This window comes from Eublepharis macularius, chromosome 2, assembly GCF_028583425.1.
Source record: "Eublepharis macularius isolate TG4126 chromosome 2, MPM_Emac_v1.0, whole genome shotgun sequence".
Lineage (NCBI taxonomy): Eukaryota > Metazoa > Chordata > Lepidosauria > Squamata > Eublepharidae > Eublepharis > Eublepharis macularius.
The window spans coordinates 226,343,836-226,488,014 of record NC_072791.1 but is presented as its reverse complement, the minus strand read 5'-3'; positions in this window follow the sequence as shown (position 1 = coordinate 226,488,014).

Genomic DNA, 144,179 nt, shown 5'->3' with positions numbered 1-144,179 from the left:
TGTTTGCATCAACTATATACATTGTAACTTATTTACAGCATAGTGATTGGTCTTTATTATTATGATTGGCTGCTGCCGGCACTAAACAACCAATGACAATGCAGCCTCCAGGAGCCTTGTTTGTGATAGAAGCTTGACCAATACATAACACTGAGGTTTCAGAAAAGACAGAAGGATAACCAGGAGAAGATGGGCATGAGAGGGCTCATTGGCTCTCTCTGTTCCTCCCCTTCCCTTCCCTCTCCCCTTCCATCCCCTGAGGAGCAGGCAGATCCAAGTGGATGAATCTCCCAATTAGCTTGATTGCTCACCATAGGCAGGGCTGGCGCACCCATTGAGGCCAGGCAGGCAGTCGTCTCAGGGCGCAGGGCACCGAAGGGGGAGCCAGAGGAGGCGCTGGGGGCGGCAGCATGCACCACAGAGCTGCAGCCTCCCAGCCCTCCCACCCCATGCTGCTGCCGCTGCCAGGACACCCCCCCCCCCCGGCCCGGCACAGCAGCTGCGGGCAAGCGTCTGGGGCAGCACAGAGCAACCGAGCGGGAGAGCTGGGAGGCCACCCACGCCCCGTCCCAGCCGCCCACCGCAGCAATCGGGCCAGTGGGGGGGTGCGCCCTGTGATGATGTCACATGTTTTTTTAAAAAATTTTTTTATTGGAATTAGAAATATTTTGTCATTTATAACAATCAAATTACTTTAATATTCCAGTTCTAACCCCCTCCCTTCCCCCCCCCCCGTTTGTTGACTTCCAACAGTTTTCCAACCCTTTGTCTATTCTTCCCCTACTCATTTCAACTTATTTTGTCAATTAAACATATACTTTCACACTCTTCTAAGCTAGTCTATTATAACACAGTACTAAGTCAATTTCCCTTCACTTATCAACTAACTAATACATTCCTGGCATGTTATTCAATAGTAATAATACTGGTAATATTCTCAATATCCTGTACTCTAACTTATTCATTCTAATGTCATCAATATGGGACAAACAATTTATCCCTCCCTATACATAACTTGAGTACTCATAAGTGATGAATACATTTATAAGTCAACCAATTTAACTTATACTCTATATGTTACTCTTTACTTCCTCTTATATCTCTTATATCTCTTATCTTTATAACATAAAGTCAATCAATTTGACTCATATTCTACACATTTCTAAATATACCTATAAACACAATATACATTCGACATAAGTCAATCAATTTGACCCATGTTCTGCACATTTCTAAATATTGCTATAACCAAAAATACCTTCAGCATAAGTCAATCAATTTAACCTATATTCTATATGCTACTTCTCATTCCCCCCCTTCTTGTATTCATGAATTTTAATTCTGTTAATTCTCAATTACACCCCTATCTGCCAGCAACATAATTAATTAATTAATTTCTATTCTTATATATCACATAATAACTATTACTTAATACTGTATAGAATAATCAAATAGAATAATTGCTTAGTAATTCTTCTTTAACTCTCCTCCCCCCGGTATAGTCACTTCTCTCTTCTTTTGTTTTTCTTCAATAATTTTCAAACTCCCACAGTTCTCCTCCCATCTCCCATTTTTTCACCAAATATTGTTTCAGCTTCTCCCAATCTGTGTTAAACTGTCCTGGATCAAGGTCTCTTAGTTTTCTTGTCAGTTTATCCATCTCCGCCATGTACAGCAATTTGTGAATCCAGTCCTCGATAGTTGGCACTTCTTGTACTTTCCACTTTTGCGCATACAAAAGTCTAGCCGCTGCTGTCATGTAAAAAAGCAATGTCCTATGTTGTGCTGGAATATCTTCCATTCCCAAGTTCAGTAGCAGGAGTTCTGGGTTCTTATTAACTTGAAACTGTAAAATCTCACTTATTACTCTTATTATTTCCCCCCAGTACTGCCTGACTACCTCACAAGTCCACCACATATGGTACAAAGATCCTTCATGCTTTTTACATTTCCAGCATTTATTAGACGTGTTCACATTCCCTAGCGCAATTTTCTTTGGTGTCAGGTACCAACGATAGATCATTTTATAGACATTCTCTTTAATGTTAGTGCATGTCGTAATCTTCAAAGTATTTTTCCACAAATATTCCCACGCCTTCATTGTTATTTCTTTATTAAAATTTATAGCCCACTTCACCATTTGCACCTTAACTACCTCTTCTTCAGTATACCATTTTAACAACACTTTATAGACCTTTGAAATTTCCTTTTTGTCTTCTTGTAAAATTACTTCCTCCAAGTCCGAGTTCTCCATTCTTATCCCTCCCTTGGCACAATCCGATTTATAAAGGTCTCTGAGCTGTCTATATTGAAACCAGTCATAGTTTGGAGACAACTCTTCTTGCGTCTTTATTCTTAATTTAGAAAATTCTATTCGTGTTATCTCCTTATACGTTAAACACTGTTGTTCATTATCAACAGTTCTCGGATCTATCGCTTCATAAGGAACCACCCAGGAGGGAATTCCTTCTTGTAGGTAATCTCTGTACTTTTTCCATATTGTGAAGAGGCTTCTCCGAATGTAATGGTGTAAAAACATAGAGTCCGCTTTTACTTTATCATACCATAAGTATGCATGCCATCCAAATATTTTTTTGTATCCCTCTAAGGCCAGCAATTTGCGATTTTTAAGCATCATCCAGTCCTTCAGCCAAACCAAGCAGATTGCCTCATAGTAAAGTCTTAGGTTGGGCAGTTGCATTCCGCCTCTCTCTTTCGCGTCCTGTAACACTTTCATTTTCACTCGAGGCTTTTTGCCTGCCCAAACAAAGTCCGATATCTTTCTCTGCCATTTCTCAAACTGCTTGGAATCCCGAATAACTGGTATTGTCTGTAACAAAAACATCACTCTTGGCAGCACATTCATCTTGACTGCTGCAATTCTTCCCAACCATGACAAATTCAATCTATTCCATTTAATCAAGTCTCGCTCTATTTGAGTCCACAATTTCTCATAATTGTTCTTGAATAGATCTATATTCTTTGCAGTCAGTTCAATTCCCAAATATTTCACCTTATTTGTTACTTCACAGTCTGTTATTTCCATAAGTTGCTGTTGTTTTTGTTTAGTCATATTTTTACACAGTATCTTTGACTTCTTTTTGTTTACAAAAAACCTGCCAAATCTCCAAATTCTGTGATTTTTTTCTATTACCCTTGGCATGTTTTCAATTGGATCTTCCACAATTAACATTATATCGTCTGCAAATGCTCTGACCTTATAGGAAAAGTCTTTTATCTTTATTCCATGGATTGCATTATCTTCTCGGATCTGTATCATCAAAATTTCCAAAACCATTATAAACAACAGTGGAGACAACGGGCAACCTTGTCTTGTACCTTTGCCTATAGTCAATTTCTTAGTCACCTCGTCATTCACCACAATTGCTGCACTCTGGTCTCTGTAGATTTCTTTTACTGCTCTGATAAATCTTTCTCCCAACTGTAGCTGTTCCATAGTGGCGAACATAAAATCCCAGTTCAAATTGTCAAATGCTTTTTCAGCGTCCACAAAGAAGAACCCAACCTCCTTATCACAACGCCTATCATAATATTCAATAGCATTTATAACTGTCCTTAAATTGTCTCTGATTTGTCTATTCGGTAAAAAACCAGCTTGTTCTTCCCCAATAACTTCGGATAGCCATCCCTTTACTCTTTCCGCTAAGATCTTCGCAAAGATCTTATAGTCATTGTTAAGTAAGGAAATAGGTCTGTAATTTTTGACGTTAGTCAAGTCCTGTCCTTCTTTAGGGATCAATGATATATTAGCTTCACTCCAAGTATCTGGAATTCTTTGGTCTCTCATAACACCATTGATCACTTCTTTTAGGAATGACACCAGTTCATTGACCATTACCTTATAAAATTTAGCTGTGAGTCCATCAGGCCCTGGCGCCTTACCCAGATTTGTTGACTGTATTGCCTTCCTTATCTCTTCCTCTGTCACTTCACTATTCAATTTATTTCTCCAATCTTCCGAGATCACTGGGAGCCTCATTTTCCCCAGATATGTCGCTATTGAATCTTTATTCACCTCTTTTTTATTATACAATTTAGCGTAAAATTTGTAGAAGGCTCTACTAATGGCAGTCTGTTCCAGATATACTTTATTATCCTCACATATTTTATTTATTGTCTTCTTCTCCTTTCTCTTCTTCAATTGCCATGCCAAATATTTCCCAGGTTTATTTGCTCCTTCAAACGACTTTTGATTCATTCTCTTCAGATTCCATTCCAGTTCTTTATTATTCATTGCTGTCAACTGTTCTTGTAAAATTTTAATGTCTTGGTAAACTTTCTTCTTCCCTGGTCTTTTCTTTAGTAGTATTTCTTTGGCTTTTATTTTCTCTGTAATCTCCTGTCTCTTCTCCTCTTGTTTTTTCCTGGCTCTTCCGTTTAAGTCCATTAGTATGCCTCTAATTACTGCCTTATAGGTATCCCATACCTTGTTGGTTGGTACTTCTCGATTCATGTTGTATTGTATGAAGAACTTAGTTTCCCTTCTCAACATCTCCAAGTTTTCTCCCTCTTGCAACAAGTCCTCATTTATTCTCCATCCTTTCCTCTTAGTTCTTTTCCCAAACTTCCACATAATTGGATTGTGATCTGAGCCTACCATAGGCATTATTTCCACCTCTTTAGTCCATAACACTAAGTCCTTTGAGGCCCAGATCATGTCGATTCGTGATAAAGTAGAGTGTCTTGCGGAGAAAAATGTGAATTGTCTGCCCTTGGGATTCTGTATTCTCCATACATCTTCCAAAGTTTCCTGCTGCATTAATGCAAAAAAAGTTTTTGGTAGTAGTCCTCTTTTCTTTTGTGCAGTTGCTGATTTCTTGTCCTGCTCCAAATTTGTAACTCCATTGAAGTCTCCTGCAAGAATTATCTGGTCGTAAGAAAGTTCATCTAATTGCTTCCTCAAATCCTCAAAGAAGCTTTCTTTTGCTCCATTAGGTGCATAGATTCCAATCACCAGCACTTTCTTTAAATTCCATGTACATTCCACCGCTAAAAATCTGGCTTCTGGGTCCTTAAACACTAACTTTGGCTGCAGCTCCTCTCTAATATACAAGACCACTCCCCTTTTTTTCTTTTTTGTGGCCACTGCAAAATGAGTGCCCAATTTGCTCAGTTTTAGATATTTTACATCCTGTTTTCTAATATGAGTCTCTTGTAAACAAACAATATCACATTTCTGTTTTAATAGCCAGTGAAAAGTACTTTTTCTCTTATTGGGTGAATTAAGTCCATTTACATTCCAAGATATAACCTTACATTCCATATTCATAGCCTTGTTGCTGGTAAGTCCTTTTCATTGTCCCTCATAAACTTTTCCATTTCAGATTCAGATCTGATGAGCTTTTTCACTCCTCCAAACTCAAATGCCAGTCCTTCCGGTAATTCCCATCTATACCTTATTTTCATGTCCTTCAAAATTTGGACTAAGGCTTTATATTTTTTCCGATCAAGCAACACCGATCTAGGTAACTCCTTCATAATAATCACCGTCTTGCCATCAACCTCCAATGGGTCTTGGAATTGCTTGCTCACAATCATTTCTTTCATATTTCTGGTTGTAAATTGCACAATCACGTCTCTTGGTAACTTCCTCTGGGTCGCAAGTCTTGAGTTTATACGATACACCACATCTAGGATAGCCACGATTTCTTCTTCTTCCTTCCCCAGGTATCCAGCTAACACTTCAGCAACTTGCTCTTGAGCTGTCTTTCCCTCCATCTCCGGCAAACCGCGAAACCTTAGCTGCTTTTCCATATACTTGCTCTCCGCAATAGCCATTCTGCCCCTCATCGTCCTCATATCTGTCTGTTGCGTGTCTGAGAGATTCTCCATCGCCTTCTCCACCACGTTAACTTTTTGCTGTGTTGCTTCCATTCCCTTTTTCATTTCTGCCAATTCACTTTTAACTGTCTCTTTAACTTCTTTGATCTCTTTCACCAGCTCCTGCTGGACCTTTAACATTTCCGAAAATCTTTTGTCTAAATTTTCCATAGCCGTCTGCCACTCTTTTTTCGACATCGTGGGGCTTGACTTGCCTCGCTCCCACGAATCTGCTCGTTTCCTTAACTCCGTGGCGCTTGGCTAAGTGTCCCTTTAATTTAATTTAATTCAAATGTCCCGGTTTCAAAAGGAAAAAAAAAGCACTTACAAAATCCAAAATGCCGGGCGTCTTTTCTCTATGGTTTTTCTATATTTTTGTAATCCAATATGGCATACTTCCTCTTCTGCTGAAGCCCGTGCCCTTCCCTCTTCAAAGATGGCGATTGCCCTCTTCCTGTCTGCCTTAGGGCCGTCTCTCTCCAGCAGCTCTATCACAATTACGTACTTCCTGTTTCCCTTCTCCTCACAGCAGCTCTCGCGATGGTAGAAGCTTTCTCACAGTCTATTATCTCCTCACAACCACAGGTATGAACAACAATCCTCCAATTTCTCTAATTACTTCTTTTAGCTTAGTCCTTTTACTAATCTGTTTCTTGCCGAGTCTTCCTCTACTTTTAATCAAACTGTTGCAGTTTAAAAGTCCCCTTTAATGCTTCTTTACTTTAAGTAATTCATCCCGTTTCAAGAGATAGTGATCTTTACCTTTTCAAACGTCTTTCTGGGTTGTAATCACTGCTTCAAACTCAGGTTCTCTTTCACCTTCTTTCCTCCTGTTGATGCTTGGGCATGTAGATCTTATGCCAGCCGTCACTGGCCCCAGAACTGCCGCAGAGATATAGGCCGGCCTGTCTTAGGGTGGGACCTCAAGGGACGGGGGAGAGTCCGTTGCGCAGAACCCCCCCTCGCCCGAGATCAACGCGCCCTGAGGTACTTGAGCGTTCAAAGCCTGTTCTCCGCCTGAGAACAGGGGACCGTGGGCTTGTTTGCCCCCGCCAGTCACTAAAAACGGCAGCCCGGTCAGCTCTGCTCCCAGAGCTGTGTTAGACCTCCATGGATCCCAAACAGGAAGTCGTGATGATGTCACATGTGACGTCATCACGCAGGCTGGTGTGTGTGTGTGCGTGGGTGTGCGCGTGCCCGGCCCACTGGCCGGCTGCAGCTGCTGAAAATCCTGGCGCCGCTCCTGACCATTGGAGCTGCACCTTCATTTTCAGTTCAATTGGCAGTTGCAGCCTCTACATCACAGTGACTTTGTTCACTTGCCACTTCATTCTCTGATGAATTTTCACAAGGCATGCCCACATCAGACGAGGCCTGCCCAAGCCAACCCGCACCCGTGTTTCTGCTACCTGGGTGCAAGATGGGCTAAATAGAACTTCTTTAGTGCACTACCTTAGAGTCAGCTGGCGACAGTAAGGGGAGGGAGCTTCGGGTGACCAAATGCATTTAGCCGACCCTCAACAGGCCTATACTTTGCCAGCCAGAATAGCGAGCATTTTCAAAATAAACTACAAACTGGGATTCTCAGGGAGCAGACTTCCCAATAGGGTTGCCGGTCCCCTGCAGCATGGGGGGGAATCCCCCCACTCTCACCCTCCTCCCCATGCTCCCGCTTGCCTGGCCAGTGGGAGGGGCGAGGCAGGGGAGCGCACCTCCTGGGGTGCACTCTTGCATTCTGTGGTGGGCCAATTTGGGCCCCAAACTGGGCCGAATGGGGCCCTCTTGGTTCTTTTAAGCTGATCTTGTATCAATGCAAACAAGTAGTGGAAGACAGTAAGTAAGGAGAATGTCGCATGGTTGATTCCTGATTCAGAAACCCAGTTGGAGAACCTAATCCACTTAGAGAGAGAGGACTCTCTGTAAACTGGAGAAATTTGGACTGGATGGCCTATTTATAATTGCACCCCTTGGAGTGGCTGAAGCTATCTGCTAGAAAATTCTCCTGACCTGCTATGTGAATAGCTTTTAGGGTCACCCACTGTTGGATTGCCCACTCTCAAAGAAGGAGGAGCAAAGAAACAGAGAGACTGTGCTTCTTATCTGTTGAAACAGTGCATGGACACTATACTCGCAGAGCAGATTTGAACACGCTTGCCGCAGACTAGGGGGAGATACACCTGCCAGGCATACTTGATTGCCCTTCATTCAAATACACTGATGTGGAGAAAAGCTTCCTCTGGGGTCAAGTTCTCTTAAACTTGCTTCATCCATATAAGCCCTCCATCCTGTCAGAGAATCATCTGTGTTCAGCGACACTTGTAAGGTGGAGCCAAATCGGGTGCCCATCATGAGATTTTACTGCTTGGTCCACCAGTGTAGAGACTGGAGAAGGGATCTGGGGGTGGAAAGCCGCTTGTACGGGCTGTGAATCTGAGGATGGAAGGTCCTGACAAACCAGTTTCAAATTGGGTGGTCTTTGTTTGCCATAAAGGGCATGAGAGTCAGGAATGCCGTAAAACCTAACACTCTTTGTATGCAGTTTGCTTGTTTGAATCTGCAGCCCAAGACCTTGTGAAGGTAAAGAAGGTGTCTCGACAAGACGTCGTTCAAATCTCGCACGAGAAAAAACAATCTTCTGCGTTGTTTGCACAATCTACTGGGTTGTTACGGGCAGAGGTAAGCCGTGTGGAAACGGCCCCTGTCTTGAGTGGGAGAAACTTGGTGAACTGGGGAGTCCAGAACTGCCCATTTTGCTGCCCATTTTGGCTGTGATTTCTCTAGATTTACTTGGAGACCAGCAGGTGGAGTACTACAGACATGGGGTGAAGATGTTCCTCCCCAAACTGTGCGAGTAAAGCCAGTCCTTGCAATATGGGAAAATTGGGCAGCCTTTCTCTCTGACGTGTCTGCTAATTGCCATACATTTCATGAACACTCTGGGGGCAGAGGCGAGACCGAACTGGAAGACCATGTACTGACCCACACTGGAAACCGGGGAACTTTTTTTTTTTGCTTTGAATATTCCTTTTTTAAAAAAAATATTTTTATTAATTTTCCATTTTTTAAATATAACAATAAAAACAACAAATAGCAAGTAACAATAAAGTAACAATACAATTACAACTTATAACATATAAAGCTTTGATAAGAAACCAGGGAACTTTATGATCTCTTTATTTATTGAAACATGAAAATAAATGTCTTGTAAATTCACAGTAACAAACCAAGAATGAACATTTTAAAAACTTTTTAAAACTATCAACGGATATAATGCTGCCTTTTTATGGCCTTATGAGGGGTGGAAGGAAGAAGATCTGGGACGACTGGGAGCTAGAGCTGCAGGCGTGAGACAAGAATGGCACCTGATGACAATTGGAACAGGTCTGGCTCTGGCAGTGCCATCGGGAAGATGACCTGCTGTATTAATTTGCAGTTTGCAGAGTCACAATGATTCCCCCTGGAGGACCAAGGAAAGCCTTTTCTTTTATTAGGGAATGAGGTCAAGGTAAGCAAATATTATAACCTGCTGCAATGAAGAACCTCCTTAAACCCTGACCTCCTCAGGCCCCAGCCCCACCCCCAAATCTCCAGGTAGTTCCAACCGAGAGCTGGCAATAGGGTGGTCTGTTTCAGGTTAGGAAATGCCTGAGGATTTGGGGTGAAGCCCGAAGGGGTGGCGTTTCAGGGCTAGAGGTGAGCAGGTTAATCTGCGGTTAAGTCCATCCTCCAGAGCAGCCATTTTCTGTCTGGATGTGATCTGTGGCAGTGGAAGGTCAGTTTTCATTCCTGGAATTCTCCAGCCGCCACCTGGACGTTCACAACTCATGCTGGAAACCCTTTGTTTCTCCTCGTCTCCCCCCTAAGTACTTCCTCCCCCAGCTTCCCTCTGATTCCTGAACCCAGAACTATTGTCACATTAGGCCACCCTCACCACCCGTTTCCTTCACCTGGCTTACGGAGCTTTGAAGAGGAAACTGCAGGGGAAATGGTGGCACAGTGAAAAGGCACCAGGTCAGAGTATCCAAGGTCCCAAAGTTCGATCTCCAAATGGGGAGGAAATGGAAACGCTCCTGCTTGACCCCCCCCCAGTCACTGCTGAAGCTGTGGAGACTCCACCCTCCACAGTCCTGCTGCTCATCCCGTTGGTCTTCCAGAGAGTAAATGTGTGTTCTCTCTTTCCTGCCTGCCTTCTCCATTGGTCCAAGGAAGTCATTCTTGTCTGCTGAATGGCTGCACAATGCTGATTTTCTGCAGCGGCAAAAGAGCTCTTCTTCTTTGATTTCTTGTGCTCTGCAGGAATAAGAAGGGAAGAGTGTTTACACCAGAGTATCTAACCTACCAGATCAGGCACCGAGTGTGAAAAGTACAAAGAACCCCAGCAAACTTTTTCAAGGTTTCATTTCAACGATGGCCCTGAAAAATAGACAAAGCAAAAGGAGGAGCGATGATCAGCTCATAACTTTCTTTATTAAAGAAAGGCATCCCAAATGGGAAGTTCTGGGCAAAAAGCGGTAAGCGCTTTGACCGAGGTCAAGGTTGCCCTCCTATGGGAAACCAGTCCAGGTTCCCTTATGCACCTGAACTGAACGTCTTCCCGGAAACAATTGGCCTGCCCCCTCCTTAGTCCTTCTCCAGAGCAGGCTGGCCTGTCCCATGCTATCCCAGAAGGAAGTCTCCCCCTCACTGGCAGCAGCCCCCCTGCTCACTAATCCCAGGGAAATGCACACAGAGCTTTGGAGAGAGCTGTGCCTTTAGGGAAGCTGGTTTGGTGCTCTTGAGCTTCTGTGGTTGAGAAGCGCTCGAAAGGAGCAGACTTCAGGGTTACATTCATGTGTTCTAAGGCAATAAACTTTGTTCCAGACGTGCCAAAACCTCCTTTCTTAGTGCTACCAGATCTAGCAGAGATTCCCCTCCAGATCCCCTCTTACTCAAGATTGGTTACTGTAGCCCCTCCAAAATGGAAATGAGTCTGAGCTTTGAACTTCCCTGGAGCTCTACGTGAGAAGTAGTCCCTCCCTTTCCTAAGAAAAAATCCCCCATTAAGTGCATGTGTTCAACAAGTGCAAAGAAGTATCTTGAGGGCCTAGGAAGGAAAATCCCAAGAGATGGGTGAACATTATAATGCATTTGGGCTGTTTAGGCAGGCCTACATTGTACCAGAGCAGCAAAAAAACCATCCGTACCTCTCAGGCACACACAAAGAACCACCATTACCTCAAGGCCTGATAACTGATCTCCACGGCTCAGGGGATTCCTTTTTAATGTATGTCCGTGTTCACTCTCCTTCCTTGACAACGTCTTCAGGAAATTTCCTGATCCGATAGTCAATGAAAGGGGACCAACCCTGAACAAGAAGGACCCGCCTTTCCAAAATTTTTTGTTCACATGTGATTGAATCTTGAGAACTCGTCTAGTAATGTGATACCGTTGGTCTTACCCATCCCAGTCTCTCTCTTTGGCAAAAGACCGCAATTTGTAATTCTGGGCCAGGAGCGCCCCATCTGCTGTAATAAGTTTGCTGTCTTAGGCGGCAGGTTCCATTGCTTTTTGAAAACCTTTCCCTGTTGTCAAATTTTGTAGCAAGGAGGGAGCTCAGTGGGATAAATGCCATACACCCACCCTCCAAGGCAGCCATTTTGTCCTGGAAAAATTATGTCTCTTCTGGGACATCTTCAGGCCCCATCTGGAGGTTGTCTACTTTCACCCAAAGTTGCCTCTTGGCACTGGTATTTAGAGGTTTGCGGCATCTGAATGCGGCCACCATGCCCAGTAGCCACTGATAGACTGATCCACTATTAAATCTTTCAATCCCCCTTTAAAGCTGTCTATCCCTGGTTCTAGTCACTGGATCTGCTCTGCACTGCTTGTTGTTTTCCTATGCAGCAGGGAGGCGAAAGCGGGGGAAAGGAAACGTTCTTTCAGGCAGAAGGGAAAATCTCTGCCACTAAAGTTTTGGACAGTTTCCTTGGCCTAAGTTAGAGGAGAGAAGTTATCCATGGCCAGCCTTGATCTTGAGGGTCAAGCTACAAGTGACGAATGACACTTGCCTGGCAAGTGAACAGACTCACGTGTACTCCTCCCTGTTCACTTGCGCTCCACTTGCCCTCCACTTGATCACTACGTGGAGCGCAAGTGAAGAGGGAGGAGTACACGTGAGTCTGTTCACTTGCCAGGCAAGTGTCATTCGTCACTTGTAGCTTGGCTCTAAGTGACCATGTCCCATTCTTGACAATCTCAGTGCTTCCCTTCTGCCTGTTGGGATTGCAGCAAGTGTTTCCGTTCCAGTCACGAAAGAGTTAAACTGTTTGTGTTACTTAATTAGGAAACTTACTTAGCACGTAACCATTAGGGATTCAAGTAAAGATTCCTGCCATAGAAAAGGAAGTCTCTGTGAATAATGAAGTAGAATTAGGGTTTCCTATTGGGCAACTTGTTAATTGGGGAGCGGGGGCAATTAGGTGATGCTGTATACTGAAGTTTTACTGCTCTTTGTTCACTCGCTCTCTTTCACTCTCTCATGTACCATGTCTATTCAGTCTTATCTAGCAAGATGTAGTCTATTGGCAATTTATTATTTTCTTCCAAAATAACCCTAATTATTATCTGCTTAGTAATTTTACAGAGCTACACTGGAGTCTGTCTCATTACTTCCAATGCGCAATTCTGCATAATCTCTGCTAATTTTCCAACACTGCCCACATGTCTCTACCTTCTGCATATCTCTCCTCCACTGCAGGATGGGAGACTCCTTCCACCATTATCCTTTCTTGGTTTCGGGGAGAATGTCCCACTTTTATCATGTCAGGGCTCCTCTCCTTAACATGCTAGTACAGGGATCCCACAACCCCGCATCCAGAATGGTTTCCCTTCTGTTGGTCCCCAAAGACACTGGGACAGACAAGTTTCCCAAGGACGCAAACAGTGGCACCTCTGGGTTTTTTCATGTCAGGAAACCACGAATGGGTGGAAGGCTGCAGCCCCTTCTCCAGGTTCCCCAGAGTTCTGATCCAATCGAACCCCCGTGCTCTTCGGAATTCCCGGAGCATTCCCACATCCTTGTGGTGGCCACAAGGACTCTGCAATGTGTGAATCAGCCTGGGCCAAAGTCACATTTAGAGGAGCCCTCCGTGGATAGATCTGCCTTTTCTTCAGAGAAAAGACCTCCTCTTAGGGACCTTTCGGTGTCTGACAAAGACAACAAGTGAGGAGTATACTGCAAGTTGACGGGGAACATTGAGAGACAGCATGAGATGAGGCTCATCCATTCAGATGGCCCTAGAACAGATCTTACAAATCTCGAAAGGAGGACAGCTCTAGCTTTAGCTATCATCCGTGGTCCGGGCTTCGAGGAGGAATTCTCATTCATTCACTCTTCCTGGCCTGATCGATTGTGCCATTGCAGGCACTGCTTTGCAACTCTGGAAAAGGAATTGGTGCAAGAACGTTGCACTGGCTGTATCCTCACGTCAGTCTTTGATCTCCGGATGACAGAGAACCCGGGCCAGGAGAAGGCGCTTCGGAGGGTGGATTGCACGGTATGAAAAATGCAAGTCCTAGAACGGCTACAGAGAGTGGGTGCTCCAGGACTTCTCTTTCTCTGACGAAAGAAGCATCCCTGCTGAGCTCCCTCCCCTCCCCAAACTCCGCCTTCTCCTGGTGCTGCCTTTAAATTGCCAGGAAATTTCCAAGCGGGACTTGGCACGAGTAGGCAGGGCTGGGGTGAGGCAGGCCTCGTACCAAGGGCACATGCAGCAGGGGGAAAAGCCTCAAGAAACCTCTCAACTAAGTGGTCCACTGCCAAACAATCAAAACCAGGGTCGAATCCACATTACTCATTCTAAGGGCCAAGCTACACATGACAAATGACACTTGAACAGCAAGTGTATTTCTCCCTGTTCACTTGCCCTCCACTCAATCCACTTGCCATTCAAGTGTCATTCGTCATGTGTAGCTTGGCCCTAAGTCGCATGTTCCCCGCATTCCCCACGCAATCCCGAGTGCCGGTCACATTACCTCATTAAACAGACGCATTTCATTCGCATTTCTCCCAAATATGTGGTCACAGGTTTTCAACGGGAGTTTCACGGTGGCCGTGAACGGGCCAATGCGCAATTTATGCGTTTTTTTTTTAAACCACCCCCCTTCCTGTCTCTCCAGCCGTTCCGAGAGTTCCTATTGGCTGATTCAACTTGCAAGTGCTCCATAGTCTGCAAAAGACTGTTTTTGACTTCATAGCATTGGATTTATTGATTATGCTGTTTCTGAATCAAATCTGGTAGTTTGAAAAATCATTTTGGGGTGAATCCATCCTCAGAACAGACTCACAAAACTTCCTTTTTAACTGTTTTTTATTTTTTTTATTTTATATTACTGTAATATCGAAATTTCTTTATAAGGCCAGATCGAAATAATGGAAAAGTAATTTTAAAACAATAAAAAAAAGATTTAAAAGGTTGGGAAGATTTGTTCCCACCCGTAAAAGCGGAAAATGCGGGTGTGGGGTAAATGCGGATTCAGCCAGTGACTATTGGGAACATAATGACACTCCAAGGAAGTGAAACTTCAGTAAAATTCAAGCACTGCACTGTCCTGAATAGATGCCCACGAAAGCTTCCAACATGCATCCGAATTTCCAAAAAAGAAACGGGAGAGAGCCATCAATGCTCTCAGTGGGGGAAAGAGAGGCATCATTTTCTTCAATGATGTTTCTTTATAAAGCAAAATCGAAATAATGGAAAAGTGCGCTCAAAAAATTTTTTAAAAATGGGTGGGGAAAAAAAGGTCCCGCCCAAAAAAGTGGTTTTCGAGCGGCCATGTGACCGGAGGGACGTGCGAGAAATACGGATTGGAAGCAGGAATATGAATGAAGAGGAAAAAATCGTGGATTGGAGGAAAATGGAAGATATCCGATAAACATGCGGGTAATGGGTGAATGTGGATTCGACCCAGGTCCTGCTAGCAGAGGTGGAGCAAATTTGCTGAGAAAGAGGCTTAAACAAGCAGAAATATTTTATTATACAGGCAGTGACAGCAGCAAGAATTCTACTAGCATTTTATTGGGAAAGACCAGCAGGAAGAGCTGACTATGAAAATTATGGAAAATGCGGAATTAGACAAATTGACTTTACTAATGAAAGGACAAATGGAAGAAGACTTTGCTGCACCGTGGACCCCATTTTACAACTGGATGAGAAATAAATATAAGGACCCGAATTTTGTAATTATATGATGGCAATATTGTAATTACTAGTAACCACAGTTAAATGATGAATCCTGGAAAACGTAGGTAGAGTGATGTTTCAAGCAGAAGGGATGATATTTTTGAAACTTGTTTTCCCTTATCCCTAATGGAAATTAATAAATAATAACAAGAGATGGGCGTGGCATCAGAGGGAATGGATGCCTGAAGAGCTGGCTCCTTCCCTACCCACCCCCTAGCCTGACTAAATCATCTTTTGAGACTTCTGGCAAGCTAGTAATGAAAGGGAAAAGTAACTCTATAGTTAAGAGACAAAATACAAAAGTTGCAAAAAAACTGAAGGAGTACTTCACTCACTTAGAAAACGCAGCTTTTTCAGAGGCAGGGATGAGTGAAGCAGCAAAGATGGCGACGCCTGAACCTTCGGTAAGCACACAAGATATAGAACTCACTGACCCTGCTCTAAACGCCTTGTTTTTAAAACTGGAGAGAAGCTTTAAAAGCCAAATTACTGTTTTACTTAACCCACTGACTGAGCAAGTTTCAGAAATAAAAACTGTGTTAAATGAAGTGGCTCAAAAAACAAACAAAGCAATTGATCTAAGTCATGCAATGCAAGAAGACATCAGAGCTTTACAATCTGAAAATATAAATATGCAAAACAGAATCTTATCACTTGACATGCAAGCTCACTGTCTGCAGTTAAAATTTAGGGGGTTTACGGAATCTAGCACCCCTAAATCAGACCTTGCTGACTTTATATCAGGCTGGCTTGCATCGGTACTGCAACTGGAAAGTGTTGCAACCCCGATTGTAAACAAAGCATTCAGAGTGGGTTCTCCTAACTCTGAAAAACGAAGAAATCCCAGGGATATACTTGCATTTTTTTCAGATTGGAAAATGAGAAAAAAAGTCATTGAAATGGCACGGAGTCAAAAAACCCTTACCTATAACGATCTGCAAATCTCTGTTTATACTGATCTGCCCAGAGAAGTCCTTGAAAAGTGAAAACAACTCAAACAGGTCACAGATGAACTGCGACAGGCAAGAATTCCTTACAGATGGATAAATCTTTATAATCTGCAGATCAGACATAATGGCAAAACCTTTCAAACAGTAGATCATGAATCTGGAATGTTATTGCTGCACTCAGTCGGAATTACAAACTTAATGGACACTGAATCTAGTTCTCAGAAGAGGAAAAGAAGCTTGCCTTCAACTCCTCAGAAGATCAGCAAGATCCCAATACGAAATACCTGAAGATTTATTATTGCTTGACTGTCCAGGAGTTCTGTTTGCTCTATTCACATGTCTTTATTTTGGTGGGGGGGGGGGGGAGTTTAGCCAGACGAATTAGCCCTTTTTTTTGTTGGTTCAACAATAACCCTGTTCAGGAATAGCAGGGTTATAGTGGGTTGTTTAGGGACAATTGATTTCACTTTCAGATTTAGATAAAGCTGAATAGTATATTGTTATATAGATAGTTCATTAGAGATTGAATAGAAATTTATTACTGGAAAGTTTGTAGTGTTCTTAGTGTGGGTGTTTATAAGCTTGATTTAAATTATATTTACTTGTTATCACTACTAACTATTTAATCAAGAAGATAATTCATTTTTACTAAAATATAATATTTGATAGTTTGCTATTAAGAAATTGTTGTTTACATTTATTGGTACTTATTAGAAACCTTCATTCTAATTAAAGTAGTTGGTTTTGTAGGGGTTGTTAAATATTAGGTAGAGATTAAGGAAAGTATTGTCGAAGGCTTTCACGGCCGGAGAACGATGGTTGTTGTGGGTTTTCCGGGCTGTATTGCCGTGGTCTTGGCATTGTAGTTCCTGACGTTTCGCCAACAGTCTCCCACAGGAAAAGTGTTTTTGCCATATATCAAAGGAATTACTGATCAGATGGGAAAGCTTATGAAAAAGCATAACCTTCAAGCAGTATTCAGACCCACCCGCAAAATACAACAGATGCTACGATCAGCAAAAGACAGTAGAGACCCCCTAACCTCTGCAGGAGTATACCGTATACCCTGCAGCTGTGGACAAGTTTACATCGGGACCACAAAGCGTAGCATCCAGACAAGAATAAAAGAACATGAAAGACACTGCAGACTTGGACAACCTGAAAAATCAGCAGTGGCTGAACATAGCCTAACTCAAACAGGGCACAGTATCTTATTCCAGGACACCAAAATACTGGACAACACTTCCAACTACTTTGTCAGACTGCACAGGGAAGCCATTGAAATTCACAAGCATAAGCAAAACTTCAACAGGAAAGAAGAAACCTTAAGAATGAACCGAGCATGGTTGTCAGTTCTGAAAAACACCAGGCTAACAAAACACTCTACACCCGACAATAGCCCTGCAGAGAAGATTAGCACATCAAGTACCAATCCATATGCAAAAGAACCTCCTCAGGATACAGTGAAGCCTCCCGCCATTAGCATTCCACACCCTGGGAAACTCTTACAGGATGACTCAGCTCAACCCCACCCCTCCTGAGTAGATACAAATAACCTACATCTTTTCCACACTGTAACACTGAGAGATCTCTGTCTTTTGGTGCTACACCTCTGAAGATGCCAGCCACAGCTGCTGGCGAAACGTCAGGAACTACAATGCCAAGACCACGGCAATACAGCCCGGAAAACCCACAACAACCAAGATTAAGGAAAGTTTATAGAAGTAAGGTTACCATTATTGCTTACTCTTATAATTTATTAAAACTTCTGCAGGATATTATTAAGATATTGTTAACAACTTTTTAGCTATTCTTCTCTTGTTAGTTTAATACTTAGGTAAAGAAATATATACTAAATCTAACATTGTTCTATTTTATTGTGAGGGTTAGGCAACCTTTAGTGTTATTGTGTGTGTGTGTGTGTGTGTGTGTGTGTGTAACGCACACACACATAAATCTAAATTTGAATTTAAAAATCTGCAAAATACATTTATAGCTGTTTTATTATTCTACAAAACAATAAAAACATTTTAAAAATAAGAAAAAGGGAAGGAATAAGGAGCAATAGCTCTAGATAAGGTTAAAAAACAATAGGATTTTATTACTACTTTTTGCTCAATATTGAAGCTAAATCAAGTATTCCTTTTTATTTACTAAATATATTTAGAATAAATGGCTACTTCCAAATTAAAGATTATCTCACAAAATATTTGTGGTTTTAATAACCCAATTAAGAGGAAGAGAGTTTTGACATCCTTAGCGAAGGTAAATCCTGATATACTTTTACTTCAGGAGACTCATCTCCATGCAAACAAGGAAGAAGAATTAAAAGTGTCATGGATTAAATATCAATTCCATGCAAAAGGAAACTCTAAAGCCAGAGGAGTGGCAATTATTCTTTCCAAGAATATTACATTTATATATAAAGACATTCTAAAGGATCCAAGAGGCAGATTCATTTTTTTAAAAGGGCAAATTGATGAGCAAATCTATACTTTAGTATCCATCTATGCTCCCAACAATAACCAATTATGCTTTATCGAAGATACTTTGAAACAATTGCAATTTTTTCAGGAGGGATCAGTAATAATAGGAGGGGATCTGAATTACATAATCAATCATAAATTAGATAAATCTAGCTTCAACAAAAATTGAAAAATAAAATTAAATACGATACACCCTTATTAAAATTGCTAAAACAATTTCAGTTAATAGACATTTGGAGGATTACACATGAAACAGCAAGAGACTATACGTACTACTCGGCACGTCACCAAGTATACACTAGAATTGATTATGTCTTATTATCACCTGATTTCATAGAAAAAACAGTAGCTGTAGAAATTGGGCCTATTAGTTATTCAGATCATGCATGGGTGGAATGTCTACTCACTACTGAAAAATCAATAAGGAGGGCAAAACATTGGACTTTTGACAAAAACTTAATCCATAATTATAATGCAGCCAATCAAATTAGTAGCCATATATCACAATATCTTAAAGATAATCAAAATGATACAATATCCCCAAGCATGCTATGGGATGCTTTAAAAGCGGTTTTGCGAGGTCAAGTAATAGCTCTATCAGCTCATTTAAATAAAATTAAGAATATACAGAGACAAAAAATCTTAACCAAAATACAACTATTAGAACAGCTTCACAAAGAGACAGGGAGTAAAAAAACATATAGACAACTACTTAATGAACGTAAACTATTAGAATCACTAGAAATAAATAAAATTACTAAAAATCTTTTATTTTTAAAACAAAAATTCTGGCATAATTCACCTAGGACATTAAGAACTCTATCTTGGAAAATAAAAGTAAAGAAAACTTCTAGGGACATTAAAGCACTCCGAGACAATACAGGTTTGTTGTGTACTAAATCAACCGACATTGCAAATATATTTAAGGACTTTTACTCCAAATTATATTCGACCACTTGCCCTAGTAAAGAGAAAATTAAAAATTACCTACAAAATCTTAAAGGTCTTAAGAAACTAAATGAGGCTCATAGAGTAATAATGGAAAACCCTATAACAGAGCAAGAAGTGCTTGATTCAATAAAGCATTTAAGTAATAACAAGGCATCTGGTCCAGACGGGTTTCCACCAGAATTTTATAAGAAGTTTACCAATATCCTGGTTTTATCTTTAACAAATGCTTGTAATAACATTAGGTCCTCAGGTACTATGCCCCCGTCTTGGTATGAAGCCACGATATCACTAACATCAAAACAAAATAAAGATAAATCTAATCCTGGCTCCTACCGGCCAATATCTCTGTTAAATTCGGATTATAAAATTTTTACAGGAATTCTTGTTAAACATCTTAATGGCTTTATTGGAGAGTACATTTGTCATCAGCAAGCAGGATTTGTACCCAAAAGAGATTTAACCGAAAATATACATAAAACTTTAAATATACTATCCCACTGCAAGCAAAATCATATAATGTCTTTGATTTTGTCACTTGACATTGAAAAGGCATTTGATTCTCTTGAAACTTCATATCTCATTGAACTTCTGGAACAGATGAATTTTGGCCACTACTTTCTTCAAACTATTAAGGCTATATATGCTAATCCTATAGCTAGAATTCAGACGAATGGAGTAACATCAGGTAAAATCATTTTATATAGGGATACCCGACAGGGCTGCCCATTGTCACCGCTACTTTTTGTGATCGCAATGGAACCCTTAGCAGAAGCAATTCGGAGGAACAACTGTATTAAAGGGATTCAAATCAACCAAGAGACACATAAGATTAGTTTATTTGCAGATGACATAATATTATATATTGCCAATCCCTTTATTTCATTAAAATATTTAGAAGATGAATTGTTCAGTTTCAAACAAATATCAGGATTAGTGGAAAATCAAACAAAATCTAATATGCTATCAGTTAATTTGACAGAAGAACAAAAAAGTTTAATCAAAAAACAATATAAATATCAATGGGCCCACCCCTATTTGACGTATCTAGGTGTAAACATCCCATCAGATTTAAAACTTCTAATACAATATAATCACATTAGCAAAATAAAAGAAATCAAAATAGAAATTTCCAAATGGGAAAAACAAAATCTTAACTGGTTTGAAAGATATAACTTGATTAAAGCATTTATATTGCCTAAGCTTTTATTTTTATTGAGATCACTCCCTACAAATTCCAACCAAATTGTTAAAACGATGGCAAACAATGCTTAACCAATTTCTATGGCAACGAAAGCACCCAAGAATAGCCTTTAAAACATTAAGAAAGAAAGAAATACAAGGAGGATTTAATTACCCAGACTTGGAATTATATTATGCTACAACTCGTTAAATTAATTTAATGCAAATAATTCAAGATAAAGGTCAAGCTGATTGGATAAAAACATAAGTATCCCACAACTCAATATTACGTTACAAGATATAATTTGGAAAAAATCTAATCATAGACCCAAAGAAATTAATCATAATCCATTTTTAATAGCTATTTTAAAAATATGGGATAGATATAAAAACAAATTAATCCCCAAGGTATCTCGCTTTGCTACCATTGCTTCGCAAGAAGATCCAAAATATAATTATAAGATAATCAATTTAAAAACCAAAGATCTATACAGTAACCCTCGTTTAATTGATATTGCTACGAAAACTGGCTTGTTAGAAAAGCATAAATTAGAAGAAAAAATGGGACAGAAAATTCCTTGGTTCTCCTACTTCCAATTAGTCTATTTTTCAAAAGATATCAAGCTGAAAGAAATAATGAATAAACCAAAAACTGAGTTCGAACATTTTATTGCCACTCAAGAATTCATAAGAAAAGGTTTAACTTCCAAAATTTACAATTTACTAATACACTTATCAAGCACACCCAATAGTAATCTCTATTCCAGATGGCAAAAAGATTGGGAAATCACTATTTCAAATACTGATTGGGAACGAATTTGGGTCTCTAATTCATTTAATACACACGTGATCAATCTTTATTTACAATCATACAAAATTATTAATTACTGGTACCTCACACCCTATAAGTTGTCAAAAATCTATTCAAAAAGTTCCCCCCTTTCTAGGCTTTGGTGAGAAATTCCTAAACACTATTGGAGCTATATATTTGCAACCTACAGCTAACATTAGACTTAATGGTCTACGTTCAGAAAAAATTGTAATCAATAGAGGCACTAGACAGGGCTGTCCGTTATCTCCCATGCTTTTTGCTATAGCTTTGGAACCCTTCGCAATAGCTTTAAGGGAAAATGAAAATATACTTGGAATCCCTATCAAAGATAGTTCTTTCAAAATCTCACTTTTCGCTGATGACATGCTAATTTACTTAACTAACCCAACAACCTCAATGACACATCTCCACCCCTTGTTATCTGAATTTGGTGCTATATCTGGCCTGGTTGTTAATCAATCAAAATCACAAATTCTTCCTATCAATCTCTCTAAAAATACTGAAAATCTAATTTGTAAACAATACAAATATCAATGGGCCTCAAATCATCTAACTTACCTCGGCATTAATATCACTTCCAAATTAAACGATCTCATCAAATTGAATCACCAAAGAATAGCAAACCAAATTAAAGCTGAAATCATCAATTGGAATAAACTAAAACTTAACTGGTTCGATAGATTTCACTTAATAAAATCATTTATTTTACCTAAGTTTCTTTTCATTTTCAGAGCAATCCCAGTAACAATTCCCATAACGCTAATTACTCAATGGCAAACAATGATCAATAGTTTCTTATGGCAAAATAAGCACCCAAGAATTTCATATTCCATGTTGAGACGAAAATCTAGAGATGGAGGTTTTAATTATCCAGACCTTAACTTATATCAAGCAGCAATCAGACTTCTAAACTTACTCCAACTCATCTCCGTGGAAACTACAGCAGAATGGATCACCCTTTCCAATACTCAATTGGACAAATTCTCCTTCAATGATTTAATATGGAACAAACAAATAAACAGACCCAAAAGCATTAACAAAAATACGTTTTTATTAGCAATTTTGCAGATATGGGACAAATTTAAAGCTAAATTAATTCCAGAAAAATCCAGATTTTCCTCATTTGTTAATCAGTCTTGGTTTCCTCCAGGTCAAGAATCAGATTTCATAAATATATTTCAACAAGCTAAGATGACAAGATTAACTGACATTGCTACAAATTCAGGCCTGATGGAGAAATCAGAAATAGAAGACAAATTAATGCAAAAAATGTTATGGTTTAGATACTTACAGATTAAAAATATGATGGAACAAATAGGCATAAAATCAATAATGAAAACTCCCCTGACGGAGTTTGAAATGATATTACGATCTTATACAGTTCAAAAAAAAGGAATGATCTCCATACTTTACACTACATTATTGAACACACTGAACAAAAAGCAAATCCTTTGTCAATCCAGCTGGGCCAAAGATTGCAATGTAGATCAATCTCTTGAGACATGGAATAAGATTTGGACTTCAGCCATATTTAGATCAAATATTACCCTAACTAAGCTGCAAACATTTAAGATTATTCACAGGTGGTATCTTACGCCTAAGAGACTATCCTATATATATCCATCTGCTTCCCCACAATGCTGGAAAAATTGTGGAGAGACGGGTACGTTTGCCCATTGTTGGTGGGGTTGCCCTTTTATAAAAAGTTATTGGGGAACAGTGATTGAATCAATCAGAATAATTACAGGATATGAAGTCCCTTTGGATCCCAAACTCATTTTTTTAGATCAGTGGGAAGACTTAGCAATACCTATGATTAGAAGAGAATTGATTGCAACTCTCTTTGTAGTCGCAAAAAATGAGATAGCGTTGGTCTGGAAGAAAGATCATGCACCCTCTGTAGATTCATGGTTTGAAAAAGTATGGAATCATTTCATAATGGAAAAAACCCATAACGATCTTTATATAGCTGAACAGTTTCCTGCAGATTCCAAGTTCATGGAAAAATGGCTTCCATTTTTTGAATATGTTGATAAAAATAATATCCAGCCTAGATCAAAAATACTCCAAACAATTACTCTCTCTAGAAGCTTTACATTATACCTTATAAGTTTTGTTGAACCACATAACTTTTAACTGTATGTACTTAACTCCCTCCTGTATCACAATAGTTTTGTACTGGTTAATGTTTCGGTTTATATGTGTATGTTAGTATGTTGTAATGGTTTAACTGCAATAAAAGTATTTAAAAAAAAAAAGTTCCCCCCTATGTTGGAAACAATGTGGGGAACTAGGTAATTATGTACATTGTTGGTGGAACTGTAAGTATGTAAAAGAATTTTGGAAAAAAAATTTATATCAAGTAGAACTTATAACTTCATATAAGATTCCTCTAAAACCAGAAATTCTTTTTTTGGATAATTGGGACGATCTAAATATCCCTTCTGTTAGAAGGGATTTAATAACTATACTATTTCATGCAGCTAAATCCTCACTTGCTTCATTTTGGAAGTCACAATCAGTTCCTACAATTAACACCTGGTTCAACAAGATATGGGATTTTCTAATAATGGAAAAAATAACAGAAAAGCTATACCTACAGAAAAACCCCACTGGTACTTTGAATTTTTATGTTAAGTGGGAGCCTTTCCTCGAATTTCTTTCTAAAAATGATCTACTTTTGACATATCTACCTTACCAAGAAGTTATTGATATGGAAATGTGGGGTTTGTGGTGACCTTTTGTGCAGATTGTTATATTACTATTAATATCTCTACTGTTAAGATTGTTCTGTTTGTTACATATTTAAAATAAGTATTAATGGTTTCTTATATTGATATTGACAAACTTGTATCCATCTTTGGTTTTAATTTGAGTATATTGTTGTTTAGTTTGATGATAACTGTTAATGTTATTAAAATTATTAAAATTAAATAAATAAATAAATAATAACAATAACAATACCACCAACAACAACAATAAACAAGCACTGCAGTAGGAGTAGGACTTACTCCGCTGGAACAAGAAGGATTTCAACAAAGCCATCCCCTTCAGCAAGTCCGTCTGATCTTGGTAGGTGGTGGTGTTAGTGAGCACGAACTGCGATGATGTATCGGTGCCGAGTAGCGTCGGGGGGATGGAATGAGGATATCGTCAGATCTCGGGGGAGCTGCGGGAACTGGGGATTGGAGTCTTGGGCTAATGGGGGACGATTTCAGGAAAAGGTGTCCGGGAGATGGGGGTCGAGGTAACGATGGGGGTCGAAATGGGGGACTCGGTGGCTGAGGCGATCTGGGTGCTCTGTTTGGGTTTTTTGCTTTCTTTTCTCCGCCACTCGTCTTTGTTTCCTTGGGTCTCTAGAAGAAAGAGAAGGCAGATTAGAGCGTTGTGCTTCCCCCCATTTCCAGATAGGAAGGGGCAAAATACAGACCCTCATGCTGGGGGCAACTTTCAGGGCTTCAAGGGTCGGGATAGATGCATGAGAGCATGTCGGTAACGTCTGCTGAAATTTCAGAGGCTGTCTAAAATGGAAAGAGCCAGGAAGTAGATGCTCTGTAGTCAAAGCACATGACTGACTAGAGCGTTCTTGCAAACTCATAGATATTCTCAGTTTTCTTTCTATTTTCCGTATGGTGGTTGCGTTACAAAGCCATGGAACAGCCAAGTGGGGTGGGGTGGGTGGGATAGCAAGAATGGGTGTGTGATGCGACGGCAGTGTGGTCGCAGAGGGTGGGGGGTGGGACTTGCTTGGGGCTGCTCCTCAATGCTTAATCCTTCGCTCTGCATGGTGTGACAGTGGAGGAAGTGTCTCTGCCCATGTGTGGTGCAGACGAGGAAAAGCAAGCCGTGGCATTCAGGGTTGTTGGACTTGGAGCCAGGGTCCGTTGCCCAAACCCTTGCAGAGCGGATGGGGGCAGCCTCTTCGGGATCCTGCATTATGGGGGGGGGGAGCGTTTGATCTTTTGGGCAATTTAGATTGTAACGAAGAAATCTTAGTGTCAGCTACATGTTTGGTCCGATGTGTTTCTTTTGGCTATGGGGGAAATTAGGTTAGTGTAGCTTATCTTTTAAAAAGATAAAGCCTTCCTGGGACATGCACTTGTGATTTCTGGTGGTTCTTTTGGCTCCTCTTTAAGAAAAAGGAGACATCTGAGATTGTTCCCTCCAAAACGCCATCAGTTCTCCCCCTTTTTGCTTTGAACTTACAACAGACGGTCCCAGGACCGCCCCCACGTTCTTCTGGGCAGCTTCCGTTGGCACACTGCCATCCGTTACTGGCCGCTTTTTCAGGATTGACTGAACCTGTGGAAGGACATTTCTATGGTGGATCATTTTGGAAGGAAGGAGAAAAATATGAGCCCTACCATTCCATAGCCCTTCTTTCTTTTTTCTTTGGCCAGGGATTATCCTTATTTCCTGGCTACAGGTTCTGAAAAATCACCATCCCTTTTGTGCCTGGAATATGACAGTTGTATTTTTGGCTGCTTCCAGTCCTAAGGGTTCAAGTCTCCTCCCTGCTTTTCTATAAGCTGACTCTCTGAGAGCCAAGCTACAAGTGATGCCTGACACAGGTTGGACACTTGTCAGCTTCCCTCAAGTTTGGATGGGAAATGTAGGCGTCCTGGTCTTGCAGCTGTAATGGAGAGCCAAGCTGTAAGACCAGGACGCCTACATTTCCCATCCAAACTTGAGGGAAGCTGACAAGTATCCAACCTGTGTCAGGCGTCACTTGTAGCTTGGCTCTGAGTGGGCAGAAGCATGTGTGTTCCCTCTAGGGCACCACAGTGAAGATACACGCCCGAGGTCACTGAAGCCTCATGAAATGTCCTTCCTGCCAAATTTTAGTTACTGAGAATTTTCTTGAACTTTTGACAAGCTACTGAAGGAGGATTAGAGTCACAGGACGAAATGTGTAATCCAAAGACCAATAGTGTCTTTGGATGCTGTGGAAAAATAAATTTCTGCTGGTTCCTCTGCTAATGGAAAGGAAATAATGATGAGTTACCTCCAGATCACAGGAGTCTATCTGGTCAGCAGCTTGTTCTGAAGGGCTTTTCTTTGTCCCTGAGATTTTAACAGGGGTTTTCTGCTGGCCCTGCTTTCCTTTCTTCGGCAGTTTGATCAAGACCATGTCTTGAAGGTACAGCGGCACCTGAAGATAAAGGTGGGAAAACTGGATGAATCTGTGATTTCTCAGCACGCAGCAAAGGGAAGAAATGGAGGATAGATGACAGGATCTCTCTGCTTCTGCAAGGAGGCCCTGCCTCTGGAACTACGGCTACATCCCAGAAACACTCAGCGTTTTTGAGAAAGCTGTAGAAGTCATCTGCTCTCTCCACCTTGCACAATGACCAAGGACATATCTGCAGTATCAAGCTGGCTGGGGGGAGACTGTATGTTAGAAGGCGTCCAGCCATTTCCATCTGCTTTGTTCCAACTCAGTTCCTGCCTCTGGATCTGCAGCTACTTTGCAAGAATGCTCAGTAGTTGGCAAAAAGCTCTAGTCACAGCCGACCCTTGCTACCCCTCCACAATGTCCAAGGGCCTGTGCAATCTACTAACAGATTTGGTTTTCATACCAGTTTAGGTCCCTTGGCTTTCCCAAATGAATCCTATTGAGTTTGTTGAGCTTTCTTTGTGGGAGAAATCCCACTGAATTATATTTCTCAGGTCACTGAAGCCCCATGCAATGCACTTCCCACCAAATGTTAGTTGCTGAGAATTTTCTTGAATTCTTGACAAGTTACTGGAGGAGGATTAGAGTCACAGGAGTAAATGTGTCATCCAAAGACCAATAGTGTCTTTGGATGCTGTTCAAAAATAAACTCAGCTGTGATCTCTTCTGGTTCCTCTGTTTCTGGACAGGAAATAAAGAAGGATTACCCCTGGATCCAAGAGGTCTGACAGGTCATTAGTTTGTTCTTCAAGGATCTTCTCTAGCCGTGCGATTTCAGCACTGGTCAGCCGGCCCGCCTCTCCTTCCCTAGCTGGTTCGTTCTGGAAGAGTTTTTCAAGGAACAGCAGAATCAGTGGATGAAGGTTAGAAAACTGGTTGAATCTGTGTCTACTCAGCATGTAGCAAAGGGGAGAAATGGAGGATAGACCAAAATATCTCTCTACTTCTGCAAGGAGGGCCTGCCTCTGGAACTACGGCTACACCCCAGGAACACTCAGCGTTTTTGGAGAAAGCTGTAGTAGTCACCTGCTCTCTCCACCTTGCACAATGACCAAGGACATATCTGCAGTATCAAGCTGGCTGGGGGGAGATCGTATGTTAGAAGGCGTCCGGCCATTTCCATCTGTGTTGTTGCAATTCAGTTCCTGCCTCTGGATCTGCAGCTACTTTGCAAGAATGCTCAGTAGTTGGCAGAAAAGCTCTAGTCACAGCCAACCCTCGCTCCCCTTCCACAATGTCCAAAGGCCTGTGCAAACTACTAACTGATTTGGTTTTCATACCAGTTTAGGACCCTTGGCTTTCCCTAATGAATCCTATCGAGTTTGTTGAGCTTTTTTTGTGGGAGAAATCTCACTGAATTATATTTCCCAGGTCACTGAAGCCCCATGCAATGCACTTCCCACCAAATGTCAGTTGCTGAGAATTTTCTTGAATTCTTGACAAGCTACTGGAGGAGGATTAGTCATAGGACTAAATGTGTCATCCAAAGACCAATAGTGTCTTTGGATGCTGTTCAAAAATAAACTCGGCTGTGATCTCTTCTGGTTCCTCCATTTCTGGAAAGGAAATAAAGATGAATTACCTCCAGATCACAGAGCTCCGTCTTGTAGGCAGCTTGTTCTGAAGGGCTATTCTGTGTCCCTGAGATTTCAGTGCTGGTCTGCTGGCTCACCTCTCTTTCTATAGGCGGTTCACTCAGGGACAGATTTTCAAAGAGCTGCTGAATCTGTGGATGAAGGTTGGAAAACTGGTTGAATTTGTGTTTACTCAGCATGACGCAAAAGGGAGAAATGGAGGATAGATAACAGGATCTCTCTTCTTCTACAAGGAGGGCCTGCCTCTGGAACTACGGCTACATCCCAGGAATACTGGGATGTAGAGAGCAGAGCAGAGTCACCTGGGCTCAGGAGCACATGGTCTGCAGCTGCTAGAGAAGGTAAGGGCTTTTTGCCTTTCTTGGCTGTGGTGGGTTAAGCTGAGAAGCTAAGGGTGGTCCTCTCTAGCTTTGAGGCTTTTTGTGTGTAGTTTTGTGTTGATTTGAGAGTAGTTTTGAGGCTGAGTGTGTTTGGGCTTGATTGTGTTTGAGGGTGAGTGTGTTTGTAAGGCTGCTGGGGGTTGCTGGAGTACAAGCCACACCCCCCCTTTGTGCTCACCTCCTGTGCTTAGCAGGAAGTGACCTTTTGCATTGAAAAGGCAACTGCTGGGCAGGGGCGCGAGCCTTTGGCGCGAGCCGAAGGGCGAGAGCTAAAGGGCTCTTGGCCTGTGGCTCTTAGCCGGGGGATCATAGCCGTTTTCTTTCCTCTTAGTGTGTTATTCCTAAAACAGAATAATGAAGTCAGAATGCCAGCAGGGGGTTGGGGGCTTTCCAGTGTATTGCACTGAGTGTCACATGTATGACTATCTGCCTTCTGGTCAGAAGTCCTGGATGTGTGCTCGCTGCAAGGAGCTCCTGGTTCTCAGGGAACGAGTACGTACCCTTGAGGCCAAGGTGGCTGACCTGGAGAAGCGGAGACAGTTAGATAGGCACGAGGACAAGATTCTCAGGGACAGGATAGATGTGTCCCACTCTAAAAATGGCAGCGTTCTTGTTGTCAAGGAGAATGAGGATGAGGATCTTGTGGAATCAGGGCACTGTACTGAGGATAAGGGGAACATGCCCTCAGAAGGGACCTCTTCTTCAGTTGGTGAGCAGGTTTCCTTTCGCATCAAGGAACCATCCCTGGGTGGGGCGGGAGGGAGGCTCTTGGTAGTTGGTGATTCGATCCTTAGACAAGTAGATAGCTGGGTGGCACAACCGTGTTCTGACCGTATGGTGACTTGCCTGCCTGGTGCGAAGGTAGCGGACATTACGCGTGTTATAGATAGGCTGGTAGATAGTGCTGGGGAAGAGTCAGCGGTCGTGGTCCATGTTGGAACCAACGATGTTGGGAAATGCAGTCGTGAGGTCTTGGAACAAAAATTTAGGCTGTTAGGCAGGAGACTCAAGGCCAGGACCTCCAAGGTAGCCTTCTCAGAAGTGCTACCTGTTCCACGCGCAGGGCCAGAGAGACAAACGCAGATCAGGAGTCTCAATGCGTGGATGAGACGATGGTGTAGGGAGGAAGGGTTCAAGTTTGTTAGGCACTGGGATTCTTTTTGGGACAAGCGGGAGCTGTACAAGAGAGACGGTCTCCACTTGTCCCGAGAAGGAACCCGGCTGCTGGCACTTAAAATCAAAAAGGTGGCAGAGCAGTTTTTAAACTAAATGCTAGGGGAAAGCCGACAAGAGATAAAGTGTCTCTGGTTCAGGATGGTTCATCTCAGAGAGATGAAGGGCTAGGTATAACACTTCTACAGGGAGATAGATTAGAGTTGTCAACTGAGATGGAGACAAACAGTGCAGATGACCTAACTACGTCTCGAGGCAAAGTGTGCCGGGGAAGTTACAGGTGTTTATATACAAATGCTAGAAGTGTCCGAGGTAAAATTGGGGAGCTGGAATGTTTAGTGTTGGGCGAATCCATAGACATTGTGGGCATATCAGAAACTTGGTGGGATGAGGAAAATCAGTGGGACACGGTGATTCCTGGATATAAATTATATCGGAAGGATAGGGAGGGAAGGGTTGGTGGTGGGGTGGCTCTATATGTCAGAGAAGGTATACATTCCAGTAAGATTGAGAAGGTAACTGAATTAGATACGCTTCTGGAAATGCTATGGGTTGAAATTACGGGCCCAAATGGAAACTTAACTGTGGGAGTTTGTTATCGCCCTCCAGATCAGAAAATAGAGGAGGATTATAAAATGATGACAGGATTAAAGATGACTGCTAAACAAAAAAACTGTGTTGTAATGGGTGATTTTAACTACCCACACATTGACTGGGCCAATGGGTGTTCGAATCGGGGGAGAGAAAGTGAGTTTCTAGACTGTCTCAATGACTGTGCTATGGAACAGATGGTTACAGAACCTACTAGGGGAGAGGTGATCCTGGATTTGGTCCTCAGTAATGCTGAAGACCTGGTGAGAGATGTAAATGTGATTGCACCACTTGGGAACAGTGACCATAATGTTATTGAGTACAACATATGTATAAATAGGAAATTGCCAAATAAGACCAACACAGCCATGTTTAACTTCAAAAGGGGTAACTTTTCTGAGATGAGGGGGTACGTGAAGAAGAAACTGAAAGGGAAAGTAAAAAAGGTCAAAACACTTGGGGAATCTTGGAGACTATTTAAAACTACAATCCTGGAAGCTCAAATTAAATATATACCGCTGGTTAGGAAAGGCACAAATAGGTTTAGGAAAAGGCCAGCATGGTTAACAAGCAATGTAATAGAAGCTGTAAAAGGTAAAAAGGATTCTTTTAGGCAGTGGAAAACTAGTCGGAGTGAGGTTGATAAAAAGGAGCATAAGCTGTGGCAAAAAAAGTGCAAGTCTGTGATCAGACAGGCAAAAAGGGAATATGAGGAGCATATTGCAAAGAACATAAAGAAAAACAATAAACAATTCTTTAAATATATTAGAAGTAGGAAACCAGCTAGGGAGGCAGTGGGGCCCTTGGATGACCAAGGCGTAAAAGGATTACTAAAGGGTGATAGGGAAATGGCCGAGAAGCTGAATGCGTTCTTTGCTTCTGTCTTCACTGTGGAAGATAAGAAGTGCATGCCCACTCCGGAAGCACTGACTTTGGGAGGGGTTTTGAAAGACCTGAGTCACATTGAGGTGACGAGAGAGGAGGTTATGCGACTGCTAGATAATTTAAAAACTGATAAATCACCGGGCCCAGATGGCATACATCCAAGAGTTCTGAAAGAACTCAAGTGTGAACTTGTAGATCTCCTCACAAAAATATGTAATCTGTCATTAAACTCTGCATCTGTTCCTGAGGACTGGAAGGTAGCTAATGTTGTCCCCATCTTTAAAAAAGGTTCCAGGGGAGATCCGGGAAATTACAGGCCAGTCAGCCTGACGTCAATACCGGGTAAGTTGGTGGAAACTATTATCAAAAATAAAATTAGTGGGCACATTGATGACCAAAAGCTGATGAGGAAAACTCAGCATGGGTTCTGTAAGGGAAGATCTTGTCTCACCAATCTGTTAGAGTTCTTTGAGGGAGTGAACAAACAAGTGGACAAGGGAGACCCGATAGATATTGTTTATCTTGACTTCCAGAAAGCTTTTGACAAAGTTCCTCATCAAAGGCTCCTAAGTAAGCTCAGTAGCTATGGGATAAAGGGCCAAGTCCTCTTGTGGATCGAAAACTGGCTAATTAATAGGAAACAGAGAGTGAGTATAAACGGGCACTTCTCACAGTGGAGGGTGGTGAGCAGTGGGGTGCCACAGGGGTCGGTATTGGGTCCAATGCTTTTTAACTTGTTTATTAATGATTTGGAATTGGGATTAAGCAGTGAAGTGGCTAAATTTGCAGATGACACGAAATTGTTCAGGGTGGTGAAAGCCAGAGAGGATTGTGAGGCACTCCAAAGGGATCTGTCGAGGCTAGAAGAGTGGGCATCCATGTGGCAAATGAGGTTCAATGTAGCCAAGTGCAAAGTAATGCACATTGGAACCAAAAATCCAAAATATAAATACAAGTTGATGGGGTCTGAACTGGCGGAGACTGACCAAGAGAGAGATCTTGGAGTCATGATAGATAACTCACTAAAAACGTCAGCACAGTGTGCGACTGCCATAAAAAAAGCTAATGCTATGCTAGGGGTTATTAGGAAAGGGATTGAAAACAAATCAGCCGGTATCATGCCTCTGTATAAATCGATGGTGAGGCCTCATTTGGAGTACTGTGTACAGTTCTGGTCGCCACACCTTAAAAAAGATATCATAGCACTGGAAAAAGTACAGAGAAGGGCAACTAAAATGATTAAAGGGTTGGAACACTTTCCCTATGAGGAAAGATTGAGGCGCTTGGGGCTCTTTAGCCTGGAGAAAAGACGACTGAGGGGAGACATGATAGAGGTTTACAAGATAATGCACGGGTTAGAGAAGGTAGAGAAAGATGTGTTTTTCTCCCTTTCTCACAATACAAGAACTCGTGGGCACTCTATGAAATTATTGAGCAGTCGGGTTAGAACAGATAGAAGAAAATACTACTTTACACAAAGGGTGATAAACACATGGAATTCGTTGCCACAGGAGGTGGTGGCAGCTACAAGCATTGCCAGCTTCAAGAGGGGACTGGACAAATATATGGAGCAGAGGTCCATCAGTGGCTATTAGCCACAGGAGATAGATGGTATTCTCTTTGTGGGGAGGTGGTGCTCTGTTGTCTTGGTGCTGGAAGGAAGGCAGTGGGAGGGCTTCTGGTGTCCTGGCCTCACTGACAGTCCTTTAGATGGCACTGGATTTCTAGCCACTGTGTGTGACAGAATGTTGGACTGGATGGGCCACTGGCCTGATCCAACATGGCTTTGCTTATGTTCTTATGTTCTTATGTTCTTAATACTCAGCGTTTTTAGAGAAAGCTGTAGAAGTCACCTGCTCTCCTCCAACTTGCACAATGACCAAGGACATATCTGCAGTATCAAGCTGGCTGGGGGGAGATCGTTTGTTAGAAGGGATCCGGCCATTTCCGTCTGCTTTGTTCTAATGCTCAGTAGTTGGCAGATAAGCTCTAGTCACAGCCGACCCTTGCTACCCCTCCACAATGTCCAAGGGCCTGTGCAATCTACTAACTGATTTGGTTTTCATACCAGTTTAAATCCCTTGGCTTTCAATAATGAATCCTATCAAGTTTGTTGAGCTTTTTTTGTTGGAGAAATCCCACTGAATTATATATCCCAGAGTTGCCTGGTATCGAGACCCTCCCCTTTTGGGGGACCCTTCCCCTTTTGGTGGGGTCTGCAAGGTAAAGAGTCCACAGAGAAACTCGAGTTGGAGTATACTGGGTATTACAAAATCCCATCAGCCAACTTGAGATCAGAGTCACAGGAAGAAGGGCCCAGATTAGCAACCAAGTGATGTCTGGTGTCAGCTACCCTCATGTCTCCTTGACATCCTCCTTGCTCCTGGCTTTGGTTGTCTGTACAATGCCCATCAGTGTACACAGACCCAAATTCCCTTAGTCCCACTTACTCTCTTTTAACCATCACCATTTGCACCTGTTAACTCTTTATGTCTCTTACACAGACACACACCGAGACACAAAGAAAATGAAGCTGAATCATAGTCCTAGTATCATGGCATTGTTATGTTCTTATAACTATGAACCAAAGAGAAGGCAGGGGCATTCTTTACACAAACCAGGCAGAATGTAATAGGGAAAAGAAAAGGGGATACAAAGGGATTAATCCCTACACGGTTACTCCCAAAGCCCCACTTGGTCAATGTATGCAGGTATATTTTCACTGGCTGCAGCTGCAGAGACCAATGTTCTCTTGTCTTTTGAACGAGAAGAACAGTCGTCGTTGGGAAAGATTTGACCAACAACACCACCTTGGGAAGAATTACCTCCAAGTCTTCTTCTGCCCGTGGTGGGGTTTCTCCTTCACGTCGCCCTGAATCCCTCCTCTCGAGTGTTGGACTTTCCGGTGGCCTCCGCTGGACGGTTTCCCCTGAATTTCGGTACTGGTGCCATGTGCGTTGGTGCTGCTGGACCTGGGGAAGAAAGTTACATGAGTGGAATGGTCGCTGGAAGCTTTGCAGCTCTGTTTCCTCACGACTTGGGGGAAGAAGATACAAACGGCATTTGACCCATGGATCTGAATATTTCAGAGCCAACTGCTGGGACTCCAGCCACGTGCCAGGAATGCTCAGCATTTGGGCAAAATGCCATTGTAAAGTCAGTGCCCTGTCCAGAGCTCAAAGGTGACATACTGTCTATACTCCTGGAAGTACAGGAGGACAGCCATGGCTTCTAAAGGCTGGTGAAGAAACCTCTGAAAATTGATTAGAAATCCCTAATCTCTCGTATTGAACTGCAGTTCATTCAGTTTCCTGGAAAAGGGAATAATTTTTAAATTCCTTCATGTCCATAGCATGTGCGAACCCAAGAGAATGCTCTGAACAGAAGCATATAGGCCGACACAGAGGCCAGTTTGTGTAAATCCAATAGTATGAAATGAAGGTCTCGTGCATAACCCAGCATTGTCCTTTTCACAGACAGGTGTCAAGGAACTAACATTCCCAAGCATGCCAGGCCCCAATTCAGATTGGAAGCTTGGTGCAAGGGAGAGGAGCTTTGCCCCCCCCCCCCCGCCCCGTGCCATTTTCCTCAACTGGAACGATCATGAGGGGGCATATTTAAAACATGGTGGGGCTTCACGGGAAGGCTGAAGCCCAGCTTCTCCTCCTGCTGCGCTCCCGAGCCAAATCAGGTGCAGCGTGCCAAATTTCCAGTCTGTTTGTGAGAAGATCAGTTTGGGCTGGAAAAGGGCCAGCTCACCTCTTCGAGGAGAGAACGTTCGTTTGGCCCTTCTATGAGACTGGAACTCTGGACAGGATACTTAGAACTCTCTCTTCGTAGTAGTATCCCTTTCGCCCAAAGGACTGCCATGTTTGGATGATGCCCACTTCTGCATGCCCCGCTTTTGCAACTCCAGGGACAGCAGCAGAACAGTCAACAGTTTTGCACATATGCTGAGTGCCAAGGGGTGCATACCTATTTTGCCCACTTTCACAATACTGCCTTTGACACCAGGGTGAGAGTACTGCAAATTCTATCTTCAAACCTAGACTTCTCTGGCAGGGGCCAAGACTGTTAAACCCATTGAAGCCTAGTAAGGATCGACTGACCCTTTACTTTTTGCCATATTCATTGAGCACTGGTCCCTCTCCCTCTTTGGTAATACATGATTGAAAATGGGGCCATATCTTTTTCCACTCTACAGAGAAACCAACATCCAAAGAAAAGAAAAACTGGTTCTTAAAATGCTTCTAAATCTTACGCCACTGTTCCAGATCACTCCCTAAATCTTTTTCTGATCACCAGTCTATCCTCTTTCTCCACTGTTGCCCCCATCCACTCCAACAGCCCCTACCTTTTTACTGGCGTCCCTTTTCTCTGAACAATCACACTATCTTATCCTGAGTAAAATAAGGTCAGAGTACACTACTTGCATTACCACTCTGCGAGATCCCAGTCTCTTGAAAGGTTAAGTCCTTGAGAGGGTGGCAGAATACCTCGTTTCCATTGTGCATGAATACTGACCGCTTTACATGTGGCAGCTCCTGAAGTTCCTTTTGGAGCGCTGAAAAGGAATTTCTATGATATCCTTAACGAGGGCTTTTTTTCAGTGGGAACGCGGTGGAATGGAGTTCCGGCACCTCTTGCAAATGGTCACATGGCTGGTGGCCCCGCCCCCTGATCTCCAGACAGAGGGGAGTTGAGATTGCTCTCCGCGCCAAGTGGCCCGGAGGACAATCTCAACTCCCCTCTGTCTGGAGATCAGGGGGCGGGGCCACCAGCCATGTGACCCTTTTCTCCGAGGGCAACCCACTGAGTTCCACCACCTCTTTTCCCAGAAAAAAAAGCCCTGTGCGTAAGCAAGCACCATCACCTTTTGGGCAGCTACGGAGAGACAATGTCAGCCTTTGCGGCTTTTGTACGTTGTTCTTTCTGCATCCTCTATCTCCTTGTCAAAAAGGAATATTATCAGTGTTACCAGTGAATCGCAGAGTTTGAGTCGCTTCCATATTTGCTGGTCCTGGATTTTTCTCTTCTGAGATGACAGCATCTCCCATTTCTGACGCTCCTGTGTGTGAAAGATTGAAGCTTGGGTCAGTAACTGGAGTGTTCAGATCTCCTGTTTTATACCAGTTGAACTCTTTAGACAAGTCCAAGAGCAACCAAAGAGGTCTAATTTGGGGGAAGGATTGAGAACTTGGCGGTTCGATATCTGGAAAACAATTCCTTTGCAGACTCCAGAGTGCTTAGTGGAGAATTGCCCAATGAGATGCCCATGGGCACCCTGGTGCCCCTCAGCACTTCCCTTTCTTCTCATTCCTCCCCCCTTCTTTCTCCTTTCCTCATCCCAGGCTCTCTTCTGGTTCTTTCCACTCCCCTTCTGAATGTCTTTTCCAAAGGGAGGAGGGAGACACTGTATTTGGCTCTGCTTCCTTCTGCGGCCCATCTGGGGTCTCGCTCGCTGCTCCCTCTTGGAATTCTCAAGGTGCCCGCAGGTTAAAATAAGGTTGGGAACCACTGGGGTTTCCTGGGGAGGGGAATTGTTATTAACCCCACTGAAGCCTGAAGCCTAGATAAGCCTCAAGGGAAAGTCCTGAACACGAGTATACCGGTCGGGTCTCTTTAAAAAACCCTTAACCCCAAAGGTGTATTTTATAAGGTTTATCTCGTGATCCCTTTAGTTAACGTGAACCGTTTTTATCCTACACCTTTAGACAAAAATTCCTCCCAAATACCACCGAACCAAAGAGTTGGGGAAATAGCATGAGGAAGAAGGTTGTCTCACAAGGTCACCATGTGCTCATCTTCCTTGGTACCGTCTTTTGTTCTTTGATTTTACTGCCCAAGTTCCCAGTTTGTTTGCTATTCGTACTTATTTTATCAAAGGAATCTACTTCAATTTAGGATTATTTTAAAGCATGTCTGAGGGACAGTGGCTGACCAGGCAACTTAGGGTCAAGCTACAAGTGACGAATGACACTTGCCTGGCAAGTGAACAGACTCACGTGTATTCCTCCCTGTTCACTTGCCATTCACTTGTTCTCCACGTGATCAAGTAGAGCGCAAGTGAACGGCAACTGACCGTTGTAATTGTATTGGCTGTGTTAGTGATTTGTTTTTCTCATGGAGGCTCAAAGCTTTGCCCAGAATCAAAAAGAGAATTTCTAGGCAATTCAGGAATTCTCGAGCTCCTAAATGCCATTGAAAAGATGTCTTTTGACTACTAACATCAACGTGACCCCACTGCTGCTGGCTCTCCCTCCTGCTTGACAGGGAACATCATAATTTTAGGTGCTTTATCTGTGCAAATGCAATTTTTTTTTGTTCTTTCAAATCATCCTTTTTCCTTCTTCTGGTGCATAGTAGGAACCCAGGAAACTGGGACAAAGAAAAAAATCTTGGCAACTCCACAAATGGAGCTCCCAACACCACTTCCAGTCATAAACACATGATAGACCATTGCTCTAACATCTAGAGCTGTGTCATGTACTCTGTCTGACAGCAGGTCTCCAGCATCTAAGGCAGGCCAGGTGCAGGTATAGGTAGTCCCCCGTGCCAGCACCGAGTCATTACTGACCCATGGGGGACATCACATCACGACATTTTCTTGGCAGACTTTTTAAGGGGTGGTTTGCCATTGCTTTCCCCAGTCCTCTACAGTTTAACCCCAGAAAACTGGGTACTCATTTTACCGACCTTGGAAGGATGGAAGGCTGAGTCAACCATGAGCTGGCTACCTAAACCCAGCTTCTGCCGGGATCGAACTCAGGTCGTGAGCAGAGTTTGGGCTGCAGTACTGCAGCTTACCACTTTGCGCCATGGGGCTTTTATGGCTGGCCAAGATCTTTCCCAAATCAGATTTCTGAGTTCCTTCCACTAGCGATTACACCTTCTGCATGTGAACCAGGTCCTCTCCCCACTGAGACCGGAACTGAGGGGGCACCCAATGAAGTTGAAGGAGGGCAGTGTGGATTCAGGATTCACAACAAGATGTCGTTCTATGCACAAAATCAATTGTTTGGCTTGAAAAGGGATCGGACAGATTCGTGGTGCAGCCCTGATTTGTGAAGGTATCTCATACCGTTGGCGAGAATAATGTTCTGAAGAACTCCCTTAGCACACATTAAACATCTGACACCATTTACAAATCAAATATCCAGTTGCTTTCTCATTTATGTGTGTCTCTTTAAAACTCTTTGGCTGTTAAGTGTCAGCTTTCTACTTGAGTCTGAGTTTTGAGCACTTAATGACATTTCTGGGGTGGGAAGTAGATAATTAGAATACCTTACTCAACCCAGAAACATTGGGATGTTCTTTAGGTTAGACTTGTCAGCTAACATAAGAAACCAGTCCCAAGTCCACAGTGTTATTGCACTAGACATAGGGTCGCACTACAAGTGACGAATGACTCTTGCCTGGCAAGTGAACAGACTCACGTGTATTCCTCCCTATTCACTTGCTCTCCACTTAATCACGTGGAGCACAAGTAAATGGCAAGTGAACAGGGAGGAATACACGTGAGTCTGTTCACTTGCCAGGCAGGTGTCATTCGTCACTTGTAGTGCGACCCGTGGCCCTACCGGCCCTGTTCTATCATTTGTTCCATCCTGAATATGCAGGACTCATTTTGAGGGGGAACACACAGGAACGCAGTTCCAGCAGTTCTCCCAAGAGGTCACGTGTCAGGTGGCCCCACCCACCTTATTTTTGGCCATTTGGGGCCCGTTTTGGCCTGGAACCCTCCCCCACCCAGCACCAACCTGGTCCCAGCCATTTCAGTCCTGATACGGGCCCAAACGGGCCCAAAATGGCCATTTTCTGTTCTTTGGGGACCATTTCTGCTGGGATTAGGGCCAACACCCCCCCCCCCCCGCAACTGGCACCAACCTGATTTGGGCCATTTTGGGCCAATCCAGGGCAAAATGTGCGCCAGTCTCTCTTCTGGTTCTTTCCACTCCCCTTCTGGATGTCTTTTCAAAGGGAGGAGGGAGATACTGTATTTGGCTCTGCTTCCTTCTGCGGCCCATCTTGGGTCTCCCTTGCTGCTCCCTCTTGGAATTCTCAAGGTGCCCGCATTTCGGCCTGGATTGGCGAGTTTCGTACCGAATTGGGGCCAAAATGGCCCTGATCAGGCCACTGCCAGGTGGGGGACCACTCCCCCATCTGGCAGCAGACGAATCCCGGCCATTTTGGGCCCGATCAAATTAATTATGCTAATGACAAACTTCCGGTGATGTCAAGTGGTGCGGCACATGCTCATGAGTTATGCTAATGAGTTCCTGCCGCTCTTTTTCTACGCAATGACCCCTCCCTGTGAATGCGTGTTGCTGTAATACTACCAGTGGCCACCCAGAGTGGAGGTGCTGAAGAGCAGACCATCAGCTCACTTCTCTGTCCAGCTTCCTCCCAGTCGCAAAACCAAGGGCCTGGGTCCCGCAGCTAGAATGCCCACTGCTAGGCCTTGTTGCTTATGCACTGATGCTCCACTGTCTTTCTGGGAAATGTGGGGTGCTAGGAAGCGGTGCATCAGAGACCGATACGGCAACTTGGCATTTTTTTCTGCCTCAAATACCCGCTGCAGGTTAACAATTGAGATGGGTTTCCTAAGAAACATCCCGAGGACTGCAGCAATGATTTGGTAGCCTTGATCCCAGAGTTCTTCAAACATTCCAGAAAAAAGGGTTTCAAGCCTCCCATTTAGGCACAAGGGCAGTGTAACTGCTGGGGCAGGGGGCAGGGAATGTCTTCCACAAGCTCCTGGTACATTGCTGTGTCCCCTTGGCCCTCACACGTGGGGGAAGTGGGCAAGCAATTCCAGATGCTTATTGCTGCACTCCCATTCCAGGGCACAAACCTCCAGGAGACTGCTACAGTATAGATGATGTTGTTGGCCCACTTTGTACATCCGTGCCCCTCAAGCTCCAACTTAACCAGGGGCAGGGCTTTTTTTCTGGGGAAAGAGGTGGTGGAACTCAGTGGGTTGCCCGCGGAGAAAATGGTCACATGGCCCTCCGCGCTTGGCGGCACGGAGGGCAATCTCAACTCCCCTCTGTCTGGAGATCAGGGGGCGGGGCCACCAGCCATGTGACCATTTTGAAGAGGTTCCGGAACTCCCTTCCACCACGTTCCAGCTTAAAAAAAGCCCTGACCAGGGGGAATCTCAGCTTTTGTGTCCCCACAAAGTCACATTCATTTTTCTATTTCTCCCTCCCCACAAACTCTCGGCTGTCTGAATGGTCAGTTTTGACATTCTTCAATGCCCGGAAAGACCTTATATCTTTGGTGAGTTGCCTGTATCTCACACTGATGTTAACGTAGGTACACAAAGGCTAAGCATTGAGAACTTGGCGGTTCGATATCCGGAAAACAATTCCTTTGCAGACTCCAGCGTGTTTAGTGGAGAGTTGCCCAACGGGCACCCTGGTGCCTCTCAGCACTTCCCTTTCTTCTCATTCCTCCCCCCTTCTTTCTCCTTTCCTCATCCCAGTCTCTCTTCTGGTTCTTTCCACTCCCCTTCTGGATGTCTTTTCAAAGGGAGGAGGGAGATACTGTATTTGGCTCTGCTTCCTTCTGCGGCCCATCTTGGGTCTCCCTTGCTGCTCCCTCTTGGAATTCTCAAGGTGCCCGCAGGTTAAAATAAGGTTGGGAACCCCTAGGGTTTCCTGGGGAGGGGAATTGTTATTTACCCCACTGAAGCCTGAAGCCTAGATAAGCCTCAAGGGAAAGTCCTGGACACGAGTATACCAGTAGGGTCTCTTTAAAAAACCCTTAACCCCAAAGGTGTATTTTATAAGGTTTATCTCTTGATCCCTTTAGTTAACGTGAACCGTTTTTATCCTACACCTTTAGACAAAAATTCTTCCCAAATACCACCGAACCAAAGAGTTGGAGAAATAGCATGAGGAAGAAGGTTGTCTCACAAGGTCACCATGTGCTCATCTTCCTTGGTACCTTCTTTTGTTCTTTGATTTTACTGCCCAAGTTCCCAGTTTGTTTGCTATTCGTACTTATTTTATCAAAGGAATCTACTTCAATTTAGGATTATTTTAAAGCACGTCTGAGGGACAGTGGCTGACCAGGCAATTGAGAGCCTGTGGTTATCTGACACCACTTTCTGGTCTGCTCCTCATCTGGGATCATAGCAAAGCAGTCGGAGGGACCCAACGGCCTAAGCAGGCCAAACAATCTCTTGCACTCAACGGTTGACCTTTTCAACTCACGTCTATTTCTTTAATCAAGTCCTATTTAGCACTAGACCAACATCTCTTTGGCCATGCCTCTTCTTTAAAAGAATAACACAGCTCAATGATATTAGATTATTATAACTCCAAACTAGAAAGACTAGAGAACCCAAGCGGGGGGCGGGGGGGGCGGGGGGAAAGGTGCCACCGAAATCAATCTTTGTAATTGTATCGACTTTGTTAGTGGTTCGTTTTTCTCATGGAGGCTCAAAGCGAATCTCCTTTGTCTCCCCCCCCTCTTTCGAATGGCTGATAACCCACTGTATGAAAATTAGGTTGCTGTATCATGTCTTCGAGGAAAAGACTCATCGGTCTCCTGGAAGGAGCAGGCTCTACCACCCTGGGATGTTTCATACCTTCTGGACAGGAGGCCCTTTCTGTTTGCACTCAGTGGCCTTTCTGTCCATGACCGGTCCGCTCGTATTCCTTAATCTGTCCATCGACGACATCCTCGTCCCAAATCGGCATTCCTGTGGATCCTATTTATGAAAAAACATGTTGGCAATTCAAAACATGACACTTCTAACACCACCTCCAGTTAGGAACAAATGAAGTCAGCTTCGATCGTTGTCTACCCTGCCTGGCAGCAGGTCTCCGGCATCTCAGAGCCAAGCTACAAGTGACACAGGTTGGACACTTGTCAGCTTCCTTCAAGTTTGGATGGGAAATGCAGGCATCCTGGTCTTGCAGCTGTAATGGAGAGCCAAGCTGTAAAACCAGCACGCCTACATTTCCCATCAAAACTTCAGGGAAGCAGACAAGTGTCCAACCTGTGAAAGGCGTCACTTGTAGCTTGGCTCTCAGACAGAGAAAATTCTTTCCCAAATCAGATTTCTGAAGGCCATTCTCTAGTCTCTCCAGGAGCTGAGCCCTGCTTTCGCCGTCCTCTAAAAGTTTCCCTTGAGCAACAGTTGAGGCTGGCTAGTTTCTTTATGGAACCAAGCAAGCGGTCCACTGGAGAGAAAAACTGGAATGATCAGTGCTGAAACCGCAGATTATTTCATGTAACCAGCCAGGTGTTTCCCAGGAACTTTGGTAGTTGTTGCCAGTGAAACCCATAGCTTAAGAAGGATGGAGTAATCTCTCTCTCCAGAGCGTCCCCACTGAAATGCCATCTTTTCAAACCTTCCCATGTTTACATCTTGAGGCAAGAAAGGTGGCTTGGCATCTTTCTTACCTCAATGCCCTAGGATGTAGTGATGGCTGCTAACTTGGCTGGGCTTTCCAGGGGACTGGATGAAGGGAGAGTGTTGGAATGACTGCTATGCATGCTACATAAATGAAACCTCCATGTCTAGAAGCAGTGAAGCTCTGAATGCCTTTCGCTGTGGGGAAATGGCAGGGTAGGGTGTTGAGCTTGACTTGTGTGATGTTGAGGGTGTCGGCTCAGAATCTAGGGGACCTTGCTTAAAATCCCCACGCTGTGAATCTCCCTCTGAGACTTTGGTCCAGTCTTACTCTCTCTGCCTAACCAGCCTCCTGGGGTTGTCATGAGAAGAAAGTGAGGACCATTTATACCATTTAGCCCGGATGATTGGGTTAACCGGCTATGCCGGGATCCAAAAACATCCCCTGATATTCCCATGTGACATCCCATCATCTCCCTCATACCTTGGATGAAATACTGTCCCACTGGGACTGCTTGGGCCGAGGTGAGTCATTTTGAAATTCTGTCCTCTTCACCTGTAGGGAGGTAAGTGAGAGTACATCCATTGGCCAATGTCATTGGTATACAGACTTGGAAAGGATCTGAGGGTTTTTTCCTATCCCAGCCTTGTGTCATCTCCATCCCTTCATCCAAATATCTGAGAAGCATGCAGCAAACTGGGAGAGAGCCCAGTGGCACCCTGCTCAAGACTGTGGGAAGAGTTAGAAAGACGAAGAGGCCAGGGCATCCTGTTTTCTGCTCTATCCCTTTGATATTTGGATTGCTTTACTTGGCACTTCCTCCTTCACATCCTCCTTCTCACACTCTTCTCTTCCTGGCTTTGTTCCAGGCTCCATCTCTCTCCTCCCTCCCTCCATCTTGCAACCATGGATGCAGGACTTGTCCTATCATTCATGTGCATCCTTAGACTAGACAGGTAGATAGGCTTTATCTCTCCTCCTTTCCTACCAGAGTACGGAGTTCCTACAATAAAGAACTTGTATTTCCTTTCTAAGTATAAGCAAGTGTATGCTTTGTTATTTTCATTCCCGCACCCACACCAGCCAGCAGAACCAGCTCACAGCCACCTATAATCATGCTTCCACTGCTAACTCTGCTAACGGCCCAAACATGGAATCCTTTAATTAGGTTTCTGTGGCCAACATATGATTTATTTATTAAAGACCTCCCTCCCCCTGGACTAATGAATGCTCCTTGAGTCCAACTTTCTAAGCAACTATGAATCCACCCAATGATGCTATTTTCTAGCCCACACCAAACCCATTTGCTTGCTCAAATATACATGGGACCAAGTCAACTGTCTTGTTGAAATCAGGATAAATGTTTGAAAAGTGTCTTAAAATGTTTGAAAAATAAGTACATTTTTTAAAAAAGATATGTTCACTCAGCAACGTTCTCACCATCTCGGACAGTCACCCGAACCCTGAGGGCCAAGCTACAAGTGATGAATGACACTTGAACGGCAAGTGTATTTCTCCCTGTTCACTTGCCCTCCACTCAATTCACTTGCCATTCAAGTGTCATTTGTCACTTGTAGCTTGGCCCTAAAGCAGTACGGTTTGTCCGCCAGGAGTTATGGTTGAAAAAGCCATGCTGGCTTCTATTAAGTGCTTTCTTTTCACAATACTTGCAGATTGAGGGCTTTAGAATCTGTTGCACTGCCTTCCCTGTAGCAGCGTCAGGCTGACTATTCTGTAGTTCCCATTACGCCTGTTTGCCATTATGCCTTCACCAACTCCTTTCTCAATCATGCCTTCCCATCTTGGGCTCCTTTCGTATGGGAGACCCATTTAGCAATGGGATCTTATCTATCATTTCTCTAAAGTTATCCAAGTCCCTTTTGTGACAGGGAGAGCTCAGAAATGTACCCCAGAGATGCACGATCTATGTAAGCAGGCCTCCAAGTTAGCCAGTGGAATTGTGGGCTTCGGAATCGTTCAGGTCTGACAGCTGAGAGACAAAGTAGACATTATGGCATCCATGGGTCAGACTGGTGGAAGCCAGGGCCCATTTCGAGCTGAAGGTGGCCGTTTAGGACTGCCTTCGGGGCCTGATCCTGATGTTGCCTGCAATGCGGAGGGACCAGGCAATCTTAGCCACCCCCCACCACCACCCCGGCCACAAGGTGTATGACTTTCTCAAGTGTCATTGGAACCAGTGGAATTGTCTTCTGTAGTCTTTACTTCCAGTGTTAAAGAATCAGATCTGAAGTTTTAAACTGACAAGAGACCCTGCTCTGAATCCATCTTGGTTTGGCACATCCATTAATTACCCTTTTCTTTTCCTCTCTTCTTCTATTACCTAAAGGAGATTCTTGGGGCAAGCAACTGGCTTCATTTACTCTGCTCTGGAAAGCTCTTATGCGCTCTTACGGCACGCTATCAGACTATACCTGCAATGCTACTAGTTGAAGGACCATGACTCCTGTGATCACTAGTCCTGCTTAGAACAATTTCTACTACTATGAGTCATACTCACTGGCTCTGGAACGTGGTATGCCTGAGGGGGCCTTCTTCGCAGATCTGTGGAAAATTTTGATCAAGACTTTGATTATGCTGAACTTCAAGTAACTTGCTACTTTAAGAGGACTGTAGCAAGCAAAGGGGGGCTTTTACTGGTCTGAAAGGTGGGACCCACTGAGCTCCCCCTTCCCAGTCCCTTTATTTCTCCCACCCAAGTCAAGAGGACTCTTCTCTGATGGGCAAGAGGAAGAGCCTCCATACCAGCCCTACAAGGAGCAGAGCTCTCTGATGATAGCCAAGGGAATCGGGATGACTTGACGGGTGGAATTAAATGGATGTCTCAACTGGCAGTGGACTGATCCAGCGATATCATGTGAGAGATTATTCCCTGCTTCTTGGAACTGCTCACACTATATCCCCAGGGCTCCTCTCCTAAAGAGATGACCCTTCCTCCCATAAGACAACAGTGCCTTACCATTCTCTTCTGTGCGACCACGAGGAATCACATACTCCACCCATCTGGCCAACCATCTCAAGGCAAAAAGGGATGGAGCAGCCACACAGCGAACAGCCGTCCCCAAAACTCCCTGTTTTGATACCAAACACAAAGAAGGTGGGACTTAGAAGGTTATGGTGCACACCAAATTTATGTCACCAGACTCTCCACGAACTCTCTGGATCCCGTCACCCACCCAGTCATCTTTCTGTAAACTTTTTGGGGAGCGTCTGTCTGCAGTTTTCTTCTTCAAGTCAGGAAGGAGATTGCTAACCTCTTCCATTCCTCTTCACTCTCCTGCGTCTCACTTGCCACCCAACTCATCCACACGGACACAGCTGAAGAGAAGCCCCTGAACGTTTGGAGGGTCGATCAGAAAATGCCCTGCTGAGGCTAATATTACCAGCCCCTGAGCAGGAGACCCAACTGTTTGGAGGACAAGAAGAGAACGTGGACTACTGGGGGATGGCTGGCCAGTTCGTGGAAGATACATAGTACTTGCTGAATAAGGCAGATCTTGATGTCATCCAGCAGCGCACCTTATGCGCTTAAGCAAGAGGAACAGTTGAGTTTCCACGTTCTCCACTGTCCTTCCCTCAGCTGGTGCCCCCCCCGCCGCAACCCTCTTGCTAAAATCCCCTTCTTTTCACGAATCCTCCGTCTCGCCACCCTCCTCCTCCAGAACCTCAGCCTTTCTTACCCGCCATTTACTCTCCTGGCAAGTTCTTTCTTGGTTACAGACAAACATGTTTTTGTCTGTCCCCTCGAGTGGGTTTATAGCCTCAGATGGAGAAAAGATTCTGCCTGCTCAAAGTCCAACTGCTGTTCGAAGCATCATCAACAAGTCTCCGTCGCCATGGAGGCTGGAACCCCACTATAGTGACATCAGTGGCTAGTGGTTCCACACTTAGACAGCTGGGCAGAGGAGGCTGATCTCCGGGACCAGCAGCTTGTGGACGGAGCCAGTGGGCTTTCAACTGGGCAGGGAGGGGAATCCTGCGTCCTGACTGGATGGGAGTCAAAGCGCCACTTAGCGCTCCACGCAGTGATCAAGTGGAGCGCAAGTGGAGGGCAAGGGAACAGGGAGGAATCCACGTGAGTCTGTTCACTTGCCAGGCAAGTGTCATTCGTCACTTGTGGCTTGGCTCTTATTCTGGGAATTTCAGCTTTAGAGACCCAGTGGACAGGGCCTTTAGTGTTTTCTTTTTTCCCCTTTTAATTATTTTATTAAGAAGATTAAAAGCCCAGTAAAAAGGGCAGAGAAACAGAAGAAAAGAGTAAAGAAAAAAGAATACAAAGAAAATTGAAAATAGCAAAGAAAAACAATACAAGTATCATTTTCCATTTTTCTATGCTACACCTATCATATTTTAAAAAAACATGATAATTTTAGTTTTAATTTCTCAAAAAATTATCTTTTCAATACCGCCCCCTTCTATTTATTTTTCCCAAATTTATCTTCTTAAACATCAAAACCACAGATCTTCAATTCATTTTTCCTCGTCTCACACAGAAAGTCAATAATGGGTTTCCAGTTAACCATAAAAGTAGATAATGTTCTATCTCTGATCAAAGCTGTAAGTTTAGCTATCTCCGCTACGCAATCCAGTCCTCGATTGAAGATAATACTGTACTTTTCTATTTTTGAAAATATAAAAGCCTAGCTGCATAAGACACCATGTACATTTTCAAACTGTTTGTTCATTACTCCCAACAAAAAGGCTTCGGGTTTAAATTGTATATTGATCTTCAACATTTTTGGCATACTCATATGAATTTGTGACCAATTTTTTTTGCTTTAGGGCAAGTCCTCCAAGGATGATACAATGTTCATGTTGCTCACGTTTCCAACATTTGTTTGACGTCCCTTTACTCATTTTTGCTAATCTGTCAGGAGACATATACCACCGATACATCATTTTATAGAAAAGGTCTTTAAATGTGTAACTCAAAGTAAATTTGAGCCCCTTTACCCACATATTTTCCCACTGGTCCATTGGTATATTATACCCAAAATTTTTAGCCCATTTTACCATACGATCTTTCACAGATTCTTCTTCCATTTCAAATTTCAACAAAAGTTTATACTTTTTGGAAATAACAGGTTCTTTATTTGTACAAATATCTTTTTCAAACTCTGTCAAAGACCTATCATTTTTTATCTGATTTAAACCTTTCGAGAAGTTGAGCTTAGAAAAACCATTAACGTTGATAACCTTTTGTGTTTTTGATTTGGTAAAGCTCTCAGCTTTGTTTTGTCTTTTAATAAATTGTATATCTATTAAGAAATCACATGCAAGAAGATTTCTTCACTTTGCTGTGTTGAGAGGCCTCTGGAAAGCAAACTAGAGAGTAGCAAGTATTGCATGGGCTGGGGGCATGAAACTCAGGTGGGAGACCAACCTCTGCCTTCAGGTGGGCCTTCAGCTGTATGCTCATTCACCTTTTTAGGGTCAAACTGTATCTCATCTTGGAGACCCACAAACATTTCAAATTTTAAGGGCATAGTCTGGGGATTAAGACCACAGTGCTGGGTAACAGGGTTGGGGGTTACTCTTTCTTCTTAATGCCTTTTCTCTGGTATCAACTCTTCCCCCCCCCCATTGCTTTCTCAGCTTAAGGAAAGAAGGCAGGTGCCCTCTTTGAGATAACCCTGAGCTGATGACATGAGGCAGCTCAAGTTTGTCATAAGCCCACGAGGTCCTGCTGTGGTCCTGGGGCTCCTCTTGCTGGCAACCAGTGGTGGCTATGGACAAGACGACTGCTGTGGCTTTTGCCTGCCACCCCCACCCCCCCCCACTCTGCATTGGTTTGGGTCAGCCCCATGAGCCAGCTATGCTAGAACAGTTGCAGCTGGTATCTTTCTAAGTTGCCTTGGAGACCCCTAGATTAAAAGGCAAAGGGTAAATCTTTTGGATATATCAGTAAACTCCACAGTAAAGGGGCTGCTACCAGGGGAAGTGGAGAAAAACTTGACTACCCTCTTTCCTATGCCTTTCCCTCTTGCAAGAAGAGCGCTCACAGAGGCATACTGGTTGAATTTAGCACAATGTGATGTTTTCGCACAATGGAGAAATGAGCAGAGAGGAGATTTGGGCTGTCCATCTAAGGAGGACTGGGAGCTTTTGCTTCTTTCCGTGTAAGAGGCCACCTGCTTCTCTTGATAGCTCAGAATTGAATGTGTTTACACCAACCTTTTGGTTAAATGAAGAGTAATCGCCATGAAATTGATGAATTGCTTGGTTGAAGAATTAAAGACAATTTAACTCAACCCCCAATTTAATTCAACCCAACAATTTAATTCAACTCCCAAACATCTGGACTTGCGTGGCAGTTAGACTGCCATTATTGTCTTCACCCCTGTGGAAAACAGCGGCCACTCCTGAAAGCGGAGACTGGACCAAAAAGTGCAGCTCTGTGAAAGGGGCGTCTTTCACGCGTTCCTGCCCTAAGTCGCTGTCCCTACCCAATCCAAATCTGCCCCTCTTGCCGAAACGCCAGACTTCCCACCACTCCCCTCCACCCACTCTTAGAACCACATTTGTTCTTACCCGCCATTTACTCTGCTGTCGAGTTTTCTCTCTCCTATAGACAGGCATTTTCGTGCCTGTCTTATCAACCCTGACTCGGTTAAGAGCCTGAGGCTGACTCCTGTTCAGTTCCTAACGGCTGCTGGAAGCATCTTTCACAGTTCTCCATCGCCATGGATGCCGGAACCCAGGAATGGTGACATCAGTGCCTGGAGGTTCCGTAGTTCCACCAGCTGGGCAGAAGAGGCTGATCTCTGGGGCCGGAGGCTTGTGGGCTGGGCTGGTGCATTTGAATCTGGGCAGGCAGGGAAATGCTGCCCAGGGAAAGGATGTGAATCAAAGCAGAGGCTACTCTACCTCCCTTTCCACCCCTCCTCGGAGCTTCAGCATTGTAGACCCTGTGGACTGCACCCTCGGTCTTTCAAATTTATAAAGCACTTTTCTGTTATTTTTCAGCATTCAATAAAATGTTGGCATGTTAATCTATCATGTGCCTGACAATGCCCTAAATTGGCGTGTGGCAGGAGTGGGATTTTATCCTCCAGAAGCCCAACAAGAGATTAGCAGAGGTATCGGGGCCTGGGGGCATGGAACCAGGGGCACACTGGCACCCTTCCTTTGAGGAGTCATGACCCAATGGGATACTGGAGATCTCTGGGCCTGAGGAAGCCAGAGGTACAGGGAGACCCCACCATGTCTTAAAGCAGGAGGAGGAGCTCTGGAGACATCCTTCTTCAGCAATGATCGAAGAACCGAGGAAGGGTGCTGCTCACGTATGCTTTTACAGCCATGTCTGATGGGAAAGAGCCAAGTGTCTTGAGCCTTTTTGAGCTGGGGAACATCTGGGGCTGAGCTGGGCATGCACAGAACCCATGTGGGACTACACGGAAGCCACCGTGATGATCTCCGGACCTTAGAGTTGCAATATGGCTGTGAAAGGCTGGTGTTCAGCTCCACTCTCCATCCGCATTCTGCATCCTTTCCTGTCTTCTCTCTGATGAGTGCTGGACCCACAAGTTGCAGCTTATGGCTGTTTTGCAGAGAGGAAATCACTACAGAATAAGTCATGGACAGCAATCTGCAAAAAATCATGGGACAAACACAGCCAATTACAGCTGCCAATGCAGAGACAGCCTCCAGATGCCAAGGAGTTCCTGCTGACCTGTGGAGCAGCAGACTACAGGCAGGGCTGAGGGAGGAAGACTTCATCCATTGCCATCCACGATGGTTGGGCAGCAGGACTGGGGAGGGAGGAGCACCGGAGCGCTCCGCTAGATGTCTCTCTCTAGAGCGGAATCGTTGGAAGGCAAGGAGAGTGCAGGGCCTGGGACAGCCACAAGAGAACGTCCAACTGTACCTTTACTCAAGAGCTCACTAAGGAAAGACAGCTATCTGGGAGACGGGAGGCACAATTTCAATTTCTAATGGGGGCACGTTGGCCAAAAGGCAACACTCCGCTTCTGCGAGGCAGCAACAGGCCGAAGGGTAGCAGATGAAGAGGCAGAGGGTAGACTAGAACCCACACCTCAGGTACCAAAGACAGAGAAGCAGCAAAAAGCAAAGACAAACATGACACAGGGAAAAATCTCAAGTGTGACCGGAGGTCAAGCAGGATGTCAGACTATGGAATCCCAGTTACCTAGAGTTCGTCTCCCCCCTTCTGCCAGAAGCACAAAGATTCTTGGTTCCAAAAGGTTTATTGAAAGACTATGCTCAGGATACAGGTGTCCATATTCCAAAGGCCCAAAGACCCTTGGCTGAACGAAAGCTTTGTTGAGAATGACACACAAAGTGAAAGTAGCAACACTTCAGACACCCATTCCCAGCCTCCCCCCTTAGTCCTGTCTGCGAAGGCATGAGAAGACGCGGACATCAAGGTCGTTGGCCGGAATGGGCTGATAAGGACTCTTCGCTCCCATGGAAATGTGCGGCCGCCCTGGGCAACACCTGGGCCTGGAGGGAGGAAAGCTAAACAACTACAGATTATAGCATAAGTAATATGGCTGTGGTACTGACAAGGAAACTGACACTCTGACACAGGACCCTCTCTTTTTCCTTCCCATGTGGAGATTGAACACTGGGGCCTTGGATCCTCTGAGCTGGTGCCTTTCCACTGTGCCATCCTTTCCTCTGTGGTCTCCCCCTCCCAGCTCCAGATACCAGGTGGGCAGTGGCAGGGATGGTGAGGGTTGCCAAATGTGCAGAGAGTCCCTGCCAAAGGGAACGTGGGGTTTCCAGCTTGAGTTGTGAACCTCCAGGTGATGGCTGGAGATCTCCTGGAATTACACCTGATCCCCAGGCCACTGCAACACATTGTTAGTCTGTCAGATGTCACCGGGCTCCTGTTGCGATCTTGCTGCTACAGATGAATACAGCTAACTTTAAAAAAAAACACCTAACTAAAAACATGGGAGTTCTGCAGCATCCCGTGTTCCAGAGCACTTTGCCTATTGTAATCTGTACAGCAACCCTATAAGGAAGGCCAGTATCAGCCCTGGACATGTGCTGGTTCTGATCCAGTCTCTGGTTCTGGACCTAAGGCCTCGAATTTGGCCTGCCTCCAAGAACCTTGTATTCGACATTGCTGTGAATAAGGAACTGGGAAATATAAGAGGCCTCTGAACCATAAAACAATCTTTGGATCACCCCAAATCACACAACCCTGAACTCCAGAGACTGTCCCCTACAAAGGGAAATGTGCTGGTTCTGATCCAATCTCTGGTTCCAGAGTTGAGGCCTACTATTTCACCTTTCTCTCAGAACCTTGTACTTGACATTGCTGTGATTAAGGAAGTGGGGAAGTATAAGCCCTCTGAAATACAAAACAATCTTCTGATCACTGCAAATCACACAGACCTGAGCTCCCGAGACTGTCCCCTACAAGAGGACATGTGCTGGTTCTGATCCAGTCTCTAGTTCTGGAGCTAAGGCCTACTATGTTGCCTGCCGGCAAGAACCTTGTATTAGACATTGCTTTGAATAAGAAAGTGGAGGGGGGGATATAAGCCCTCTGCCCCCCAAAGTGGTTCTGGTGCTGTGACCTCCCTTTTCGGCTGCCTCCAAGAAGCGTGTATTCGGAACACTTTCTCTCTCAAAGCAGCCCTGGTCTTGGGTCTGCTCAGAATTGAAGCCTGGACTAGAGTGTTAATTTTTATGCACTTTCCTATAATTCCCAGTCAGATATACTATAAAACCAGCACGTCCTTTTGTAGGGGACAGTCTCGGATGTTCAGGGATGTTTTGGGATTCAGAGGGCTTATATTTTCCCCACTTCTGTATTCACAGCAATGTCTAATACAAGGTTCTTGGATGCAAGCCAAAGAGGAGGCCTTAGCTCCAGTACCAGAGACTGGATCAGAACCAGCACATGTTCTCTTGTAGGGGATAGTCTCTGGACCACATGTATAATTTGGAGTGATCCAAAGATTGTTCCGGGGTGCAGAGAGCTCATATTTTCCCCAGTTCCATATTCATAGCAATGTTTAATACAAGGCCTTATGTCCAGAACTAGAGACTGGATCAGAACCAGCACATGTCCTCTTGTAGGGGACAGTCTATCCAGGGATAGGGGTCCAAGGGGCTACCTCCCGCCTGCCGTTTCAAGTGCTGCTTACAGCCACTCAGACCCCTCGCAGGCCTCCTGGAAGGATAGCCCTTAGCCCTCCTGTTGAGACTCACCGGTCTCCGCGTTCTTTTCCAACCTGGGGGACTCTGCACACACTTGGTCAGACACTCACAGACACAAGGCTTACACAAAGGGTGTTTATTACTTCAGAAGAATGCGTGCAAGTAGCAGGAACCACTCTACTCAGGCACAAGCAAAGGGCATTTAAAACAAGAAAAGCTTGTCAGTTGTAATTATAGCTGACTAACCTAAACATAAAGCTGGCTAACTTAGCATTTCTCTGAGGAAAACTTGAGGCTTATACTCACTCACATACTCCTTAAACTATACCATGCAGGTCTGGTCGTCAGGCCCGGCATAGAGCAAAAATCTCCCTCGTGCTGGTAGAAAAGTCGCCTGGAGCCACCTGAGGGCCAATCAGAGGTGCCGTTAATCCGCGTTGCTAGGCGGGAACTGGGATAAGACACCCTCGTTTCTCAAGGCCCCCCCTCTCGGCAGCAGCTTGCAGGTGCAGTTAATTAGCTGAGCCAGACTTTCTGCTCCCAGGATGCTAAGCTAGAACTGGGCCTGTGGGAACTTAGACGCCTGAACCAATACAGGCAATGGACTTAAAGGGGCTCTGCTAGACACAGTCTCGGAAGTTCAGCGCTGTTTTGGGGTTCAGAGGGCTTATACTTCCCCACTTCCTTACTCACAGCAATTGTTTCGGGGTGCAGAGGGCTTATATTTTCCCCACTTCCTTATGCGCAGCAATGTCTAATACCAGGTTCTTGCAGGCAGGCCACATAGGAGGCCTTACTCCAGAACCAGAGACTGGATCAGCACCAGCACACGTTCTCTTGTAGGGGACAGTCTCTGGAGTTCAGGGCTGTTTGGGGGTTCAGAGGGCTTATACTTCCCCACTTCCTTACTCACAGCAATTGTTTCGGGGTGCAGAGGGCTTATATTTTCCCCACTTCCTTATGCGCAGCAATGTCTAATACCAGGTTCTTGCAGGCAGGCCACATAGGAGGGCTTACTCCAGAACCAGAGACTGGATCAGCACCAGCACATGTCCTCTTGTAGGGGACAGTCTCGGAAGTTCAGCGCTGTTTTGGGGTTCAGAGGGCTTATACTTCCCCACTTCCTTACTCACAGCAATTGTTTCGGGGTGCAGAGGGCTTATATTTTCCCCACTTCCTTATGCGCAGCAATGTCTAATACCAGGTTCTTGCAGGCAGGCCACATAGGAGGCCTTACTCCAGAACCAGAGACTGGATCAGCACCAGCACACGTTCTCTTGTAGGGGACAGTCTCTGGAGTTCAGGGGTGTGTGATTTGATCCAAAGTTTTTTTTCTGCTGCAGCTGCCGCGCCTTTCTTCTTTTTGAATTGTTCTGGGGGCATCCTATTTTGAAGCTGTTTACTCAAGATCTGGGTTTTGTAGGATGACCCAGTATAGGTCCACTTAGAGGGCTGAGTCTTCTGAAGATGGAATTGTATAATATGTGCCCCTGCAAACCTCATTTTTCAGTTTCCCCACAATATTTTTCTTTGGCTTTGCGAATAAGGAATAAGGAACTGAGAATAAGGAACTGGGAACCAACTTCAGTTTCCTCATTGCTTTACATAAGGAAGTGGCGAAAATACGAGTCCTCTGCACCACAAAATGCCAAAGGCTGCCTGCACCGTTCACCTGCCCCGCAGGACAAGAGGCAGCCGGCTTGCTGCACACCCCTTGTCCTGGGGAAAGGCGAACGGCGCGGGCAGCCTCCCAGCCGCTCGTGCTGCCGCCACCGCCCCCAGTTCTGCAGCGCGCCGGGACAGCTGGCTTGCCGCGGGGGCGCGGGGGAAAGGTGAATGGCACAGGTGGCCTCCCAGCCTCCCGAGGCAGGCAAAAGGCAGTGCGGGTGGCTGGGAGGCCACCCACGCTGTTTGCCTTTCACCAGGCGCGCTCCCGGGGCTGGCAGCTGCGCCTAGTGCTCCTCTTTTGCGGCGCCGGGGGCAGACTACCCCCTTGCCCCCTCTGTTGATCCGGCCCTGGGAGATTGTAAATGCTTTCCATATAGGCTCTGAAAAGGTGGCTAAGGCAAAGAATTCGTCAAGAGACATTCTTATAGAACTTGAGGACTTAAATATTAAAAAGCAACTCATGGAACGGGCTAGGACACAAGGTCCTCTACTCTTCAATGACAAGACTGTAAATATCTTTTCTGATTCACCCAATGAAGTGCTTTCCAAGAGAAAGGAGCTGAGAGCTGCAACTTTGGTGTTAAGAAGAGCTAATGTACGCTATAAATGGGTAAAGTTTACCAATCTTTCCATCATTCATAATGGAAAGCAAATTGTAGCCTCAGATCCTGAGGAAGCTGAACATCTTCGGCAAAGACTAAACCTGGGCTGTTTCCAGACGGCTTACCTGCCTCCGGAACGTTGCACCATCTTGTGGGGAAAACTCGACATCGGGCAAAACTCGCGCGAGAAAACGCGATATTTCGCGTTTTCCCCGCAAGATGGCGCAACGTTCCGGAGGCAGGTAAGCCGTCTGGAAACGGCCCTGGAGTCTCCAATGGAGCAACAAACCAAGTTTCAAAAGAAAACTTCTGATGTCGCCTTCTCAGCAAAAAGGGAGTAAAATCCCAGTTAAAAACATTTAATTTAAGTTATAGCCACTGTGGAAATGCATTGCCAGAATTTTGCAACAAAAAAATAAGAAAAAAAAGTAAAGAAAAAAAAAGGAATAATAATAATGATGATGATAGTAACATAATCATCATATCCAGGAGGGGTAGGGGTAGGCTGGGTTCCTTTGATACGGCTCCCACGTTTTGATAGTAGTTCCTTAGGAGTAGGTAATTACCTTATGCTAGAGTATTTTATACACTAGCCCAAGAGAACACCATTAGTCTAGTTTTGTTGAAAATTAATTTTAATTTACGGATAATATATTAATCACTAAGTAATACTTTATTACAATACAATTTCATAAATATATACAGTTTATAAACAAATAATTGAATATATATACACATTTAGATATATCTATACATAGAGTATATTTGGAAGTTATCTTTGTAGTTCACAAGAGGTTGAAGTTTATAGGTAGGAAAGTTAGAGATACTGAAATTGTGTCATTTTATTTTAATTTTGTCTATTTATTTATTTACTTGTCACTTTATCTCGGTTAAATACTTTGCAATCTTAGGGTTACTAATTAAGTGTACATAAATAAAAGAGAAAAAGGGGGGAGGGAAATAATTATAATTAAGAAAAAAGAGGGAGAGGGAGGAGGAAGGGGAAAGAGATAGGAAATTAAATAGTGATATATATACATATATTCATATTAAGAGAAAAAATAAAAAAATAATAAAAATAATAAATATATAAATTAAAGACCATCCTCCAGAGCAGCCATTTTCTCTCTCGATGTGATCTGTGGCAGTGGAAGGTCCATTTTTGTTCCTGGAATTCTCCAGCCACCCCCTCGATGTTCACAATTCAAGCCGGAAACCCTTGGTTCCTCCTGGTTTGCCCACTAAGTACTTCCTGTCCCAGCTACCCGTTGATCACTGAACTAGGATCTGTTGACACTTTAAGTAACCCTCCGAATCACTGCCACCATTCGCTGGTATCTGAACCATGGAAGAGATCTCGCTCCAGTTCAGTTCTGAACCTCCAGGTGTCAGCTGGAGATCCCCCGGAATTCTATATGTGACCTCCAGGCCACAGAGGTCAGCTCCCCTGAAGAAAATGGCTCTTTTTGTGGGTAGACTAGATGGCATTATAACCTGCTGCAATGAAGAACCTCCTTAAACCCTGACCTCCTCAGGCCCCACCCCCACCCCCAAATCTCCAGGTAGTTCCAACCGAGAGCTGGCAATAGGGTGGTCTGTTTCAGGTTAGGAAATGCCTGAGGATTTGGGGTGAAGCCCGAAGGGGTGGCGTTTGAGGGCTAGAGATGAGCAGGTTAATCTGCGGTTAAGTCCATCTTCCAGAGCAGCCATTTTCTGTCTGGATGTGATCTGTGGCAGTGGAAGGTCCATTTTTGTTCCTGGAATTCTCCAGCCACCCCCTCGACATTCACAATTCAAGCTGGAAACCCTTGATTCCTCCTGGTTTCCCCACTAAGTACTTCCTGTCCCAGCTACCTTTTGATCACTGAACTAGGATCTGTTGACACCTTAAGTAACCCTCCGAATCACTGCCACCATTAGTTGGTATCTGAACCATGGAAGAGATCTCGCTCCAGTTCAGTTCTGAACCTCTAGGTGGCAGCTGGAGATCCCCCGGAATTATATATGTGACCTCCAGGCCACAGAGGTCAGCTCCCCTGAAGAAAATGGCTCTTTTGTGGGTAGACTAGATGGCATTATAACCTGCTGCAATGAAGCCCCTCCTGAAACCCTGACCTCCTCAGTCCCCAGCCCCACCCCCAAATCTCCAGGTAGTTCCAACCGAGAGCTGGCAATAGGGTGGTCTGTTTCAGGTTAGGAAATGCCTGAGGATTTGGGGTGAAGCCCGAAGGGGTGGCGTTTGAGGGCTAGAGATGAGCAGGTTAATCTGCGGTTAAGTCCATCCTTCAGAGCAGCCATTTTCTGTCTGGATGTGATCTGTGGCAGTGGAAGGTCCATTTTTGTTCCTGGAATTCTCCAACCACCCCTGGAAAGGGATGCAAGGAAAGCGGCAGGGGTGGAGAGGGGAGATAGCGGCGTGAGGCACAGCGGGTGTTGGAGAGGGGAGATGGCAGTGGTTGCCCCAGGCGTCTTGAGGTGCACGGAAGGCAGCAAGGGTTGGAGAAAGTGGTTGGCAGCAGGCGCCTCAGGAGGCTTGAGATACAGGGAAGGTGGCGGTAGGAGAGGGGAGACAGCAGCGGCACGCACCAGCCAGCTGGAGGCACAGTGGGAGTTGGAGAGGGCAGATGGCAGCAGGCGCCCCGGGCGGCTTGAGGTGCATGGAAGGTGGTGGCGTTTGCAGAGGGGAGAGGTGAGACGGCAGCGGCTGACCCGGGGGGGCTTGAGCTGCAGGGGAAGGCATCAAGGGTTGGAGAGGGAAGATAGCAGCGGCCGCCCCGAGCAGCTTGACATGCAGGGAAGGCAGCAGCTGTTGGAGACGGGCAACCACAGCAGGGTGCGCAGGGTGGCTGGAGGCGTAGCAGGAGTTGGAGAGGGAGGATGGCAGCGGGTACGTCAGGCGGCTTGAGGTGCAGGGAAGGCAACGGCAGCTGGCGAGTTGAGATGGCTGCAGGGCACACGGAGTGGCTTCAGATGCAGGGAATGTGGCATGGGGTGGAGAGCGATGACGACAGCGGAGTGCACCCTGCTGCTTGAGGTGCAGGGAAAGCAGCGGGCAGCAGGGCGCGCTGGGCGGTCTGAGGTGCAGGGAAAGCGGCGGGGGTTGAGTTGAAAAGGGGGGACGCAGCTGGCACGCTGGGCGGCTTGATGTGCAGGGATGGCAGTGGTGGGTAGAGAGTGGAGACCACCGCAGTCTGTGCGGAGTGGCTTGAAGTGCAGGTAGGGGCTTGGAGAGGGGGGATGGCAGCGAGACGTCCGCCACCTGGACATTCCCAATTCAAGCCGGAAACCCTTGGTTCCTCCTGGTTTGCCCACGAAATACTTCCTGCCCCAGCTGCCCGTTGATCACTGATCCAGGACCTCTTTGCACATTTGGTGACTGTTCCCTTCCCTGCTACTATCAGCTGGTATCTGACACGGTGAAGGGGAGATGGAGCTCCCCTTGAGGTGTGAACCTCCCGATGGTGCCTGGAGAGCTCCTGGAATTACCACCTACAAATTATCTCCAGAACCACCTGGATGTTCACAACTCAAGCTGGAAACCCTTTGTTTCTCCTCGTCTCCCCCCTAAGTACTTCCTCCCCCAGCTTCCCTCTGATTCCTGAACCCAGAACTATTGTCACATTAGGCAACTCTCACCACCCCTTTCCTTCACCTGGCTTACGGAGCTTTGAAGAGGAAACTGCAGGGGAAATGGTGGCACAGTGAAAAGGCGCCAGGTCAGAGTATCCAAGGTCCCAAAGTTCGATCTCCAAATGGGGAGGAAATGGAAACGCTCCTGCTTGACCCCCCCCCCCAGTCACTGCTGAAGCTGTGGAGACTCCACCCTCCACAGTCCTGCTGCTCATCCCGTTGGTCTTCCAGGGAGTAAATGTGTGTTCTCTCTTTCCTGCCTGCCTTCTCCATTGGTCCAAGGAAGTCATTCTTGTCTGCTGAATGGCTGCACAATGCTGATTTTCTGCAGCGACAAAAGAGCTCTTCTTCTTTGATTTCTTGTGCTCTGCAGGAATAAGAAGGGAAGAGTGTTTACACCAGAGTATCTAACCTACCAGATCAGGCACCGAGTGTGAAAAGTACAAAGAACCCCAGCAAACTTTTTCAAGGTTTTATTTCAACGATGGCCCTGAAAAATACACAAAGCAAAAGAAGGAGCGATGATCAGCTCATATCTTTCTTTATTAAAGAAAGGCATCCCAAATGGGAAGTTCTGGGCAAAAAGCAGTAAGCGCTTTGACCGAGGTCAAGGTTGCCCTCCTATGGGAAACCAGTCCAGGTTCCCTTATGCACCTGAACTGAACGTCTTCCCGGAAACAATTGGCCTGCCCCCTCCTTAGTCCTTCTCCAGAGCAGGCTGGCCTGTCCCATGCTATCCCAGTCGGAAGTCTCCCCCTTACTGGCAGCAGCCCCCCTGCTCACTAATCCCAAGGAGATGCACACGGAGCTTTGGAGAGAGCTGTGCCTTTAGGGAAGCTGGCTTGGTGCTCTTGAGCTTCCGTGGCTGAGAAGCGCTCGAAAGGGGCAGGCTTCAGGGTTACGTTCGTGTGTTCTAAGGCAATAAACTTTGTTCCAGACTTGCCGAAACCTCCTTTCTTAGTGCTACCAGATCTAGCAGAGATTCCCCTCCAGATCCCCTCTTACTCAAGATTGGTTACTGTAGCCCCTCCAAAATGGAAATGAGTCTGAGCTTTGAACTTCCCTGGAGCTCTACGTGAGAAGAGAAGTAGTCCCTCCCTTTCCTAAGAAAAAATCCCCCATTAAGTGCATGTGTTCAACAAGTGCAAAGAAGTATCTTGAGGGCCTAGGAAGGAAAATCCTAAGAGATGGGTGAACATTATAATGCATTTGGGCTGTTTAGGCAGGCCTACATTGTACTAGAGCAGCAAAAAAACCATCCGTACCTCTCAGGCACACACAAAGAACCGCCATTACCTCAAGGCCTGATAACTGATCTCCACGGCTCAGGGGATTCCTTTTTAATGTATGTCCGTGTTCACTCTCCTTCCTTGACAACGTCTTCAGGAAATTTCCTGATCCAATAGTCAATGAAAGGGGACCAAAAAATTTTGTTGACATGTGATTGAATCTTGAGAACTCATCTAGTAACGTGATACCGTTGGTCTTACCCATCCCAGTCTCTCTCTTTGGCAAAAGACCGCAATTTGTCATTCTGGGCCAGGAGCGCCCCAGCTGCTGCGATAAGTTTGCTGTCTTAGGCGGCAGGTTCCATTGCTTTTTGAAAACCTTTCCCTGTTGTCAAATTTTGTAGAAAGGAGGGAGCTCAGTGGGATAAATGCCATACACCCACCCTCCAAGGCAGCCATTTTGTCCCGGAAAAATTATGTCTCTTCTGGGACATCTTCAGGCCCCATCTGGAGGTTGTCTCCTTTCACCCAAAGTTGCCTCTTGGCACTGGTATTGAGAGGTTTGCGGCATCTGAATGCGGCCGCCATGCCCAGTAGCCACTGATAGACTGATCCACTATTAAATCTTTCAATCCCCTTTTAAAGCTGTCTATCCCTGGTTCAAGTCACTGGATCTGCTCTGCACTGCTTGTTGTTTTCCTATGCAGCAGGGAGGCGAAAGCGGGGGAAAGGAAACGTTCTTTCAGGCAGAAGGGAAAATCTCATGCTTGGCCAAAGTTGGATGAGAGAAGTTATCCATGGCCAGCCTTGATCTTGAGGGTCAAGCTACAAGTGATGAATGACACTTGCCTGGCAAGTGAACAGACTCACGTGTACTCCTCCCTGTTCACTTGCGCTCCACTTGCCCTCCACTTGATCACTACGTGGAGCGCAAGTGAAGAGGGAGGAGTACACGTGAGTCTGTTCACTTGCCAGGCAAGTGTCATTCATCACTTGTAGCTTGGCTCTAAGTGACCATGTCCCATTCTTGACAATCTCAGTGCTTCCCTTCTGTCTGTTGGGATTGCAGCAAGTGTTTCCGTTTCAATCACGAAAGAGTTAAACTGTTTGTGTTACTTAATTAGTAAACTTACTTAGCACGTAACCATTAGGGATTCAAGTAAAGATTCCTGCCATAGAAAAGGAAGTCTCTGTGAATAATGAAGCAGAATTAGGGTTTCCTGTTGGGCAATTTGTTAATTGGGGAGCGGGGGCAATTAGGTGATGCTGTATACTGAAGTTTTACTGCTCTTTGTTCACTCGCTCTCTTTCACTCTCTCATGTACCATGTCTATGCAGTCTTATCTAGCAAGATGTAGTCTATTGGCAATTTATTATTTTCTTCCAAAATAACCCTAATTATTATCTGCTTAGTAATTTTACAGAGCTACACTGGAGTCTGTCTCATTACTTCCAATGGGCAATTCTGCATAATCTCTGCTAATTTTCCAACACTGCTCACATGTCTCTACCTTCTGCATTTCTCTCCTCCACTGCAGGATGGGAGACTCCTTCCACCATTATCCTTTCTTGGTTTCGGGGAGAATGTCCCACTTTTATCATGTCAGGGCTCCTCTACTGAACATGCTAGTTCAGGGATCCCGCAACCCCGCATCCAGAATGGTTTCCCTTCTGTTGGTCCCCAAAGACACTGGGACAGACAAGTTTCCCAAGGACGCAAACAGTGGCACCTCTGGGTTTTTTCATGTCAGGAAACCACGAATGGGTGGAAGGCTGCAGCCCCTTCTCCAGGTTCGCCACAGTTCTGATCCAATCGAACCCCCGTGCTCTTTGGAATTCCCGGAGCATTCCCACATCCTTGTGGTGGCCACAAGGACTCTGCAATGTGTGAATCAGCCTGGGCCAAAGTCACATTTAGAGGAGCCCTCCGTGGATAGATCTGCCTTTTCTTCAGAGAAAAGACCTCCTCTTAGGGACCTTTCGGTGTCTGACAAAGACAACAAGTGAGGAGTATACTGCAAGTGGATGGGGAACATTGAGAGACAGCATGAGATGAGGCTCATCCATTCAGATGGCCCTAGAACAGATCTTACAAATCTCGAAAGGAGGACAGCTCTAGCTTTAGCTATCATCCGTGGTCCGGGCTTCGAGGAGGAATTCTCATTCATTCACTCTTCCTGGCCTGATCGATTGTGCCATTGCAGGCACTGCTTTGCAACTCCGGAAAAGGAATTGGTGCAAGAACGTTGCACTGGCTGTATCCTCACGTCAGTCTTTGATCTCCGGATGACAGAGAACCTGGGCCAGGAGAAGGCGCTTCGGAGGGTGGATTGCATGGTATGAAAAATGCAAGTCCTAGAACGGCTACAGAGAGTGGGTGCTCCAGGACTTCTCTATCTCTGACGAAAGAAGCATCCCTGCTGAGCTCCCTCCCCTCCCCAAACTCCGCCTTCTCCTGGTGCTGCCCTCAAATTGCCAGGAAATTTCCAAGCGGGACTTGGCACGGGTAGGCAAGGCTGGGGTGAGGCAGGCCTCGTGCCAAGGGCAGGTGCAGCAGGGGGGAAAGCCTCAAGAAACCTCTCGACTAAGTGGCCCGCTGCCAAACAATCAAAAACAGGTCCTGCTAGCAGAGGTGGAGCAAATTTGCTGAGAAAGAGGCTTAAACAAGCAGAAATATTTTATTACACAGGCAGTGACAGCAGCAAGAATTCTACTAGCATTTTATTGGGGAAGACCAGCAATACCCCAGCAGGAAGAGCTGACTATGAAAATTATGGAAAATGCGGAACTAGACAAATCGACTTTACTAATGAAAGGACAAATGGAAGAAGACTTTGCTGCACCATGGACCTCGTTCTACAACTGGATGAGAAATAAATATAAGGACCCGAATTTTGTAATTATATGATGGCAATATTGTAATTACTAGTAACCACAGTTAAATGATGAATCCTGGAAAATGTAGGTAAGTAGAGTAATGTTTCAAGCAGAATGTATGATATTTTTGAAACTTGTTTTCCCTTATCCCTAATGGAAATTAATGAATAATAACAATATCAATACCAACAACAACCACCACAATAAACAAGCACTGCAGTAGGAGTAGGACTTACTCCGCTGGAACAAGAAGGATTTCAACGAAGCCATTCCCTTCAGCAAGTCCGTCTGATCTTGGTAGGTGGTGGTGTTAGTGAGCACGAACTGCGATGATCTATCGGTGCCGAGTAGCGTCGGGGGGATGGAATGAGGATATCGTCAGATCTTGGGAGAGCTGCGGGAACTGGGGATTGGAGTCTTGGGCTAATGGGGGACGATTTCAGGAAAAGGTGTCCGGGAGATGGGGGTCGAAATGGGGGACTCGGTGGCTGAGGCGATCTGGGTGCTCTGTTTGGGTTTTTTGCTTTCTTTTCTCCGTCACTCATCGTTGTCTCCTTGGGTCTCTAGAAGAAAGAGCAGGCAGATTAGAGCGTTGTGCTTCCCCCCATTTCCAGATAGGAAGGGGCAAAATACAGACTCTCATGCTGGGGGCAACTTTCAGGGCTTCAAGGGTCGGGATATATGCATGAGAGCATGTCGGTAACGTCTGCTGAAATTTCAGAGGCTGCCTAAAATGGAAAGAGCCAGGAAGTAGATGCTCTGTAGTCAAAGCACATGACCGACTAGAGCGTTCTTGCAAACTCATAGATATTCTGAGTTTTCTTTCTATTTTCAGTATGGTGGTTGCGTTACAAAGCCATGGAACAGCCAAGTGGGGTGGGGTGGGTGGGATAGCAAGAATGGGTGTGTGGTGCGACGGCAGTGTGGTCGCAGAGGGTGGGGGGTGGGACTTGCTTGGGGCTGCTCCTCAACGCTTAATCCTTCGCTCTGCATGGTGTGACAGAGGAGGGAGTGTCTCTGCCCAAGTGTGGTGCAGACGAGGAAAAGCAAGCCGTGGCATTCAGGGTTGTTGGACTTGGAGCCAGGGTCCGTTGCCCAAACCCTTGCAGAGCGGATGGGGGCAGCCTCTTCGGGATCCTGTGTTATGGGGGGGGGAGCGTTTGATCTTTTGGGCAATTTAGATTGTAATGAAGAAATCTTAGTGTCAGCTACATGTTTGGTCCGATGTGTTTCTTTTGGCTATGGGGGAAATTAGGTTAGTGTAGCTTATCTTTTAAAAAGCTAAAGCCTTCCTGGGACATGTGATTGTGATTTCTGGTGGCTCTTTTGGCTCCTCTTTAAGAAAAAGGAGACATCTGAGATTGTTCCCTCCAAAACGCCATCAGTTCTCCCCCTTTTTGTTTTGAACTTACAACAGACGGTCCCGGGACCGCCCCCACGTTCTTCTGGGCAGCTTTCGTTGGCACACTGCCGTCTCTTACTGGCTGGTTTTTCAGGATTGACTGAACCTGTGGAAGGACATTTCTATGGTGGATCATTTTGGGAGGAAGGAGAAAAATATTAGCCCTACCATTTCTTTTTTCTTTGGCCAGGGATTATCCTTATTTCCTGGCTACAGGTTCTGAAAAATCACCATCCCTTTTGTGCCTGGAATATGACAGTTGTATTTTTGGCTGCTTCCAGTCCTAAGGGTTCAAGTCTCCTCCCTGCTTTTCTATAAGCTGACTCTCTGAGAGCCAAGCTACAAGTGATGCCTGACACAGGGTGGACACTTGTCAGCTTCCCTCAAGTTTGGATGGGAAATGTAGGCGTCCTGGTCTTGCAGCTGTAATGGAGAGCCAAGCTATAAGACCAGGATGCCTACATTTCCCATCCAAACTTGAGGGAAGCTGACAAGTGTCCAACCTGTGTCAGGCGTCACTTGTAGCTTGGCTCTGAGTGGGCAGAAGCATGTATGTCCCCTCTAGGGCACAACAGTGAAGATACATGCCCGAGGTCACTGAAGCCTCATGAAATGTCCTTCCTGCCAAATTTCAATTGCTGAGAATTTTCTTGAACTCTTGACAAGCTACTGAAGGAGGATTAGAGTCACAGGGCGAAATGTGTAATCCAAAGACCAATAGTGTCTTTTGATGCTGTTGAAAAATAAATTTCTGCTGGTTCCTCCGCTAATGGAAAGGAAATAATGATGAGTTACCTCCAGATCACAGGAGTCTATCTGGTCAGCAGCTTGTTCCGAAGGGCTTTTCTTTGTCCCTGAGATTTTAAAAGGGGTTTTCTGCTGGCCCTGCTTTCCTTTCTTCGGCAGTTTGATCAAGACCATGTCTTGAAGGTACAGCGGCACCTGAAGATAAAGGTGGGAAAACTGGATGAATCTGTGATTTCTCAGCACGCAGCAAAGGGAAGAAATGGAGGATAGATGACAGGATCTCTCTGCTTCTGCAAGGAGGCCCTGCCTCTGGAACTACGGCTACATCCCAGAAACACTCAGCGTTTTTGAGAAAGCTGTAGAAGTCATCTGCTCTCTCCACCTTGCACAATGACCAAGGACATATCTGCAGTATCAAGCTGGCTGGGGGGAGACTGTATGTTAGAAGGCGTCCGGCCATTTCCATCTGCTTTCTTCCAACTCAGTTGGATCAAAGCCTCTGGATCTGCAGCTACTTTGCAAGAATGCTCAGTAGTTGGCAAAAAGCTCTAGTCACAGCCGACCCTTGCTACCCCTCCACAATGTCCAAGGGCCTGTGCAATCTACTAACTGATTTGGTTTTCATACCAGTTTAGGTCCCTTGGCTTTCCCTAATGAATCCTATCAAGTTTGTTGAGCTTTCTTTGTTTGGAGAAATCACACTGATTTATATTTCCCAGATCACTGAAGCCCCATGCAATGCACTTCCCACCAAATGTCAGTTGCTGAGAATTTTCTTGAATTCTTGAGAAGCTACTGGAGGAGGATTAGAGTCACAGGAGTAAAGGTGTAATCCAAAGACCAATAGTGTCTTTGGATGCTGTTCAAAAATAAACTCAGCTGTGATCTCTTCTGGTTCCTCTGTTTCTGGAAAGGAAATAAAGAAGGATTACCCCTGGATCCAAGAGGTCTGACAGGTCGTTAGTTTGTTCTTCAAGGATCTTCTCTAGCCGTGTGATTTCAGCACTGGTCAGCCGGCCCACCTCTCCTTCCATAGCCGGTTCGTTCTGGAAGAGTTTTTCAAGGAACAGCAGAATCAGTGGATGAAGGTTGGAAAACTGGTTGAATCTGTGTCTATTCAGCATGTAGCAAAGGGGAGAAATGGAGGATAGACCAAAATATCTCTCTACTTCTGCAAGGAGGGCCTGCCTCTGGAACTACAACTACATCCCAGGAACAATCAGCGTTTTTGGAGAAAGATGTAGAAGTCACCTGCTCTCTCCACCTTGCACAATGACCAAGGACATATCTGCAGTATCAAGCTGGCTGGGGGGAGACTGTATGTTAGAAGGCGTCCGGCCATTTCCGTCTGCTTTGTTCTAACTAAGTTCCTGCCTCTGGATCTGCAGCTACTTTGCAAGAATGCTCAGTAGTTGGCAGATAAGCTCTAGTCATAGCCGACTGTAATGATTTCAAGAAAATGGGTGCTCGTATCTTTAAATGCTTGATTTGAGCTAGGTGAAGAGTGGGGGTGAGAGAGGGATGAGTGAGTGGAATAAGGGATCTAATGATTTTGGATCAGTTTTTATTTCAACTTCCTTCAGAGATCAGACTTCTGGTTAAAGATAAACTTTCAGAGAATGTCAACCAAGCATCAGAGTGGGCAGATAGATTAACACTTAATAGAGGAGGATGGGATTGCCATGAAAAGAAAAACTGTTCTCATAAACCAGAGTTTAAATCAAGTAAAGGACAAGAGGGAGAAAGGAAAGGAACATATGAGAGAGCTGAGATTATAAAAAGTCGGGATAAAAATATAGAAAGAAACCAAGTTAGATACTGGAATGATAGAAGATGTTTTGTATGTGGTCTGAAAGGGCATTTAGCTTACAAATGTTGAAAGAACCAACCCAAGCAAACAACACTTGAGCATGTAAGGAGGGTCAGTAGAACTGACTCAGATGATCAGAGTGATGAAGATGATAGAAATTCCAAAAGCTCAACAAACGCAAATGAAACACCCAGTAAGAACTCTGCCTTACCCGTAAACACTGAAGAAACAGTCTACTTGTGTGAGGTAAAGACAGATAAGGTTGCTCAGGGTACTGAACTGAGAGAGGTGGTACAAATAAATGGGAGAGATACTTTAGCCATTCTAGACACAGGAGCCTCAGTAACACTGGTCAGGGAGGATTTTGTTGATAAGAAAAACCTGATTCCAGATAAGCAAATATCCTTGCAAGGTGTGTGGGGAAATTCTAAAAGAGTGCCACTAGCACAGCTAAAAATTAAATGGAGAGGAAAAAAAGAATATTTTCTTGTAGCAGTTATTAAAGGACAGAAAATACTGGTAGTATTAGGAAGAGATGTAATGGGAGCAAAAGCAAGAATTCAAATATACACTGACTCCAATGATTGGCTACAAGTTGAAGCCAGGGGAGCAGAAGACAAGCCCCTCGGTATCCTAGCAACAGACACAATTGATACATTGCAGGAGGGAAAGAGAAAGAGACAAACTCTTGTCAACAGTATTACTGCTGAAATGTCCCAAGAAAAAGCAGGAGACATAAATAAAAACTCTGAGGAGTTTAAAAAAGAAATTATGAAGGATCCTGAGTTAAAGGACGTAAGAGAGGAGGCCAGGCAGAATGAGATGAATGCAGAAAGAGACATTTTTGCATGGGAAAATGAGTTGTTACAGAAAAGGGTTACTAACCTAAAGCTAATTTGTGAAAAAATAGATACATCAGAGCAAGAAAACTCTTATCTGGATATGGAAAATAGAACGCCAAAAAAGACTCTAACTAGCCAGACAAACCCCAGATTTCAGCTAGAGGCCTTAGAGAAACAGAATACACAACTGTGACACTGCTGGGCTGAGGTCATCTCGGCTTTGGCCTTCTCTACTAGGTGACACTGAGAGATCTCTGTCTTTTGGTGCTACACCTCTGAAGATGCCAGCCACAGCTGCTGGCGAAACGTCAGGAAACACAATACCAAGACCACGGCAATACAGCCCGGAAAACCCACAAACAACCATCGTTCTCCGGCCGTGAAAGCCTTCGACAATACATAGAATACACAACTGATGAAGAGAATTTAGAACTCAGAACGGTTCAATCTTTGAAGAGTATAAACCTCAAGATGGCTCAGTTACAATTAGAAAACAACTGGAAAGTGAAAACGTACAGCTTCAGGAAAGTCTAAAGCTTAGGAAAACATCTTTTGAACTTTTAGAAGTCAGTTACCAAGGTCTGGATACAGAAAACCAAAGGCTGCAAAAAGCCCTAGAAAACAGCAACAAAAAGATCCAGCATTTAGAAACGGTGATTTATTTTGCCATTGTTGCCTTTTTAATTGTCTCTCTACTAACGTACAGAAGCTATCAGTCAATTAGAAACAGACTTTATGTTGGAGGAGAGAAGAAACTTGATAATAAAGTTGCTGAACTGATTGAAGACAAATGGAAAGTACTAGAAAAGCTCAGCATGTGCAAAAAACAGTATAAAGAGTTAGGAAACTTCTTAAAGGATGCTAGCCTTTTAAGTGAGTCACCCAGTGCGTCAAACATGAAGAGAGCATGTAAAGAACTGAGCTCAAACCCTGTTCGCAAGAAAGAAATAGACTGTTTAGGAAAGAACAGAATATTGATAGAGAAACAACCAGAAGAAGCAAACAACGACCTAGTAGAGAAGGCCAAAGCCGAGATGACCTCAGCCCAGCAGTGGAACATCCCAGAGAGGAAGATGACACCCCAGCAGAGGAGGAATGCAAGATAAAGAAACCCAAGACTTTAAACCAAAAACCACAGAAGAATGAGAAGTGGACTTCACTGGAACTGCAGAGACAATAAAACACTCCCTAAGCCGGAGAAAGCTGCACACAACTCTTCTGGAAAAGAGACGTGTTCCGCTTAAGGAGAAGGGGGGAGATTTGTAATGATTCCAAGTAAATGGGTGCCTGTGTCTTTAAATGCTTGGTCTGAGCTAGGTGAAGAGTGGGGGTGAGAGAGAGGGAAGAGTGAGTGATGTGATTGGTTGGTGACTGAGAGTGTGGGCGGAGTAAATGCAGTTTGAGACTGAGAGTGAGGAGAGAAGTTTTTCAGTCCGAAGAGAGCAGGCTAGCTGTGTGCTGCCTGAGTATGTTGAAGTGTTTTATGAGAGAAACATGACCTGTGTGGAACCTGAACTGAGCATGTTTGTGAAAGGACACTCAGTCAGGGAAAGAGAGGCCAGCTGTGTGCTGCCTGAGTACGCTGAAGTGTTTTATGAGAGAAATATGACCTGTGTGGAACCTGAACTGAGCGTGTTTGTGAAAGGACACTCAGTCAGGGAAAGGGAGGCCAGCTGTGTGCTGCCTGAGCATGTGGAAGTGTTTATGAGAGAAATATGACCTGTGTGGAACCTGAACTGAGCCTGTTTGTGAAAGGACACTCAGTCAGGGAAAGAGAGGCTAGCTGTGTGCTGCCTGAGCATGTGTAAGTGTTTATGAGAGAAATATGACCTGTGTGGAACCTGAACTGAGCCTGTTTGTGAAAGGACACTCAGTCAGGGAAAGAGAGGCCAGCTGTGTGCTGCCTGAGCATGTGGAAGTGTTTATGAGAGAAATATGACCTGTGTGGAACCTGAACTGAGCCTGTTTGTGAAAGGACACTCAGTCAGGGAAAGAGAGGCTAGCTGTGTGCTGCCTGAGTATGCTGAAGTGTTTATGAGAGAAATATGACCTGTGTGGAACCTGAACTGAGCCTGTTTGTGAAAGGACACTCAGTCAGGGAAAGAGAGGCTAGGCTGTGTGCTGCCTGAGGAGTTTTAAACATTTCTGTGAGAGAAATATTGAGTTGAAGAAAGAGGCTAACTGTTTGTGAAGCCTTAGAATAGATCTGTGTGAATGAGTCTATAGGAAGTAACTTTAAGAACTAAGAACTAAGAACTACTTTTATGAAACGCTTCTTGAAAAATAAACATTTATTTTGTTTTGTTATATCCCAGTGTAGCTGTCCTTGCTATATCCCATTCATATCCTCAGGGCCACATAGAACCACGAAGGAGCCTGACGCTTAAACACATTACCAAAGGGGAAATTTGAATAAAATATTTTGGAATAATATATTCCTGGTGGCAGCAAACTACCCAGAGGGTGTAAGGGGAAGATTAAAGGCAAAATCTACCCCAAAGAAAGTACAGGTCATAACACCGACCCTTGCTCCCCCTCCACAGTTCCAAGGGCCTGTGCAAACTACTAACTGATTTGGTTTTCATACTAGTTTAAGTCCCTTGGCTTTCCCTCCAGAGGGCCTGGCTCTGGAACTACAGCTGCTTTTGGAGAAAGCTGTAGTAGTCACCTGCTCTCTCCACCTTGTTTGTTAGAAGGGATCCGGCCATTTCCGTCTGCTTTGTTCTAACTAAGTTCCTGCCTCTGGATCTGCAGTTACATCGCAAAGATGCTCAGTAGTTGGTGCTCAGTAGATGCTCAGTACAGCCGACCATTGCCAGCCCTCCACAATTTCCAAGGGCCTGTGCGAACTAATAACTGACTTGGTTTTCATACCAGTTTAGGTCCCTTGGCTTTCCCTCATGAATCCTATCAAATTTGTTAAGCTTTCTTTGTTGGAACAATCCCACTGAATTATATTTCCCAGAGTTCCCTGGCATTGAGACCCTCCCCTTTCAGGGGGGGGACCTTCCCCTTCTGATGGAGCCTGCAAGGGAAAGAGTCCACAGAGAAACTGGAGTATATGGGCATTACAAGATCCCGTCAGCCAATCTGAGAGTGAAGCCACAGGAAGTAGGGCTCAGGTCAACAAGTGAGTGATGCCTGGTGTCAGCTATCCTCATGTCTCAGTCACATCCTCGTTGCTCCTGGCTTTGATTGTCTGTACAATGCCCATCAGTCTACTCAGACCAAAGAACCCCTCTTACAGGAGCGTGTGGGTAACGTCTGCTGATATTTCAGAGGCGGTCTAAAATGGAAACAGCCAGGAAGTAGATGCTCTGTAGTCAAAGCACATGACTGACTAGAGCGTTTTTGCAAACTCATAGATATTCTGAGTTTTCTTTCTATTTTCAGTATGATGGTTGCGTTACAAAGCCATGGAACAGCCAAGTGGGGTGGGTGGGATAGCAAGAATGGGTGTGTGACAGGTTGGACACTTGTCAGCTTCCCTCAATTTTGGATGGGAAATGTAGGCGTCCTGGTCTTGCAGCTGTAATGGAGAGCCAAGCTGTAAGACCAGGATGCCTACATTTCCCATCCAAACTTGAGGGAAGCTGACAAGTGTTCAACCTGTGTCAGGCGTCACTTGTAGCTTGGCTCTGAGTGGGCAGAAGCATGTATGTCCCCTCTAGGGCACAACAGTGAAAATACACACCCGAGGTCACTGAAGCCTCATGAAATGTCCTTCCTGCCAAATTTCAGTTGCTGAGAATTTTCCTCTGCTAATGGAAAGGAAATAATGATGAGTTACCTCCAGATCACAGAAGTCTATCTGGTCAGCATCTTGTTCTGAAGGGCTTTTCTTTGTCCCTGAGATTTTAACAGGGGTTTTCTGCTGGCCCTGCTTTCCTTTCTTCGGCAGTTTAATCAAGACCATGTCTTGAAGGTACAGCGGCACCTGAAGATAAAGGTGGGGAAACTGGATGAATCTGTGATTTCTCAGCATGCAGCAAAGGGAAGAAATGGAGGATAGATGACAGGATCTCTCTTCTTCTGCAAGGAGGCCCTGCCTCTGGAACTACGGCTACATCCCAGAAACACTCAGCGTTTTTGAGAAAGCTGTAGAAGTCACCTGCTCTCTCCACCTTGCACAATGACCAAGGACATATCTGCAGTATCAAGCTGGCTGGGGGGAGACTGTATGTTAGAAGGCGTCCGGCCATTTCCATCTGCGTTGTTCCAACTCAGTTCCTGCCTCTGGAACTGCAGCTACTTTGCAAGTATGCTCAGTAGTTGGCAGATAAGCTCTAGTCACAGCCGACCCTTGCTACCCCTCCACAATGTCCAAGGGCCTGTGCAATCTACTAACTGATTTGGTTTTCATACCAGTTTAGGTTCCTTGGCTTTCCCTAATGAATCCTACCAAGTTTGTTGAGCTTTCTTTGTTGGAGAAATCACACTGATTTATATTTCCCAGATCACTGAAGCCCCATGCAATGCACTTCCCACCAAATGTCAGTTGCTGAGAATTTTCTTGAATTCTTGACAAGAATTACAGGAGTAAATGTGTAATCCAAAGACCAAAAGTGTCTTTGGATGCTGTTCAAAAATAAACTCAGCTGTGATCTCTTCTGGTTCCTCTGTTTCTGGAAATGAAATAAAGACGGATTACCCCTGGATCCAAGAGGTCTGACAGGTCATTAGTTTGTTCTTCAAGGATCTTCTCTAGCCGTGTGATTTCAGCACTGGTCAGCCAGCCCACCTCTCCTTTCATAGCCGGTTCATTCTGGAAGAGTTTTTCAAGGAACAGCAGAATCAGTGGATGAAAGTTGGAAAACTGGTTGAATCTGTGTCTACTCAGCATGTAGCAAAGGGGAGAAATGGAGGATAGACCAAGATATCTCTCTACTTCTGCAAGGAAGGCCTGCCTCTGGAACTACATCCCAGAAACAATCAGCATTTTTGGAGAAAGCTGTAATAATCACCTGCTCTCTCCAACTTGCACAATGACCAAGGACATATCTGCAGTATCTAGCTAGCTGGGGGGGAGACTGTATGTTAGAAGGCATCTGGCCATTTCCATCTGCTTGGTTCCAACTCAGTTCTTGCCTCTGGATCTGCAGCTACTTTGCAAGAATGCTCAGTAGTTGGCAGAAAAGCTCTAGTCACAGCCAACCCTCGCTCCCCTTCCACAATGTCCAAAGGCCTGTGCAATCTACTAACTGATTTGGTTTTCATACCAGTTTAGGTCCCTTGGCTTTCCCTAATGAATCCTATCAAGTTGGTTGAGCTTTCTTTTTTGGAGAAATCCCACTGAATTATATTTCCCAGATCACTGGAGCCCCATGCAATGCACTTCCCACCAAATGTCAGTTGCTGAGAATTTTCTTGAATTCTTGACAAGCTACTGGAGGAGGATTAGAGTCACAGGAGTAAATGTGTAATCCAGAGACCAATAGTGTCTTTGGATGCTGTTCAAAAATAAACTCGGCTGTGATCTCTTCTGGTTCCTCCGTTTCTGGAAAGGAAATAAAGATGAATTACCTCCAGATCACAGAGTTCTGTCTTGTAGGCAGCTTGTTCTGAAGGGCTATTCTGTGTCCCTGAGATTTCAGTGCTGGTCTGCTGGCTCACCTCTCTTTCTATAGGCGGTTCACTCAGGGACAGATTTTCAAAGAGCTGCTGAATCTGTGGATGAAGGTTGGAAAACTGGTTGAATTTGTGTTTACTCAGCATGACGCAAAGGGGAGAAATGGAGGATAGATAACAGGATCTCTCTTCTTCTACAAGGAGGGCCTGCCTCTGGAACTACGGCTACATCCCAGGAATACTCAGCGTTTTTAGAGAAAGCTGTAGAAGTCACCTGCTCTCCTCCAACTTGCACAATGGCCAAGGACATATCTGCAGTATCAAGCTGGCTGGGGGGAGATCGTTTGTTAGAAGGGATCCGGCCATTTCCGTCTGCTTTGTTCTAATGCTCAGTAGTTGGCAGATAAGCTCTAGTCACAGCCGACCCTTGCTACCCCTCTACAATGTCCAAGGGCCTGTGCAAAGTACTAACTGATTTGGTTTTCATACCAGTTTAGGACCCTTGGCTTTCCCTAATGAATCCTATCAAGTTTGTTGAGCTTTTTTTGTTGGAGAAATCCCACTGGTATCGAGACCCTCCCCTTTTGGGGGGCCCTTCACCTTTTGATGGGGTCTGCAAGGTAAAGAGTCCACAGAGAAACTCGAGTTGGAGTATACTGGGTATTACAAAATCCCATCAGCCAACTTGAGATCAGAGTCACAGGAAGAAGGGCCCAGATTAGCAACCAAGTGATGTCTGGTGTCAGCTACCCTCATGTCTCCTTGACATCCTCCTTGCTCCTGGCTTTGATTGTCTGTACAATGCCCATCAGTGTACACAGACCCAAATTCCCTTAGTCCCACTTACTCTCTTTTAACCATCACCATTTGCACCTGTTAACTCTTTATGTCTCTTACACAGACACACACCGAGACACAAAGAAAATGAAGCTGAATCATAGTCCTAGTATCATGGCATTGTTATGTTCTTATAACTATGAACCAAAGAGAAGGCAGGGGCATTCTTTACACAAACCAGGCAGAATGTAATAGGGAAAAGAAAAGGGGATACAAAGGGATTAATCCCTACACGGTTACTCCCAAAGCCCCACTTGGTCAATGTATGCAGGTATATTTTCACTGGCTGCAGCTGCAGAGACCAATGTTCTCTTGTCTTTTGAACGAGAAGAACAGTCGTCACTGGGAAAGATTTGACCAACAACACCACCTTGGGAAGAATTACCTCCAAGTCTTCTTCTGCCCGTGGTGGGGTTTCTCCTTCACGTCGCCCTGAATCCCTCCTCTCGAGTGTTGGACTTTCCGGTGGCCTCCGCTGGACGGTTTCCCCTGAATTTCGGTACTGGTGCCATGTGCGTTGGTGCTGCTGGACCTGGGGAAGAAAGTTACATGAGTGGAATGGTCACTGGAAGCTTTGCAGCTCTGTTTCCTCACGACTTGGGGGAAGAAGATACAAACGGCATTTGACCCATGGATCTGAATATTTCAGAGCCAACTGCTGGGACTCCAGCCACGTGCCAGGAATGCTCAGCATTTGGGCAAAATGCCATTGTAAAGTCAGTGCCCTGTCCAGAGCTCAAAGGTGACATACTGTCTATACTCCTGGAAGTACAGGAGGACAGCCATGGCTTCTAAAGGCTGGTGAAGAAACCTCTGAAAATTGATTAGAAATCCCTAATCTCTCGTATTGAACTGCAGTTCATTCAGTTTCCTGGAAAAGGGAATAATTTTTAAATTCCTTCATGTCCATAGCATGTGCGAACCCAAGAGAATGCTCTGAACAGAAGCATATAGGCCGACACAGAGGCCAGTTTGTGTAAATCCAATAGTATGAAATGAAGGTCTCGTGCATAACCCAGCATTGTCCTTTTCACAGACAGGTGTCAAGGAACTAACATTCCCAAGCATGCCAGGCCCCAATTCAGATTGGAAGCTTGGTGCAAGGGAGAGGAGCTTTGCCCCCCCCCCCCGCCCCGTGCCATTTTCCTCAACTGGAACGATCATGAGGGGGCATATTTAAAACATGGTGGGGCTTCACGGGAAGGCTGAAGCCCAGCTTCTCCTCCTGCTGCGCTCCCGAGCCAAATCAGGTGCAGCGTGCCAAATTTCCAGTCTGTTTGTGAGAAGATCAGTTTGGGCTGGAAAAGGGCCAGCTCACCTCTTCGAGGAGAGAACGTTCGTTTGGCCCTTCTATGAGACTGGAACTCTGGACAGGATACTTAGAACTCTCTCTTCGTAGTAGTATCCCTTTCGCCCAAAGGACTGCCATGTTTGGATGATGCCCACTTCTGCATGCCCCGCTTTTGCAACTCCAGGGACAGCAGCAGAACAGTCAACAGTTTTGCACATATGCTGAGTGCCAAGGGGTGCATACCTATTTTGCCCACTTTCACAATACTGCCTTTGACACCAGGGTGAGAGTACTGCAAATTCTATCTTCAAACCTAGACTTCTCTGGCAGGGGCCAAGACTGTTAAACCCATTGAAGCCTAGTAAGGATCGACTGACCCTTTACTTTTTGCCATATTCATTGAGCACTGGTCCCTCTCCCTCTTTGGTAATACATGATTGAAAATGGGGCCATATCTTTTTCCACTCTACAGAGAAACCAACATCCAAAGAAAAGAAAAACTGGTTCTTAAAATGCTTCTAAATCTTACGCCACTGTTCCAGATCACTCCCTAAATCTTTTTCTGATCACCAGTCTATCCTCTTTCTCCACTGTTGCCCCCATCCACTCCAACAGCCCCTACCTTTTTACTGGCGTCCCTTTTCTCTGAACAATCACACTATCTTATCCTGAGTAAAATAAGGTCAGAGTACACTACTTGCATTACCACTCTGCGAGATCCCAGTCTCTTGAAAGGTTAAGTCCTTGAGAGGGTGGCAGAATACCTCGTTTCCATTGTGCATGAATACTGACCGCTTTACATGTGGCAGCTCCTGAAGTTCCTTTTGGAGCGCTGAAAAGGAATTTCTATGATATCCTTAACGAGGGCTTTTTTTCAGTGGGAACGCGGTGGAATGGAGTTCCGGCACCTCTTGCAAATGGTCACATGGCTGGTGGCCCCGCCCCCTGATCTCCAGACAGAGGGGAGTTGAGATTGCTCTCCGCGCCAAGTGGCCCGGAGGACAATCTCAACTCCCCTCTGTCTGGAGATCAGGGGGCGGGGCCACCAGCCATGTGACCCTTTTCTCCGAGGGCAACCCACTGAGTTCCACCACCTCTTTTCCCAGAAAAAAAAGCCCTGTGCGTAAGCAAGCACCATCACCTTTTGGGCAGCTACGGAGAGACAATGTCAGCCTTTGCGGCTTTTGTACGTTGTTCTTTCTGCATCCTCTATCTCCTTGTCAAAAAGGAATATTATCGGTGTTACCAGTGAATCGCAGAGTTTGAGTCGCTTCCATATTTGCTGGTCCTGGATTTTTCTCTTCTGAGATGACAGCATCTCCCATTTCTGACGCTCCTGTGTGTGAAAGATTGAAGCTTGGGTCAGTAACTGGAGTGTTCAGATCTCCTGTTTTATACCAGTTGAACTCTTTAGACAAGTCCAAGAGCAACCAAAGAGGTCTAATTTGGGGGAAGGATTGAGAACTTGGCGGTTCGATATCTGGAAAACAATTCCTTTGCAGACTCCAGAGTGCTTAGTGGAGAATTGCCCAATGAGATGCCCATGGGCACCCTGGTGCCCCTCAGCACTTCCCTTTCTTCTCATTCCTCCCCCCTTCTTTCTCCTTTCCTCATCCCAGGCTCTCTTCTGGTTCTTTCCACTCCCCTTCTGAATGTCTTTTCCAAAGGGAGGAGGGAGACACTGTATTTGGCTCTGCTTCCTTCTGCGGCCCATCTGGGGTCTCGCTCGCTGCTCCCTCTTGGAATTCTCAAGGTGCCCGCAGGTTAAAATAAGGTTGGGAACCACTGGGGTTTCCTGGGGAGGGGAATTGTTATTAACCCCACTGAAGCCTGAAGCCTAGATAAGCCTCAAGGGAAAGTCCTGAACACGAGTATACCGGTCGGGTCTCTTTAAAAAACCCTTAACCCCAAAGGTGTATTTTATAAGGTTTATCTCGTGATCCCTTTAGTTAACGTGAACCGTTTTTATCCTACACCTTTAGACAAAAATTCCTCCCAAATACCACCGAACCAAAGAGTTGGGGAAATAGCATGAGGAAGAAGGTTGTCTCACAAGGTCACCATGTGCTCATCTTCCTTGGTACCGTCTTTTGTTCTTTGATTTTACTGCCCAAGTTCCCAGTTTGTTTGCTATTCGTACTTATTTTATCAAAGGAATCTACTTCAATTTAGGATTATTTTAAAGCATGTCTGAGGGACAGTGGCTGACCAGGCAACTTAGGGTCAAGCTACAAGTGACGAATGACACTTGCCTGGCAAGTGAACAGACTCACGTGTATTCCTCCCTGTTCACTTGCCATTCACTTGTTCTCCACGTGATCAAGTAGAGCGCAAGTGAACGGCAACTGACCGTTGTAATTGTATTGGCTGTGTTAGTGATTTGTTTTTCTCATGGAGGCTCAAAGCTTTGCCCAGAATCAAAAAGGGAATTTCTAGGCAATTCAGGAATTCTCGAGCTCCTAAATGCCATTGAAAAGATGTCTTTTGACTACTAACATCAACGTGACCCCACTGCTGCTGGCTCTCCCTCCTGCTTGACAGGGAACATCATAATTTTAGGTGCTTTATCTGTGCAAATGCAATTTTTTTTTGTTCTTTCAAATCATCCTTTTTCCTTCTTCTGGTGCATAGTAGGAACCCAGGAAACTGGGACAAAGAAAAAAATCTTGGCAACTCCACAAATGGAGCTCCCAACACCACTTCCAGTCATAAACACATGATAGACCATTGCTCTAACATCTAGAGCTGTGTCATGTACTCTGTCTGACAGCAGGTCTCCAGCATCTAAGGCAGGCCAGGTGCAGGTATAGGTAGTCCCCCGTGCCAGCACCGAGTCATTACTGACCCATGGGGGACATCACATCACGACATTTTCTTGGCAGACTTTTTAAGGGGTGGTTTGCCATTGCTTTCCCCAGTCCTCTACAGTTTAACCCCAGAAAACTGGGTACTCATTTTACCGACCTTGGAAGGATGGAAGGCTGAGTCAACCATGAGCTGGCTACCTAAACCCAGCTTCTGCCGGGATCGAACTCAGGTCGTGAGCAGAGTTTGGGCTGCAGTACTGCAGCTTACCACTTTGCGCCATGGGGCTTTTATGGCTGGCCAAGATCTTTCCCAAATCAGATTTCTGAGTTCCTTCCACTAGCGATTACACCTTCTGCATGTGAACCAGGTCCTCTCCCCACTGAGACCGGAACTGAGGGGGCACCCAATGAAGTTGAAGGAGGGCAGTGTGGATTCAGGATTCACAACAAGATGTCGTTCTATGCACAAAATCAATTGTTTGGCTTGAAAAGGGATCGGACAGATTCGTGGTGCAGCCCTGATTTGTGAAGGTATCTCATACCGTTGGCGAGAATAATGTTCTGAAGAACTCCCTTAGCACACATTAAACATCTGACACCATTTACAAATCAAATATCCAGTTGCTTTCTCATTTATGTGTGTCTCTTTAAAACTCTTTGGCTGTTAAGTGTCAGCTTTCTACTTGAGTCTGAGTTTTGAGCACTTAATGACATTTCTGGGGTGGGAAGTAGATAATTAGAATACCTTACTCAACCCAGAAACATTGGGATGTTCTTTAGGTTAGACTTGTCAGCTAACATAAGAAACCAGTCCCAAGTCCACAGTGTTATTGCACTAGACATAGGGTCGCACTACAAGTGACGAATGACTCTTGCCTGGCAAGTGAACAGACTCACGTGTATTCCTCCCTATTCACTTGCTCTCCACTTAATCACGTGGAGCACAAGTAAATGGCAAGTGAACAGGGAGGAATACACGTGAGTCTGTTCACTTGCCAGGCAGGTGTCATTCGTCACTTGTAGTGCGACCCGTGGCCCTACCGGCCCTGTTCTATCATTTGTTCCATCCTGAATATGCAGGACTCATTTTGAGGGGGAACACACAGGAACGCAGTTCCAGCAGTTCTCCCAAGAGGTCACGTGTCAGGTGGCCCCACCCACCTTATTTTTGGCCATTTGGGGCCCGTTTTGGCCTGGAACCCTCCCCCACCCAGCACCAACCTGGTCCCAGCCATTTCAGTCCTGATACGGGCCCAAACGGGCCCAAAATGGCCATTTTCTGTTCTTTGGGGACCATTTCTGCTGGGATTAGGGCCAACACCCCCCCCCCCCGCAACTGGCACCAACCTGATTTGGGCCATTTTGGGCCAATCCAGGGCAAAATGTGCGCCAGTCTCTCTTCTGGTTCTTTCCACTCCCCTTCTGGATGTCTTTTCAAAGGGAGGAGGGAGATACTGTATTTGGCTCTGCTTCCTTCTGCGGCCCATCTTGGGTCTCCCTTGCTGCTCCCTCTTGGAATTCTCAAGGTGCCCGCATTTCGGCCTGGATTGGCGAGTTTCGTACCGAATTGGGGCCAAAATGGCCCTGATCAGGCCACTGCCAGGTGGGGGACCACTCCCCCATCTGGCAGCAGACGAATCCCGGCCATTTTGGGCCCGATCAAATTAATTATGCTAATGACAAACTTCCGGTGATGTCAAGTGGTGCGGCACATGCTCATGAGTTATGCTAATGAGTTCCTGCCGCTCTTTTTCTACGCAATGACCCCTCCCTGTGAATGCGTGTTGCTGTAATACTACCAGTGGCCACCCAGAGTGGAGGTGCTGAAGAGCAGACCATCAGCTCACTTCTCTGTCCAGCTTCCTCCCAGTCGCAAAACCAAGGGCCTGGGTCCCGCAGCTAGAATGCCCACTGCTAGGCCTTGTTGCTTATGCACTGATGCTCCACTGTCTTTCTGGGAAATGTGGGGTGCTAGGAAGCGGTGCATCAGAGACCGATACGGCAACTTGGCATTTTTTTCTGCCTCAAATACCCGCTGCAGGTTAACAATTGAGATGGGTTTCCTAAGAAACATCCCGAGGACTGCAGCAATGATTTGGTAGCCTTGATCCCAGAGTTCTTCAAACATTCCAGAAAAAAGGGTTTCAAGCCTCCCATTTAGGCACAAGGGCAGTGTAACTGCTGGGGCAGGGGGCAGGGAATGTCTTCCACAAGCTCCTGGTACATTGCTGTGTCCCCTTGGCCCTCACACGTGGGGGAAGTGGGCAAGCAATTCCAGATGCTTATTGCTGCACTCCCATTCCAGGGCACAAACCTCCAGGAGACTGCTACAGTATAGATGATGTTGTTGGCCCACTTTGTACATCCGTGCCCCTCAAGCTCCAACTTAACCAGGGGCAGGGCTTTTTTTCTGGGGAAAGAGGTGGTGGAACTCAGTGGGTTGCCCGCGGAGAAAATGGTCACATGGCCCTCCGCGCTTGGCGGCACGGAGGGCAATCTCAACTCCCCTCTGTCTGGAGATCAGGGGGCGGGGCCACCAGCCATGTGACCATTTTGAAGAGGTTCCGGAACTCCCTTCCACCACGTTCCAGCTTAAAAAAAGCCCTGACCAGGGGGAATCTCAGCTTTTGTGTCCCCACAAAGTCACATTCATTTTTCTATTTCTCCCTCCCCACAAACTCTCGGCTGTCTGAATGGTCAGTTTTGACATTCTTCAATGCCCGGAAAGACCTTATATCTTTGGTGAGTTGCCTGTATCTCACACTGATGTTAACGTAGGTACACAAAGGCTAAGCATTGAGAACTTGGCGGTTCGATATCCGGAAAACAATTCCTTTGCAGACTCCAGCGTGTTTAGTGGAGAGTTGCCCAACGGGCACCCTGGTGCCTCTCAGCACTTCCCTTTCTTCTCATTCCTCCCCCCTTCTTTCTCCTTTCCTCATCCCAGTCTCTCTTCTGGTTCTTTCCACTCCCCTTCTGGATGTCTTTTCAAAGGGAGGAGGGAGATACTGTATTTGGCTCTGCTTCCTTCTGCGGCCCATCTTGGGTCTCCCTTGCTGCTCCCTCTTGGAATTCTCAAGGTGCCCGCAGGTTAAAATAAGGTTGGGAACCCCTAGGGTTTCCTGGGGAGGGGAATTGTTATTTACCCCACTGAAGCCTGAAGCCTAGATAAGCCTCAAGGGAAAGTCCTGGACACGAGTATACCAGTAGGGTCTCTTTAAAAAACCCTTAACCCCAAAGGTGTATTTTATAAGGTTTATCTCTTGATCCCTTTAGTTAACGTGAACCGTTTTTATCCTACACCTTTAGACAAAAATTCTTCCCAAATACCACCGAACCAAAGAGTTGGAGAAATAGCATGAGGAAGAAGGTTGTCTCACAAGGTCACCATGTGCTCATCTTCCTTGGTACCTTCTTTTGTTCTTTGATTTTACTGCCCAAGTTCCCAGTTTGTTTGCTATTCGTACTTATTTTATCAAAGGAATCTACTTCAATTTAGGATTATTTTAAAGCACGTCTGAGGGACAGTGGCTGACCAGGCAATTGAGAGCCTGTGGTTATCTGACACCACTTTCTGGTCTGCTCCTCATCTGGGATCATAGCAAAGCAGTCGGAGGGACCCAACGGCCTAAGCAGGCCAAACAATCTCTTGCACTCAACGGTTGACCTTTTCAACTCACGTCTATTTCTTTAATCAAGTCCTATTTAGCACTAGACCAACATCTCTTTGGCCATGCCTCTTCTTTAAAAGAATAACACAGCTCAATGATATTAGATTATTATAACTCCAAACTAGAAAGACTAGAGAACCCAAGCGGGGGGCGGGGGGGCGGGGGGAAAGGTGCCACCGAAATCAATCTTTGTAATTGTATCGACTTTGTTAGTGGTTCGTTTTTCTCATGGAGGCTCAAAGCGAATCTCCTTTGTCTCCCCCCCCTCTTTCGAATGGCTGATAACCCACTGTATGAAAATTAGGTTGCTGTATCATGTCTTCGAGGAAAAGACTCATCGGTCTCCTGGAAGGAGCAGGCTCTACCACCCTGGGATGTTTCATACCTTCTGGACAGGAGGCCCTTTCTGTTTGCACTCAGTGGCCTTTCTGTCCATGACCGGTCCGCTCGTATTCCTTAATCTGTCCATCGACGACATCCTCGTCCCAAATCGGCATTCCTGTGGATCCTATTTATGAAAAAACATGTTGGCAATTCAAAACATGACACTTCTAACACCACCTCCAGTTAGGAACAAATGAAGTCAGCTTCGATCGTTGTCTACCCTGCCTGGCAGCAGGTCTCCGGCATCTCAGAGCCAAGCTACAAGTGACACAGGTTGGACACTTGTCAGCTTCCTTCAAGTTTGGATGGGAAATGCAGGCATCCTGGTCTTGCAGCTGTAATGGAGAGCCAAGCTGTAAAACCAGCACGCCTACATTTCCCATCAAAACTTCAGGGAAGCAGACAAGTGTCCAACCTGTGAAAGGCGTCACTTGTAGCTTGGCTCTCAGACAGAGAAAATTCTTTCCCAAATCAGATTTCTGAAGGCCATTCTCTAGTCTCTCCAGGAGCTGAGCCCTGCTTTCGCCGTCCTCTAAAAGTTTCCCTTGAGCAACAGTTGAGGCTGGCTAGTTTCTTTATGGAACCAAGCAAGCGGTCCACTGGAGAGAAAAACTGGAATGATCAGTGCTGAAACCGCAGATTATTTCATGTAACCAGCCAGGTGTTTCCCAGGAACTTTGGTAGTTGTTGCCAGTGAAACCCATAGCTTAAGAAGGATGGAGTAATCTCTCTCTCCAGAGCGTCCCCACTGAAATGCCATCTTTTCAAACCTTCCCATGTTTACATCTTGAGGCAAGAAAGGTGGCTTGGCATCTTTCTTACCTCAATGCCCTAGGATGTAGTGATGGCTGCTAACTTGGCTGGGCTTTCCAGGGGACTGGATGAAGGGAGAGTGTTGGAATGACTGCTATGCATGCTACATAAATGAAACCTCCATGTCTAGAAGCAGTGAAGCTCTGAATGCCTTTCGCTGTGGGGAAATGGCAGGGTAGGGTGTTGAGCTTGACTTGTGTGATGTTGAGGGTGTCGGCTCAGAATCTAGGGGACCTTGCTTAAAATCCCCACGCTGTGAATCTCCCTCTGAGACTTTGGTCCAGTCTTACTCTCTCTGCCTAACCAGCCTCCTGGGGTTGTCATGAGAAGAAAGTGAGGACCATTTATACCATTTAGCCCGGATGATTGGGTTAACCGGCTATGCCGGGATCCAAAAACATCCCCTGATATTCCCATGTGACATCCCATCATCTCCCTCATACCTTGGATGAAATACTGTCCCACTGGGACTGCTTGGGCCGAGGTGAGTCATTTTGAAATTCTGTCCTCTTCACCTGTAGGGAGGTAAGTGAGAGTACATCCATTGGCCAATGTCATTGGTATACAGACTTGGAAAGGATCTGAGGGTTTTTTCCTATCCCAGCCTTGTGTCATCTCCATCCCTTCATCCAAATATCTGAGAAGCATGCAGCAAACTGGGAGAGAGCCCAGTGGCACCCTGCTCAAGACTGTGGGAAGAGTTAGAAAGACGAAGAGGCCAGGGCATCCTGTTTTCTGCTCTATCCCTTTGATATTTGGATTGCTTTACTTGGCACTTCCTCCTTCACATCCTCCTTCTCACACTCTTCTCTTCCTGGCTTTGTTCCAGGCTCCATCTCTCTCCTCCCTCCCTCCATCTTGCAACCATGGATGCAGGACTTGTCCTATCATTCATGTGCATCCTTAGACTAGACAGGTAGATAGGCTTTATCTCTCCTCCTTTCCTACCAGAGTACGGAGTTCCTACAATAAAGAACTTGTATTTCCTTTCTAAGTATAAGCAAGTGTATGCTTTGTTATTTTCATTCCCGCACCCACACCAGCCAGCAGAACCAGCTCACAGCCACCTATAATCATGCTTCCACTGCTAACTCTGCTAACGGCCCAAACATGGAATCCTTTAATTAGGTTTCTGTGGCCAACATATGATTTATTTATTAAAGACCTCCCTCCCCCTGGACTAATGAATGCTCCTTGAGTCCAACTTTCTAAGCAACTATGAATCCACCCAATGATGCTATTTTCTAGCCCACACCAAACCCATTTGCTTGCTCAAATATACATGGGACCAAGTCAACTGTCTTGTTGAAATCAGGATAAATGTTTGAAAAGTGTCTTAAAATGTTTGAAAAATAAGTACATTTTTTAAAAAAGATATGTTCACTCAGCAACGTTCTCACCATCTCGGACAGTCACCCGAACCCTGAGGGCCAAGCTACAAGTGATGAATGACACTTGAACGGCAAGTGTATTTCTCCCTGTTCACTTGCCCTCCACTCAATTCACTTGCCATTCAAGTGTCATTTGTCACTTGTAGCTTGGCCCTAAAGCAGTACGGTTTGTCCGCCAGGAGTTATGGTTGAAAAAGCCATGCTGGCTTCTATTAAGTGCTTTCTTTTCACAATACTTGCAGATTGAGGGCTTTAGAATCTGTTGCACTGCCTTCCCTGTAGCAGCGTCAGGCTGACTATTCTGTAGTTCCCATTATGCCTGTTTGCCATTATGCCTTCACCAACTCCTTTCTCAATCATGCCTTCCCATCTTGGGCTCCTTTCGTATGGGAGACCCATTTAGCAATGGGATCTTATCTATCATTTCTCTAAAGTTATCCAAGTCCCTTTTGTGACAGGGAGAGCTCAGAAATGTACCCCAGAGATGCACGATCTATGTAAGCAGGCCTCCAAGTTAGCCAGTGGAATTGTGGGCTTCGGAATCGTTCAGGTCTGACAGCTGAGAGACAAAGTAGACATTATGGCATCCATGGGTCAGACTGGTGGAAGCCAGGGCCCATTTCGAGCTGAAGGTGGCCGTTTAGGACTGCCTTCGGGGCCTGATCCTGATGTTGCCTGCAATGCGGAGGGACCAGGCAATCTTAGCCACCCCCCACCACCACCCCGGCCACAAGGTGTATGACTTTCTCAAGTGTCATTGGAACCAGTGGAATTGTCTTCTGTAGTCTTTACTTCCAGTGTTAAAGAATCAGATCTGAAGTTTTAAACTGACAAGAGACCCTGCTCTGAATCCATCTTGGTTTGGCACATCCATTAATTACCCTTTTCTTTTCCTCTCTTCTTCTATTACCTAAAGGAGATTCTTGGGGCAAGCAACTGGCTTCATTTACTCTGCTCTGGAAAGCTCTTATGCGCTCTTACGGCACGCTATCAGACTATACCTGCAATGCTACTAGTTGAAGGACCATGACTCCTGTGATCACTAGTCCTGCTTAGAACAATTTCTACTACTATGAGTCATACTCACTGGCTCTGGAACGTGGTATGCCTGAGGGGGCCTTCTTCGCAGATCTGTGGAAAATTTTGATCAAGACTTTGATTATGCTGAACTTCAAGTAACTTGCTACTTTAAGAGGACTGTAGCAAGCAAAGGGGGGCTTTTACTGGTCTGAAAGGTGGGACCCACTGAGCTCCCCCTTCCCAGTCCCTTTATTTCTCCCACCCAAGTCAAGAGGACTCTTCTCTGATGGGCAAGAGGAAGAGCCTCCATACCAGCCCTACAAGGAGCAGAGCTCTCTGATGATAGCCAAGGGAATCGGGATGACTTGACGGGTGGAATTAAATGGATGTCTCAACTGGCAGTGGACTGATCCAGCGATATCATGTGAGAGATTATTCCCTGCTTCTTGGAACTGCTCACACTATATCCCCAGGGCTCCTCTCCTAAAGAGATGACCCTTCCTCCCATAAGACAACAGTGCCTTACCATTCTCTTCTGTGCGACCACGAGGAATCACATACTCCACCCATCTGGCCAACCATCTCAAGGCAAAAAGGGATGGAGCAGCCACACAGCGAACAGCCGTCCCCAAAACTCCCTGTTTTGATACCAAACACAAAGAAGGTGGGACTTAGAAGGTTATGGTGCACACCAAATTTATGTCACCAGACTCTCCACGAACTCTCTGGATCCCGTCACCCACCCAGTCATCTTTCTGTAAACTTTTTGGGGAGCGTCTGTCTGCAGTTTTCTTCTTCAAGTCAGGAAGGAGATTGCTAACCTCTTCCATTCCTCTTCACTCTCCTGCGTCTCACTTGCCACCCAACTCATCCACACGGACACAGCTGAAGAGAAGCCCCTGAACGTTTGGAGGGTCGATCAGAAAATGCCCTGCTGAGGCTAATATTACCAGCCCCTGAGCAGGAGACCCAACTGTTTGGAGGACAAGAAGAGAACGTGGACTCCTGGGGGATGGCTGGCCAGTTCGTGGAAGATACATAGTACTTGCTGAATAAGGCAGATCTTGATGTCATCCAGCAGCGCACCTTATGTGCTTAAGCAAGAGGAACAGTTGAGTTTCCACGTTCTCCACTGTCCTTCCCTCAGCTGGTGCCCCCCCCCGCCGCAACCCTCTTGCTAAAATCCCCTACTTCTCACCAATCCTCCGTCTCCCCACCCTCCTCCTCCAAAACCACTGCCTTTCTTACCCGCCATTTACTCTCCTGGCAAGTTCTTTCTTGGTTACAGACAAACATGTTTTTGTCTGTCCCCTCGAGTGGGTTTATAGCCTCAGATGGAGAAAAGATTCTGCCTGCTCAAAGTCCAACTGCTGTTCGAAGCATCATCAACAAGTCTCCGTCGCCATGGAGGCTGGAACCCCACTATAGTGACATCAGTGGCTAGTGGTTCCACACTTAGACAGCTGGGCAGAGGAGGCTGATCTCCGGGACCAGCAGCTTGTGGACGGAGCCAGTGGGCTTTCAACTGGGCAGGGAGGGGAATCCTGCGTCCTGACTGGATGGGAGTCAAAGCGCCACTTAGCGCTCCACGCAGTGATCAAGTGGAGCGCAAGTGGAGGGCAAGGGAACAGGGAGGAATCCACGTGAGTCTGTTCACTTGCCAGGCAAGTGTCATTCGTCACTTGTGGCTTGGCTCTTATTCTGGGAATTTCAGCTTTAGAGACCCAGTGGACAGGGCCTTTAGTGTTTTCTTTTTTCCCCTTTTAATTATTTTATTAAGAAGATTAAAAGCCCAGTAAAAAGGGCAGAGAAACAGAAGAAAAGAGTAAAGAAAAAAGAATACAAAGAAAATTGAAAATAGCAAAGAAAAACAATACAAGTATCATTTTCCATTTTTCTATGCTACACCTATCATATTTTAAAAAAACATGATAATTTTAGTTTTAATTTCTCAAAAAATTATCTTTTCAATACCGCCCCCTTCTATTTATTTTTCCCAAATTTATCTTCTTAAACATCAAAACCACAGATCTTCAATTCATTTTTCCTCGTCTCACACAGAAAGTCAATAATGGGTTTCCAGTTAACCATAAAAGTAGATAATGTTCTATCTCTGATCAAAGCTGTAAGTTTAGCTATCTCCGCTACGCAATCCAGTCCTCGATTGAAGATAATACTGTACTTTTCTATTTTTGAAAATATAAAAGCCTAGCTGCATAAGACACCATGTACATTTTCAAACTGTTTGTTCATTACTCCCAACAAAAAGGCTTCGGGTTTAAATTGTATATTGATCTTCAACATTTTTGGCATACTCATATGAATTTGTGACCAATTTTTTTTGCTTTAGGGCAAGTCCTCCAAGGATGATACAATGTTCATGTTGCTCACGTTTCCAACATTTGTTTGACGTCCCTTTACTCATTTTTGCTAATCTGTCAGGAGACATATACCACCGATACATCATTTTATAGAAAAGGTCTTTAAATGTGTAACTCAAAGTAAATTTGAGCCCCTTTACCCACATATTTTCCCACTGGTCCATTGGTATATTATACCCAAAATTTTTAGCCCATTTTACCATACGATCTTTCACAGATTCTTCTTCCATTTCAAATTTCAACAAAAGTTTATACTTTTTGGAAATAACAGGTTCTTTATTTGTACAAATATCTTTTTCAAACTCTGTCAAAGACCTATCATTTTTTATCTGATTTAAACCTTTCGAGAAGTTGAGCTTAGAAAAACCATTAACGTTGATAACCTTTTGTGTTTTTGATTTGGTAAAGCTCTCAGCTTTGTTTTGTCTTTTAATAAATTGTATATCTATTAAGAAATCACATGCAAGAAGATTTCTTCACTTTGCTGTGTTGAGAGGCCTCTGGAAAGCAAACTAGAGAGTAGCAAGTATTGCATGGGCTGGGGGCATGAAACTCAGGTGGGAGACCAACCTCTGCCTTCAGGTGGGCCTTCAGCTGTATGCTCATTCACCTTTTTAGGGTCAAACTGTATCTCATCTTGGAGACCCACAAACATTTCAAATTTTAAGGGCATAGTCTGGGGATTAAGACCACAGTGCTGGGTAACAGGGTTGGGGGTTACTCTTTCTTCTTAATGCCTTTTCTCTGGTATCAACTCTTCCCCCCCCCCATTGCTTTCTCAGCTTAAGGAAAGAAGGCAGGTGCCCTCTTTGAGATAACCCTGAGCTGATGACATGAGGCAGCTCAAGTTTGTCATAAGCCCACGAGGTCCTGCTGTGGTCCTGGGGCTCCTCTTGCTGGCAACCAGTGGTGGCTATGGACAAGACGACTGCTGTGGCTTTTGCCTGCCACCCCCACCCCCCCCACTCTGCATTGGTTTGGGTCAGCCCCATGAGCCAGCTATGCTAGAACAGTTGCAGCTGGTATCTTTCTAAGTTGCCTTGGAGACCCCTAGATTAAAAGGCAAAGGGTAAATCTTTTGGATATATCAGTAAACTCCACAGTAAAGGGGCTGCTACCAGGGGAAGTGGAGAAAAACTTGACTACCCTCTTTCCTATGCCTTTCCCTCTTGCAAGAAGAGCGCTCACAGAGGCATACTGGTTGAATTTAGCACAATGTGATGTTTTCGCACAATGGAGAAATGAGCAGAGAGGAGATTTGGGCTGTCCATCTAAGGAGGACTGGGAGCTTTTGCTTCTTTCCGTGTAAGAGACCACCTGCTTCTCTTGATAGCTCAGAATTGAATGTGTTTACACCAACCTTTTGGTTAAATGAAGAGTAATCGCCATGAAATTGATGAATTGCTTGGTTGAAGAATTAAAGACAATTTAACTCAACCCCCAATTTAATTCAACCCAACAATTTAATTCAACTCCCAAACATCTGGACTTGCGTGGCAGTTAGACTGCCATTATTGTCTTCACCCCTGTGGAAAACAGCGGCCACTCCTGAAAGCGGAGACTGGACCAAAAAGTGCAGCTCTGTGAAAGGGGCGTCTTTCACGCGTTCCTGCCCTAAGTCGCTGTCCCTACCCAATCCAAATCTGCCCCTCTTGCCGAAACGCCAGACTTCCCACCACTCCCCTCCACCCACTCTTAGAACCACATTTGTTCTTACCCGCCATTTACTCTGCTGTCGAGTTTTCTCTCTCCTATAGACAGGCATTTTCGTGCCTGTCTTATCAACCCTGACTCGGTTAAGAGCCTGAGGCTGACTCCTGTTCAGTTCCTAACGGCTGCTGGAAGCATCTTTCACAGTTCTCCATCGCCATGGATGCCGGAACCCAGGAATGGTGACATCAGTGCCTGGAGGTTCCGTAGTTCCACCAGCTGGGCAGAAGAGGCTGATCTCTGGGGCCGGAGGCTTGTGGGCTGGGCTGGTGCATTTGAATCTGGGCAGGCAGGGAAATGCTGCCCAGGGAAAGGATGTGAATCAAAGCAGAGGCTACTCTACCTCCCTTTCCACCCCTCCTCGGAGCTTCAGCATTGTAGACCCTGTGGACTGCACCCTCGGTCTTTCAAATTTATAAAGCACTTTTCTGTTATTTTTCAGCATTCAATAAAATGTTGGCATGTTAATCTATCATGTGCCTGACAATGCCCTAAATTGGCGTGTGGCAGGAGTGGGATTTTATCCTCCAGAAGCCCAACAAGAGATTAGCAGAGGTATCGGGGCCTGGGGGCATGGAACCAGGGGCACACTGGCACCCTTCCTTTGAGGAGTCATGACCCAATGGGATACTGGAGATCTCTGGGCCTGAGGAAGCCAGAGGTACAGGGAGACCCCACCATGTCTTAAAGCAGGAGGAGGAGCTCTGGAGACATCCTTCTTCAGCAATGATCGAAGAACCGAGGAAGGGTGCTGCTCACGTATGCTTTTACAGCCATGTCTGATGGGAAAGAGCCAAGTGTCTTGAGCCTTTTTGAGCTGGGGAACATCTGGGGCTGAGCTGGGCATGCACAGAACCCATGTGGGACTACACGGAAGCCACCGTGATGATCTCCGGACCTTAGAGTTGCAATATGGCTGTGAAAGGCTGGTGTTCAGCTCCACTCTCCATCCGCATTCTGCATCCTTTCCTGTCTTCTCTCTGATGAGTGCTGGACCCACAAGTTGCAGCTTATGGCTGTTTTGCAGAGAGGAAATCACTACAGAATAACTCATGGACAGCAATCTGCAAAAAATCATGGGACAAACACAGCCAATTACAGCTGCCAATGCAGAGACAGCCTCCAGATGCCAAGGAGTTCCTGCTGACCTGTGGAGCAGCAGACTACAGGCAGGGCTGAGGGAGGAAGACTTCATCCATTGCCATCCACGATGGTTGGGCAGCAGGACTGGGGAGGGAGGAGCACCGGAGCGCTCCGCTAGATGTCTCTCTCTAGAGCGGAATCGTTGGAAGGCAAGGAGAGTGCAGGGCCTGGGACAGCCACAAGAGAACGTCCAACTGTACCTTTACTCAAGAGCTCACTAAGGAAAGACAGCTATCTGGGAGACGGGAGGCACAATTTCAATTTCTAATGGGGGCACGTTGGCCAAAAGGCAACACTCCGCTTCTGCGAGGCAGCAACAGGCCGAAGGGTAGCAGATGAAGAGGCAGAGGGTAGACTAGAACCCACACCTCAGGTACCAAAGACAGAGAAGCAGCAAAAAGCAAAGACAAACATGACACAGGGAAAAATCTCAAGTGTGACCGGAGGTCAAGCAGGATGTCAGACTATGGAATCCCAGTTACCTAGAGTTCGTCTCCCCCCTTCTGCCAGAAGCACAAAGATTCTTGGTTCCAAAAGGTTTATTGAAAGACTATGCTCAGGATACAGGTGTCCATATTCCAAAGGCCCAAAGACCCTTGGCTGAACGAAAGCTTTGTTGAGAATGACACACAAAGTGAAAGTAGCAACACTTCAGACACCCATTCCCAGCCTCCCCCCTTAGTCCTGTCTGCGAAGGCATGAGAAGACGCGGACATCAAGGTCGTTGGCCGGAATGGGCTGATAAGGACTCTTCGCTCCCATGGAAATGTGCGGCCGCCCTGGGCAACACCTGGGCCTGGAGGGAGGAAAGCTAAACAACTACAGATTATAGCATAAGTAATATGGCTGTGGTACTGACAAGGAAACTGACACTCTGACACAGGACCCTCTCTTTTTCCTTCCCATGTGGAGATTGAACACTGGGGCCTTGGATCCTCTGAGCTGGTGCCTTTCCACTGTGCCATCCTTTCCTCTGTGGTCTCCCCCTCCCAGCTCCAGATACCAGGTGGGCAGTGGCAGGGATGGTGAGGGTTGCCAAATGTGCAGAGAGTCCCTGCCAAAGGGAACGTGGGGTTTCCAGCTTGAGTTGTGAACCTCCAGGTGATGGCTGGAGATCTCCTGGAATTACACCTGATCCCCAGGCCACTGCAACACATTGTTAGTCTGTCAGATGTCACCGGGCTCCTGTTGCGATCTTGCTGCTACAGATGAATACAGCTAACTTTAAAAAAAAACACCTAACTAAAAACATGGGAGTTCTGCAGCATCCCGTGTTCCAGAGCACTTTGCCTATTGTAATCTGTACAGCAACCCTATAAGGAAGGCCAGTATCAGCCCTGGACATGTGCTGGTTCTGATCCAGTCTCTGGTTCTGGACCTAAGGCCTCGAATTTGGCCTGCCTCCAAGAACCTTGTATTCGACATTGCTGTGAATAAGGAACTGGGAAATATAAGAGGCCTCTGAACCATAAAACAATCTTTGGATCACCCCAAATCACACAACCCTGAACTCCAGAGACTGTCCCCTACAAAGGGAAATGTGCTGGTTCTGATCCAATCTCTGGTTCCAGAGTTGAGGCCTACTATTTCACCTTTCTCTCAGAACCTTGTACTTGACATTGCTGTGATTAAGGAAGTGGGGAAGTATAAGCCCTCTGAAATACAAAACAATCTTCTGATCACTGCAAATCACACAGACCTGAGCTCCCGAGACTGTCCCCTACAAGAGGACATGTGCTGGTTCTGATCCAGTCTCTAGTTCTGGAGCTAAGGCCTACTATGTTGCCTGCCGGCAAGAACCTTGTATTAGACATTGCTTTGAATAAGAAAGTGGAGGGGGGGATATAAGCCCTCTGCCCCCCAAAGTGGTTCTGGTGCTGTGACCTCCCTTTTCGGCTGCCTCCAAGAAGCGTGTATTCGGAACACTTTCTCTCTCAAAGCAGCCCTGGTCTTGGGTCTGCTCAGAATTGAAGCCTGGACTAGAGTGTTAATTTTTATGCACTTTCCTATAATTCCCAGTCAGATATACTATAAAACCAGCACGTCCTTTTGTAGGGGACAGTCTCGGATGTTCAGGGATGTTTTGGGATTCAGAGGGCTTATATTTTCCCCACTTCTGTATTCACAGCAATGTCTAATACAAGGTTCTTGGATGCAAGCCAAAGAGGAGGCCTTAGCTCCAGTACCAGAGACTGGATCAGAACCAGCACATGTTCTCTTGTAGGGGATAGTCTCTGGACCACATGTATAATTTGGAGTGATCCAAAGATTGTTCCGGGGTGCAGAGAGCTCATATTTTCCCCAGTTCCATATTCATAGCAATGTTTAATACAAGGCCTTATGTCCAGAACTAGAGACTGGATCAGAACCAGCACATGTCCTCTTGTAGGGGACAGTCTATCCAGGGATAGGGGTCCAAGGGGCTACCTCCCGCCTGCCGTTTCAAGTGCTGCTTACAGCCACTCAGACCCCTCGCAGGCCTCCTGGAAGGATAGCCCTTAGCCCTCCTGTTGAGACTCACCGGTCTCCGCGTTCTTTTCCAACCTGGGGGACTCTGCACACACTTGGTCAGACACTCACAGACACAAGGCTTACACAAAGGGTGTTTATTACTTCAGAAGAATGCGTGCAAGTAGCAGGAACCACTCTACTCAGGCACAAGCAAAGGGCATTTAAAACAAGAAAAGCTTGTCAGTTGTAATTATAGCTGACTAACCTAAACATAAAGCTGGCTAACTTAGCATTTCTCTGAGGAAAACTTGAGGCTTATACTCACTCACATACTCCTTAAACTATACCATGCAGGTCTGGTCGTCAGGCCCGGCATAGAGCAAAAATCTCCCTCGTGCTGGTAGAAAAGTCGCCTGGAGCCACCTGAGGGCCAATCAGAGGTGCCGTTAATCCGCGTTGCTAGGCGGGAACTGGGATAAGACACCCTCGTTTCTCAAGGCCCCCCCTCTCGGCAGCAGCTTGCAGGTGCAGTTAATTAGCTGAGCCAGACTTTCTGCTCCCAGGATGCTAAGCTAGAACTGGGCCTGTGGGAACTTAGACGCCTGAACCAATACAGGCAATGGACTTAAAGGGGCTCTGCTAGACACAGTCTCGGAAGTTCAGCGCTGTTTTGGGGTTCAGAGGGCTTATACTTCCCCACTTCCTTACTCACAGCAATTGTTTCGGGGTGCAGAGGGCTTATATTTTCCCCACTTCCTTATGCGCAGCAATGTCTAATACCAGGTTCTTGCAGGCAGGCCACATAGGAGGCCTTACTCCAGAACCAGAGACTGGATCAGCACCAGCACACGTTCTCTTGTAGGGGACAGTCTCTGGAGTTCAGGGCTGTTTGGGGGTTCAGAGGGCTTATACTTCCCCACTTCCTTACTCACAGCAATTGTTTCGGGGTGCAGAGGGCTTATATTTTCCCCACTTCCTTATGCGCAGCAATGTCTAATACCAGGTTCTTGCAGGCAGGCCACATAGGAGGGCTTACTCCAGAACCAGAGACTGGATCAGCACCAGCACATGTCCTCTTGTAGGGGACAGTCTCGGAAGTTCAGCGCTGTTTTGGGGTTCAGAGGGCTTATACTTCCCCACTTCCTTACTCACAGCAATTGTTTCGGGGTGCAGAGGGCTTATATTTTCCCCACTTCCTTATGCGCAGCAATGTCTAATACCAGGTTCTTGCAGGCAGGCCACATAGGAGGCCTTACTCCAGAACCAGAGACTGGATCAGCACCAGCACACGTTCTCTTGTAGGGGACAGTCTCTGGAGTTCAGGGGTGTGTGATTTGATCCAAAGTTTTTTTTCTGCTGCAGCTGCCGCGCCTTTCTTCTTTTTGAATTGTTCTGGGGGCATCCTATTTTGAAGCTGTTTACTCAAGATCTGGGTTTTGTAGGATGACCCAGTATAGGTCCACTTAGAGGGCTGAGTCTTCTGAAGATGGAATTGTATAATATGTGCCCCTGCAAACCTCATTTTTCAGTTTCCCCACAATATTTTTCTTTGGCTTTGCGAATAAGGAATAAGGAACTGAGAATAAGGAACTGGGAACCAACTTCAGTTTCCTCATTGCTTTACATAAGGAAGTGGCGAAAATACGAGTCCTCTGCACCACAAAATGCCAAAGGCTGCCTGCACCGTTCACCTGCCCCGCAGGACAAGAGGCAGCCGGCTTGCTGCACACCCCTTGTCCTGGGGAAAGGCGAACGGCGCGGGCAGCCTCCCAGCCGCTCGTGCTGCCGCCACCGCCCCCAGTTCTGCAGCGCGCCGGGACAGCTGGCTTGCCGCGGGGGCGCGGGGGAAAGGTGAATGGCACAGGCGGCCTCCCAGCCTCCCGAGGCAGGCAAAAGGCAGTGCGGGTGGCTGGGAGGCCACCCACGCTGTTTGCCTTTCACCAGGCGCGCTCCCGGGGCTGGCAGCTGCGCCTAGTGCTCCTCTTTTGCGGCGCCGGGGGCAGACTACCCCCTTGCCCCCTCTGTTGATCCGGCCCTGGGAGATTGTAAATGCTTTCCATATAGGCTCTGAAAAGGTGGCTAAGGCAAAGAATTCGTCAAGAGACATTCTTATAGAACTTGAGGACTTAAATATTAAAAAGCAACTCATGGAACGGGCTAGGACACAAGGTCCTCTACTCTTCAATGACAAGACTGTAAATATCTTTTCTGATTCACCCAATGAAGTGCTTTCCAAGAGAAAGGAGCTGAGAGCTGCAACTTTGGTGTTAAGAAGAGCTAATGTACGCTATAAATGGGTAAAGTTTACCAATCTTTCCATCATTCATAATGGAAAGCAAATTGTAGCCTCAGATCCTGAGGAAGCTGAACATCTTCGGCAAAGACTAAACCTGGGCTGTTTCCAGACGGCTTACCTGCCTCCGGAACGTTGCACCATCTTGTGGGGAAAACTCGACATCGGGCAAAACTCGCGCGAGAAAACGCGATATTTCGCGTTTTCCCCGCAAGATGGCGCAACGTTCCGGAGGCAGGTAAGCCGTCTGGAAACGGCCCTGGAGTCTCCAATGGAGCAACAAACCAAGTTTCAAAAGAAAACTTCTGATGTCGCCTTCTCAGCAAAAAGGGAGTAAAATCCCAGTTAAAAACATTTAATTTAAGTTATAGCCACTGTGGAAATGCATTGCCAGAATTTTGCAACAAAAAAATAAGAAAAAAAAGTAAAGAAAAAAAAAGGAATAATAATAATGATGATGATAGTAACATAATCATCATATCCAGGAGGGGTAGGGGTAGGCTGGGTTCCTTTGATACGGCTCCCACGTTTTGATAGTAGTTCCTTAGGAGTAGGTAATTACCTTATGCTAGAGTATTTTATACACTAGCCCAAGAGAACACCATTAGTCTAGTTTTGTTGAAAATTAATTTTAATTTACGGATAATATATTAATCACTAAGTAATACTTTATTACAATACAATTTCATAAATATATACAGTTTATAAACAAATAATTGAATATATATACACATTTAGATATATCTATACATAGAGTATATTTGGAAGTTATCTTTGTAGTTCACAAGAGGTTGAAGTTTATAGGTAGGAAAGTTAGAGATACTGAAATTGTGTCATTTTATTTTAATTTTGTCTATTTATTTATTTACTTGTCACTTTATCTCGGTTAAATACTTTGCAATCTTAGGGTTACTAATTAAGTGTACATAAATAAAAGAGAAAAAGGGGGGAGGGAAATAATTATAATTAAGAAAAAAGAGGGAGAGGGAGGAGGAAGGGGAAAGAGATAGGAAATTAAATAGTGATATATATACATATATTCATATTAAGAGAAAAAATAAAAAAATAATAAAAATAATAAATATATAAATTAAAGACCATCCTCCAGAGCAGCCATTTTCTCTCTCGATGTGATCTGTGGCAGTGGAAGGTCCATTTTTGTTCCTGGAATTCTCCAGCCACCCCCTCGATGTTCACAATTCAAGCCGGAAACCCTTGGTTCCTCCTGGTTTGCCCACTAAGTACTTCCTGTCCCAGCTACCCGTTGATCACTGAACTAGGATCTGTTGACACTTTAAGTAACCCTCCGAATCACTGCCACCATTCGCTGGTATCTGAACCATGGAAGAGATCTCGCTCCAGTTCAGTTCTGAACCTCCAGGTGTCAGCTGGAGATCCCCCGGAATTCTATATGTGACCTCCAGGCCACAGAGGTCAGCTCCCCTGAAGAAAATGGCTCTTTTTGTGGGTAGACTAGATGGCATTATAACCTGCTGCAATGAAGAACCTCCTTAAACCCTGACCTCCTCAGGCCCCACCCCCACCCCCAAATCTCCAGGTAGTTCCAACCGAGAGCTGGCAATAGGGTGGTCTGTTTCAGGTTAGGAAATGCCTGAGGATTTGGGGTGAAGCCCGAAGGGGTGGCGTTTGAGGGCTAGAGATGAGCAGGTTAATCTGCGGTTAAGTCCATCTTCCAGAGCAGCCATTTTCTGTCTGGATGTGATCTGTGGCAGTGGAAGGTCCATTTTTGTTCCTGGAATTCTCCAGCCACCCCCTCGACATTCACAATTCAAGCTGGAAACCCTTGATTCCTCCTGGTTTCCCCACTAAGTACTTCCTGTCCCAGCTACCTTTTGATCACTGAACTAGGATCTGTTGACACCTTAAGTAACCCTCCGAATCACTGCCACCATTAGTTGGTATCTGAACCATGGAAGAGATCTCGCTCCAGTTCAGTTCTGAACCTCTAGGTGGCAGCTGGAGATCCCCCGGAATTATATATGTGACCTCCAGGCCACAGAGGTCAGCTCCCCTGAAGAAAATGGCTCTTTTGTGGGTAGACTAGATGGCATTATAACCTGCTGCAATGAAGCCCCTCCTGAAACCCTGACCTCCTCAGTCCCCAGCCCCACCCCCAAATCTCCAGGTAGTTCCAACCGAGAGCTGGCAATAGGGTGGTCTGTTTCAGGTTAGGAAATGCCTGAGGATTTGGGGTGAAGCCCGAAGGGGTGGCGTTTGAGGGCTAGAGATGAGCAGGTTAATCTGCGGTTAAGTCCATCCTTCAGAGCAGCCATTTTCTGTCTGGATGTGATCTGTGGCAGTGGAAGGTCCATTTTTGTTCCTGGAATTCTCCAACCACCCCTGGAAAGGGATGCAAGGAAAGCGGCAGGGGTGGAGAGGGGAGATAGCGGCGTGAGGCACAGCGGGTGTTGGAGAGGGGAGATGGCAGTGGTTGCCCCAGGCGTCTTGAGGTGCACGGAAGGCAGCAAGGGTTGGAGAAAGTGGTTGGCAGCAGGCGCCTCAGGAGGCTTGAGATACAGGGAAGGTGGCGGTAGGAGAGGGGAGACAGCAGCGGCACGCACCAGCCAGCTGGAGGCACAGTGGGAGTTGGAGAGGGCAGATGGCAGCAGGCGCCCCGGGCGGCTTGAGGTGCATGGAAGGTGGTGGCGTTTGCAGAGGGGAGAGGTGAGACGGCAGCGGCTGACCCGGGGGGGCTTGAGCTGCAGGGGAAGGCATCAAGGGTTGGAGAGGGAAGATAGCAGCGGCCGCCCCGAGCAGCTTGACATGCAGGGAAGGCAGCAGCTGTTGGAGACGGGCAACCACAGCAGGGTGCGCAGGGTGGCTGGAGGCGTAGCAGGAGTTGGAGAGGGAGGATGGCAGCGGGTACGTCAGGCGGCTTGAGGTGCAGGGAAGGCAACGGCAGCTGGCGAGTTGAGATGGCTGCAGGGCACACGGAGTGGCTTCAGATGCAGGGAATGTGGCATGGGGTGGAGAGCGATGACGACAGCGGAGTGCACCCTGCTGCTTGAGGTGCAGGGAAAGCAGCGGGCAGCAGGGCGCGCTGGGCGGTCTGAGGTGCAGGGAAAGCGGCGGGGGTTGAGTTGAAAAGGGGGGACGCAGCTGGCACGCTGGGCGGCTTGATGTGCAGGGATGGCAGTGGTGGGTAGAGAGTGGAGACCACCGCAGTCTGTGCGGAGTGGCTTGAAGTGCAGGTAGGGGCTTGGAGAGGGGGGATGGCAGCGAGACGTCCGCCACCTGGACATTCCCAATTCAAGCCGGAAACCCTTGGTTCCTCCTGGTTTGCCCACGAAATACTTCCTGCCCCAGCTGCCCGTTGATCACTGATCCAGGACCTCTTTGCACATTTGGTGACTGTTCCCTTCCCTGCTACTATCAGCTGGTATCTGACACGGTGAAGGGGAGATGGAGCTCCCCTTGAGGTGTGAACCTCCCGATGGTGCCTGGAGAGCTCCTGGAATTACCACCTACAAATTATCTCCAGAACCACCTGGATGTTCACAACTCAAGCTGGAAACCCTTTGTTTCTCCTCGTCTCCCCCCTAAGTACTTCCTCCCCCAGCTTCCCTCTGATTCCTGAACCCAGAACTATTGTCACATTAGGCAACTCTCACCACCCCTTTCCTTCACCTGGCTTACGGAGCTTTGAAGAGGAAACTGCAGGGGAAATGGTGGCACAGTGAAAAGGCGCCAGGTCAGAGTATCCAAGGTCCCAAAGTTCGATCTCCAAATGGGGAGGAAATGGAAACGCTCCTGCTTGACCCCCCCCCCCCAGTCACTGCTGAAGCTGTGGAGACTCCACCCTCCACAGTCCTGCTGCTCATCCCGTTGGTCTTCCAGGGAGTAAATGTGTGTTCTCTCTTTCCTGCCTGCCTTCTCCATTGGTCCAAGGAAGTCATTCTTGTCTGCTGAATGGCTGCACAATGCTGATTTTCTGCAGCGACAAAAGAGCTCTTCTTCTTTGATTTCTTGTGCTCTGCAGGAATAAGAAGGGAAGAGTGTTTACACCAGAGTATCTAACCTACCAGATCAGGCACCGAGTGTGAAAAGTACAAAGAACCCCAGCAAACTTTTTCAAGGTTTTATTTCAACGATGGCCCTGAAAAATACACAAAGCAAAAGAAGGAGCGATGATCAGCTCATATCTTTCTTTATTAAAGAAAGGCATCCCAAATGGGAAGTTCTGGGCAAAAAGCAGTAAGCGCTTTGACCGAGGTCAAGGTTGCCCTCCTATGGGAAACCAGTCCAGGTTCCCTTATGCACCTGAACTGAACGTCTTCCCGGAAACAATTGGCCTGCCCCCTCCTTAGTCCTTCTCCAGAGCAGGCTGGCCTGTCCCATGCTATCCCAGTCGGAAGTCTCCCCCTTACTGGCAGCAGCCCCCCTGCTCACTAATCCCAAGGAGATGCACACGGAGCTTTGGAGAGAGCTGTGCCTTTAGGGAAGCTGGCTTGGTGCTCTTGAGCTTCCGTGGCTGAGAAGCGCTCGAAAGGGGCAGGCTTCAGGGTTACGTTCGTGTGTTCTAAGGCAATAAACTTTGTTCCAGACTTGCCGAAACCTCCTTTCTTAGTGCTACCAGATCTAGCAGAGATTCCCCTCCAGATCCCCTCTTACTCAAGATTGGTTACTGTAGCCCCTCCAAAATGGAAATGAGTCTGAGCTTTGAACTTCCCTGGAGCTCTACGTGAGAAGAGAAGTAGTCCCTCCCTTTCCTAAGAAAAAATCCCCCATTAAGTGCATGTGTTCAACAAGTGCAAAGAAGTATCTTGAGGGCCTAGGAAGGAAAATCCTAAGAGATGGGTGAACATTATAATGCATTTGGGCTGTTTAGGCAGGCCTACATTGTACTAGAGCAGCAAAAAAACCATCCGTACCTCTCAGGCACACACAAAGAACCGCCATTACCTCAAGGCCTGATAACTGATCTCCACGGCTCAGGGGATTCCTTTTTAATGTATGTCCGTGTTCACTCTCCTTCCTTGACAACGTCTTCAGGAAATTTCCTGATCCAATAGTCAATGAAAGGGGACCAAAAAATTTTGTTGACATGTGATTGAATCTTGAGAACTCATCTAGTAACGTGATACCGTTGGTCTTACCCATCCCAGTCTCTCTCTTTGGCAAAAGACCGCAATTTGTCATTCTGGGCCAGGAGCGCCCCAGCTGCTGCGATAAGTTTGCTGTCTTAGGCGGCAGGTTCCATTGCTTTTTGAAAACCTTTCCCTGTTGTCAAATTTTGTAGAAAGGAGGGAGCTCAGTGGGATAAATGCCATACACCCACCCTCCAAGGCAGCCATTTTGTCCCGGAAAAATTATGTCTCTTCTGGGACATCTTCAGGCCCCATCTGGAGGTTGTCTCCTTTCACCCAAAGTTGCCTCTTGGCACTGGTATTGAGAGGTTTGCGGCATCTGAATGCGGCCGCCATGCCCAGTAGCCACTGATAGACTGATCCACTATTAAATCTTTCAATCCCCTTTTAAAGCTGTCTATCCCTGGTTCAAGTCACTGGATCTGCTCTGCACTGCTTGTTGTTTTCCTATGCAGCAGGGAGGCGAAAGCGGGGGAAAGGAAACGTTCTTTCAGGCAGAAGGGAAAATCTCATGCTTGGCCAAAGTTGGATGAGAGAAGTTATCCATGGCCAGCCTTGATCTTGAGGGTCAAGCTACAAGTGATGAATGACACTTGCCTGGCAAGTGAACAGACTCACGTGTACTCCTCCCTGTTCACTTGCGCTCCACTTGCCCTCCACTTGATCACTACGTGGAGCGCAAGTGAAGAGGGAGGAGTACACGTGAGTCTGTTCACTTGCCAGGCAAGTGTCATTCATCACTTGTAGCTTGGCTCTAAGTGACCATGTCCCATTCTTGACAATCTCAGTGCTTCCCTTCTGTCTGTTGGGATTGCAGCAAGTGTTTCCGTTTCAATCACGAAAGAGTTAAACTGTTTGTGTTACTTAATTAGTAAACTTACTTAGCACGTAACCATTAGGGATTCAAGTAAAGATTCCTGCCATAGAAAAGGAAGTCTCTGTGAATAATGAAGCAGAATTAGGGTTTCCTGTTGGGCAATTTGTTAATTGGGGAGCGGGGGCAATTAGGTGATGCTGTATACTGAAGTTTTACTGCTCTTTGTTCACTCGCTCTCTTTCACTCTCTCATGTACCATGTCTATGCAGTCTTATCTAGCAAGATGTAGTCTATTGGCAATTTATTATTTTCTTCCAAAATAACCCTAATTATTATCTGCTTAGTAATTTTACAGAGCTACACTGGAGTCTGTCTCATTACTTCCAATGGGCAATTCTGCATAATCTCTGCTAATTTTCCAACACTGCTCACATGTCTCTACCTTCTGCATTTCTCTCCTCCACTGCAGGATGGGAGACTCCTTCCACCATTATCCTTTCTTGGTTTCGGGGAGAATGTCCCACTTTTATCATGTCAGGGCTCCTCTACTGAACATGCTAGTTCAGGGATCCCGCAACCCCGCATCCAGAATGGTTTCCCTTCTGTTGGTCCCCAAAGACACTGGGACAGACAAGTTTCCCAAGGACGCAAACAGTGGCACCTCTGGGTTTTTTCATGTCAGGAAACCACGAATGGGTGGAAGGCTGCAGCCCCTTCTCCAGGTTCGCCACAGTTCTGATCCAATCGAACCCCCGTGCTCTTTGGAATTCCCGGAGCATTCCCACATCCTTGTGGTGGCCACAAGGACTCTGCAATGTGTGAATCAGCCTGGGCCAAAGTCACATTTAGAGGAGCCCTCCGTGGATAGATCTGCCTTTTCTTCAGAGAAAAGACCTCCTCTTAGGGACCTTTCGGTGTCTGACAAAGACAACAAGTGAGGAGTATACTGCAAGTGGATGGGGAACATTGAGAGACAGCATGAGATGAGGCTCATCCATTCAGATGGCCCTAGAACAGATCTTACAAATCTCGAAAGGAGGACAGCTCTAGCTTTAGCTATCATCCGTGGTCCGGGCTTCGAGGAGGAATTCTCATTCATTCACTCTTCCTGGCCTGATCGATTGTGCCATTGCAGGCACTGCTTTGCAACTCCGGAAAAGGAATTGGTGCAAGAACGTTGCACTGGCTGTATCCTCACGTCAGTCTTTGATCTCCGGATGACAGAGAACCTGGGCCAGGAGAAGGCGCTTCGGAGGGTGGATTGCATGGTATGAAAAATGCAAGTCCTAGAACGGCTACAGAGAGTGGGTGCTCCAGGACTTCTCTATCTCTGACGAAAGAAGCATCCCTGCTGAGCTCCCTCCCCTCCCCAAACTCCGCCTTCTCCTGGTGCTGCCCTCAAATTGCCAGGAAATTTCCAAGCGGGACTTGGCACGGGTAGGCAAGGCTGGGGTGAGGCAGGCCTCGTGCCAAGGGCAGGTGCAGCAGGGGGGAAAGCCTCAAGAAACCTCTCGACTAAGTGGCCCGCTGCCAAACAATCAAAAACAGGTCCTGCTAGCAGAGGTGGAGCAAATTTGCTGAGAAAGAGGCTTAAACAAGCAGAAATATTTTATTACACAGGCAGTGACAGCAGCAAGAATTCTACTAGCATTTTATTGGGGAAGACCAGCAATACCCCAGCAGGAAGAGCTGACTATGAAAATTATGGAAAATGCGGAACTAGACAAATCGACTTTACTAATGAAAGGACAAATGGAAGAAGACTTTGCTGCACCATGGACCTCGTTCTACAACTGGATGAGAAATAAATATAAGGACCCGAATTTTGTAATTATATGATGGCAATATTGTAATTACTAGTAACCACAGTTAAATGATGAATCCTGGAAAATGTAGGTAAGTAGAGTAATGTTTCAAGCAGAATGTATGATATTTTTGAAACTTGTTTTCCCTTATCCCTAATGGAAATTAATGAATAATAACAATATCAATACCAACAACAACCACCACAATAAACAAGCACTGCAGTAGGAGTAGGACTTACTCCGCTGGAACAAGAAGGATTTCAACGAAGCCATTCCCTTCAGCAAGTCCGTCTGATCTTGGTAGGTGGTGGTGTTAGTGAGCACGAACTGCGATGATCTATCGGTGCCGAGTAGCGTCGGGGGGATGGAATGAGGATATCGTCAGATCTTGGGAGAGCTGCGGGAACTGGGGATTGGAGTCTTGGGCTAATGGGGGACGATTTCAGGAAAAGGTGTCCGGGAGATGGGGGTCGAAATGGGGGACTCGGTGGCTGAGGCGATCTGGGTGCTCTGTTTGGGTTTTTTGCTTTCTTTTCTCCGTCACTCATCGTTGTCTCCTTGGGTCTCTAGAAGAAAGAGCAGGCAGATTAGAGCGTTGTGCTTCCCCCCATTTCCAGATAGGAAGGGGCAAAATACAGACTCTCATGCTGGGGGCAACTTTCAGGGCTTCAAGGGTCGGGATAGATGCATGAGAGCATGTCGGTAACGTCTGCTGAAATTTCAGAGGCTGCCTAAAATGGAAAGAGCCAGGAAGTAGATGCTCTGTAGTCAAAGCACATGACCGACTAGAGCGTTCTTGCAAACTCATAGATATTCTGAGTTTTCTTTCTATTTTCAGTATGGTGGTTGCGTTACAAAGCCATGGAACAGCCAAGTGGGGTGGGGTGGGTGGGATAGCAAGAATGGGTGTGTGGTGCGACGGCAGTGTGGTCGCAGAGGGTGGGGGGTGGGACTTGCTTGGGGCTGCTCCTCAACGCTTAATCCTTCGCTCTGCATGGTGTGACAGAGGAGGGAGTGTCTCTGCCCAAGTGTGGTGCAGACGAGGAAAAGCAAGCCGTGGCATTCAGGGTTGTTGGACTTGGAGCCAGGGTCCGTTGCCCAAACCCTTGCAGAGCGGATGGGGGCAGCCTCTTCGGGATCCTGTGTTATGGGGGGGGGGAGCGTTTGATCTTTTGGGCAATTTAGATTGTAATGAAGAAATCTTAGTGTCAGCTACATGTTTGGTCCGATGTGTTTCTTTTGGCTATGGGGGAAATTAGGTTAGTGTAGCTTATCTTTTAAAAAGCTAAAGCCTTCCTGGGACATGTGATTGTGATTTCTGGTGGCTCTTTTGGCTCCTCTTTAAGAAAAAGGAGACATCTGAGATTGTTCCCTCCAAAACGCCATCAGTTCTCCCCCTTTTTGTTTTGAACTTACAACAGACGGTCCCGGGACCGCCCCCACGTTCTTCTGGGCAGCTTTCGTTGGCACACTGCCGTCTCTTACTGGCTGGTTTTTCAGGATTGACTGAACCTGTGGAAGGACATTTCTATGGTGGATCATTTTGGGAGGAAGGAGAAAAATATTAGCCCTACCATTTCTTTTTTCTTTGGCCAGGGATTATCCTTATTTCCTGGCTACAGGTTCTGAAAAATCACCATCCCTTTTGTGCCTGGAATATGACAGTTGTATTTTTGGCTGCTTCCAGTCCTAAGGGTTCAAGTCTCCTCCCTGCTTTTCTATAAGCTGACTCTCTGAGAGCCAAGCTACAAGTGATGCCTGACACAGGGTGGACACTTGTCAGCTTCCCTCAAGTTTGGATGGGAAATGTAGGCGTCCTGGTCTTGCAGCTGTAATGGAGAGCCAAGCTATAAGACCAGGATGCCTACATTTCCCATCCAAACTTGAGGGAAGCTGACAAGTGTCCAACCTGTGTCAGGCGTCACTTGTAGCTTGGCTCTGAGTGGGCAGAAGCATGTATGTCCCCTCTAGGGCACAACAGTGAAGATACATGCCCGAGGTCACTGAAGCCTCATGAAATGTCCTTCCTGCCAAATTTCAATTGCTGAGAATTTTCTTGAACTCTTGACAAGCTACTGAAGGAGGATTAGAGTCACAGGGCGAAATGTGTAATCCAAAGACCAATAGTGTCTTTTGATGCTGTTGAAAAATAAATTTCTGCTGGTTCCTCCGCTAATGGAAAGGAAATAATGATGAGTTACCTCCAGATCACAGGAGTCTATCTGGTCAGCAGCTTGTTCCGAAGGGCTTTTCTTTGTCCCTGAGATTTTAAAAGGGGTTTTCTGCTGGCCCTGCTTTCCTTTCTTCGGCAGTTTGATCAAGACCATGTCTTGAAGGTACAGCGGCACCTGAAGATAAAGGTGGGAAAACTGGATGAATCTGTGATTTCTCAGCACGCAGCAAAGGGAAGAAATGGAGGATAGATGACAGGATCTCTCTGCTTCTGCAAGGAGGCCCTGCCTCTGGAACTACGGCTACATCCCAGAAACACTCAGCGTTTTTGAGAAAGCTGTAGAAGTCATCTGCTCTCTCCACCTTGCACAATGACCAAGGACATATCTGCAGTATCAAGCTGGCTGGGGGGAGACTGTATGTTAGAAGGCGTCCGGCCATTTCCATCTGCTTTCTTCCAACTCAGTTGGATCAAAGCCTCTGGATCTGCAGCTACTTTGCAAGAATGCTCAGTAGTTGGCAAAAAGCTCTAGTCACAGCCGACCCTTGCTACCCCTCCACAATGTCCAAGGGCCTGTGCAATCTACTAACTGATTTGGTTTTCATACCAGTTTAGGTCCCTTGGCTTTCCCTAATGAATCCTATCAAGTTTGTTGAGCTTTCTTTGTTTGGAGAAATCACACTGATTTATATTTCCCAGATCACTGAAGCCCCATGCAATGCACTTCCCACCAAATGTCAGTTGCTGAGAATTTTCTTGAATTCTTGAGAAGCTACTGGAGGAGGATTAGAGTCACAGGAGTAAAGGTGTAATCCAAAGACCAATAGTGTCTTTGGATGCTGTTCAAAAATAAACTCAGCTGTGATCTCTTCTGGTTCCTCTGTTTCTGGAAAGGAAATAAAGAAGGATTACCCCTGGATCCAAGAGGTCTGACAGGTCGTTAGTTTGTTCTTCAAGGATCTTCTCTAGCCGTGTGATTTCAGCACTGGTCAGCCGGCCCACCTCTCCTTCCATAGCCGGTTCGTTCTGGAAGAGTTTTTCAAGGAACAGCAGAATCAGTGGATGAAGGTTGGAAAACTGGTTGAATCTGTGTCTATTCAGCATGTAGCAAAGGGGAGAAATGGAGGATAGACCAAAATATCTCTCTACTTCTGCAAGGAGGGCCTGCCTCTGGAACTACAACTACATCCCAGGAACAATCAGCGTTTTTGGAGAAAGATGTAGAAGTCACCTGCTCTCTCCACCTTGCACAATGACCAAGGACATATCTGCAGTATCAAGCTGGCTGGGGGGAGACTGTATGTTAGAAGGCGTCCGGCCATTTCCGTCTGCTTTGTTCTAACTAAGTTCCTGCCTCTGGATCTGCAGCTACTTTGCAAGAATGCTCAGTAGTTGGCAGATAAGCTCTAGTCATAGCCGACTGTAATGATTTCAAGAAAATGGGTGCTCGTATCTTTAAATGCTTGATTTGAGCTAGGTGAAGAGTGGGGGTGAGAGAGGGATGAGTGAGTGGAATAAGGGATCTAATGATTTTGGATCAGTTTTTATTTCAACTTCCTTCAGAGATCAGACTTCTGGTTAAAGATAAACTTTCAGAGAATGTCAACCAAGCATCAGAGTGGGCAGATAGATTAACACTTAATAGAGGAGGATGGGATTGCCATGAAAAGAAAAACTGTTCTCATAAACCAGAGTTTAAATCAAGTAAAGGACAAGAGGGAGAAAGGAAAGGAACATATGAGAGAGCTGAGATTATAAAAAGTCGGGATAAAAATATAGAAAGAAACCAAGTTAGATACTGGAATGATAGAAGATGTTTTGTATGTGGTCTGAAAGGGCATTTAGCTTACAAATGTTGAAAGAACCAACCCAAGCAAACAACACTTGAGCATGTAAGGAGGGTCAGTAGAACTGACTCAGATGATCAGAGTGATGAAGATGATAGAAATTCCAAAAGCTCAACAAACGCAAATGAAACACCCAGTAAGAACTCTGCCTTACCCGTAAACACTGAAGAAACAGTCTACTTGTGTGAGGTAAAGACAGATAAGGTTGCTCAGGGTACTGAACTGAGAGAGGTGGTACAAATAAATGGGAGAGATACTTTAGCCATTCTAGACACAGGAGCCTCAGTAACACTGGTCAGGGAGGATTTTGTTGATAAGAAAAACCTGATTCCAGATAAGCAAATATCCTTGCAAGGTGTGTGGGGAAATTCTAAAAGAGTGCCACTAGCACAGCTAAAAATTAAATGGAGAGGAAAAAAAGAATATTTTCTTGTAGCAGTTATTAAAGGACAGAAAATACTGGTAGTATTAGGAAGAGATGTAATGGGAGCAAAAGCAAGAATTCAAATATACACTGACTCCAATGATTGGCTACAAGTTGAAGCCAGGGGAGCAGAAGACAAGCCCCTCGGTATCCTAGCAACAGACACAATTGATACATTGCAGGAGGGAAAGAGAAAGAGACAAACTCTTGTCAACAGTATTACTGCTGAAATGTCCCAAGAAAAAGCAGGAGACATAAATAAAAACTCTGAGGAGTTTAAAAAAGAAATTATGAAGGATCCTGAGTTAAAGGACGTAAGAGAGGAGGCCAGGCAGAATGAGATGAATGCAGAAAGAGACATTTTTGCATGGGAAAATGAGTTGTTACAGAAAAGGGTTACTAACCTAAAGCTAATTTGTGAAAAAATAGATACATCAGAGCAAGAAAACTCTTATCTGGATATGGAAAATAGAACGCCAAAAAAGACTCTAACTAGCCAGACAAACCCCAGATTTCAGCTAGAGGCCTTAGAGAAACAGAATACACAACTGTGACACTGCTGGGCTGAGGTCATCTCGGCTTTGGCCTTCTCTACTAGGTGACACTGAGAGATCTCTGTCTTTTGGTGCTACACCTCTGAAGATGCCAGCCACAGCTGCTGGCGAAACGTCAGGAAACACAATACCAAGACCACGGCAATACAGCCCGGAAAACCCACAAACAACCATCGTTCTCCGGCCGTGAAAGCCTTCGACAATACATAGAATACACAACTGATGAAGAGAATTTAGAACTCAGAACGGTTCAATCTTTGAAGAGTATAAACCTCAAGATGGCTCAGTTACAATTAGAAAACAACTGGAAAGTGAAAACGTACAGCTTCAGGAAAGTCTAAAGCTTAGGAAAACATCTTTTGAACTTTTAGAAGTCAGTTACCAAGGTCTGGATACAGAAAACCAAAGGCTGCAAAAAGCCCTAGAAAACAGCAACAAAAAGATCCAGCATTTAGAAACGGTGATTTATTTTGCCATTGTTGCCTTTTTAATTGTCTCTCTACTAACGTACAGAAGCTATCAGTCAATTAGAAACAGACTTTATGTTGGAGGAGAGAAGAAACTTGATAATAAAGTTGCTGAACTGATTGAAGACAAATGGAAAGTACTAGAAAAGCTCAGCATGTGCAAAAAACAGTATAAAGAGTTAGGAAACTTCTTAAAGGATGCTAGCCTTTTAAGTGAGTCACCCAGTGCGTCAAACATGAAGAGAGCATGTAAAGAACTGAGCTCAAACCCTGTTCGCAAGAAAGAAATAGACTGTTTAGGAAAGAACAGAATATTGATAGAGAAACAACCAGAAGAAGCAAACAACGACCTAGTAGAGAAGGCCAAAGCCGAGATGACCTCAGCCCAGCAGTGGAACATCCCAGAGAGGAAGATGACACCCCAGCAGAGGAGGAATGCAAGATAAAGAAACCCAAGACTTTAAACCAAAAACCACAGAAGAATGAGAAGTGGACTTCACTGGAACTGCAGAGACAATAAAACACTCCCTAAGCCGGAGAAAGCTGCACACAACTCTTGTGGAAAAGAGACGTGTTCCGCTTAAGGAGAAGGGGGGAGATTTGTAATGATTCCAAGTAAATGGGTGCCTGTGTCTTTAAATGCTTGGTCTGAGCTAGGTGAAGAGTGGGGGTGAGAGAGAGGGAAGAGTGAGTGATGTGATTGGTTGGTGACTGAGAGTGTGGGCGGAGTAAATGCAGTTTGAGACTGAGAGTGAGGAGAGAAGTTTTTCAGTCCGAAGAGAGCAGGCTAGCTGTGTGCTGCCTGAGTATGTTGAAGTGTTTTATGAGAGAAACATGACCTGTGTGGAACCTGAACTGAGCATGTTTGTGAAAGGACACTCAGTCAGGGAAAGAGAGGCCAGCTGTGTGCTGCCTGAGTACGCTGAAGTGTTTTATGAGAGAAATATGACCTGTGTGGAACCTGAACTGAGCGTGTTTGTGAAAGGACACTCAGTCAGGGAAAGGGAGGCCAGCTGTGTGCTGCCTGAGCATGTGGAAGTGTTTATGAGAGAAATATGACCTGTGTGGAACCTGAACTGAGCCTGTTTGTGAAAGGACACTCAGTCAGGGAAAGAGAGGCTAGCTGTGTGCTGCCTGAGCATGTGGAAGTGTTTATGAGAGAAATATGACCTGTGTGGAACCTGAACTGAGCCTGTTTGTGAAAGGACACTCAGTCAGGGAAAGAGAGGCCAGCTGTGTGCTGCCTGAGCATGTGGAAGTGTTTATGAGAGAAATATGACCTGTGTGGAACCTGAACTGAGCCTGTTTGTGAAAGGACACTCAGTCAGGGAAAGAGAGGCTAGCTGTGTGCTGCCTGAGTATGCTGAAGTGTTTATGAGAGAAATATGACCTGTGTGGAACCTGAACTGAGCCTGTTTGTGAAAGGACACTCAGTCAGGGAAAGAGAGGCTAGGCTGTGTGCTGCCTGAGGAGTTTTAAACATTTCTGTGAGAGAAATATTGAGTTGAAGAAAGAGGCTAACTGTTTGTGAAGCCTTAGAATAGATCTGTGTGAATGAGTCTATAGGAAGTAACTTTAAGAACTAAGAACTAAGAACTACTTTTATGAAACGCTTCTTGAAAAATAAACATTTATTTTGTTTTGTTATATCCCAGTGTAGCTGTCCTTGCTATATCCCATTCATATCCTCAGGGCCACATAGAACCACGAAGGAGCCTGACGCTTAAACACATTACCAAAGGGGAAATTTGAATAAAATATTTTGGAATAATATATTCCTGGTGGCAGCAAACTACCCAGAGGGTGTAAGGGGAAGATTAAAGGCAAAATCTACCCCAAAGAAAGTACAGGTCATAACACCGACCCTTGCTCCCCCTCCACAGTTCCAAGGGCCTGTGCAAACTACTAACTGATTTGGTTTTCATACTAGTTTAAGTCCCTTGGCTTTCCCTCCAGAGGGCCTGGCTCTGGAACTACAGCTGCTTTTGGAGAAAGCTGTAGTAGTCACCTGCTCTCTCCACCTTGTTTGTTAGAAGGGATCCGGCCATTTCCGTCTGCTTTGTTCTAACTAAGTTCCTGCCTCTGGATCTGCAGTTACATCGCAAAGATGCTCAGTAGTTGGTGCTCAGTAGATGCTCAGTACAGCCGACCATTGCCAGCCCTCCACAATTTCCAAGGGCCTGTGCGAACTAATAACTGACTTGGTTTTCATACCAGTTTAGGTCCCTTGGCTTTCCCTCATGAATCCTATCAAATTTGTTAAGCTTTCTTTGTTGGAACAATCCCACTGAATTATATTTCCCAGAGTTCCCTGGCATTGAGACCCTCCCCTTTCAGGGGGGGGACCTTCCCCTTCTGATGGAGCCTGCAAGGGAAAGAGTCCACAGAGAAACTGGAGTATATGGGCATTACAAGATCCCGTCAGCCAATCTGAGAGTGAAGCCACAGGAAGTAGGGCTCAGGTCAACAAGTGAGTGATGCCTGGTGTCAGCTATCCTCATGTCTCAGTCACATCCTCGTTGCTCCTGGCTTTGATTGTCTGTACAATGCCCATCAGTCTACTCAGACCAAAGAACCCCTCTTACAGGAGCGTGTGGGTAACGTCTGCTGATATTTCAGAGGCGGTCTAAAATGGAAACAGCCAGGAAGTAGATGCTCTGTAGTCAAAGCACATGACTGACTAGAGCGTTTTTGCAAACTCATAGATATTCTGAGTTTTCTTTCTATTTTCAGTATGATGGTTGCGTTACAAAGCCATGGAACAGCCAAGTGGGGTGGGTGGGATAGCAAGAATGGGTGTGTGACAGGTTGGACACTTGTCAGCTTCCCTCAATTTTGGATGGGAAATGTAGGCGTCCTGGTCTTGCAGCTGTAATGGAGAGCCAAGCTGTAAGACCAGGATGCCTACATTTCCCATCCAAACTTGAGGGAAGCTGACAAGTGTTCAACCTGTGTCAGGCGTCACTTGTAGCTTGGCTCTGAGTGGGCAGAAGCATGTATGTCCCCTCTAGGGCACAACAGTGAAAATACACACCCGAGGTCACTGAAGCCTCATGAAATGTCCTTCCTGCCAAATTTCAGTTGCTGAGAATTTTCCTCTGCTAATGGAAAGGAAATAATGATGAGTTACCTCCAGATCACAGAAGTCTATCTGGTCAGCATCTTGTTCTGAAGGGCTTTTCTTTGTCCCTGAGATTTTAACAGGGGTTTTCTGCTGGCCCTGCTTTCCTTTCTTCGGCAGTTTAATCAAGACCATGTCTTGAAGGTACAGCGGCACCTGAAGATAAAGGTGGGGAAACTGGATGAATCTGTGATTTCTCAGCATGCAGCAAAGGGAAGAAATGGAGGATAGATGACAGGATCTCTCTTCTTCTGCAAGGAGGCCCTGCCTCTGGAACTACGGCTACATCCCAGAAACACTCAGCGTTTTTGAGAAAGCTGTAGAAGTCACCTGCTCTCTCCACCTTGCACAATGACCAAGGACATATCTGCAGTATCAAGCTGGCTGGGGGGAGACTGTATGTTAGAAGGCGTCCGGCCATTTCCATCTGCGTTGTTCCAACTCAGTTCCTGCCTCTGGAACTGCAGCTACTTTGCAAGTATGCTCAGTAGTTGGCAGATAAGCTCTAGTCACAGCCGACCCTTGCTACCCCTCCACAATGTCCAAGGGCCTGTGCAATCTACTAACTGATTTGGTTTTCATACCAGTTTAGGTTCCTTGGCTTTCCCTAATGAATCCTACCAAGTTTGTTGAGCTTTCTTTGTTGGAGAAATCACACTGATTTATATTTCCCAGATCACTGAAGCCCCATGCAATGCACTTCCCACCAAATGTCAGTTGCTGAGAATTTTCTTGAATTCTTGACAAGAATTACAGGAGTAAATGTGTAATCCAAAGACCAAAAGTGTCTTTGGATGCTGTTCAAAAATAAACTCAGCTGTGATCTCTTCTGGTTCCTCTGTTTCTGGAAATGAAATAAAGACGGATTACCCCTGGATCCAAGAGGTCTGACAGGTCATTAGTTTGTTCTTCAAGGATCTTCTCTAGCCGTGTGATTTCAGCACTGGTCAGCCAGCCCACCTCTCCTTTCATAGCCGGTTCATTCTGGAAGAGTTTTTCAAGGAACAGCAGAATCAGTGGATGAAAGTTGGAAAACTGGTTGAATCTGTGTCTACTCAGCATGTAGCAAAGGGGAGAAATGGAGGATAGACCAAGATATCTCTCTACTTCTGCAAGGAAGGCCTGCCTCTGGAACTACATCCCAGAAACAATCAGCATTTTTGGAGAAAGCTGTAATAATCACCTGCTCTCTCCAACTTGCACAATGACCAAGGACATATCTGCAGTATCTAGCTAGCTGGGGGGGAGACTGTATGTTAGAAGGCATCTGGCCATTTCCATCTGCTTGGTTCCAACTCAGTTCTTGCCTCTGGATCTGCAGCTACTTTGCAAGAATGCTCAGTAGTTGGCAGAAAAGCTCTAGTCACAGCCAACCCTCGCTCCCCTTCCACAATGTCCAAAGGCCTGTGCAATCTACTAACTGATTTGGTTTTCATACCAGTTTAGGTCCCTTGGCTTTCCCTAATGAATCCTATCAAGTTGGTTGAGCTTTCTTTTTTGGAGAAATCCCACTGAATTATATTTCCCAGATCACTGGAGCCCCATGCAATGCACTTCCCACCAAATGTCAGTTGCTGAGAATTTTCTTGAATTCTTGACAAGCTACTGGAGGAGGATTAGAGTCACAGGAGTAAATGTGTAATCCAGAGACCAATAGTGTCTTTGGATGCTGTTCAAAAATAAACTCGGCTGTGATCTCTTCTGGTTCCTCCGTTTCTGGAAAGGAAATAAAGATGAATTACCTCCAGATCACAGAGTTCTGTCTTGTAGGCAGCTTGTTCTGAAGGGCTATTCTGTGTCCCTGAGATTTCAGTGCTGGTCTGCTGGCTCACCTCTCTTTCTATAGGCGGTTCACTCAGGGACAGATTTTCAAAGAGCTGCTGAATCTGTGGATGAAGGTTGGAAAACTGGTTGAATTTGTGTTTACTCAGCATGACGCAAAGGGGAGAAATGGAGGATAGATAACAGGATCTCTCTTCTTCTACAAGGAGGGCCTGCCTCTGGAACTACGGCTACATCCCAGGAATACTCAGCGTTTTTAGAGAAAGCTGTAGAAGTCACCTGCTCTCCTCCAACTTGCACAATGGCCAAGGACATATCTGCAGTATCAAGCTGGCTGGGGGGAGATCGTTTGTTAGAAGGGATCCGGCCATTTCCGTCTGCTTTGTTCTAATGCTCAGTAGTTGGCAGATAAGCTCTAGTCACAGCCGACCCTTGCTACCCCTCTACAATGTCCAAGGGCCTGTGCAAAGTACTAACTGATTTGGTTTTCATACCAGTTTAGGACCCTTGGCTTTCCCTAATGAATCCTATCAAGTTTGTTGAGCTTTTTTTGTTGGAGAAATCCCACTGGTATCGAGACCCTCCCCTTTTGGGGGGCCCTTCACCTTTTGATGGGGTCTGCAAGGTAAAGAGTCCACAGAGAAACTCGAGTTGGAGTATACTGGGTATTACAAAATCCCATCAGCCAACTTGAGATCAGAGTCACAGGAAGAAGGGCCCAGATTAGCAACCAAGTGATGTCTGGTGTCAGCTACCCTCATGTCTCCTTGACATCCTCCTTGCTCCTGGCTTTGATTGTCTGTACAATGCCCATCAGTGTACACAGACCAAAATACCCTTAGTCCCACTTACTCTCTTTTAACCATCACCATTTGCACCAGTTAACTCTTTATGTCTCTTACACAGACACACACCGAGACACAAAGAAAATGAAGCTGAATCATAGTCCTAGTATCATGGCATTGTTATGTTCTTATAACTATGAACCAAAGAGAAGGCAGGGGCATTCTTTACACAAACCAGGCAGAATGTAATAGGGAAAAGAAAAGGGGATACAAAGGGATTAATCCCTACACGGTTACTCCCAAAGCCCCACTTGGTCAATGTATGCAGGTATATTTTCACAGGCTGCAGCTGCAGAGACCAATGTTCTCTTGTCTTTTGAACGAGAAGAACAGTCGTCGTTGGGAAAGATTTGACCAACAACACCACCTTGGGAAGAATTACCTCCAAGTCTTCTTCTGCCCGTGGTGGGGTTTCTCCTTCACGTCGCCCTGAATCCCTCCTCTCGAGTGTTGGACTTTCCGGTGGCCTCCGCTGGACGGTTTCCCCTGAATTTCGGTACTGGTGCCATGTGCGTTGGTGCTGCTGGACCTGGGGAAGAAAGTTACATGAGTGGAATGGTCGCTGGAAGCTTTGCAGCTCTGTTTCCTCACGACTTGGGGGAAGAAGATACAAACGGCATTTGAGCCATGGATCTGAATATTTCAGAGCCAACTGCTGGGACTCCAGCCACGTGCCAGGAATGCTCAGCATTTGGGCAAAATGCCATTGTAAAGTCAGTGCCCTGTCCAGAGCTCAAAGGTGACATACTGTCTATACTCCTGGAAGTACAGGAGGACAGCCATGGCTTCTAAAGGCTGGTGAAGAAACCTCTGAAAATTGATTAGAAATCCCTAATCTCTCGTATTGAACTGCAGTTCATTCAGTTTCCTGGAAAAGGGAATAATTTTTAAATTCCTTCATGTCCATAGCATGTGCGAACCCAAGAGAATGCTCTGAACAGAAGCATATAGGCCGACACAGAGGCCAGTTTGTGTAAATCCAATAGTATGAAATGAAGGTCTCGTGCATAACCCAGCATTGTCCTTTTCACAGACAGGTGTCAAGGAACTAACATTCCCAAGCATGCCAGGCCCCAATTCAGATTGGAAGCTTGGTGCAAGGGAGAGGAGCTTTGCCCCCCCCCCCGCCCCGTGCCATTTTCCTCAACTGGAACGATCATGAGGGGGCATATTTAAAACATGGTGGGGCTTCACGGGAAGGCTGAAGCCCAGCTTCTCCTCCTGCTGCGCTCCCGAGCCAAATCAGGTGCAGCGTGCCAAATTTCCAGTCTGTTTGTGAGAAGATCAGTTTGGGCTGGAAAAGGGCCAGCTCACCTCTTCGAGGAGAGAACGTTCGTTTGGCCCTTCTATGAGACTGGAACTCTGGACAGGATACTTAGAACTCTCTCTTCGTAGTAGTATCCCTTTCGCCCAAAGGACTGCCATGTTTGGATGATGCCCACTTCTGCATGCCCCGCTTTTGCAACTCCAGGGACAGCAGCAGAACAGTCAACAGTTTTGCACATATGCTGAGTGCCAAGGGGTGCATACCTATTTTGCCCACTTTCACAATACTGCCTTTGACACCAGGGTGAGAGTACTGCAAATTCTATCTTCAAACCTAGACTTCTCTGGCAGGGGCCAAGACTGTTAAACCCATTGAAGCCTAGTAAGGATCGACTGACCCTTTACTTTTTGCCATATTCATTGAGCACTGGTCCCTCTCCCTCTTTGGTAATACATGATTGAAAATGGGGCCATATCTTTTTCCACTCTACAGAGAAACCAACATCCAAAGAAAAGAAAAACTGGTTCTTAAAATGCTTCTAAATCTTACGCCACTGTTCCAGATCACTCCCTAAATCTTTTTCTGATCACCAGTCTATCCTCTTTCTCCACTGTTGCCCCCATCCACTCCAACAGCCCCTACCTTTTTACTGGCGTCCCTTTTCTCTGAACAATCACACTATCTTATCCTGAGTAAAATAAGGTCAGAGTACACTACTTGCATTACCACTCTGCGAGATCCCAGTCTCTTGAAAGGTTAAGTCCTTGAGAGGGTGGCAGAATACCTCGTTTCCATTGTGCATGAATACTGACCGCTTTACATGTGGCAGCTCCTGAAGTTCCTTTTGGAGCGCTGAAAAGGAATTTCTATGATATCCTTAACGAGGGCTTTTTTTCAGTGGGAACGCGGTGGAATGGAGTTCCGGCACCTCTTGCAAATGGTCACATGGCTGGTGGCCCCGCCCCCTGATCTCCAGACAGAGGGGAGTTGAGATTGCTCTCCGCGCCAAGTGGCCCGGAGGACAATCTCAACTCCCCTCTGTCTGGAGATCAGGGGGCGGGGCCACCAGCCATGTGACCCTTTTCTCCGAGGGCAACCCACTGAGTTCCACCACCTCTTTTCCCAGAAAAAAAAGCCCTGTGCGTAAGCAAGCACCATCACCTTTTGGGCAGCTACGGAGAGACAATGTCAGCCTTTGCGGCTTTTGTACGTTGTTCTTTCTGCATCCTCTATCTCCTTGTCAAAAAGGAATATTATCGGTGTTACCAGTGAATCGCAGAGTTTGAGTCGCTTCCATATTTGCTGGTCCTGGATTTTTCTCTTCTGAGATGACAGCATCTCCCATTTCTGACGCTCCTGTGTGTGAAAGATTGAAGCTTGGGTCAGTAACTGGAGTGTTCAGATCTCCTGTTTTATACCAGTTGAACTCTTTAGACAAGTCCAAGAGCAACCAAAGAGGTCTAATTTGGGGGAAGGATTGAGAACTTGGCGGTTCGATATCTGGAAAACAATTCCTTTGCAGACTCCAGAGTGCTTAGTGGAGAATTGCCCAATGAGATGCCCATGGGCACCCTGGTGCCCCTCAGCACTTCCCTTTCTTCTCATTCCTCCCCCCTTCTTTCTCCTTTCCTCATCCCAGGCTCTCTTCTGGTTCTTTCCACTCCCCTTCTGAATGTCTTTTCCAAAGGGAGGAGGGAGACACTGTATTTGGCTCTGCTTCCTTCTGCGGCCCATCTGGGGTCTCGCTTGCTGCTCCCTCTTGGAATTCTCAATGTGCCCGCAGGTTAAAATAAGGTCGGGAACCCCTAGGGTTTCCTGGGGAGGAGAATTGATAAGAACCCCTTTGAAGCCTGAAGCCTAGATAAGCCTCAAGGGAAAGTCCTGAACACGAGTATACCGGTCGGGTCTCTTTAAAACACCCTTAACCCCAAAGGGGTATTTTATAAGGTTTCTCTCTTGATCCCTTTAGTTAACGTGAACCGTTTTTATCCTACACCTTTAGACAAAAATTCCTCCCAAATACCACCGAACCAAAGAGTTGGGGAAATAGCATGAGGAAGAAGGTTGTCTCACAAGGTCACCATGTGCTCATCTTCCTTGGTACCGTCTTTTGTTCTTTGATTTTACTGCCCAAGTTCCCGGTTTGTTTGCTATTTGTACTTATTTTATCAAAGGAATCCACTTCAACAAAAGTTTCTTTTAAAGCATGTCTGAGCGACAGTGGCTGACCAGGCAATTGAGAGCCTGTGGTTATCTTAGAGGGATATATCCCTTAGAGAGATATAAAAAATATTTGGATGGCATGCATATTTGTGGTATGAAAAAGTAAAAGCAGACTCTATGTTTTTGCACCATTATATCTGTAGAAGCCTCTTCACAATTTGGAAGAAGTACAGAAACTACCTGCAAGAAGGAACTCCCTCTTGGGTGGTTCCTTATGAAGTAATAGACCCGAGAACTGTTGACAATGAACAACGATGTTTAACATATAAGGAAATAACACGAACAGGCCTTTCCAAGTTAAGAATAAAAACGCAAGAAGAGTTGTCTTCAAATTATGATTGGTTTCAATATAGACAGATTAGAGACCTTTACAACTCGGATTGTGCAAAGGGAGGGATAAGAATAGAGAACTCAGAACTAGAGGAAGTAATTCTACAAGAAGATAAAAAGGAAATCTCTAAGGTCTACAAGGTGTTGTTAAAATGGTATACTGAAGATGAGACAGTTAAAGTGCAGATGGTGAAGTGGGCTATAAACTTTAATAAAGAAATAACAATGGAGGCGTGGGAATACTTGTGGAAAAATATGTTGAAGATTACGACATGTACTAACATTAAAGAGAATGTCTATAAAATGATTTATCGTTGGTATTTGACACCAAAGAAAATTGCGCTAGGGAACTTAAATATGTCTAACAAGTGCTGGAAATGTAAAAAACATGAGGGATCTTTGTATCACATGTGGTGGACTTGTGAGGTAGCTAGGCAGTACTGGGGGGAAATAATAAGAGTAATAAGTGAGATTTTACAATTTCAAGTTAATAAGAACCCAGAACTCCTGCTACTGAACTTGGGAATGGAGGATATTCCAGCACAATACAGGACATTGCTATTTTACATGACGGCAGCGGCTAGACTTTTGTACGCGCAGAAGTGGAAAGTACAAGAAGTGCCAACCATCGAGGATTGGATTTATAAATTGCTGTACATGGCGGAGATGGACAAAATGACAAGAAGATTGAGAGACCTTGATCCAGGACAGATTAACACGGACTGGGAGAAGCTGAAACAATACTTGGTGAAAAAATGGGAGGTGGGAGGAGAACTGTGGCAGTTTGAAAATTACTGAAATATAACAAAAGAAGAGAGAAGTGACTATACCGGGGGGGAGAGTTAATTGAAAAATATCTAAGCAATTATTTTATTTGACTATTATATATAGTATGAAATAATAGTGGTGTTATTATAAGATTTATAGGGATAGAAACTGATTAATCTCATTGCTGGCAGATAATGGTATAATGGAGAAACTGTATAATCAAAATGAATGAATACAAGAAAGTAGGGGAAAATATATAGTAATATACAGAATATGGGTCAAATTGATTTATGCTTAAAGTATATATTCAAAGCATAGTTAAAGTGATTGATTATTTCTGATAGAGTTGCATAATGGAGAAATTAGATAACTAAAATAGTATAAAGATAAGATATATGAAACAAAGAGTAATATATGGAGTATGGGTTAAATTGATTGACCTATATTGAAGGTATGCAATGTTTATAATGTGCTTAAAGTTATGTATAATGAGGAATAAATTGTTTGTTCAATATAGAGGAGATCAGAATGAGTAAGATAGAGTACAGGTTACCAAAATGATTATTGAAGAATATATGCCAGAAATGTATTATCTAGTTGTTAAGTTAAACGGAAAGGGAAATGAGACAGCATTGTGATATAATAGGTAAGCTTAGAAGAGAGTGAAAGTATATGTTTAATAGGTAAAATAAGTTTGAAATGAGTAGGGGAAAATAGATAAGGGGTTGGAAAACTGTTGGAAGTCAACAAAAGGGGGGGAAAGGGAGGGGGTTAGAATTGGAATTTTTAAAGGAAATTGATTGTAATGGACATTAAAATATTTCTAATCCAATAAAAAACTTTTTTTTTAAAAAAAAAGAGAGAGCCTGTGGTTATCTGACACCACTTTCTGGTCTGCTCCTCATCTGGAATCATAGCAAAGCAGTCGGAGGGACCCTACGGCCTAAGCAGGCCAAACAATCTCTTGCACTCAACGGTTGACCTTTTCAACTCACATCTATTTCTTTAATCAAGTCCTATTTAGCACTAGACCAACATCTCTTTGGCCATGCCTCTTCTTTAAAAGAATAACACAGCTCAATGATATTAGATTATTATAACTCCAAACTAGAAAGACTAGAGAACCCAAGCGGGGGGCGGGGGGGGGGCGGGGGGAAAGGTGCCACTGAAATCAATCTTTGTAATTGTATCGACTTTGTTAGTGGTTTGTTTTTCTCATGGAGGCTCAAAGCGAATCTCCTTTGTCTTCCCCCCCCTCTTTCGAATGGCTGATAACCCACTGTATGAAAATTAGGTTGCTGTATCATGTCTTCGAGGAAAAGACTCATCGGTCTCCTGGAAGGAGCAGGCTCTACCACCCTGGGATGTTTCATACCTTCTGGACAGGAGGCCCTTTCTGTTCGCACTCAGTGGCCTTTCTGTCCATGACCGGTCCGCTCGTATTCCTTAATCTGTCCATCGACGACATCCTTGTCCCAAATCGGCATTCCTGTGGATCCTATTTATGAAAAAACATGTTGGCCATTCAAAACATGACACTTCTAATACCACCTCCAGTTAGGAACAAATGGAGTCAGCTTCGACCGTTGTCTACCCTGCCTGGCAGCAGGTCTCCGGCATCTCAGAGCCAAGCTACAAGTGACGCCTGACACAGGTTGGACACTTGTCAGCTTCCTTCAAGTTTGGATGGGAAATGCAGGCATCCTGGTCTTGCAGCTGTAATGGAGAGCCAAGCTGTAAAACCAGCACGCCTACATTTCCCATCAAAACTTCAGGGAAGCAGACAAGTGTCCAACCTGTGAAAGGCGTCACTTGTAGCTTGGCTCTCAGACAGAGAAAATTCTTTCCCAAATCAGATTTCTGAAGGCCATTCTCTAGTCTCTCCAGGAGCTGAGCCCTGCTTTCACCGTCCTCTAAAAGTTTCCCTTGAGCAACAGTTGAGGCTGGCTAGTTTCTTTATGGAACCAAACAAGCGGTCCACTGGAGAGAAAAACTGGAATGATCAGTGCTGAAACCGCAGATTATTTCATGTAACCAGCCAGGTGTTTCCCAGGAACTTTGGTAGTTGTTGCCAGTGAAACCCATAGCTTAAGAAGGATGGAGTAATCTCTCTCTCCAGAGCGTTCCCACTGAAATGCTATCTTTTCAAACCTTCCCATGTTTACATCTTGAGGCAAGAAAGATGGCTTGGCATCTTTCTTACCTCAATGCCCTAGGATGTAGTGATGGCTGCTAACTTGGCTGGGCTTTCCAGGGGACTGGATGAAGGGAGAGTGTTGGAATGACTGCTATGCATGCTACATAAATGAAACCTCCATGTCTAGAAGCAGTGAAGCTCTGAATGCCTTTCGCTGTGGGGAAATGGCAGGGTAGGGTGTTGAGCTTGACTTGTGTGATGTTGAGGGTGTCGGCTCAGGATCTAGGGGACCTTGCTTAAAATCCCCACGCTGTGAATCTCCCTCTGAGACTTTGGTCCAGTCTTACTCTCTCTGCCTAACCAGCCTCCTGGGGTTGTCATGAGAAGAAAGTGAGGACCATTTATACCATTTAGCCCGGATGATTGGGTTAACCGGCTATGCCGGGATCCAAAAACATCCCCTGATATTCCCATGTGACATCCCATCATCTCCCTCATACCTTGGATGAAATACTGTCCCACTGGGACTGCTTGGGCCGAGGTGAGTCATTTTGAAATTCTGTCCCCTTCACCTGTAGGGAGGTAAGTGAGAGTACATCCATTGGCCAATGTCATTGGAATACAGACTTGGAAAGGATCTGAGGGTTTTTTTCTATCCCAGCCTTGTGTCATCTCCATCCCTTCATCCAAATATCTGAGAAGCATGCAGCAAACTGGGAGAGAGCCCAGTGGCACCCTGCTCAAGACTGTGGGAAGAGTTAGAAAGACGAAGAGGCCAGGGCATCCTGTTTTCTGCTCTATCCCTTTGATTTCTGGATTGCTATACTCAGCACTTCCTCCTCCACATCCTCCTTCTCACACTCTTCTCTTCCTGGCTTTGTTCCAGGCTCCATCTCTCTCCTCCCTCCCTCCATCTTGCAACCATGGCTGCAGGACTTGTCCTATCATTCATGTGCATCCTTAGACTAGACAGGTAGATAGGCTTTATCTCTCCTCCTTTCCTACCAGAGTATGGAGTTCCTACAATAAAGAACTCTTTTTTCCTTTCTAAGCATAAGCAAGTGTATGCTTTGTTATTTTCATTCCTGCACCCACACCAGCCAGCAGAACCAGCTCACAGCCACCTATAATCATGCTTCCACTGCTAACTCTGCTAATGGCCCAAACATGGAATCCTTTAATTAGGTTTCTGTGGCCAACATATGATTTATTTATCAAAGACCTCCCTCCCTCTGGACTAATGAATGCTCTTTGAGTCCAACTTTCTAAACAACTATGAATCCACCCAATGATGCTATTGTCTAGCCCACACCAAACCCATTTGCTTGCTCAGATATACATGGGACCAAGTCAACTGTCTTGTTGAAATCAAGATAAATGTTTGAAAAGTGTCTTAAAATGTTTGAAAAATAAATTCATTTTTTTAAAAAGATATGTTCACTCAGTGATGTTCTCACCATCTCGGACAGTCACCCAAACCCTGAGGGCCAAGCTACAAGTGATGAATGACACTTGAACGGCAAGTGTATTTCTCCCTGTTCACTTGCCCTCTACTCAATCCACTTGCCATTCAAGTGTCATTTGTCACTTGTAGCTTGGCCCTAAAGCAATACGGTTTGTCCGCCAGGGGTTATGGTTGAAAAAGCCATGCTGGCTTCTATTAAGTGCTTTCTTTTCACAATACTTGCAGATTGAGGGCTTTAGAATCTGTTGCACCACCTTCCCTGTAGCAGCGTCAGGCTGACTATTCTGTAGTTTCCCATTACGCCTGTTTGCCATTAAGCCTTCACCAACTCCTTTCTCAATCATGCCTTCCCATCTTGGGCTCCTTCCATATTGGAGACCCATTTAGCAATGGGATCTTATCTATCATTTCTCTAAAGTTATCCAAGTCCCTTTTGTGACAGGGAGAGCTCAGAAATGTACCCCAGAGATGCACGATCTATGTAAGCAGGCCTCCAAGTTAGCCAGTGGAATTGTGGGCTTCGGAATCGTTCAGGTCTGACAGCTGAGAGACAAAGTAGACATTATGGCATCCATGGGTCAGACTGGTGGAAGCCAGGACCCATTTCGAGCTGAAGGTGGCCATTTAGGACTGCCTTCGGGGCTTGATCCTGATCTTGCCTGCAATGCGGAGGGACCAGGCAATCTTAGCCACCACCACCCCACCCCTCCGGCCACAAGGTGTATGAGTTTTCTCAAGTGCCATTGGAACCAGTGGAATTGTCTTCTGTAGTCTTTACTTCCAGTGTTAAAGAATCAGATCTGAAGTTTTAAACTGACAAGAGACCCTGCTCTGAATCCATCTTGGTTTGGCACATCCATTAATTACCCTTTTCTTTTCCTCTCTTCTTCTATTACCTAAAGGAGATTCTTGGGGCAAGCAACTGGCTTCATTTACTTTGCTCTGGAAAGCTCTTATGAGCTCTTATGGCATGCTATCAGACTATACCTGCAATGCTACTAGTTGAAGGACCATGACTCCTGTGATCACTAGTCCTGCTTAGAACAATTTCTTCTACTATGAGTCATACTCACTGGCTCTGGAACGTGGTATGCCTGAGGGGGCCTTCTTCGCAGATCTGTGGAAAATTTTGATCAAGGCTTTGATTATGCTGAACTTCAAGTAACTTGCTACTTTAAGAGGACTGTAGCAAGCAAAAGGGGGGCTTTTAGTGGTCTGAAAGGTGGGACCCACTGAGCTCCCCCTTCCCAGTCCCTTTATTTCTCCCACCCAAGTCAAGAGGACTCTTCTCTGATGGGCAAGAGGAAGAGCCTCCATACCAGCCCTACAAGGAGCAGAGCTCTCTGATGATAGCCAAGGGAATCGGGATGACTTGACGGGTGGAATTAAATGGATGTCTCAACTGGCAGTGGACTGATCCAGCGATATCATATGAGAGATCATTCCCTGCTTCTTGGAACTGCTCACACTATATCCCCAGGGCTCCTCTCCTAAAGAGATGACCCTTCCTCCCATAAGACAACAGTGCCTTACCATTCTCTTCTGTGCGACCACGAGGAATCACATACTCCACCCATCTGGCCAACCATCTCAAGGCAAAAAGGGATGGAGCAGCCACACAGCGAACAGCCGTCCCCAAAACTCCCTGTTTTGATACCAAACACAAAGAAGGTGGGACTTAGAAGGTTATGGTGCACACCAAATTTATGTCACCAGACTCTCCACGAACTCTCTGGATCCCGTCACCCACCCAGTCATCTTTCTGCAAACTTTTTGGGGAGCGTCTGTCTGCAGTTTTCTTCTTCAAGTCAGGAAGGAGATTGCTAACCTCTTCCATTCCTCGTCACTCTCCTGCATCTCACTTGCCACCCAACTCATCCACATGGACACAGCTGAAGAGAAGCCCCTGAACGTTTGGAGGGTCGATCAGAAAATGCCCTGCTGAGGCTAATATTACCAGCCCCTGAGCAGGAGACCCAACTGTTTGGAGGACAAGAAGAGAACGTGGACTCCTGGGGGATGGCTGGCCAGTTCTTGGAAGATACATAGTACTTGCTGAATAAGGCAGATCTTGATGTCATCCAGCAGCGCACCTTATGCGCTTAAGCAAGAGGAGCAGTTGAGTTTCCACGTTCTCCACTGTCCTTCCCTCAGCTGGTGCCCCCCCACCCCCACAACCCTCTTGCCAAAATCCCCTACTTCTCACCAATCCTCCGTCTCCCCACCCTCCTCCTCCAGAACCACTGCCTTTCTTACCCGCCATTTACTCTCCTGGCAAGTTCTTTCTTGGTTACAGACAAACATGTTTTTGTCTGTCCCCTCGAGTGGGTTTATAGCCTCAGATGGAGAAAAGATTCTGCCTGCTCAAAGTCCAACTGCTGTTCGAAGCATCATCAACAAGTCTCCGTCGCCATGGAGGCTGGAACCCCACTATAGTGACATCAGTGGCTAGTGGTTCCACACTTAGACAGCTGGGCAGAGGAGGCTGATCTCCGGGACCAGCAGCTTGTGGACGGAGCCAGTGGGCTTTCAACTCGGCAGGGAGGGGAATCCTGCGTCCTGACTGGATGGGAGTCAAAGCTCCACTTAGCGCTCCACGTAGTGATCAAGTGGAGCACAAGCGGAGGGCAAGGGAACAGGGAGGAATCCACGTGAGTCTGTTCACTTGCCAGGCAAGTGTCATTCGTCACTTGTGGCTTGGCTCTTATTCTGGGAATTTCAGATTTAGAGACCCAGTGGACAGGGCCTTTAGTGTTTTCTTTTTTTCCCTTTTAATTATTTTATTAAGAAGATTAAAAGCCCAGTAAAAAGGGCAGAGAAACAGAAGAAAAGAGTAAAGAAAAAAGAATACAAAGAAAATTGAAAATAGCAAAGAAAAACAAGTATCATTTTCCTTTTTTCTATGCTACACCTATCATATTTTAAAAAAACATGATAATTTTAGTTTTAATTTCTCAAAAAATTATCTTTTCAATACCGCCCCCTTCTATTTATTTTCCCCAAATTTATCTTCTTAAACATCAAAACCACAGATCTTCAATTCATTTTTCCTCATCTCACACAGAAAGTCAATAATGGGTTTCCAGTTAACCATAAAAGTAGATAATGTTCTATCTCTGATCAAAGCTGTAAGTTTAGCTATCTCCGCTTCGCAATCCAGTCCTCGATTGAAGATAATACTGTACTTTTCTATTTTTGAAAATATAAAAGCCTAGCTGCATAAGACACCATGTACATTTTCAAACTGTTTGTTCATTACTCCCAACAAAAAGGCTTCGGGTTTAAATTGTATATTGATCTTCAACATTTTTGGCATACTCATATGAATTTGTGACCAATTTTTTTTTTTGCTTTAGGGCAAGTCCTCCAAGGATGATACAATGTTCATGTTGCTCACGTTTCCAACATTTGTTTGACGTCCCTTTACTCATTTTTGCTAATCTATCAGGAGACATATACCACCGATACATCATTTTATAGAAAAGGTCTTTAAATGTGTAACTCAAAGTAAATTTGAGCCCCTTTACCCACATATTTTCCCACTGGTCCATTGGTATATTATACCCAAAATTTTTAGCCCATTTTAACATACAATCTTTCACAGATTATTCTTCCATTTCAAATTTGAACAAAAGTTTATACTTTTTGGAAATATCAGGTTCTTTATTTGTACAAATATCTTTTTCAAACTGTCAAAGACCTATAATTTTTTATCTGATTTAAACCTTTCGAGAAGTTGACCTTAGAAAAACCATTAACGTTGATAACCTTTTGTGTTTTCAATTTGGTAAAGCTCTCAGCTTAGTTTTGCCATTTAATAAATTGTATGTCTATTAAGAAATCACATGCAAAAAGATTTCTTCACTTTGCTGTGTTGAGAGGCCTCTGGAAAGCAAACTAGAGAGTAGCAAGTATTGCATGGGCTGGGGGCATGAAACTCAGGTGGGAGACCAACCTCTGCCTTCAGGTGGGCCTTCAGCTGTATGCTCATTCACCTTTTTAGGGTCAAACTATATCTCATCTTGGAGACCCACAAACATTTCAAATTTTAAGGGCATAGTCTGGGGATTAAGACCACAGTGCTGGGTAACAGGGTTGGGGGTTACTCTTTCTTCTTAATGCCTTTTCTCTGTTATCAACTCTCCCCCCCCCCCCATTGCCTTTTCAGCTTAAGGAAAGAAGGCAGGTGCCCTCTTTGAGATAACCCTGAGCTGATGACATGAGGCGGCTCAAGTTTGCCATAAGCCCACGAGGTCCTGCTGTGGTCCTGGGGCTCCTCTTGCTGGCAACCAGTGGTGGCTATGGACAAGACGACTGCTGTGGCTTTTGCCTGCCACCCCCACCCCCACTCTGCATTGGTTTGGGGCAGCCCCATGAGCCAGCTGTGCTAGAACAGTTGCAGCTGGTATCTTTCTAAGTTGCCTTGGAGACCCCTAGATTAAAAGGCAAAGGGTAAATCTTTTGGATATAGAAGTAAACTCCACAGTAAAGGGGCTGCTACCAGGGGAAGTGGAGAAAAACTTGACTACCCTCTTTCCTATGCCTTTCCCTCTTGCAAGAAGAGCGCTCACAGAGGCATACTGGTTGAATTTAGCACAATGTGATGTTTTCGCACAATGGAGAAATGAGCAGAGAGGAGATTTGGGCTGTCCATCTAAGGAGGACTGGGAGCTTTTGCTTCTTTCCGTGTAAGAGGCCACCTGCTTCTCTTGACAGCTCAGAATTGAATGTGTTTACACCAACCTTTTGGTTAAATGAAGAGTAATCGCCATGAAATTGATGAATTGCTTGGTTGAACAATTAAAGACAATTTAACTCAACCCCCAATTTAATTCAACCCAACAATTTAATTCAACTCCCAAACATCTGGACTTGCGTGGCAGTTAGACTGCCATTATTGTCTTCACCCCTGTGGAAAACAGCGGCCACTCCTGAAAGCGGAGACTGGACCAAAAAGTGCAGCTCTGTGAAAGGGGCGTCTTTCACGCGTTCCTGCCCTAAGTCGCTGTCCCTACCCAATCCAAATCTGCCCCTCTTGCCGAAACGCCAGACTTCCCACCACTCCCCTCCACCCACTCTTAGAACCACATTTGTTCTTACCCGCCATTTACTCTGCTGTCGAGTTTTCGCTCTCCTATAGACAGGCATTTTCGTGCCTGTCCTATCAACCCTGACTCGGTTAAGAGCCTGTGGCTGACTCCTGTTCAGTTCCTAACGGCCGCTGGAAGCATCTTTCACAGTTCTCCATCGCCATGGATGCTGGAACCCCGGAATGGTGACATCAGTGCCTGGAGGTTCCGTAGTTCCACCAGCTGGGCAGAAGAGGCTGATCTCTGGAGCCGGAGGCTTGTGGGCTGGGCTGGTGAATTTGAAACTGGGCAGGCAGGGAAATGCTGCCCAGGGAAAGGATGTGAATCAAAGCAGAGGCTCCTCTACCTCCCTTTCCATCCCTCCTCGGAACTTCAGCATTGTAGACCCTGTGGACTGCACCCTCAGTCTTTTCAAATTTATAAAGCACTTTTCTGTTATTTTTCAGCATTCAATAAAATGTTGGCATGTTAATCTATCATGTGCCTGACAATGCCCTAAATTGGCGTGTGGCAGGAGTGGGATTTTATCCTCCAGAAGCCCAACAAGAGATTAGCAGAGGTATCGGGGCCTGGGGGCATGGAACCAGGGGCACACTGGCACCCTTCCTTTGAGGAGTCATGACCCAATGGGATACTGGAGATCTCTGGGCCTGAGGAAGCCAGAGGTACAGGGAGACCCCACCATGTCTTAAAGCAGGAGGAGGAGCTCTGGAGACATCCTTCTTCAGCAATGATCGAAGAACCAAGGAAGGGTGTTGCTCACGTATGCTTTTATAGCCATGTCTGATGGGAAAGAGCCAAGTGTCTTGAGCCTTTTTGAGCTGGGGAACATCTGGGGCTGAGCTGGGCATGCACAGAACCCATGTGGGACTACGCGGAAGCCACCATGATGATCTCCGGACCTTAGAGTTGCAATATGGCTGTGAAAGGCTGGTGTTCAGCTCCACTCTCCATCCGCATTCTGCATCCTTTCCTGTCTTCTCTCTGATGAGTGCTGGACCCACAAGTTGCAGCTTATGGCTGTTTTGCAGAGAGGAAATCACTACAGAATAACTCATGGACAGCAATCTGCAAAAAATCATGGGACAAACACAGCCAATTGCAGCTGCCAATGCAGAGACAGCCTCCTGATGCCAAGGAGTTCCTGCTGACCTGTGGAGCAGCAGACTACAGGCAGGGCTGAGGGAGGAAGACTTCATCCATTGCCATCCACGATGGTTGGGCAGCAGGACTGGGGAGGGAGGAGCACCGGAGCGCTCCGCTAGATGTCTCTCTCTAGAGAGGAATTGTTGGAAGGCAAGGAGAGTGCAGGGCCTGGGACAGCCACAAGAGAACGTCCAACTGTACCTTTACTCAAGAACTCACTAAGGAAAGACAGCTATCTGGGAGACGGGAGGCACAATTTCAATTTCTAATGGGGGCATGTTGGCCAAAAGGCAACACTCCGCTTCTGCGAGGCAGCAACAGGCCGAAGGGTAGCAGAGGAAGAGGCAGAGGGTAGACTAGAACCCACACCTCAGGTACCAAAGACAGAGAAGCAGCAAAAAGCAAAGACAAACATGACACAGGGAAAAATCTCAAGTGTGACCGGAGGTCAAGCAGGATGTCAGACTATGGATTCCCAGTTATCTAGAGTTCGTCCCCCCCCTTCTGCCAGAAGCACAAAGATTCTTGGTTCCAAAAGGTGTATTGAAAGACTATGCTCAGGATACAGGTGTCCATATTCCAAAGGCCCAAAGACCCTTGGCTGAACGAAAGCTTTGTTGAGAATGACACACAAAGTGAAAGTAGCAACACTTCAGACACCCGTTCCCAGCCTCCCCCCTTAGTCCTGTCTGCAAAGGCATGAGAAGACGCGGACATCAAGGTCGTTGGCCGGAATGGGCTGATAAGGACTCTTCGCTCCCATGGAAATGTGCGGCCGCCCTGGGCAACACCTGGGCCTGGAGGGAGGAAAGCTAAACAACTACAGATTATAGCATAAGTAATATGGCTGTGGTACTGACAAGGAAACTGACACTCTGACACAGGACCCTCTCTTTTTCCTTCCCGTGTGGAGACTGAACACTGGGGCCTTGGATCCTCTGAGCTGGTGCCTTTCCACTGTGCCATCCTTTCCCCGGTGGTCTCCCCCTCCCAGCTCCAGATACCAGGTGGGCAGTGGCAGGGAAGGTGAGGGTTGCCAAAGGTGCAGAGAGTCCCTGCGAAAGGGAACGTGGGGTTTCCAGCTTGAGTTGTGAACCTCCAGGTGACGGCTGGAGATCTCCTGGAATTACACCTGATCCCCAGGCCACAGAGATCAGCTCCCCGGGAGAAAATGGGTGCTTTGGTGGGTGACGGCATTAGAACATGCGGAGTTTCAGCTCCTCTCTAAACTCTGACTTCCCCAGACTCCACCCCCATCCCCAAATTTCCGGGTATTTCCTAACCAAGAGCCGGCAATAGGGTTGCCAGTTTCAGGTTGGGAAATTCCCGGGGATTTGGGGTGACGCCTGAAGAGGGTGCAGTTGGAGGAGAGGCTCCTCTTCTCTGATTTCTCGGGCTCTGCATGATGGAGGAGGGAAAGGCCTTTACTCTGGACCACGTAACCTACAACCCTCTCTCTTCAGCTGCCCTCAGAACATCCCTTTGGTGGGAATCTGGGGTGTGTTGCACGCAGCCTAAACGACTTCAGATTTGGGGGATAAATAAACGCATAGGTCTCATGGATTCAGAGACTCCCGCTGCAATGAGATCACCAAAGCTTTTTAAACGGCAACACATTGTTAGTCTGTCAGATGTCACCGGGCTCCTGTTGCAATCTTGCTGCCACAGATGAACACAGCTAACTTAAAAAAAAAAACACCTAACTAAAAACATGGGAGTTCTGCAGCATCCCGTGTTCCAGAGCACTTTGCCTATTGTAATCTGTACAGCAACCCTATAAGGAAGGCCAGTATCAGCCCTGGACATGTGCTGGTTCTGATCCAGTCTCTGGTTCTGGACCTAAGGCCTCGAATTTGGCCTGCCTCCAAGAACCTTGTATTCGACATTGCTGTGAATAAGGAACTGGGAAATATAAGAGGCCTCTGAACCATAAAACAATCTTTGGATCACCCCAAATCACACAACCCTGAACTCCAGAGACTGTCTCCTACAAAGGGACATGTGCTGGTTCTGATCCAATCTCTGGTTCCAGAGTTGAGGCCTACTATTTCACCTTTCTCTCAGAACCTTGTACTTGACATGGCTGTGATTAAGGAAGTGGGGAAGTATAAGCCCTCTGAAATACAAAACAATCTTCGGATCACTGCAAATCACACAGACCTGAGCTCCCGAGACTGTCCCCTACAAAGGGACATGTGCTGGTTCTGATCCAGTCTCTACTTCTGGTGCTAAGGCCTACTATGTTGCCTGCCGGCAAGAACCTTGTATTAGACATTGCTTTGAATAAGAAAGTGTGTGTGGGGGGGAATATAAGCCCTCTGCCCCCCAAAGTGGTTCTGGTGCTGTGACCTCCCTTTTCGGCTGCCTCCAAGAAGCTTGTATTCGGAACACTTTCTCTCTCAAAGCAGCCCTGGTCTTGGGTCTGCTCAGAATTGAAGCCTGGACTAGAGTGTTACTTTTTATGCACTTTCCTATTATTCCCAGTCAGATATACTGTAAAACCAGCACATGTCATTTTGTAGGCGACAGTCTCTGGAGTTTAGGGGTGTGAGAGTTAGGGTGATCCAAAGATTGTTTTCGGATGCAGAGGGCTTATATTTTCCCCACTTCGGCATTCACAGCAATGTCTAATACAAGGTTCTTGGATGCAAGCCAAATAGGTGGCCTTAGCTCCAGTACCAGAGACTGGATCAGAACCAGCACATGTTCTCTTGTAGGGGATAGTCTCTGGACCACATGTGTAATTTGGAGTGATCCAAAGATTGTTCTGGGGTGCAGAGAGCTCATATTTTCCCCAGTTCCATGTTCATAGCAATGTTTAATACAAGGCCTTATGTCCAGAACTAGAGACTGGATCAGAACCAGCACATGTCCTCTTGTAGAGGACAGTCTTGGAAGTTCAGGGCTGTTTGGGGGTTCAGAGGGCTTATACTTCCCCACTTCCTTACTCACAGCAATTGTTTCGGGGTGCAGAGGGCTTATATTTTCCCCACTTCCTTATGCGCAGCAATGTCTAATACCAGGTTCTTGCAGGCAGGCCACATAGGAGGGCTTACTCCAGAACCAGAGACTGGATCAGCACCAGCACGTCCTCTTGTAGGGGACAGTCTCTGCAGTTCAGGGGTGTGTGATTTGATCCAGTTTTTTTCTGCTGCAGCTGCCGCCCCTTTCTTCTTTTTGAATTGTCCTGGGGGCATCCTATTTTGAAGCTGTTTACTCAAGATCTGGGTTTTGTAGGATGACCCAGTATAGGTCCACTTAGAATGCTGTTTCCCAGAGCATTGTATCGGACAGTGCTGTGAATAAGCAACTGGGAAATATAAGAGGCTTGAGTGCCCCCAAATAATCTTTGGATCACCCCAAATCTCACATCCCTGAACTCCAGAGACTGTCCCCTCGAAGAGGACATATGCTGGTTCTGATCCAGTCTCTACTTATGGAGCTCAGGCCTATTATTTCACCTTTCTCCCAAAAAAAGTCAAAAACCACAAGCAGCTATAAAAATTCTCTTACTACTTTCAGCTAGCCTCGTCCTTTATTATATCATCTCTCCAGGTAATGGTGAACTCTTTTTTATGCACATCTCCCAAGAAACTTTGCAAAACATGCAAATTAACATCGCCCTAGGTAAAGCTAAGCTAGCTCCTAGTCTGGTCTATCTATGTATCTGCAGTCTAGATCCTAGGCCCCAAAGCTTTTTTCCTGCAAGTGGACATGTGCTGGTTCTGATCCAGTCTCTACTTCATGACCTCAGGCCTACTATTTCACCCTTCTACCAGAGCATTATATGGGACATTGCTATGAATAAGGAACTGGGAAATATAAGAGGCTGGAGCGCCCCCAAATAATCTTTGGATCACCCCAAATCACACAGCCCTGGACTGCAGAGACTGTCCCCTAGAAGAGGACATGTGCTGGTTCTGATCCAGTCTCTAGTTCTGGAGCTCAGGCCTACTATTTCACCTAGAACAACAGGTTCAACAATTTGAAACACGTACTAAAGAGATTAAAATTAAGAAATACAAACGTGACAACTTGGACTATGCTAATAGTAGAGTTTACTTTTGGTGGGATCAGACCAGGATCAACTCTAGAGGACAACGTAAAGTTTCCTGGGCTAATCCTGTTAGTACTTTTTCAGACCTGGAAACATCGGGGGTATCAGATAGCTCTGGCGATGAGGCATCTAGTGGTAGGAACTTGAGAACTAGAACAATTTATCCAAACCAGAGACCTTCTTTTTTAGAAAGAGGCAAAAAGAAATCCTTCTCAAGAACACGGATGAAAGTCTAATTTTTAATTTATCCTCTCGGGTCTTGAGCCATTCGGAAACTGCAGTCCTAAATAAGGGACTGGGATTTGTGCCCACCCCATTATATCAACCACTTCAAACAAGGGTAGACTTATTCAAGCTGGTACGTCAAATTAAACTTAAGAAATTTTTTAGATCCCAAACGGAGCCTACACCTAATGTGGGTTTTGAATTGCCAAAGAAATTAAAGGGTCCATCATCATTTCTACCACCTGTAACTGACCATCGTATAGAAACGTTTGAACACATGATTCTTAAGGAACTTCTTCAATTAGAGAGCAAACCACCCAAGACTTGGCAAAACTTATCACGCCTGGAGAGACAGGCTCTTAAGAATTTGCAAATGGATTCCAACATAATAATTAAATCTGCCGATAAGGGTGGGGGTATTGTTCTTATGGATAGAGAAATGTATGTAATGGAAGTATATAAACAACTTCAGGATACCTCCTTCTATACACCGCTTTCATCTGATCCAACTAACCAAATTAAGGGATTGATTAAAATTGTCTTAGATGAAGCAAGGGAGATGGGAGAGATTAATGATACAATATATAAGTCTTTACAGGTTGCTTCTCCTAGGATTTCAGTATTTTATATACTGCCTAAAATTCATAAAAAAGTTTTTCCCCCACCCGGCAGACCAATTATTTCGGGGTGTGGCTCCATTTTGGAACCTTTAGCGATTTTGTTAGACTCAATACTACAACCAGCAGTCACAGAAATTGATGGTCTATTGCATGACACACGGGACTTTATTAAAAAGATTGAGAATATTCAGTTGGAAGAAGATACTATGTTCCTAACAATGGATGTTAATTCCCTTTATACCATCATTCCACATCAAGAAGCACGTGAGGTGGTAGAGGAAACCCTTGGAAACCTAACAGAACACTACTTTCCACCACCGTTTCTATTACAACTACTTGACTTGGTATTGGAGAAAAATTATTTTTGCTTTGAAGAAAAAAAATTTTTCCAGAAGAAAGGTGTAGCCATGGGATCTTCTGTGGCACCATGTATTGCAAACTTGTTTATGGCCCGTTGGGAGAGAACATTTATTTTAAATGACACTAATCCTTTTAGGAACAACATTTGCTTCTTTTGTAGATACCTTGACGATTTATATTTTTTATTTAAGGGAGAAGCCCAAATACAGGATTTTTGTGATTGGCTCAATAATCAGGATCCAAATGTTATGTTCACCTGGCATTCTGACTACTTTGGAATTAATTTTCTTGATGTCGTTACGTTTAGAGACTCCAGTAATAAGATAAAAGTTAGAACATACACGAAGGAAACGGACCGGAATTCTTATCTGGAATTTAGCTCATTCCATCCTCGACATTTGAGAGAAAATATCCCCTACGGTCAATTTTTACGTATCAAATGGAATTCCACCTCAACGATGGATTTTGATAGGGACAGCAAACAATTGGGACAAGCCTTCCTAAACAGGAATTATCCACCTCAAATTATTTCTAATGCATTAATCCGAGCTAAAACTAAAGACCGAGCTGAACTTTTTCAAACCTGTTCAGGACAGTTGGATTCAGGCATCCGATGGGCTTTGAATTATACACCTTTAACGAACCAAATAAAGAGAATCGTTAACCGACACTGGCACTTGATCCAAGATATTGAAGGCTGTGAAAAAAGACCACTCTGCAGACTTCGCAGATCAAAAAGCCTAAAGGATGTCCTGATACATGCTAAAATGCGATCTGCCCCACAGCAATCAACATTACCTGTTGGTAATTACAAATGTGGACGTTGTAGCATATGTAAGTTAATGCAGGAGGGAAAGGAAATTTCAGTCAAGGATCGGAGGATACCAATCAAACATTTTGCATCATGTTATACATCATGGGTGATATACCTGATAGAATGCCCTTGCAGTCTGGTTTATGTTGGTTGCACAGTAAGACCATTAAAAACAAGGATATTAGAACACATCTCTAGGATTAGACATAAAGTGCTGGAGGCACCAATAGTTTCCCATTTTCTTGAATATCATCATGAGGAAACCTCTTTTAAAGTTTCAGTACTGGAAGTTTTAATGAAGGGTCAGCTAAACCAAAACAATTTATTAAAAAGGGAGGCATATTGGATTGTGACTCTACAGTCAATTAGACCTTATGGCCTTAACACTGAGTTATTGTTAAACTGTTTTCTCTAATGAGATACTCTACTTTAAAGTAAGTTAAACACACAGTGGATGTTATTTAAACTCAGTATGGCCAATTAGATGACGCGCAGGAGAAGATACAACTGCTGCCGTCCAGGTGCTGGGGAAAAATAAGCGTCTTTGCCAATTGAAATTGAATAATAGTGAATGGAACAGGTCTGTCTTTTACAATGTAGTGTAAATTTATTTGGTTGTGATGCCTTGTCATGGGTTTATGGATATAAAAAAAAGGACTTTTGGCATTCTGTAACACTGTATAAAAGACCTACATTGTTGTTTTGTAATACATTTACTTTTGGATACTGTATAAACCACTAAAGTGGGGTATCATTGAATGTAACACAAAATTAATTTTTCATTACAGTTATGAACCACGCCCCTGAAGAAGGGGACGAAATCTGAGTTTAGCCGGCCCCAGACTGGGCGTGGCTAATTTCTAATTTGCTTTGGAACCTGTTCCATACCTGGTAATTTTTCGTTTGAGAAGACTTTGTGAAGACTCTGCTGTTCCTCGTGGCCAAAGAACACACATACATACACGATGGAAACCCTGGACTAACTTTATTGAATAGTTCATATATGCTTTATAATATTGAGTAGTAAATGCATTAATATATTTGACTGTTACCAATAACATTGAGTAGTAAATGCATCAATACATTTGACTGTGATTATATATTCAAATGAGTTTTGAATAGTGGCTCCTGTGAGTTTTCTCTCTCTTCATATACAGTGAATAAGCAACTGGCTTGAGGGCCCCCAAATAATCTTTAGATCACCCAAAATCATACAACCCAGAACTGCAGAGACTGTCCCCTAGAAGAGGACATGTGCTAGTTCTCATCCAGTCTCTACTTTCGGCTAGCTTAGTCCTTTAGTATCTCATCTCTTGTGGTCATGGTGAACTCTTTTTTTATACACATCTCCCATGAGTCTTTGCTAAACATGCAAATTAACACCGCCCTAGGTACAGCTCAGTAAGCTGCTTGACTGGTCTGTCTATGTTTCTGCAGTCTGGATTGTAGGCCCCAAAGCCTTTTTCCAGTGCAGGCTTACATAAGAGCCCTCTGCACCCCCAAATAATCTTTGGATCACCCCATATCACACAGCCCTGAACTCCAGAGACTGTCCCCTAGAAGAGGACATGTGCTGGTTCTGATCCAGTCTCTACTTCTGGAGCTCAGGCCTGCTGTTTCACCTTTCTCCCAGAACCTCGAATAAGACATTGCTTTGAATAAGGAACTGAGATATATAAGATACCTGGGCACCCCAAATAATCTTTGGATCACACGAAATTACATAGCCTTGAACTCGTACAAAAGGACATTCTGATCCTTGATATGAATAAGAAACTCGGAAATATGAGAGGTTTCGATACCCCCAAATAATCTTTGGATCACCTGAAATCACACAGCCCTGAACTGCAGAGGCTGTCCCCCACAAGAGGACATGTGCTGGTACTGATCCAGTCTCTACTTCTGGAGCTAAGGCCTATTTCACTTTTCTACCAGAACCTTGCATTAGATGTTGCTGTGAATAAGGAGCTTGGAAATATGAGGTTTCGGTACCCCCAAATAATCTTTGGATCACCTGAAATCAAACAGCCCTGGACTCCAGAAACTGTCCCCTAGAAAAGGACATGTGCTGGTTCTGATCCAGGCTCTACTTCTGGAGCTGAGGCCTCTTATTTCACCTTTCTACCAGAACCCTGCATTAGACATAGCTGTGAATAAGGAACTGGGAAACATAAGAGCCCCCTCCACCCCCAAATAATGTTTGGATCACCCCAAATCCAACAAACCCTGAACTCCAGAAACTGTCCCCTACAAGAGGGTATGTGCTGGTTCTGATCCAGTCTCTACCTCTGGAGCTAAGGCCTATTATTTCACCTTTCTCCCAGAACCTTATATTAGTCATTGCTGTGAATAAGGAACTGGGATATATAAGAGGCCTCTGCATGTCCAAATAATCTTTGGATCACCCGAAATCACACAGCACTGAACTCCAGAGACTGTTCTCTAGAAGAGGACATGTGCTGGTTCTGATCCAGTCTCTACTTCTGGAGCTCAGGCCTACTATTTCACATTTCTCTGAGAACCTTACATTACATATTGATGTGAATAAGGAACGGAGAAATATAAGAGGCCTCTGTACCCGCAAATAATCTTTGGATCACCCCGAATCACACAACCCTGAACTCCAGAGACTGTCCTCCACAACAGGACATGTGCTTGTTCTCAGCCAATCTCTGCATCTGGAGCTGAGGCCTCCTATTTCACCTTTCTTCCAGAACATTGCATTAGACATTGCTGTGAATAAGGAACTGGGAAACATAAGAGCCCATTGCATGCCCAAATAATCTTTGGATCATCCAAATCACACAGCCCTGAACTCCAGAGACTGTCCCCTACAAGAGCGCATGGGCTGGTTCTGATCCAGTCTCTACTGAAGTAGAGACTGGATCAGAAGCAGCCCATATCCTGTTGCTGAGGGCAGTGTCTGGAGTTTGAGTTTGTGTGAGCTGGAGTGATGCAAAGATTGTTTTGCGGTGTAGAGGGCTTTTATTTTCTGCAGTTCCTTATTCACAGCAATGTCTGATAGAAGGTTCGCAGAGGCAGGCCAAATAGGATGCCTTAGCTCCGGAAGCAGAGACTGGATCAGCACCAGCACGTCCTCTTGTACGGGTCCATCTCTGGAGTTCAAGGCTGTGTGATTTGGGTGATCCAAAGATTATTTGGGCATGCAACGGGCTCTTATGTTTCCCACCTCCATATTCAATGCAATGTCTAATACAAGGTTCTGGACGAAAGATTAAATAGGAGGCCTGAGCTCCAGAACCAGAGACTGGATCAGCACCAGCACGTCCTCTTGTAGGGGACAGTCTCTGAAATTCAGGACTGTGTGATTTTGGGTGATCCGAAGTTTTTTTCTGCTGCAGCTGCTGCCCCTTTCTGCTGAATTTGGAGGTGTGTAATATGTGCCCCTGCAAACTTCATTTTGCCGGTCAGAGGTTTTCAATTTCCCCACAATATTTTTCTTTGGCTTTGCAAATAAGGAACTAGGAACTGCAAATAAGGAACTGGGAACCAAGGTTAGCTTCCTCTCCCCCGCCCGGCACCGACCCATTCCCGGCCGTTTCGGCCCCGATCCTGGCCAAAGGGTCAAAAATGGCCATTTTCAGCCATTTGGGGCCTGTTTCGGTCCCTTTGGGGGCCAAAACGGCCCGGATTGGGTTGGTGCCAGATTGGCCTGGATTGGGGCTGAAATGGGCCCAAAAAGGCCATTTTGGGCCATTTCTGCATAGTTTGGCACCTAAACAGCCCAGACCAGAGCCAAAACAGCCCGGATTGGGTCGGTACTGGGCGAGGAAAGTTTCCCCGCCCAGCCACGGACACAGTCTTGGCCATTTTGGCCCCAATCCATTTCGGCCATTTTGAGCCATTTTGGGCCTATTTTGGGCTGGATAGGGGGCAAAATGGCCCTGATCGGGCCACTACCAGGTGGGGGAACACTCCCCCATCTGGCAGCAGCCAAATCCTGGCCATTTTGGCAAGATCAAGGGGTGTGACATATGTGGCATATGTTAATGAGTTATGCTAATGAGTTCCTGCAGTTCTTTTTCTACGATATGACCCCTGGGCACGAGTATATACTGATGAATGCTTAAGAAGGCCCAGCCACTGATGAATGCTTAAGAAGGCCCAACCTACGTCACAGTTATTGTGAGGATACAATGATACAGACCCATGTGTACCTCCCCAATAAGCTTGCTAACTCCAGGTTAGGAAATTCCTGGAGGATTGGGGGTAGTAGAGCCTGAAGTGGTGGAGTTTTGGGGAGAGGGAGTTCTGTACGAATGTGATTCCATAGAGTCTAAAGTTGCTGTTTTCTTTGGGGAAACTGATCTATGTAGTCTTGGAAAGCAGTTGGAATCATATGATTATAAAACAGTAAAGATATAGCGCATACTCTCATGTCATAGCTGACTAATGGTGTGACCCCTGGCAGGGTTTTCATGGCAAGAGACTAACAAGGCCAACCCTGCTTAGCTTCTGAGATCTCACAAGACTGGGCTTGCCTGGGCTATCCAGGGCCGATTCCAGATGGGCACAAATAGAGCGAGTGCTTTCACTTTTTCAGCGACCTCACTCGTAAAAACCCGCAATTTCCCGTCCCGGCTTATCTGCTGTCCATGGCGCTCAGTTGCGCTCTATAAGCGGACAGTGTGAATGCGGTATTGCGGGTTTGCACACTTCTGGATGCTTCGTCACCGCGGAGAGGCCCTCCCCTTTCCCTCCTTCCTTTGCCGGCCGGCCGGCAACAATATTCCCTTAATTTTTTTTTTAAAACCAGGCGCCATTTGTGCAGTTGCACGTTTGCGTACATCGAACTGCGCAAATGTGCACAAACGCACAAAAGTGCACAAAAGTCGACGCTGCATATTCGCATACCTGCGCGTTTGCGCATTTGTGCAAAACACGTAAAAAAAATTTTTTTAAAAAACCAAAATGCGAACCAATGAAGGCCCCCGACGTCAACTGTGACGGGGAGGAAACAACCAATCCCGAGTACCTCAGTTGGCCGTGCGAACATCGGGAAGCGGGACGGCACGGCACGCTGCAAGACAAAGCGGATGGAGACGAAAGTGAACGCGTGGCCGGTAAGCGATTATTTCCGCAGAAAAAACGCAATTTCTGGCCATCTGGAATCGGCCCAGGTCAGGGCACCTTTACACATAAAGAGTATTGTAATAAATGAATGGAGCAATGAATAAAGTCTACAGTCAAACCACTGGCATTGAAAAGTGAGCAACATGCTTGTGCCTTTCAGGGGGCCTGCATAGTCTCAAAGCTGGTGCATATGTGGTGATTCCTGCATTTTGTACAATAAATCGTATGGAAGAATGTATTCAGCAACTGTTACCTCAGACTCAAGATGAGCAAATTCACATTGCTCTGTTTTGTTATCATTTCTCTGGTTATCTGCATAAAGATAACTCTTTCTACTCCTCTTTTTAGGATTTCTTCTTTTTTGGCATTCGGCATTTGAATACATATTTTCCCTTCCTGTTGAACATGGCCTTTCCTGTGTGTCTGGCTGAATATATACTGCAGCCCACACACTGTTCAAAGAGGTGGGGGCAATGGGAGGTGCGCACAGCACCAGACCTCTGGGTTAGTTGCGGTTTTTGAAGCTGCCCAAGCTACAGGCTATCTGGCATCACACTAAAGAGTTGTGACTGGGTTCCTCAGAGCCAACTTGGGTTTCCGCAGCCATACAGAAGTTAAAAAGTAAATGGCTGTTAAAAAAGAAAGGAGAGCCCAAAGGACCTTGGAATGCCTCTGTTGGGGGAGGAGGGACTCCTCATGTCACAATAGCATGGGGGGAATCCCCCCCCCTGTTTTTACTGTTCCACATGCACAGACTACTCCATGTGGAACAGGAGAAAAGTGGAAAAAACTTCTCCTCCCTGATAATTTGCCATAGGGAAACAGCTTGAGGGGGTAGAGAGGAAACCAGACGCAGCTCTTTAAAGACCTGCATGTCTAGCTTGGCCCTGAGGGAACTGAACCTGAATACAGATAAACAATCATTTCTTATTCCACAAAAATAAGAGAATGGGGAAAACAAACACACACTCCTAGGTCATTTCAACGTTCTGTGCCTGTAAAGGGACAGGTCAGATTTGCTAGAGTTATTTAGAAGTACAGCATGTAGAGAGGAGCACCGGGTAGGAACTGAAAATCCATGGATCTTTTCCAGGATGGATTCATGAACATGATAGATTTCTGCCAGCATTCTGTTCATGACTGCTTTATGTGGAATTCAAATGCCCACATTTTCAGTTCTATTTTTCACAATAATTGTTCCAAGACTGTTATATTATGATGGAAGAGGCCTAGAATCTTCTGAGAAATATCAATAATCTGGTGGTAGAGAAAAAAGGGAAAAAAACCTCTCTCTTATACCTCTAGGTTCCTGGTTCACCTAGCGGAAATTATTAGCAGTAAGTTCAGGAGAGATAAAAGGAAGCACTTGATTACGCAATTTATAATCAACACCTGGAGGTCACTGAGACAAGCTGAAGAGGACGGCCCCATCATAGGAAGCTTTTTATATTTCTGTTCCTGGAGGATGCAACCTCCTGGTTCAGAGGTGGGTCGCACCCCACTCCTACCAGCCCCCTGCGCAAAGTTTTTTTAAAAAATGTTTACTCTCTGGCCATTCCCGCAGGAGATTTTGCTTCCATTTTCGCAGCACCGTGAAAACATCCTGCATCCGTTTTGGAAATGGACATGTCAGAAATCCCGTGAAAAAGCCACCATCATTTGGTGAGTGGGGCGTTTTCAGGATGTGTGGAAATGGCCTACCTCTACTTTTGGCTCAAGTCTTCCTCCAACCTAAGGAGGCTTCTTCCTACTTTTATTTTATTTATTTATTTGGCTTCTATACCACCTCTCCTCCATGTTTAGTGCATGAGCCCTGTGGTGAAGAGTGGTAAGCTGCAGCTCTGCTCATGATGACCTGAGTTTGATCCCGGCGGAAGCTGGCTTCAGGTAGCCGGCTCAAGGTTCACTCGGCCTTCCATCCTGCTGAGGTCGGTAAAGTGAGTACCCAGTTTCCTGGGGATAAAGTGTAGATGACTGGGGAAGGCAATGCCAAACCACGCCGTAAAAAGTCTGCCAAGAAAATGTCATGATGCAGTGCCCCCCCCCCATGGGTCAGTAATGACTCAGTGCTTGCACAGGGGACTACCACCTCTGCTTCATGTTTAGTGCTTGAGGCAGTTTACAGCTTAAGATATAAAATAATCATTACTTAAAACTAAATAATCTAAAATACTACAAACAATACAATATTAAAAGAGCACAAATGCAAACATTAAAATTGATGGTACAATATCATACTAGTCCAAATGTTAAAATCTATAAATTGCAAAGAAGAACACCATTGCTATGTCATATTCATGCCCATTGTCTATGATAGATCAGTCATGTGCAGTCAACCCAACGACAGTATCAATATTAGCGTCTAAATGCCAGATGAAACATCTCTGCTTTGCAAGCCTTCCAAAATTTCACCAAATGCAGAAGGGAGCAGAAGGGAGTGGGGGAGCCACAACTGGGGAAGCCCTCCCTCTGGTCAAGGAGAATTGAACAGCCCAAGGGCCAGTAACCACCAACAGGCCCTGAGCTGCAGACTGCAGAGCATATTGGGGGGGGGGGGGTGTTATACCAAAAGAGGTGGTCCCATTGGTATGAGGGTCCCAGACCGTTGAGGGCTTTGAAGGTTAAAGCCAACATCTTGATTTTAATTCAGAAACCAATTGGAAGCCAGTGTGGCTGCATCAAAATCAGAGTGATATGAGCGGACTGCATTATACCAGGCAGCAGTCTGGCAGCTGCATTCTGGACCAACTGAAGTTTCCGAAGCACTTTCAAGGGTAGCCCTAGGTAGAGTGAGTTGCAGTAGTATAATTATAAGTGGCTCTTCCACTGGAAAGGGAAAGTTGGAGGAGGAACCATTTAAACAAGGATGTCAAACATAAGGCCCGTGGACTGGATTTGGCCTTTCAAGTGCTTTTATCTGGCCCATGAGTAACTGCAGAAAAAAGGAGGAGGCTGGTGGTGTGACTGCGCATGCCTTTCAAAGAGCGGTTGAGTGAAAGGAGGGTGTCAGGGGCAAGAAGGAGGAGTCTTCTACTGGAGGATTTGGGGCCTCAGGACGACTGGCAGAGGACAGCTGCCTAGAGGGCATGCTTGGGTGAGGAAGCAAGTCGGGAGCTCTTGGGGTGGGGGAAGTGTCTGACCCCCCCCCCCAAAGCTGCTCCCAATCCCTGACGTCTAAGCAGCCCTGAGGCAGGGAGCCAGCCATGTGGCTGCTGGGCATGCCTATATCTAGGCTGGCCCCCCTTGCTTGACCATGAGCTGATGCCCAGCTACTCAGCTACTCATCACTCAATCCTCTGACAGAATTGTTCCTGGCCCTGTCCAAAAGCGCCCCCCTGAAGCCCCAGGCAGAGTGCTGTGGTACTTGAGGCAGGCATAGTATGTTGCTTCCCCATTGGGCTCTTTCCACTCCCCACTTGTACCATTGTTCACTGGTAAAAGCCGGGCAGGTGCAGGTGCGGATGGCCCAGAGCTGGGAAGGAAAGGCAGGGAGACACAAGACAGCCACTGTTGACCCCGGTCCCAAGGCTCTTTCCCCCCTTGAAGACCTGATCCACCTGCTGCTTCTTAACTTGCCCATTCCCTAGCAGGGTTGGGGGGCCATGTGTGGCTCCCCCTTTTAGCCACAAAACAACAACCCTCTGAAGTGGGCTGTGCTTGAAGAGAGTTGGCTGGCCCAAGGGTGCCCAGTGAGAATCGCAGCAAAGACTGGGGGGGGGGGGTTGGGTCCTGGTCTCCGTCTCCCAGACCCAGGTAGTGCCCTAGATGCACCCCCTCAGATGGGCCCCATGTACAAAGACCCCATTCCTTCCGTCAAGTTACTTTGAGGCGATGCTTTTCTGCGTAACTCACGGAACTGCTTAACTTGACATCCGTTGAACCAGGTGAGGCCACCATGTGAACGAACAGGTGGAGAAGCAGGAAAAAAGAGAGTAGCAAACACAGGCAAGATTGCAGGTTCACACTCTTTCCCACAGGCTCCACCTCGAACGTCACCACTTGTGTGAGTGCATGCATGAAAAATCATGGGTTATGAACCCCACCAGTGGGAAAGTTATCTGGCATGGAGGAGTGGCAGACAAGGAAAGAGTTAAACATTTCTAAAGGTTCTTCTCCCCCCCTCCTCTTCTTCACTTCCACTCCAGGAGCCATTTCCCTTCCACTGGCTGCAGAACTAGTCTGCCCAGATCAGCAGCAGGCTTCTGCAAATAGAAGTCTCTCAAGAAACACATTTCAGGCAGGTAGCCATGTTGGTCTGTAGTAGAAAAGCAAGATTCGGGTCCAGTAGT